This window comes from Podarcis vaucheri (assembly GCF_965113315.1).
Source record: "Podarcis vaucheri genome assembly, chromosome: 2".
Taxonomy (NCBI): domain Eukaryota; kingdom Metazoa; phylum Chordata; class Lepidosauria; order Squamata; family Lacertidae; genus Podarcis; species Podarcis vaucheri.
In genome coordinates, this window is record NC_138760.1 from 110,275,954 (window position 1) to 110,381,828 (window position 105,875).

Consider the following 105,875-nt stretch of genomic DNA (forward strand, 5'->3'; position numbering starts at 1 on the left):
CCCATACAAAGAGCCTGCCGGATCAGACCAAAGGCCCTTCTTATTCCAACACCCTGTTCTTACACTGACTAACCAGTTGTCTATGGGGAAACCCACAGCAGGACACAAGCACCTTCTCCCACAGCAAATGGTGTTCAGAAGATGTATGTTGCCTCTGACTCTGGAGTCTACAGCTACTGATGACCATATCCTCATTTATCTAATCCAGTGTTTCCCAACCTTTTTTGGGCAAAGGCACACTTGTTTCATGAAAAAAATCTCGAGGCACACCACCATTACAGCCCCGTGACGTCAGCGCGCAGCGTCACGCCGGGAGGGACATGAATTGCTAGCAAATTACATAATCACCTCCTTGAGGGCTGGCTCATCTTCTCCAAAGGCAGAACCCCATTAATTAACAGCACAGACTCACACCATAGCCAAGACGAGGGGGGAAAACCTCAGTCATGCACATGTGGGGGCTAAATGAGGACGAAGACCGGGCAGAGAGCAGGGTTCAAATCACCCCACCTGGCCAGGACAATCCCTGGGTGCTCCCTTGGGCCACTCGCCTGACCCACCTCGCAGGGCTGTTGTTGCGAGGATAACACGGGGAGAACCATGCGCGCCCCCGGGAGCTCCTTGGAGGAGAAAGCGGGCGATGAATGCAATGCACGAAATATATGAGAGGCGACCAGGTTTTGCAGGTGAGGGGCCCCCGCCAGCCTCCGCTTCCAACACCCGGCGCAACGACGCCGAAGTTTCCCCCCGGGCTCGGCTCGGGGAGCAGCGCTGCTCCCCCCAGCTCCCCTTCGCCCTCCCGGCTCTCTCTGCCGCCCACTGGGGACCCCCCTCACCTGCCAAGTCCAGAGCGCCGGTGGAAGTTGCATGCATGCATGCAGGGCGCCGCGTTGCCATTGCATTGCACTGCACTCCATGCAACGCCTGCACGCATGCATTGCCTTGCACGCCCGCCAAGGGGTCTCCCCGCGGTCCGATGCGTCCCCTCCGGCGCAGATGCAGCATTGCAAAAATAAAACCCCCCGACGCAGCCCTACCTCGGGGGCAGCCTCCGCCTCCGCCGCTCCGCCTCCGCGGGGATCCCCGGGCTCCATCCTGCTGCCCGATCTCCGCGGGGGCGCAGGCAGGCTGCGCGGGGTCTGCGCGGAAGAGCCCCTGCCCGCCCGGCCGCCGCCGCTGCGCTCATTCCATGGCCGGGAGAAGAGCGCTTCAAACAAAACGCCCGGCCCGCCAGGCCACGCTGGGAAACGTAGTTTGAGCACCCCGCGCGGGCGCAGAGCCCAAGGGCGAGGGGACTACGGATCCCGGCAGCCCCCGCGCTGGGGACGGAGGGGGAGAGGCCGGGTGCAGGGATGGAGGGACAGGTCGGCGAGCGAGTGAGTGAGTGGCAGCCGCCAAGCCTTGGCCGAGAGCCAGGAAGGGCGCCCCAATTGAAAATTTGACTTTTTAAAAAAAAAATCTTTCGATTTTTTTAATTTTTCCCGCGGCACACCAGGCAACATCTCGCGGCACACTAGTGTGCCGCGGAACAGTGGTTGGGAAACACTGATCTAATCCCTTTAAGCCACTCAAGTTTGTGGCCATCACTGCATCTTGTGGTAACCAACGGTGAAGAAATATGTGGCCTTTAGTCTGTTCTGAATCTCTCATAAATCACCCATTCACACACATATATATATAACCTACTTAAATACATGGAAACCCCCCCACCACCACCACTGCAAGGGTCCTTTAATAGCAGACACAGGCAAACTTCATCAGTGGAAGAAATTTCAGATACAGTGGTACCTCAGGTTAAGTACTTAATTCGTTCCGGAGGTCCATACTTAACCTGAAACTGTTCTTAACCTGAAGCACCACTTTAGCTAATGGGGCCTCCTGCTGCCGCCGCGCCACCGGAACACGATTTCTGTTCTTATCCTGAAGCGAAGTTCTTAACCTGAAGTACTATTTCTGGGTTAGCGGAGTCTGTAACTTGAAGCGTATGTAACCTGAGGTACCACTGTACTTCAAAGGCTTTCAGGCAGCCACTGTGGTGTAGTGGTTACTAGACCAGGGCTTGGAAGACCAGGATTCAAATCCCTTTTCTCAGCGATGACCTGAACTTAAACTACCTCAAGGGTTGCTGTGATGATAATAATAATAATAATAATAATAATAATAATAATAATAATAATAATAATTTATTTATATTATTATTTATATTAATTATTTATTTAAAATGGGGAGGGGAAAGAATCATGTACTCTAGCTTGTGCTCCTTGGGAGTAAAGGAGGGATATAAATGTGATAAATAAACAAGGCTTAACAGTTAACTAGTTCCTAGCCAGGTGGGTGGAATGAAACGCACCCCCTTCCCTCCCTAAGACATTTGACAGCCAATCCCTGACCTTAATGAAGCTGCTACCCACGTCACCCATGAAGCGCACGGATTGACGCAACGAGCCGTCCATCAATCGCCAGGGCCCGCCTCGGCCTTATAGGTCGAGTCTAGCCAATGGGCGCGAGCGTTCTCAACTCATGGCGGAAGTGAGGCACGAAGCAGCGTCGCGGAAGGCCCCCCCCCGCCCGGTGCTGCTTTCTCGTTGCTAGGCGACGACGACGGCGAACGAGGCTGGCATAGGGCGCGCCGCGTAAGGTTACGCTGAGACTCGCGCAGGGTTGAGGGCACATCCAAGATGGCGGCGGCAGCGGGGCCACTGCGGGGTCTGGTGCGCTGCTCGCAGCTGGTGGCGGCCGGGCGCTTCGCCGGACTTCCGCGGCGGCGGTTCCACGGTTCTGCGGTTGCCGCTGCTCAGGTACGGCCGCTCGTGAGGGAGCGGGGACTGAGGCGACCTTCGGGGCAAGGTTATAGCGGAGCAGTTGCTGCTGCAGCAAAGCAGAGGTCGCATCCCTTTCTGTACCCGGACAGAATTATTATGATATATTTGTTTATACGTCGCCTTCCCGCCGCCCCACTCTCTGCTTTAGCGCTTGAAAGGGAAGGTCCTCTTTCTCCCGGGGGCGCCTTTGGCATCCCAGCCGTGAAAGGCAGAAAAAGGACACTCTGCACCTGCTCAGAGACACTGTTGCCCCTTTGCACGCTCTCTGATGTCCTTTTCTTCCCGCCCCGGTAAATACTATTGAAGTTACTGGCGAAAGCCAGACCTCTGGCGTATCCTCACATCCCTCCTCTTTATTGCAATCATAATATAATTATAATAATTTATTATTTATATACACGCTCAGAGTGGCTGGGTTTCCCCAGCCACTCTGAGCGGCTCCCAACTGAATATTAAAAACATGATAAAGCATCAAATATTAAAAACCTCCCTAAACAGGGCTGTCTTCAGATGTCAAAAGTCAGATACAGTGGTGCCCCTCAAGACGAATGCCTCGCAAGACGGAAAACCCGCTAGACGAAAGGGTTTTCTGTTTTTCAATGCGCTTCGCAGGACGAATTTCCCTATGGGCTTGCTTCGCAAGACGAAAATGTCTTGCAAGTGTTCCGATTTTTTCACTCCCCCCCTTTTCTAAGCCGCTAATAGCCTTTTAGCCGCTAAGCCTTTAATATCCGCTAAACCGCTAATAGCGCTAAGCCGCTAATAGGGTTGCTTCGCAAGATGAAAAAACCGCTAGACGAAGAGACTCGGGGAACGGATTATTTTCGTCTTGCGAGGCACCACTGTAGTTGTTTATTTCCTTGACAGCTGGTGGGAGGGCGTTCCACAGGACAGGCGCCACTACTGAGAAGGCCCTCTGCCTGCTTTATTATTGTTATTATGTTTATTTATAATGGCGGCTTAGCATAAAATTAGAAACAGTTTACATTTAAATATAAGGGAGTGGGAGGAATAATTAAAAGAAACAGTTAAAGGCCAGTACAATAGATACATTGATATGTGCACTCGTGTACAAATTCAGTCTTCTCCGATCTCGTAACCATGTTGGTTTAGCGTGCAAAAATGTTAACATGTCTCAAAGGGCAAAACAACCCATCAGTTAGCCTTCAGCTTGAATTTCCTGAAGCTAGTCATGCAGCTGTCACAAAGCGAGCACCCAGATCCATGCTCAGATTAATCGATTGCTAAGAGTTCATTGACGGGTGAGGGCTCTTGAGAGCAGTCACTGCCAGTGAAAGTAGACAATACTGAGCAAGCACCAGCAGGCAGAATAGGCCTGCTGGCATCACTCCGGAGGCAAAGACCAGGAGATCCCTCGGGCGCTGGACATTTCTGCACCATCAAACCAACATCCTATGTGGTGCAGCAGAGGTTTTCTTTACAAAATTCAGTTAAGGATTGCTACTGCTGACATGGGCATGGGCTGAAATTTGTAAAGAAACAAAGTTTTACAACAGTCTTCCTTGATCTATAAGGGATGACTTTGATTTGATATTTAAATCGCTTACTGATCTCTTTTTGCTGACAGCTTAGCCAAAGGAAATCTACCTGACTGTTTAGAATTGTCCTTTAGAGTTGACTTAATGTCAACAGGTATCTCATCTCCAGGAACTGCTGTCAGGATCTAGCCTGGAGCTCACAAATATGCTGTGTCTCTTGGGAACATCCTAGTCAGACAAAAGGGAGTTCCACAGAAAATATGAATGTGACCCTAACCCTAACCTTTCCCACTCCTTTCGTGAGATCGTAGGTTAGCCCAATACATTCATTTGCTTTCAGCCATGGAAGTTTCCAACCAACTTTCCTCCTTGATTAAAAAAATTAATTCATATCCTACCTTTCTTCCAAAAAGCTCAAGGTTCCTAATAACAAAAAGAAATGGTTTGTGGATTGTGACCTAAATATGTCTTCTCATTAATAGGTGACTGTCCGTGACGCTTTAAACCAGGCCCTGGATGAGGAGTTAGAGAGGGATGAGAAGGTTTTCCTGCTGGGGGAGGAAGTTGCCCAGTATGATGGGGCATACAAGGTAAGAAGATGATGCAGTAATTAGGGCAGCATAATCAGTGCATTTCTTTAAAAGTTATAAATAGCAATACCACAACCCTCTTTTTTAAACCTACAGATTAGCAGAGGACTTTGGAAGAAATATGGTGATAAGAGGATAATAGATACTCCTATATCAGAGGTATGAATTCATAATACATTTTAAATTTTTTCTATTTTAGTATTTAATCCAAAAAAGTGCAATACGTCGTCTAGTTTTCCCGAAGTATATTTTCAGATAGTTATGATTTAAATATTAGTTTTCGTCACACTTTGTTCTTCCTTCCCCCCCCCCTCCCAGATGGGCTTTACTGGAATTGCTGTAGGAGCTGCCATGGTATGTACCTTCCATATGTGTATTTAAAAAAAGCATCTTAAATACAAAATAGTGTCATTAATTCACCGTTTAAAAAGCAACTTGGGAATGGCTATTAACATAGCTACTTTGTCTTCACAGGCTGGCTTGAGACCTGTTTGTGAATTCATGACCTTCAACTTCTCCATGCAAGCTATTGATCAGATTATAAACTCAGCTGCCAAAACCTACTACATGTCTTCAGGTTTGGTACCTGTCCCTATTGTCTTCAGGGGCCCAAACGGAGCCTCGGCAGGTGTTGCAGCCCAGCATTCCCAGTGTTTTGCGTCCTGGTATGGGCACTGCCCTGGACTGAAAGTAGTCAGCCCCTGGAATTCGGAGGATGCAAAAGGTCTCCTCAAAGCCGCAATCCGGGATAATAATCCAGGTAAATGAAGCCAAGATATCTTTGTGGGTGTAATGCTAAAGTGTTAGCTTATTGGGTTATTACCCGCATTAAACATTTTATGCAGGGCATTGGGTGCCAGAAGCAAATCTAACTTGTGGCATCTGCATCATGTTGAGCGCCCGAGATTTAGCTGGGGTAGTGCGCAATCCTTCATGGGTATCCTTTCAGATACTAGATTAAGGAAACATTTTTGCTTTTTGGATGATTTCCTTTTAAGACGCAGGTTGTTCTTAGCTATAAAGCCGTGTGTTTTGCCTTGGAAACCATTATGGCTACAATGTTGTGTACAAAGGTAGCAAATGAACAAAATATTTCCTCCCTTTTAGAGGAATTGTTCTTCTATTAGTGTTCCTTCAAGTCAAGCTAGTGTTCAGCTTGAGCTGAAGTGTAAGCTGCAGATGTTGCATTTGGAAATAAATCTTCAGCTCTCTCCTCCCCCTTCCAAAAAAAAAATAATATTGTCATGACCAAGATCTAAAGAGTTGTGCAGCAAGTTCCATGGTAACTCTAGAAGTACCTTTCATAAACAGAAGTCTCCCATGGAGCATATCAAACTACTTTAGAAACTGTGGGGAGTTAAACTTAGATTGGGCTCATGTGTGCTGCTGACGTAAGCCTCATCAGTTCTTTGGATCTCAGCCAGTTTATCACTGTGCAGGCTAGAACATACCAAAATAGCGTACATTCATTTAAATGCTATGTTTTCAGTTTGGTCAGAATTATGATTTCATAGCAGTAGTGGAGGGAAGATTTAGATAAATTTATTGTCATTGTCCGTATATACACAGTATACACAACAACGAAAATCAAACACCCACCCAAAGACCGGGTACACATATACATATGAAGGGACTTCAAAGGACTTTGCATGTGTACAACACCCTCAGAGGTGATTGTAGAGCAATCCTAGCCCTGCCAGGAGAGCATCAGGACAGAACACAGTGGTCATAACTGAAGCTCTGACACTTAACACTAGCCAAGGCAGGGGTGGTTCTGGTGTTGTGTTTACATATTTGGGTTTTGATTTTTACTGTGCCAGCTCTGGAGTTGGACCAGCATAGGATCCAGTGGGTCCGTGTTTGGCCCAGCTCTGCCTCTGAAATTGAGGGCTTCCTGTTGGCTACTACCTAAAGGCACAGCACTAGTGATAGCGCTTCCCTTCACTAGGCTTTCCATGACTGTAGTGGGGGCCTCCGCAGCAGCAGGGCCCGCAAATTGCAGGCCATCGGACTGGGGTGTCCATTGGATCCCAGTCCCCTCCAGCAGTGCGGCTCATGGATTAGGACTTCAGGTACAGGAGGTTAGATTCCAATATAGAAAGGTGAAGAAAGCTGTCTGGTGACATAGGCATTCCCATCTACTAATCTAGTGCTGCTCTGGCTTTAAACTTTGAGCAGCTGCTCCCTCAACATTTTTGAAGCATTCTACTTTATCCCACGGATAAAGCACAGGTGACGCTGTGGGTTAAACCCACAGAACCTAGGACTTGCCAATCAGAAGGTCGGCGGTTCGAATCCCCACGAAGGGGTGAGCTCCCGTTGCTCGGTCCCTGCTCCTGCCAACCTAGTAGTTCGAAAGCACGTCAAAGTGCAAGTAGATAAATAGGTACCACTCCGGCAGGAAGGTAAACGGCATTTCTGTGTGCTGCTCTGGTTCGCCAGAAGCAGCTTAGTCATGCTGGCCACATGACCCAGAAGCTGTACGCCGGCTCCCTCGGCCAGTAAAGCGAGATGAGCACCACAACCCCAGAGTCGGTCACGACTGGACCTAATGGTCAGGGGTCCCTTTACCTTTTTACTTTACCCCAAAGGGTTAAAAACAAATAAAAATGGATGAGCTCAAAGTACTAAGAACTACAGAATTTTATATCCTTTGCTCATTTGGCCAGCTTCAATTTGGAAGAATGCTTTGCTTGGCTGGTTGTTTTTTTGAAAGCCCTATTTGAACTAGATGAGCTACTACTTCCTCTGAAAGAAAAGCCAGATCCCAGTTCTTTTTTTTCTCACCTAAATTTGTGGCTGTTCATGCTATCAATTCATGCTTATATCAGCTGATATGGGCCAGATGTCTGCATAAAGTTGGTACAGTACTGGAGAGTGAGCTGGATCATTTTCCCATGCACACATCCTTAACTTCCACTTGAATATTTCAGATTGGTGTCTGCTGCATAATGGATGATGTCAAAATACTTGCATAGCTTAGGCATCCTCAGGACTTTGGATCCTGTGTGCCTCGCCACCACAGGCCACATTTCTGCCATCAGCACAGGCTGCTTAAGCCAGGACAAGTTCTCCCTTGTCATGTTGTACCTGCTGGATCAAGACACAATCCCTTCTCCATAGTACCAAACTTGGAATGTGGGGGTGTTCTCTTCTGACATGTCCTAGGAGTCTTTGACCACAAAAGTAATGATTGTGGCTCACCAGAGATTTGGAGGAATGCATCGTATAGTTCACATGTACCTATTTTTAAAATTGCTTTTCTAGTTGTAATGTTGGAAAACGAGTTGATGTACGGTGTGCCCTTTGAATTGTCGGAGGAAGTCCTATCAAAGGACTTTGTTGTTCCTATCGGAAAGGCGAAGGTAGAAAAGCAAGGTATGTAAAACTAGCTGTTTTTACTGAACAAGGCAAGCCCCTGCTGTGTTCTTTTACTGTATCTATCAGAGAAACACTGTGCTTTCTTCTTAAAATGCGTTTTTTGCTTGCAGCACAACCCTTTTATGTGCAAAGCTACCCAGCGTTCTTCCGACCCCAGATGCATAAGCATTAATTCCATATATATATATATATATATATATATATATATATATATATGCTTTCGTAGATTTTCACGGGTACAGGAATGCAGGTTTTGGTGTCTTCGGGTGTCTTCCCGTGTAAGAGTCGGGGTGTCTGTGCGACGTTTCGACGAGGTCTCACTCGTCATCTTCAGGCTGGTGCTTTCGGCTTCTTGTTACTGGAACAGAGCTCTGTTCCAGTAACAAGAAGCCGAAAGCACCAGCCTGAAGATGACGAGTGAGACCTCGTCGAAACGTCGCACAGACACCCCGACTCTTACACGGGAAGACACCCGAAGACACCAAAACCTGCATATATATATATATATATATATGAGAATGAAATTACCAGTTCTTCTCTGTGAAAGTGTTTGTTTCTCTATGCATTGGGATTCAGTGAGAATGCCTTTTTTGTTTTCTCATTACCCAAAAGACCATCCAGAAGTTGAGTTGGCTTTAGAAGAGATTATGCCTTTTTTTGAGGGGACGGTGGTGAAGCTCTTCCTTGACTATAGCACTGTAGGATGATCAGTCACATCACATTGTAAGCTCAACCCTCTTTGCCCAGCAGCTTTCTCTGGATTTATGAGGCACATGCAAATTCCATGGTTTGGAGATTTGTTTGCCACAGGTGGCCTGTCAGTGTCTGAATTCCTTCTGTCTTTCATTGCCGTTCTCCCCGCTCCTTTTATTTTAGAAGGTTCAATAATCACAGAAGGGCAAATGTTTCTTTTGCCTAGTAAACTAGCTTTTTTGAATTCTGCTTTTCCTTGCTCTCAATAAGTACACAAGTGCTTGGATAACTCAAGTTTAACAGTAATAAAAAGCACTGTGTTCTGACCTTACTTGGCACTAATATGAATGAGGGTGTTTTCAGTGGAGACTCCACTATTGTGGAACACAATTCTACAGGGCATCAGACGGGGTATCTGCCCTTGTAGGTTTTAAAAAGGCCCAAAAAGACACAACTCTTTACTGCAGTCTTTACTAATTCATGGGATGAGTTGCATAATTACTGTTTTGACCTGGTTTGGATGATTTTTTATATCTTGCTTGAATAAGGTTTTTAATGTGCATTATTGCATGCTGAAAAATGGCTGTAATCATTTACCATTCTATAAAGGATCATAAGCTGTTTGGTTTAAGAGGTTAAAAGAAGTTGACCGGGTGGCGACTGCTAGATAATCTTCTGTTCTTAAGAATATGTCTGCATGCTAAAGTTAATGACGTTGTAATTCTCAATCCTCACCAGCCTGTATGTTTCAGGAACCCACATTACCATAGTGTCTCATTCACGACCCGTCGGCCACTGTCTGGAAGCAGCTGCTGTCCTTGCTAAAGACGGGGTGGACTGTGAGGTATGTGTGTGTGTTGTCGTTCCATGAGATTACAATCCACATTGAAGAAACCCTCTTAAGCTTCTACTCCACAGCTAACGAAGTTGTGGCATCGCAGTGTTCTGTAAGCTACTTAAACAGATCGGTTCCACTGTTTTCTTGGCAGTTCTCTTCAGTGAACTTTGCAGAGCTGGGGCAAGTTAGCTACAGGCAGCAGAAGAGAGCAATTGCTTGAATTTCAATTCATCTTGCATAAGTTGGAGAAGGGTTGTGTCAAATCCAAACTTTGCACTGAGAAGCTGAACTATCTGATATGTATAAATTACAGTGGTGCCTCGCAAGACGAAAATAATCCGTTCCGCGAGTCTCTTCGTCTAGCGGTTTTTTCATCTTGCGAAGCAACCCTATTAGTGGCTTAGCGGATTAGCGGTTATTAAAGGCTTAGCGGATTAGTGGCTAAAAGGCTATTAGCGGCTTAGAAAAAGGGGGGGAAATCGGAACGCTCGCAAGACGTTTTCGTCTTGCGAAGCAAGCCCATAGGGAAATTCGTCTTGCGAAGCAGCTCAAAAACGGAAAACCCTTTCGTCTAGTGGGCTTTCCGTCTTGCGAGGCATTCGTCTTGCGGGGCACCACTGTATACTAATTCTCTATATGAAGCTGCCTTATCCCAAGTCAGTTGTTGTCTGCTATGACCTCCACCAGCTATCTAAAAACTCAGGTCTATTCTTGGTCCTACAGACCTACCCTACTTGATAAAACTTTAAAACTGGGGCTCCGTTTTAATCAGGTAATACATCTTTTTAAAAGTTATTTTTCCACATACCGTATTTTTCCACATACCGTATTTTTCCACATACCTATAGGGCGCACCGACCCATAGGGCGCACCTAGTTATTTTTTTGGGGGGGAATAAAGGGGAAAAAATTATTTCCCGCCCCAGGCGCGGGGCTGGGACGGGGGAAGCCCCCAGAACAGGCTGCTATCCGCAAGCCTTCCTCCACCAGCCCCGACAAGCTCTGGGAGTATTCCCCACCTCCCGCAGAAGCCACATGCTCTTTAAAGGGGCTGTGCGGCTTCTACTGTCTTTTCTAGGAGATGGGGGAATTCCCCCACCGCCCACAGAAGCCACACGCTCTTTAAAGGGGCTGCGCGGCTTCTATTGGCTTTTCTAGGAGATGGGGGAATTCCCCCACCTCCCGCAGAAGCCCGCAGAAGCCACACGCTCTTTAAAGGGGCTGCGCGGCTTCTATTGGCTTTTCTAGGAGTGGGGAAATTCCCCTAGCTCCCTGAAAAGCCTGCAGGCTGCCATCCGCAAGCCTTGGGAGAGCTTCCTGAAGCCTGGAGAGTGAGAGGTGTCGGTGCACACCGACCCCTCACGCTCTCCAGGCTTCAGCGAAAGCCTGCATTCGCCCCATAGTTCGCACACACATTTCCCCTTCATTTTTGAAGGGGGAAAAGTGCGTCCTATAGGGCGAAAAATACGGTAGGTCCTTATTAAAAACTGCAGATCACAGGTGCTGTTTTAAGGGGGATGAGGGTCCCCTATGTGCAAATATGTACGGATTTAATCAACCAGTTGACTTACGTGGTGTCCAAGATTTGAGAATACCAGTTGATAGGAATGGCAAATACAAATGTCCCGATTGGCCACTGTGAGAACAGGATGCTGGACTAGACAGGACTTTGGCTTGATCCATCAGGGCTTTTGTTACTAGACAGGAGATGGCTCAGTTTTTATGCTTGTTTATTTTTCATAACTTGTTTTCTGCTCCGACTAGGCTGAAGTTAATCAGAAATGATCTAAAGCCTGCTCTAACCTCTCTCCAGGTGATAAACCTCCGCACCATTAGGCCAATGGATATCGAAGCTGTTGAATCCAGTGTCATGAAGACAAATAATCTTGTAACAGTGGAAGGTGGCTGGCCCCAGTTTGGGGTAGGAGCTGAAATTTGTGCCAGGATTATGGAAGGTATTTGGGATTATCTTGTGTCTGACCTTCTTAAAATACGTTGCTATTTTCTTGAGAAGCTAGAAATTAGATCAGCAGTGGGGAACCTCTAGTCTTCCAGGTGGGGCTGGACTACATCACCCATTATCCGTGACCACTCTTCATGCTGACGGAGGCTAGTGGCAAGTTCGAGGGCCACAGGCTCCCTGTCCCAAGTTTAGGTCCTTGAATTGAATTTGCTCCATCCCATTTGTAGTAGCAGCCTTCTCTCCCACTTAAAAAGGAAAATGTATTTTTAGAGTAGCGGGTCATCAATGAGCCCACGGCTTTATAAAACCCTACTGTACAAACCCAATGCAGTTTATTGCATTATAGATTGCAGGTAGGCTATTCCACAAACCGCCTGGAATAAGCATATTCTGTTCTTCTCCCTACAACTTTCAATGTGCCACCTTGCACTGCGTGGAGGAAAAATGAAACAAACCTACATGATCTTTGAGCTTGCTGCGCCCTTTACCTGCTGCTGAAATGCAAGAATAGGTAGTTTTTCTTAGGCAGGGACTTGGGTAGGTACTTTGGAGTTCACTGTCTCCTCATAGCCCTTTTTCTAAGCTAGAGGCAGTTATCAGTGTGGGCTGTAACCTGTATCACTCCAGCCACTGACTATGCTGCCCGCCCACCACATCTTAGTTTGTACTGACTGAGATTTCTCCAGCTTTTGAGAGATGAACCTTTCTGCTTTCAGGTCCTGCTTTCAACCACCTTGACGCACCCGTCGTGCGTGTCACCGGGGCCGACGTTCCCATGCCTTATGCAAAGATCTTGGAGGAGAACTGCATACCTCAAGTAAAAGACATAATTCTTGCAGTGAAGAAAACGCTAAATATCTAGTTCTGTGTATGCTGTATGTGGATGTTGTTCTTCTGGAGTTAAAAAAGTTTGTGGAATGTATATTGCAAGCGATTGTATACATAGCTGGCCTTGTATAGGATATAGGCCTCTGGCAGGGGAAGAGCAATAGCTACGTTGTCTGTTGCAAGGCATGTACTCCCTTTCCCAAGGGAGATGCAGATGGCCTAAAATTGTAATAATTGTAATTCTCTAAAGAACTCTCGTTGCAAGATGAAGTGTTCTGTTTATCATTGTACATGGTGATCAGGCTTGCTCTGATTAGCAGCTCTAGTGTCCGAGGAACAGTCTCTTGCTGCTCCTGCTCGTTTTGTAACTTACAAGGCTTGGAAATAAAAGAACATTAACAAAAATGGGAGAGGAAAGTATTTTTCTGGTGTGAAATACTCCAAAATGGAAGCAGCCTGTGACGAAACATTTGATGCAGGCTGAATTGTCTCCTTTCAGAAATTAGTGCATATTAATGTAAGGCTGAAGGTGCTGGATAGTATCTTTGCCAAAACCACATAGATAAATGGAATTTTAAAGCTTCTAGACATTCACATTTTTCACCACAGAGGTGGTAATTAACATTAAAGTGTGTTCCCCTCCCAGCATTATTGAAATTCCATTAACATTTATTTTAATAAAAATATGACTGAATAATATAATAGGTTACATGAAATCTTATACACAATGACACTCTGCATAGTAACAAACACTGGTGTATACTTGACTTTAAAAATCTAGCGATAATCCTTTAAAGTGCAATTTAAGAGTTTGAGCAAATCAAGAAGGGCATCTTTTCACTAACATTAAATTATGGAGCTCTTTTGTTAACACCCACTTCAACAACACATCTCACATTGCTGTAAATTTTGGTTTGATGGAAACGCCCTGCAACTCCCAATTTAAGTGTAATGCAAGCTCATTACAAAACTTACTTGCTTGAATTACTCCTCTTTTAAAGCAGAGCTATCTTAGGTTAACAGGTCTTTCAATAGTATTAAGAGTAGTGCTCAGGACTTTACAGAGCAGAGAAGAAAGGGAGACCAAGCCTTAAATCTCTCACCAGTGTTAACTTTCAGACTGAGTGAATGTTTAGCATAATTAAAGCTAATTCAATGCATCAAATCTTGATGTACCGGGTTTTAAACTTTCAGAAGCAGGTCTCAGAAAATGAACTGCCGTTGTCGAGCTATTTTTATTCTATTAGAAGGAATACAACATAGCCAAAAACAAGATCCCACCCCCACCCCCCACCCCTCTAAAAGGAGGGTTCCTTTAAACCAGAATCGACACTTCACCCCCCGAAATGGCAAAGCAATTTGACACGGTACTGCTACTCAGTTAAGAGATTGTGCTAAGGGGGGGGGGAGTGGAGAGGAGCTTGAAATGGCTCTAAACAAGCAGCTGTAAAACAAGACGCCACCAGGCAGTGGCTATATCAAATAGTTATTTAAGATTTGTTCCTAGAACACAAGGAAAACCCCAAGCTGGGTCGGTATGAACAGTTTCAGCTGATTCTAGGAGCACTGTAGTCACAGGTTTCTGTTTTCTTCAGACCTCCTTTCTGGAAATTCTGAATTGAGCTGAGTAAGGCGCCCCGGCTTGTGCTGTTTACAGGCCGCAGGTCAGGCTGCGTTGCCACATCCAAATTAGGAGGAGGAGGGGGAGCTGCTGGTGGCGGTGGCGGCGGCGAAGGAATTGTCGAGGCGCCTGCTGCTGGGAAGATATTAGACGTAACACAGTCAGAAACCGAAACCCGTGAAAGCAAGATACTGCTGGATAAAATGACACATCTGCGAAAACTGCCCAATGTACAAAAGAAAAGAGTACGGTAGGAAAGCATGCAAAAAAAACCAAAAAAGCCAAGATGATTTCAGGTTAAATAATAATAATTTAAAAATGGACAAGAAGACAGGCATACAGGATGAGAACAGATCAAAAGAGCAGGCAGGACAAATAAGTCACACTTAAGATGTTTTATGGTCCTTGCAATCCATTGTCATGTGGACAAGCAAACTGGAGGAGGAAATAATTATCATTCCAGGTCCAGTTCGTAAGCATAAAAACTGGGCTGTAGACCAGTGATATATTGCCTACGTCCCGTAGCTTGTGGGACGCAGCCAAACAGCATTGGCTTAGCTTGTGCAAAGCAAGACATTGGCCTTCCAAACGTTATTTCTAGATGCTAAGTAGAGAAGCATTGCAAGGAACATCTGCCTCAAAGTGACCACCACCTAACTCAGTAACTCTTTGAATTTACATGAATGCTGAGTGAAAGCTGGTGCCCGCTTCTCATGCGCAGCTAATGCAAGGACCACTGTTGTAAGTCTTGCTTGGATAGGCACAGGGTCCTTATGTGCATTGCACACAATGGCATTCACGGCGCAAAACAGGAACAGGCATTTCTCCCTACGTTATACATTATCCCTGACAAGCACAGCAGTAACAATTTAGGATTAGCTCTTCCAGCATAAGAACAGAGTGCCGTAACAGAGCTAAGAAGCTGCCATAGCTATAATTCTCTCTTTGGAAAATGGGGTAGAATTAACTGCAGCTGATAGCCAGAAGGCTAATTTCTTCTTCAGTTTTAATCTACACCGATGATACACCCACCCCCGAAAATACACTTTGGGTATAGACACCAGGCAAGCATATCTAGAAATGCAGAATGGCGTCCTGGGAAGAGCACAATTAAAAGCAACAAAATTTTATTTTTTTATAGGTGCCTGCACTAGTACCTACCCAGGACTTCACTGTTATCACTGGCTTGAAAGACAAAAGTCATTGTATCCTCTTAGTAGTTTGGTACTATGGAGAAAACCCACACAGCAGGGGTGAGGAGCCTGTGGCCTTCCAGATGTGGTTGGACCACAGTTATCCCTGAGCATTGGCTGGGCAGATAGGGAGTTGGGAGCCTAACTTCTGGAAGGCCACAGGCTTCCCACCACTGCTATATAAGGGTTGAATGGCAAAAGACGTGGGGCTTCTCTCCAGATTTGTGCCCCAACCCACTGCTGAAGTCAAGAACGCACGTGGAAGACACTTGAGTTTGCTTGATACTGAACGTTTTCAGGAATTCCTACAAGAGGTAGAGCAGGTCCTCCTCCTAGCAATCACACATTTGTTGGAATGCCCTTATCTTCTCCATGTATGTAATAAAATGATTTATCAAATACAGTCATACCTCAAGTTACAGATGCTTCAGGTTGCGTTTGTTTGGGTTACGGACCGCCGAAACCCGGAAGTACTGGGACGGGTTACTCCTGGGTTTTGGTGGTTGCGCATGCGCAGAAGCGCCAAATTGCAACCCGTGTGTGCGCAGACGTGGGTTGCGAACGTGCATCCCACACAGATCACGTTCGCAACCCGAGCATCCACTGTATTATGACTGTCAGAATAAAAGATGTTTGAAAAGCCAGATTTGTTATGGATATGGGAAACTAAAGGTAACCAAACTAGACTACAGGTAAACAGAACATCCTGGCAGCTCAAGTCCTTTCCACAGAGCAGGTAACCCCTAGACAAGTGCAGAGGGTGACAGAGGTAGCCTGCAAGCCAAGATCAACTTTCCACACCCAACGCAGCTGCTGGCAACGTTGTACAACACCCTGTGTACATTTGCACCACAACAGCACCCAAACCCAAATCCTGCCTAAAATGTTGGCAGAGCTGCCGCTTATGACAGCAGACATGGAGAAGCAGCACTGTATTAAGGCCCTTCTCCCAGGTGCAATCGCTTTTTCATCCTCCCGCTCCTTTCAGGAGACAAAAGCCAGCCTGACAGTCCCTATCTCACGGCACATCAGCTTAAAACCAGAGAAGCCACATGTAGGCACCATCTTTGACATGCTAATGGCAGCAAGGGATGTGGTTTCAAATTCTTTGTAGAGAAATCCTTTTGAAACACTTTCTCCAGCAACAATATTTCTAAATGCTTTGATTCAGTTGATAATCAGTTTAATGCTTTGGCGGAGGGGGGGGGGAGGGAGCAAGCTCAGAGAGAACCGAAGAAGGCTGCAGGAAAGAAAATGTACAGCACGGCAAAAAATGCATGATGGGGTGACAAAGGAAGAACATGGGGAGAAACAGCAGCATGCTACCAGCTGAGCAGGATCAAGCGGCAAATACATATTGAGTTTATTTAACAAAAACAAAAAAACCAGCATCCTAAACAGGCACATACAGGTTTGTCTTTCAACCCTCCCTGAGACATCTAAACACAGCAGGTTGCGAAGACGAGTAACATTCAACCAACCAAGTGAAAGAAGGAGGTATAAAAAGCTAGAAACATATAGGTGAAAATGCACCGACCGTAAAAACCAACTGAGAGTGCAAAATTAGTTGCAGGATGCTAGGAACAAAAGATCAAAAGCAAAAGGATGCTGAGCGCAAGTGCCAAGGCGCATTGCTTGTCATTACAGTGACAGATGAAAATGCCCACAGTCCAATGAAAGGCAGCTTTCTACACTTAGGAATTCAAAGTCACCACCCTCAGTTACTAGAAATAGGACTTGGACGTTTACACTGGGTACTTATGTTGCTTCACTGAAAGTAATTTTGAAAAAAAAATCCAGTTAGAGACTCTCTGGCCTTGATTTGTCTTTTCAGATAGCAAATAGGGGATGGATCGGGGTGATCCAAACATTCTTCTTCCAGCTTGCGTGTCTGTTAGAATTAAATACTCCTAATTCTCTTTGCCGACTTTACTCTTGACTTCTGTTTCACTAGGGAATTCTGAGTGGGGTCTTGCTGCACCAGTGTCAAAAGCGCCCATAATATCCATTTAAGAAGGTGCAAAGACCATTCCCCTCCCCATTCTCTCTCAAAAGCATATACACCCAACTTCTACAGCAGAAATGCTTTCCTCCACGTGGAGTAATTACATTACTCAGGCAATACGAACCAGCACTCATAAAAATCTCCACTTGGAATTCCTAGAATTTCCTCCTTTGTTCTTTTACACACTACTCATATGAGCAGACTACCGCATTTTTCGCTCTATAAGACGCACCAGACGACAAGACGCACCTAGTTTTTGAAGGAGGAAAACAAGAAAAAAAATATTCTGAATCTCAGAAACCAGAACAGCAAGAGGGATCATTGCGCAGTGAAAGCAGCAATCCCTCTTGCTGTTCTGGCTTCTGGGATAGCTGCGCAGCCTGCATTCGCTCCATAAGACGCACACACATTTCCCCTTACTTTTTAGGAGGGAAAAAGTGAGTCTTATAGAGCAAAAAATACGGTAATTGCTCAATCTGTTAAATCTGCCGATATTGCCATTTGCTATTCCTCATTTTTTCATTAAGCAGTATTTCACTTGGAAGAATATGTTGATTGGCAAAAGCAAAGGAATCGTAATACTGGCTAGGAGGTCTGGTACGTTCAGCAGAATTTCTGTTCCACTAAACTCCCTAAAATCAAGCATTTGCCCAAACACACTGTTATGATTTAACAAACAACTATTCGATGAAACGGCAATCTTCAGCCAATTCAATCCACATCTATTAACTAAAGCAGGCACCCCCAAACTTGGCCCTCCAGACGTTTTGGGACTACAACTCCTATCATCCCTAGCTAACAGGATCAGTGGTCAGAGATGATGGGAATTGTAATCCCAAAAAATCTGGAGTTTGGGGATGCCTGAACTAAAGCATTAACTGCTTATTAGAATTTGCCCCCTTATAAATTATAGGACTAAAATGGAAGGGCAAACTAGCCATACTCCCTAGCATCAAAGAGGATGATAAAAGAACCTGTTCTTTATCTTTCTAGTTTGCATCCAATAATTTGCAGATCCCCCCCCCCCGCCATATCAGCATGAAAGATTACCGCATATACGCAAATCTAACGCGCCATCAAATCTAACACACACCTCAGTTTTCAAAACCTTGAAACCAATAAAGTATTTGCTGGTGAATGTAAATGCACCATCAAATCTAATGTGCACCCTAATTTTTGCAATGTAATTTGGCCATAAAAGGTGTGTATGACATTCAAGTAAATACGGTAATTACAGCCAACTGAAGCCAACAGCACCTAGCTAAAAAACCAAGGCTGCTGTGTCTTTTTCCATCTGTAAAGCCAGCTTGGTTCAAACTTGTTCACGCTTAAGCTATTTTAGCTCTAGAGAAATCTCTGTGTGTAACATCTCCCACCACCACATTCTGGGCAGGGTGGGGGTTGGGAAGTACAAGACAGGTGGGTAGGAAATGATCTCTACTAGTGGAGTATCACCACTCTTGCCCTTGTCAACAAATCATGTGCTGTTATGGAAGACAGCAAGAACATCTGTGGTCTCCAGATGTTGCTAGCCTCAACCAGCTTGGCCAATGGAAAGGGATGGTGGGAACTGTTGCTCAACAACTTCTATAGGACCAGATGCCCCATCCTTGTGCCATAGCATATCCCCACAGCACTAAGGGGCTGCTCAGGGTCAGCTCGCTGGCTGCAAAAACACGAGCAGCCCACTCTCACCTGACATAATTCATGCTACCATTGAAAGGCAACTGATTACTGCCTACAATCTCTCCTGGCACTGTAGATAGTGATCCAAGGTCAACTAGCGAGTCTCATGGCTGAGCGGTGATTTGAACTTGGCCAAGGCACTGCACCTGCCTACTTGACTTATATCGGCTCACAAATTTATTTCAATCTAGGTAACACTTTTACCATCATGGGGATAAATTGGGGGGGGGGGGTTTCCTGCTAGCACCAAAATATACTGCACTGCCTCTTGCAATTCACCCACTCTTGTGCTTGTCATTTTGTGGTGTGTGTGTGTGTGTGTGTGTCCTTCAGGGGCCAGTTCTTATTTTCCTTCATGCCTCCTTCCCTTACAATTCCTTGAGTGTCCCCCTGTATTACATATTTTGAAAGGCTGCAAAGGAAAATATTCTTTTCTTAACTGCTGACAGCGAAGAGTACCTCTTTGCCCTTTCATCAATGTCTTCGTAGAGACATCGATACTGTGGTTTGGACTTAAAAAGAAAAAAATGTTTAAAAAGCAATCATCCAGCTAAAAGCTGAAGAGAGATGGCTAAAAGCTGAAGAGAGATGGCAAAGCGTGTTTCGGTTTGTTTTTAACGCACAGTTCACCACAATAACTTGTGAATAATGCTTTCCATTTGGGGTAAACATCTTTAAACATCAACATCAGATTACTTTACCAAGAATTCACGTTCAAAATGGCGCATGCTCTATTGAAGACAGCGGAAAGGAAAGAGAGAGAGAGAGAGAGAAAGAAAAGAGATAGGAAAAAGAGCACAAACAGTCAGTATTCTGATGTTAAGAGGGCTATTCAACAACAATAAGGAGATACAGACATCCATTATTAAATACAGTTATGAACACAATGGTTAGACAAACTGGCCTGCTGGCATGTTTTTCTATGGCTTTAAACTGGGGTTCCCAAACTGTGGTCCATGGACCACCGGTGCTGTCTGCAAGCTTCATTTAGGTGGTTTGCGGCCTGTCTGTGAAGAGTGACAGCAGCAGAAGCAGCGGTGAACCTCTGTCACTCTTAGAACCCAGTGATCAACACAGAGGGTGAGTTAGGTGGACCAGAAGTGATTTTGGGAGGAAGCTCTTAAAAGGAGCAGAGAGGATTAGCAGCTAAATTAATACAAGGCTATAATTAAGAAGTTTAATATTGGTTCAATAAAAAAAAATATCATATAGCATCTAACAGAGTGCCTTACAATTGCTTAACATGCAGAAAAATCATTAAGCGGTCTACCAAGACCTTCAGCAATTTTCACGTGGTCCATGGGCAGGGAGGGAAGGTTTGGGAACCACCAACCTAGAATGAATTGCCCAGAGATAACAAAACGTCCAGATCGTAGTACACACACCACATACAAAAACATTCAACATTTTTCACTTTCGAAGGACTTCAGAGACTGGAGCCGTTTTATAGCATCAGACGATTCACTCCTCTAACCTGTATTGCCTACGCTTTCCAAGCTCTTAGAAAAAGGCATCTTGCAGTCCTGTTACCTAGGAATATTTAACTGCAGGAGCTAAGGATCGAACCTGTAGCCTCCTGCAAGGTGTGTATGTGGTCTATTGAACTATGGACTCCCATATGCCAAGCACTGTGGATAGTAGGTCCCTTTAGAAAAGGTATCTTATTCACAATCCTTTCCCCAGAATCTAAGCAGCAGCAATCTCAAAATACATTTTCAAAACTCATTTGTCTTGTATGGAAGACATCACTAGAAAACGGACCTGAAATGATCCACTGCCTTCCAAGGTTAATTCAGCCACTATATATGGATTTAGTAAGCTCATGACAAAATATCAAAACAAGCAAGCAACTGTGCCCAAATTAAATCTACCAAAGGCCTAGAACCACAGAGGTTTGTGTGACGATCAACACCTGCCACTACCTAAATCAATTAAGGAATAATGTATCCGACCAGGAGGAAGGAAATCCTTTAAGTCATTTCGCTTCTGAGCTGCCACCCACCACACAAACACACAATATGCATTTATTCTGTCCTCTAGTGGAAGTTGTTCTAATGGAAAACACACAGTTTAAACCACTCACGTGGCTGTTTCATCCATCACAAGTACACTGTTGAGTTATCAGCTGCTCAATCAGGGCTTTTTTAAATGCCAATTTGTATTATTCTAGTAAGAAAAAGCACCACTCAGGATGCCTAGAAATGTGTGTGTCATCTGAAAGTGGAGCAAGCACTTTTTCAAACTGTTAAAAGGTCCAAGGGGGTGACACATAGACATGTAGTGAGACGGTTGGTCGTGCAGCACTGGCAAACACCCAAAGGGCCCAAACGTATGGTGGACCGAAGAAGTTTAGAGACAGCACAAAATAGTTCTCTGATTTCCCTTCCTGCCCCTTCCATGCGAAAGAAACCCACTTAGGGGGCTTTGACTGAAGCCTGCAAAAATCCTAAGACTGGATAGAGGAAAACTTGAACTAACAAACAGGAAGGAAAAGCACAGTGAAGAAGGCAGACAGAAGAACCCACCACACTGGAAAAAAACACGGAGGTATTAACCTGAACATATGAATATATCTTATACAGACTATTCTGCTTCGGTGCTTAAATGAAGTCATCTCAATGGGCTAGGAATAGCTTAGATTTAGCATCAGCAAAGGGGCCAGGCAGGCAGGCAGGCTTAAAGGAAGTACAAACTATGAAGCACAGCGTCATCAAGTAATTCAGGTTTATGTTGATAAAACAAGAAGGCTGAAAACAGTTTGCCAAATTCAAAGAAGAAACACAAAATCTGAACTCTCTTCTATGGTGACAAGGCAGAATCAAAAAGCTATCAAGATGCATTTTAAGGCAAGTGGTATTATTTCCTGTCTCATAAAGAGCAAAATTAGTCATTCTTCTGCTTGGCGACAAAACCCAAGAGAGAGATGGGCTGGCAGCGTGTCGACTCTTTAACTCACCTGCAGTACAAGGTGGAACAGGGGAAGAAGGTGATGTCAGAGGTGAACTCGCCCCAGAGCCTGCTGAATAAGAAACATCCAGAGTTGCTAAAAAGGTGCAGTTTCAAAATCCTTTTCACTGCTTAAAATGAGGCTTGCTGAAATAAGCAGCAAACCTACACACACAGGGAGGGGACTGGGCCAACTGCACATTATACGTTAAATGTGGAGATGCATTTAATGTGACTGATTTTTAAAAAACCAAAACAGCAGATTTAGTGGGAGACAATCAAGATCTGAACCACAGCAGGAGGGGAAGGGTAATCTAACTATTTCATTCTCTGCCACAGTCCATGTGAAAATCCCACCTCCCCTCAAACTACTATTAGTGTCAGGAGGAAAGCTTCTATTAGCGCCAATGAGAGTTTTCCTTCCAAAACAAAATAGCAGGCAAGGGTGGGGAGTGGGGCAGTCTTTTCTTGTCGGGAAGCAAAAGAATTAAACTTCTCCTCACTTGTCACAGTCCTGACTTTTAAACAAAGACCCACACTGGCAGCTATTTTGTTTTGTGTTTGTTTTAAATAAGCCACACTGAATGCAAAGATGCATTCAACGTGATACAGTTTGGCCCTGTAGCTAAGCTGAGGAACCAGGCAGAATATGAGTGGGTGGGATGCAAACAAGGCCAGGGTGTTCTGTGGTGGGTCACGCTATGCAGTTTGCAGCAGAGAAGGGCAAACCCTGCACAAATTTCACTACTCTGTCTGCTTCAGAGAGACTAATTCTATCCTTCGGAGCACTGATCTCACTAGTGCAAACTTGCCTGGAGGGGAATTAAAATTCCAGCGAGAAACTTTACCAACTGTACTCTTAGCTAAACACAAGGGGATTTGCAGGTGGGTTTTGCCAGGTCAGCGGATGTTCTCGGCACCTGGTCATGAACAAAGCTGAACACCATGAAAAAGTTCTGGGAAGTAATGAATTACTAAATCCTTGAGGGTCAAACTAGGGGATTTGTGGGAGTTGGACAAAATGTCTCCCAGTGCTGGGTTTGTTTTTTAGAGAGAGAACTGCAGCAGGCAGCAGTGGCCATGGATCAGATCAGATCAGATCAAATCAGAGTGTGTCTGTGTGTATTTAACTCTTGTTCCACAGGCCTATTGTCTGATCAAACCCCTGCTTCTTTTCCACGCACTGGGAAGACAACACAAGGCCAATTTCATTTAACAGCCCACTGGGGAGCACAGTCTACCTCCCAGACACTGCTCGGATCAAATCCACATCTTCCCATTGCTCAATTTCAGGCTTGCCTGTTTTAAAGCAACAAACCCCAATGGGTTTCTTCATGTATCCTCTGTGCACAATCTAATTTGGGTGACTAAGTGCTGCGCAGCAACACACGTCTCACTATGTGGCGAGGATACCTTATTGATAAGCGACGCTTCCAAAATCTCCATTGGTGGAATATATTTTATTACGAGGTCTGCAGAAGTATGCAGAACCTTCTATTAATTTTATTCTAAGGGGAATACCATGCTCTATATAGTCGTTCTATAGTCTCGTTTGGATGTGCTGTGTTTGAAAACTTAATAAACACACCTCTCTCTTTTAAAAAAATAAAAATGCTCTGCTTGGAATGTGTATCAAGGGCCTATCGCCCTTCTCATGGAGGCAGCTTCCCTTCCCTTCCTGGTGAATCAATTGCTAGAAGCAGAAGGGAAATATTGTTGAATTCACGCTGAGATAATGTGCATTTTCCAGCTTCTGGTCTCAGACAGGCTCACCATAAGCAAATGGCTGCTGCCACAAAGAGCTGCCACAGCCAGGGCAAGGGTGTGCCAACACAAGTGTGTGCCAATCCTTGTGCACATATGGAAAATGGCTTAGCAAGGAGATCCTGAGAATTGCAAGTCACTATCCCAGAAAAAGTTACCCTAGCTCACAGCTCAAGGTCTGACAACCTTGCAGCAATGGCATTGTTAGCATTGTACACACACTTAATTAGACTCTGCAGGAAAAAATCTTTCCCCGGTGCCTCATATGTCACAACAAGGCTCCCATCTTGGTGTAATTCATGGGTAGGCAAACTAAGGCCCGGGGGCAGGATCCGGCCCAATCGCCTTCTAAATCCGGCCCACAGACGGTCAGGAATCAGCGTGTTTTTACATGAGTAGAACGTGTCCTTTTATTTAAAATGCATCTCTGGGTTATTTGTGGGGCCTGCCTGATGTTTTTACATGAGTAATAATAATAATAATAATAATAATAATTTATTATTTATACCCCGCCCATCTAGCTGGGTTTCCCCAGCCACTCTGGGCGGCTTCCAACAAAAAATTAAAATACAATAGTCTGTTAAACATTAAAAGCTTCCCTAAACAGGGCTGCCTTCAGATGTCTTCTAAAATGCATCTCTGGGTTATTTGTGGGGCATAGGAATTCGTTCATTTTTTATTTTTTATTTTTCAAAATGTAGTCTGGCCCCCCCCCCACATGGTCTGAGGGACAGTGGACCGGCCCCCTGCTGAAAATGTTTGCTGACCCCTGGTGTAGTTAGTTACCTGAATTGTTAGAGTTGCTGTATTTCATCGTTTGTTCCTCTCCACTCTCAAAGGATGAGCGTTTAGACTTCTGCAGGCACAAAAAGGAAGAGATTCAACAGTTCACAAGTGGTTAGCCGATTGCCGTTCCGCAACTCTTTTTCCTAGTTCCAAACAGGCCTGCAGCATTTCACACGCATTATATACAGTTTGAAATGGGATGATCGCATATACACTATTTTCCCATTCTGAGAAAACTATTATTATTAATCTTAGATTCCAGTGCTGCTTACTTTTCGTGCTAAGATCTTCCTCTTTTTTTTCTCTTCCTCTGAACCATAATGAGATTGGGCTCTCGTCAGTCTTCTGTGCTGATGAATCTTTTAACAAAAGAAGAAAAGGACTTAGGGGGCAAAGCAGATTACAAATGTTGACCAATTCAAAAACCATTTCCCCATTAGATGTTGTTGTAATAGTTCTCTCCGCTTTATATACATTACAAAATGAAATAATTATAAAATTATTTACCAATAATAATTAATAATAATAATAATAATTAGCAGTATTTGTCTGAGAAACCATCAGCACTAATGGAAAGAGGTTCAAAACCTACCTGTTTCTGTTCTTCTACTAGTCTTTTCTCTATGCATTCTTTGGCAATCTTCAATGCTTCTTTTAACTTAGTGGGGATCTGATAAGCGAAAAGAAAAAGGTCCACAGCTTGGTGACAGAGACTAATATTTATAACATGGCATTCATGCAGATATTCTCTAAAAGTCTGTTGGGCTTAGGGGGAGTGGGGGCCAGGGGGAGGTAGCAATGTGTCAAGGACTGAAAAGTTGGGAAGGGACGGCTAGATAAAATATACTATTAAAAGCAAATTGCCATCAATGTAATTCAACTGTACCTTAAACTGTGTTTTTTCTGAATTTGTTAAAAGGACATCACTGAATAACCTGAAATAAAAAACAAACAGATAATGCACATTCAAAAGCCAGCCACCTTACCTAACTGCTGGGTTGTTGTTGTTTTAATTTTGCACTTGGACTAATAGGAACTGCAGCTAATTGGATTAAGCTCCATATGGCAAGGCAGAATGGGCGAAGCAGCTCCTTTCAACTCAGGTCTCCAGCAGCTTAGCGGAAACTAGTACAACTAGGTAAGGACCTGCTTTGCAAAAATAGCTTGCCGTGCAATGACTAAACCACGAGACTGCAATTCCAAGAAGCCAGCCTTAGCTGCGATAAAGGCGACAGCAGCCTCCTAACCAGTGTTGCTCAGAAATTCTAAGAAATGGGGAAAATATAGTGCAGTTTTTAAAATAGTGGTGCAAACCAGTGCCATTTCAAAAGGTTCAATCCACCACCTCCTTGACTCAAAAAGGCGCCCAACTGTATCCAGATAGACAAAAACCTGCTCCGTGATCCCAGGAACCACCACACAAAATGTGGTGGCGGCATCCGAATGCACAGCGGAAAAAAGCAACTTTCAAAACTATACAGCGGATGTTCAAACATGTGGTTCCATAACCAAGTGAGTCACTTGAAGCCAGTTAGGAGTGACTAGCCTGTACAGAGTGAACAGATAGGGACTTACGGCATTTGTAGGAGCCGGGAGACTGTAGGCATGCCGTTCTTCATGGCTTCGGGAGAAATAATGGATTCCAGTACAGTTACTGAAGGGGTGAGAAATACAGAAGCTAAGTTGAAGGTGAGAATTGTAGAAGCTCATGAAAGAAATGCAAACAATCCGAGTTTCCGCTTGAACTAGGCTGAAATGTTGCTTCGAGCATTTCACTCACCTACAGATGTGGATGGTGCAGGGGGGAAGCTGTCCACTGGAACAGAGTCTGGAGGTCTCCCGTAGGTCATTTCGTACAGTAAGTGACCAAAGCAATGCACATCAACACTTTCTAAAGTCTGCGAAAAGAAATGGGAGGGAGAGACAGCTTGCTTAAAATATCGATGTGATTATCACGTGAACCCTACTCTCCATTGGCATCAGCGATCCTGCACATGTAACAAATGTTTACTTCCTGCGTGTACTTGCTGCAAAATGAATAACAGCCAACAGCAAGCATGAATTACATGAATTAAGGCTATATTCCTATACACACTTACCTGGGAATCTGTCCCATTGTACTCAACAGGACTTGCTTCTGAGCAGGCATGGGTTAAGATCGAGCCACAGGAGGATTAGCAAGTTTAGGGAACTGTGATTTGGGACAGACACAAAACAGCCTCTCTGCTGACTGCTTATATTGCAAGCTCATGTCTCGAGCAAACTCAAAACAACTAGGTAACAATATTTGAAAGCAGCAAGATCCAACTTGTTCTACAAGGTATTTTCAGGACTACCAATATGGCAGAGATCCCATCAGATAAGTGATGCTAAGTATGACATTATAATAGAGAGAGGAGCTTTTCCAAGTGATAAAACAAGACCCCACCCCCTCCAGGATAATCCATCGGTACTCTGCTCACAAGTTTACAGCACCAGTACTACAATACAGTCATACCTTGGTTTTCAAATGCCTTGGGAGTCGAACGTTTTGGCTCCCAAACAATCAAAAACTGGAAGTGATTGTTCCAGTTTCTGAATGTTCTCTGGAACCTGAACATACGACGTGACTTCCGCGACTTCTGATTGGCTGCAGGAGCTTCCTGCAGCCAATCAGAAGCAGCGCCTTGGTTTCCGAACGATTTGGATGTCAAACGGATTTCCAGAACGGATTCCATTCGACTTCCAAGGTACCACTGTATGTGGTATTCACAAATGCCCTTCTTTGGCGAAAAGACACTGTAGCAAAGGAGTAGCAACTGTACATTTATTGTGCAATATAATATTTATCTGAAAAAGCCAACTATGTACTGCAAGGTTTCAGCATTTCAGAGTTGGCTTATTGTTCTCCCTCTCCCTCTAGCAAAACAAAACCAGAACAAGTCAGGGGTTTCTCCCTTCTGATTTTTGGTGCCACCCTCCATTTCTCCTCCTCTTTCTTCCCAGAAAAAGAAGTGCTAACTAGCTCTTGTAACAAAACAAAACAAAAAACAACACATATTGCTGTGTTTCCAAACATCCTTTAAACATCTTTCTATTAAGCTTCTCTCATAGCATAGCTTTTCTTTTTAAATAAGGTGACTATTTCAACGTATGACATCTATAATAGATTCCCATGCACACAGATGCTTGCCTCGACGTACATTAATTTTGCGGAACTGTGTGAAGTAGGACCGGTAGAAGGAGGGGAGCCCCAGCAGCGAATTCTCCAAATCCAGTAACCTGCATGTGTCCCCGTCCATCATGACATTGGAAGCATGGAGGTGGCCGTACGGAAATCCTTTTTCGTGCAAGAACTTTAAGACCTGGGAGACCAAGCACACAGATGTTTTAGTTTGAGGAAATTAATTCCCTTGGCAAGATCTATTAAATGCCTGTCCAAGGATGTATCCCACACATTCCAAAGGGCATTAATTGGGGGCTTTCGTTCTGTGATGGGTACAAGCCCTATTCACACTTCCCCTGCCCAACCGCCTTTGATGCTTCTGTTATTACTATCCAATAGCCCTTCCTCTCCCCTTTCAGATGCCACACCTCAGTTTCTTCCCATTCTGTCAATAATTTGCTTAAATACCTTCCCTCCCTTCTCAAGCCACCTCGAACTCATAAGGTGCACACCTGCATTTTGTGGGATGTGATCCACGGGTAGCAGTCAAGTACAACATTCCTTGTTTTCCTAGAGTGGACATCCAAGGGAATGTTTGGTCCAGCCAGTTGAAACTTCCTGTTCCTCCTGGCCTGGAGCATCCTTCCTCTTGGATGTGACCAGAGGTGGGCATGACCTTACCTGTCCAGGTAACAAAAGGACGAGTCACGCAGCTCCCACCCACCCCTTTTTTCTCTTTCTCCTTTTGTCTGCTTCCAGCTAGGACTGCTCTGTTGGCTTGCAGCCAACAGCAGCGCAGGGACTGTCCCCCATATGGGGTAAATCCACATGTTGCTATTTGTAACTTTAAGTCTGCCTTCAGGATTCATACTGTGTACTGCCTGAATGTGAGTAAACTTACTTTTTGTTGACTAAGAATAGGATTGTGGCGTCTTTATTCTTTTAAGAGGGATTCAAGGCAACGTACCAGGAACGTACAATTCAATCTGCGGCAGATTGAATGGCATAATAGTAAGAGGTTCTAACGAGCCTGCAACCAGCTTTCTGCTGTGTGCAAGAAGGGGAATGTAACTCTGCTACTGTTTAGAACTTCAAGTGGATTGTCTGCCTTAACAGCAAATCTACTTTAGACAATTAAAAAAAAATCCTGTACCTCTAGAATTTGTCTGCCAAACGTTTTAATTTGCTGAAGTTCAAGACCCTGAATTTTCTTCGGGTTGCAGTACTTCTTCAGAAATGGATCTTTTGGCTTCGCCTGTAATAATCGTAACAGCAATGTTGTTTTTAATATCAAACATCACAGAAGTTATCACATCAGAGCAAGGCATTTCAATTCTTAAAAAGTTTTTTTTCCCTTGCATGCACTAAGAAAATATTAGGGCAGGTCCCTGATTAAAGAAATATTTAGGCAATTAATCACATGAGCTGTAGTCTAAGGGTTGTGTCCAATGATAGTCCTGCTAAGAGTAGACCTAATGAAATTAATGGACAACTTGGGTGCATCATTTCAATTGATCCACTCTCGAGTAGAACGTGAGTTGGAGACAATCCTAAGTAATTACATTTGCATGTGAGTAAAATAATAGTTCTGAAGAAAGGCATCGTTTTCCTTGATTTTAGATGCAGGTCTTATAGCAGGCAACATCTTAGAAGAGGAACACCCCACTCACCTTGTGTGTGAGAAAGAAAAGTTGAAAATGCCAAAAATGCCTCTTAGTTTGGTGCCTGGTGCTTATAAGAACGTTGTTAAAAAGAATGTATACACCATACTATGTTGTAAAAATTTGCTGTCCAGTTATTAGGTATATTATATATCATGCAAGCAAAATGGTTCTTTAGATTTATTCAATGTTGCAGACCTAAAACATATATTATATATCATGCAAGCAAAATGGTTCTTTAGATTTATTCAATGTTGCAGACCTAAAACATATATTATATATCATGCAAGCAAAATGGTTCTTTAGATTTATTCAATGTTGCAGACCTAAAACATACGCTCTGCAAATACATCAAGTCCACATTACTTATGTACCTTGAAAACATTACGCCTCGAGAGCATACTTAACCCTACCTTATATATCAGGTCTTTGAGTGTTCCTTTTTCGCTGAAGGGTCTTATTACTAGTGCAGAAGATTCATTGGCCATTGCAAAAGTGACTTTGTAAATATAGGGATGCTGTTTTTTAAAAAAGGAGAGAACACATTTAAGTTTTCTAACATTCTGATCCTAAGTCCCACCAAGTTTGACGTGCAAGTACGGCCTTCACAGTGATCTAAACCAATGATGGGGAATATAGAGTCCTTTCAACCTCATGGTCAAGAACATCTGGAAGGCACCAAGCTAGGGGAAGGGATGATTAAGATGACAGTCCGAACGGGGCTTTACTCGGCCAGTCTGTTGCTCTATAAAACACCCCTGATTTTGTTGAACATTCATTGGACCAAACACGACTCACTCTTTCACATGACCAAGTTCCAGGCACATTCTGCACACGGTAAGTCAAGAAGATTGTTGCATGATCAGTCCCCCCCCCCCCCAGTATGCAGCAAACACCAAAGCCTGCTCAAAAGAGTGAGAGATGTCCTGGCAAAAACACTGCCGTGTGTTCTAGAGAAATCTGTGCACGGCCAATTGCTCACATTTAAAGGATTAGCGTTTCCCAGCAGAGACCTTTACTTTTGTTTAAATTTTGAACATGACAATCAGGTTTTTTTGTGGCAACTCTGAAATGTGTTTGTTTACAGGGATAAACAACACCATCAGGAGCTTCTATTGCGTTGTAAATAAGTACCTAACGCCTAAAGTGATAAAAGAGAAGGGCATACAAGGTTACTACGGCACATGGTGTTTGGGATGAAACCATGACGGTAGTTCATTTGTTTGCACAAATTAGCTCACAAATAAACTCGTTTTGTTCCTGCAGAGCTTATGGTTGCACACCTCATTTTACCAGATCCACACAGTTAAAATCCCCATTAACACAGTGGGGCTTGCTTTTGAATAAGCATGCACAAGTCTTCAATGCAGCTTTTTTTAATGGCTACTAGCCAAGATGGCTATGTTTCACTTTCACTGCTGAAAGGCAGAATTGCCAGTTGCTGGAGATCCCAAATGGGGAGAGAAATGAACTTTTACTGCCTCCCCCTTCCTCCCCTCTCTCTTCCGACTTCTCTTTTCCCTCAACCCCTTATTGCCTATAACAGAAACGTCTCACTCTCTGAATATGATGGAGTTTACAACTTGAAAACAGGGACTCTGTATGTTCTACTGCAGGCTTCCTCAACCTCGGCCCTCCAGGTGTTTTTGGCCTACAACTCCCATGACCCCTAGCTAGCAGGACCAGTGGTCAGGGATGATGGGAATTGTAGTCTCAAAACATCTGGAGGGCTGAGGTTGAGGAAGCCTGTTCTACTGTTACCCAAGAAAATATTGCAATAAAAACATATTTTAAATAAAACATGCAAGAAACAAAACCTGCAATAAAATGTATTTCTTTTATTTACTTAACAAAAAGAGAGTGCTCAAAATAAACTCCTAGCCGGCTGTGACAGGTTCACAGCTAATGAAAAGCACTTTAAACGTCCATCCAGTTTAAGAACGATGCATGGGTGATAGGGAGCCCAAGGGCCAAGCTTTGAACTCAAGATGGGATACGGTCACCTCTGTGCACTACTGACTTTTGTGAAGTTTTGTGTTGGACCAAGGAAAGTATGTGGATTAAAAGTAACAATTAAAGAAACTACTCACAGAACAAGAAGAAAGAAGTTTCACAGCGCACTGAAGATCTTTGTCGGACAGGTACTTGTCAGGGCCCAGGTCAGCCTGGAAATACAACGACTACGTTACTCAAAATGACAAAAAAACAAACAAAACACCACACGCTGATTAAAAGAACAGGCACACACTGTCACTGAAGCACCACAATGGCAGCCAGTACAGTAACCTCCAGATGCCATTGGACTTCCAACTCCTATGAACTCTAACCAGCAGAGGGATATTGCAAGTTGTTGTCAGCAACATCTGGAAGGCCCACAGCGACTACATCTGAAGCACTGCTCTTCCTGCATTTTCTGAAGAGCTTCACCCGTCCCCCCCCCAGCCCTCTTTTACAGCATGGAGCAGCACAACACTGACCACAACCTACTGCTTTTCCATTGAATCACCACACTGGCCATGCCACTGCTGCCACCTCCTGGGTACCACTGCCCAAGAATCATAAAGATGGTGTTAGTGGTCCTAAGAATCCTTCCCCCCCCCCGCGCCCCCCAACCAGGTATAATGGTTGGGGGAGAATTTCACTTAAACATGCAAGTATGGACATATAAGCATCCTTAAAGGTAAAGGACCCCTGACAGCTAAGTCTAGTCACAGATGACTCTGGGGTTGCGGCGTTCATCTCACTTTACTGGCCAAGGGAGCCGCCGTTTGTCCACAGACAGTTTTTCCGGGTCATGTGGCCAGCATGACTAAGCTGCTTTTGACGAAACCAGAGCAGCACACGGAAACACTGATTACCCTCCCGCCAGAGCGGTACCTATTTATCTACTTGCACTTGGATGTGCTTTCGAACAGCTAGGTTGGCAGGAGCAGGGACCGAGCAAGGGGAGCTCACCCCGCCGCGGGGATTCGAACTGCCGACCTTCTGATTGCCAAGTCCTAGGCTCTGTGGTTTAACCCACAGCTCCACCTGCGTCCGGCCCTGGGCCCAGCCTGCTCTGCATAGAATTCCAGAGTTGGAAGGGAGCCAGGCTCATCTAGCCCAACCCACACAGCAATGCAGGAATATGCTGCCGTCCCATATGGGGATCAAACCTGCAACCTTAGCATTATCAGCACCACGCTCTAGCCAACTGAGCTTATAAGACGATTGTTGCGAATACAGTATGCCCAGTTGCCACTAAATGATGTCTCACAATAGGCCTCATCTTCCTTCCCTTCTCATCTCTCGTGTTTACTTTTAGGACCCATCTGCGCTATTAGGAGGGGTGGGTGTCATAGAAGCGCACTTCTTTTGTCATCTTGGCTCCTGTGCTGAGTAACTGCTTCCATGATTCAAAGTCTTGGTTACAAGGCTGCTTGAGCCATTGATGGACATTGAAGGCAAAAGGCCAGAGCTGAAAGATATCTCTGTATTAACCCTATAAGATTTGTTTTGCTGTCCCCCAGAGGCTGGTGGGCTGTATGAGTCGCAGATTGCATGAGCCTTGGCAGAGATCTCTGCTGGGGTCTCATGCTGGTTGTCTGCTCTAGCCCAGTTTATGTCATGATACTCCTACAGATTCACAGTATCTTCACTACAGACAAAGTGGGCGGTTACTAAAAACTGCATTATGTATAAGTGCGGTGAAAAAGGAAGAAATTCGGGAAATGCTGCCAACCCCCTTGGAAGAGATGACAGAACTTCCCAAAAGTGAAACTTGCCCAGCTCAATGCTAGCCGCTCCTTTGGTTGATTTTTAATCTTCATTAAGAAATATTTCTTACGCATCCTCCACCCTAAAAAAAAGAAAACGGCCACGTGATTACCAATAGTTTGAAGTTGCCAAATCAGGGTTTTCATTTTCTACACAAGCCACCTTCAGATAAGCAGATTGGCCAGGCGTGCACCCAACATGACCCCAATTCTCCTGCAGCATTCTGCGTTTTCTATAAACACCAATTAGTTCGGAAAGTCTCTTCCAATACGACCTCATTGTTTCACTGTCTCAAATGAAAAGGAAAGGGAGTTTTCACTATCAACTGTACAAATGCACTATTGCATTAAATTGTGTGGATGTGGGTGGTCCTTAAAAATTAATATTTTGATTACTTGTGTTACGGGCTGATTCATGACTGTTCTCCCCAGTGCTTTTTTTCGGGGGGGGGGGGCACAGGGGTATGCATACCCCTAAGCATTTTGTGAATCTTTGTGCTTTTGTCCATTTACTGTGTTTATTTTTCCCAATTTGAAAAAATTGTGATTTTCTTGAGTCAAAATGAGAGCACCCCTAAACATTTTTTTAAAGAAAAAAACTGGTTCTCTCTAAATAGTCTGAAGTGGGACACGCCTACATATAAACTCACTTCCACCTTTCAAAAGCCACTTTTGGAAACTATCTTTCAAGCCTTACTTTCCTCGTCTACAACAGAAAACGCAAAGAACCGGAAGTTTACATGAAACAAACTTTCTAATTCATTTTCAAGTTTTAAATGTAAATATAGAGGTGTGTGCATGGAATGTTCATTTGAATAAAATTTAAGTATAACAGAGGGAGGGAGGAAGTCTGTCTCTTGAAAAGGCCCTCAAACTGTAGCAGTGTTCTGATAAAAAGGTAAAGGGACCCCTGACCATTAGGTCCAGTTGTGGCCGACTCTGGGGTTGCGGCGCTCATCTCGCTTTACTGGCTGAGGGAGCCGGTGTACAGTTTCCGGGTCATGTGGCCAGCATGACTAAGCCGCTTCTGGCGAACAGAGCAGTGCACGGAAATGCCGTTTATCTTCCCGCCAGAGTAGTACCTATTTATCTATTTGCACTTTGAGGTGATTTCGAACTTCTAGGTTGGCAGAACTACCGCAGTGTTCTGATACACAGCGGTGAATGTCTAGTAAACAGGGGGAACCAATCCAGAAACACATCAGGGTCCACAGTTTGATCCATAGCTGTCAACTTTTCCCTTTTCTTCCAAGGAATCCTATTAGGAATAAGGGAATTTCCCTTAAAAAAAGGGAAACGTTGACAGCTATGGTTTGATTATCATCACCAACTTAATATATGACACAAGTATTAAATGGTCAAGGCTTAATGGTCAAGGGGACATGGCACATGAAAAGGACCTAGATTCAGTCTCTGCCATTACCACTTAGAAGGCTGGGAAAAGCTTTTACGGAAGGCTAAACTAGAAGAGGACTAAATTAGCAACTGCATGATTATTATTTTTTAAGTAAACAGAAGGCATAGAGGGGGGCCATCTGGATCAAGACTAGGAGGGAAGGGTAGAGGAATTTAACCCTGCCATCTGATCCTTGTTTACATTGCAAAGAATGCTTCCACTAGTGCAATCGGACCACGGCAGAGAACAAAATCCCTCTTCATGCCTGATATTTTGCATGAAGGTATCATGTCTAGGTGTCATGTCTGCTGCTGCTGCTATTCAGAGGACACTCAATTGGGTTGGATAAGCCAACAGCACATTTCTGTGGTTTGTGGCGCAATCGCTTTACCTAGCGAGCAAAAAAACTCTTACCGATATCCTTTAGCGGTTCCACCACTTCCCACTTTGGCTCTGACCGAAAGAACATCGAAACGTGCTGTAAGGCAATCTCTGCAAAGAGAATTTTGGGTGGCCGTTAGGTACACATATTAACAAGGGTCAGTGGTGAAGCTGTTACCTTATAACGTTTTGCACAAGAGAGGGCGTCTCCTCAGAGGGTTCTTTCCCACTCTAGTTCAACTGAAGTACACACACTTCCCGGGATTTTATTTAAAACCATAGGACTAGGCACCACAAAGTAATTATTTTATATGGGTATTTATAGAGGCTATTGGTAGGCTTCCATGAGGGCAAAACTCAGCAAAGACTAAAACACTCGATTTAAGAAGAGGAGTCCCTAGATCAGGAGTGAGGAACCTGTGGTCCTCTAGCTATTGTTGGACTACAACTCCCATCAGTCCCAGAGAGAATGGATGATTGACAGGGATGGTGGGAGCTGGAGTTCAATAATATCTGGAGAGTCACAGGTTCCCCATCCCTGCCCCAGATAAAATAATTTTTCTCTCAAGGTAGCCTGGCGTTGAAATCAGGAACAGCAATCCTAATTGTCAACATCTAACAACCCTGGTAGGTTTGTTTGTGAGGCCCTCTCAGAGGTCCAGAGAGGCCTAGGTCATTTCAGGCTTTTGAGGTCCTTAGCAACAACAACAACAACAACAACAACAACAACAACAACAACAACATGACATATGGAAATAAAATAAGACACCAAAATATTATGCCACTAGAACAGATAGATTTTAAATATTCATAAATGTTAACAAAACCTTTTTCAAGTAACAACAACAAAAAAGTTTTTTATCATGTCACATCTTTTTTTGCTTAAATTTGCAGGTCTAAACGACATGTGTGTGTCTGATGCTCACAAAAACAAGTTGTGAAACTTATCAAATGCCCCAAAGTCAACAAGTTTCTAAATCTGAGGCTCTGGCCAAATAACCCTGCCCTTCTTGACTGGCCCTTGTCTGAGTTGGGGGGTGAGGGGCCCACTGAAAAAAGGACACAAGCATCTGTATAATGTGTGAAATCAGATGTGCTGAATAAAAACATATATTTGACTTCTGAAGTAAGAGTCAACCAAGGATGCTGTAATCTCTTTAGAAGTCTCTCTTATGTACAAGGACATTGTTAAGCCTACAAAAAGGATATTCTCTGTCATTTGTCTGGAATATTTGGTATTCGATACATTTCCTTTCATGCGTGCACACGCACACAAAATGGCCATGTATCTAGTTTACAGTTTTCTATGAAGACAAATATTCTGTGAATCAGCACGGAAGGTTGCATCACAGTAGGCAGCAAGAAGCCGAGGAAATCAAAAGTTAAAAACAACATTCCATTCTCACGTTGCCCCACTGTGCTCAGGTGTTTCATCTCTAAGGATGAAAGAAGTGCGCAGTGGGAGATGAGGCCTTGAGCTGTGAAATGTTTAAGCAGAAGAGCCTAACAAGGACACGGCAGCTACTGCAGCAGGCATTTCCATGAGCTGGTGGGCTGAAGAAAGAACAGGACGCTTTTCAGTTCCTTAGTTTAGATTTCAAATGTATGGGGGGTCTCTTGCTGTAGTCCTAATATTCCCTCAGATAAATAAGGGGGGGGGGAGAGCTGTGAAAGTCTGGCTAAGTAATCATGAAATGCAAAATACTACCCATACCCAAAGCCTGCTTGCACCCACAGAAGATGAGCAAATCTTGGGCAGAAGAGTTGCAGAGGCAGGACTCCCAATAACACTTAGAACACAAATTGCCGGTGAAGTTTCTCAGTGTTGCAGAAGGCCCTTTTCTGCTGAAGAAAACAATGGCCTGGTTCACATATCATTACGATAAGCCATGGTTCATGTTGTCCAAACCAGGGTTCATAGTTTATTCCTCTCCTAACAAACCACAGGCAGTAGCCAAACCGATGACACAAGAAGCCAAAGGCTGTGCTTTTGAATCTGCTTTAGATGGACAGCCACTTGCTGTGTCATCCATACATGGAACAACTTGGTGGAAATAAGCCAACTTCAAACCATAGTATATATGCAGCAGTATTATTATTATTATCCTCCTCATCATCACCATCTCTTTTTTGATGCAAATGGTTGATCTGCTTCAATGGCCTATTGAACGCTCTGGTCCTAGGTGTGCAACACTCTTATACGATGGCTTCATGAAGGACCTAGATGTTATAACCATTGGTTCAGCTGCTCCAGAGTCAAAATACAGACTTGTAAAACGATCAGCTAAAGCGCTATGGTCCAATAGGGGCTGAAATCCAGGGCAAACATGTTGCTGAATTGTACTAACATTATGGGGTTGTTGTTGTTGTTTACAGAGCTTCTCATTTTAAAGCCACTTTTCTTTTTTAAAACAGAGAGCTGCATGTATAAATGCTTTTGCTTTGAACTGCTCATCACTTCCTTCAGGAAATACATCAAAACTATATTGCCCGGCTGTGACATGCACCACTTTCAAGTTCCCAGTCTCCTGAATTCAAAAGATGTCTCAAGTATTCTGAGGCTGCAATCCTGAACTCAGTTTTAAACACTTTTACAAGGCAATCCTATGCATGTCTACTAAGTAAGTACCGGCCTTAAGAAGAGAATTTCAGTGTCCCAAGCTTGGGACCCCTAGACTGCAGTCCATGACAGTAAGTTCAGCCTTCCTCCACCCGTATTATCCCCTCCTCTCTTTGACAAGGATGCACAGATTTCAGCTGTTTCAAGCCCTTTCAACTGTTTCAAGCCCTTGCACCATTATGGAAGAAGGGTAACTCCTTAGGAGCTATAGTGGGCAATGTGGATTGCTCCTCCAACCCCAAAAAAGGAGAAGGGTGAAGTCCTCCTGCCTTAACTGTTGGGCTGAAGGACTTTCCAATGAAAACAAGCAATGAAATTTCCAAAATAGCCTACTTACCAGTGTAGTTTACAGAGTAATTGTTTGGATCCAAAAATTTCTTTACCAATTCACAGTTGGACAGAATGTGATTGGAAGTAATTGCATTGAGATAGTTCTGGAGTCCTTTCTGTCTTTCAGCTATGAATTCACGATCCATATTTCCAATCAACTTTTTGGGAGGAAGAGGTAGACTGAGAGCAGATATCTTCAAAAACAAAAGTTGCAGAACAGGTACAATGTAAGAGAAGTGCAGAAGTTACTATAAAAATTCCATTAAGTGGTCGGTTTCCATTCAATTAAACAGCCTCATGTACTTCCCTTCCCCCAGAGGAGCGACAGAGACTTTCACTTCTATATTTGATTTACCACTGCTTAGGGTTAGTTATGAACCCTAATCTTGGCTATACTTGGTTGAAACAAGTCCACTTCATAACCCATTGTTTGAAGTTGGCTTGTTTAATGCAAACCATAATTCGGATTAACCAGGGTTTATTGAGCTCAGATGAAATGCTGGTCAAAAACAGAAGCAAAAGCCCTTTTTGCTCCAAGCATCGCCAGAGGAGAAGAAGAGAAAGAGGAGCTCCCTGCAGCTCATTCCCATCACGGTATACTATAGCAAGCGATGCTTTTATCATGACATTCAAACACAACCGCTGACATGTAACTGAAATTTGGTCATTAACAAAACCAGACCAGAGGGAATTAAGCAACCCTGAGTATTTACCCAGAAATACCTGGGTATGTACCCAGATTAGTTAATAATAACACCAGTAAAATTACAGTAAAAACATAATGGGGGGGACCCCAATTTAAAATACAGGTTAAAATGCAGTTTGAAATGCAGCCTCATTTTAAAAGTAGCCCATAGATCAAAACCACAAGGGGAGGGAAACATAAGGGTCAGACCGTGTCCAAACCAAAGGCCAGGCAGAACAGCTCTGTCTTGCAGGCCCTGCGGAAAGATGTAAAGTCCCGCAGGGCCTTAGTCTCTTGTGATAGAGCGTTCCACCAAGTTGGGGCCAGTACTGAAAAGGCCCTGGCCCTAGTTGAGACCAATCTAACCACCTTGCGACTTGGGACCTCCAAAATGTTATTCCTAAATACACTAAAAGGCCTGGTTTGGATGTCAAAGCACAGTTAAAAACAAACCATAGTTTGATGCAAATGAGCAGCCCGCTTATGCAAGCTGTTGAAACGTTCTTGCTCTGCTCATCCCACGCTCGTACTGCTGTAGGACTGCAGAGAAACAAGGCAGAGTTTGGCTTGCCATGATGTCTGAACCCAGGTTTATGGCTTCTTGCCCCCCTGCAAACACACCACAAGCAGTAAGCCGAGCACAGACCTTGGCTACCTGCTCCAACCACCTGGCACAACCACCACCAGGATTCAAAAGATAGTTGTTGTTTTGTGTGTGTGTGTGTACATATAGAACGTTTTTCAGCCTCAATAACTCTGAAGAAGTGTAGAACAGTCTACAACAGCCTTTCTCAACCCGTGGGTCCCCAGATGTTGTTGAACTACAACTCCCATCATCCCTAACTAGCAAGGCCAGAGCTCAGGGTTGAAGGGTGTTGTAGTCCAACAACATCTGGGGACCCACAGCTTGAGAACCACTGGTCTACAACATCCATAAATAAGCACAACAAGATAAAATATCAGCATCTCAAACATAATGGCAAACAGACAACAGCAGCGGCTGGAACAATTCAATTCTCCTAGAAAGGCTGAAAAAAAGAGGGCAGGTTTCACCACCTGCTGTTTTGTAGTCCTTTGCTTCTAGGAGTTTGAACCATGTCCAGCAAAAGAAATGCCCCACCACAAGATGACCCAACACACAGAAGTCAGTGATTCTGATTAAAGCTTTATAATAATCCACTAGCCAAAGAAAGTACAGTTTTAAGACTGACAGCATGGTATCTCAATGGCAAAACCTTTCTCGGGAAACAGAAAGAGGATGGACTGCGAGAGTCGTCATTTCATTTTGCAACGGAAATTACAAAACGCCTTCCCGGCCTGAACGGAATTTGATTCTTGCTCTTCGTGCAAAAAGCAAAGGGTCAAAGATCCTACAGTTCCCAGGGCAAACAAGAAGTGCTAAGGTCAGAATGCACTGCTACCTATTTATGCCATCCCAGTGTTGCACAATATGTCTGCCTGCCTAAATGACGTTGGCAATATTTACAATGCCAGGGCAATGAAGTGGAAGTATCTCAGATGCTTAAAAAAAAAAAAAGTTGTCTCCAAGATGAACATAATTCAAAATTTTGTATAAGACACCTAAGGAGAATCAGCAGAGTGTTGTGGGGGGCCCTAGACAGTTGCCCGAGTGGTTCCCCCTTATTTTTTGTTTGTTTAAACTTGTTTTTTTATGTGCTGTTTTTCGAAGAATTATCAGTCCATACCGAGGAAACAGGAAGGAAGGTTCACAATATTAGTAAGTACCACAGAATTGCTTCTTCCTTCCCCAGAAAAACTTTTGCTGAGCTCATTCACTTCTCAGGCAGTGATTTACTATCACCATCCTGCTGAACTGACACATATATTACAGTCTGCTTTGCAATGAAGACTTTGGCTTGTCAAACAGATCCCCCCCCCTTTTTTTAATCTACTGCCATTACTGTTTTAACCAGTGGTTAACTTGCTGGTTTTATCTTCTTTTGTGTTTTATAGGACTGAGCTACGCTGTATTTTATCTTGTTTCGTTGTTATAACTGCCTCGAGCCACAGTGTGTCAAAAGACAGGATATGAATGTAAATAAAGTGATCCTTGAATGTGAAAATGCAAAGTGCTGATCTTTAAAACCACCCTGGAGACAGCAGTATTTTGAAATACAAGCCATCTCTTCACATCAGTATAGAAAAAGAATCAATATTATATATGAAATCCATTTTAAGGGCTTAATATGAATGGACTTCTCTCCAATAGTCTATTGTACTGAAAATTTGGTACACCACACACAGAGAACAGGCACAAGGTAGTCATTGTAGTTCTACTGGCTTGTTTTGTTGGAATCATCAGGGTAGGGCTTTGCCGAATGAGGAGGGGCCCCCAACATAGCCCAGCTGGTTTACTACGTTTTGAAGCAATGTGAAATAATACTTAATTTCCCCCTAAAGGAGGAGGGCCCGATAAGATCATTATGCCTTGCTGCCAAAATTACTTAACTGCGCCATTTGTTTTGCATATTACTGTCCACGAGAATGCCTTAACAGAATTCTTGCTCCATTTGTATCTCACAGAGAATGCGAAGAGAGCTAAAGGGTCTGCTGAAACCCACTTGACAAAATTCTGCAATCACTAACGTCCCTCTTCTGCCTAGAAGTCACTGAACAGTTCTTTAACATACATCCTCTTCCCCTGTACTTTCCCACGCACGCTTAAAAAGAATTCAATGCTCTGGGAAAGGCACAAGCACACAGTAGCTGCAGTGTTTGAAAAATGAAGGAATGCTACTCAGCAGCAAGGAAATGCATCCCGCGATAAAACAGGACCAGAAAGTACTTCGGAAAGGAACAAAACGACTGAATACACTGCATAGTTCTTTTTAAAAGCACATTATGACTTCTGCTTTTGTAAGAAATAGACGTTTTGACCACAGAAGATGAATCAAGTTAAACTGAATGTCTGCCACTCTTCCCGTCTTCAATGGGCTGCACAAAACATTACTAGGAACAGTTTTTTCCATAGAGTACTTTAATACAGTGGCACCTCGGGTTAAGAACTTAATTCGTTCTGGAGGTCCATTCTTAACCTGAAACTGTTCTTAACTTGAGGTACCATTTTAGCTAATGGGGCCTCCCACTGCTGCCGCGCAATTTCTGTTCTCATCCTGAAGCAAAGTTCTTAACCCGAGGCACTATTTCTGGGTTAGCGGAGTCTGTAACCTGAAGCATCTGTAACCCGAGGTACCACTGTAGTTTGAATTAGCAGGTCTGTTTCTTCAGTCTGTACACCTTTGCCTGTTCAAACGTTTGTCTTTTCATTAGCCTGGTTCATTTGTCTTGTTTAAGTTCAGAATGTTTAACTATGGTTTAATGGATCAATGTCCCCTTCATGGATCGCTGCCTTGTCGTGGCGAAGGGGCTTGAATAACTCAGAGAAGCTATGAACTATGCCAAGCAGGGCACCCAAGATGAACAGGTCATAGTGGAGAGTTTTGACCAAACGTGATCCACCTGGAGGAGGAACCGGCAAGCCACTCCAGTATCCCTGCCAAGAAACAGGCATATAAAAGTTATGACGCTGGAAGATGAGCCCCTCAGGTCGGAAGGTGTCCAACATGCTACTGGGGAAGAGCGGAGGACAAGTACAAGTAGATCCAGAGCTGATGAAGCGGCTGGGCCAAAGCCGAAAGGACGCTCAGTTGCGGATATGCCTGGAAGCGAAAGGAAAGTCCAATGCTGCTGTAAAGAAAAATATTGCATAGGAACCTGGAATGTAAGAACCATGAACCTGGGTAAGTTGGATGTGGTCAAAAATGAGATGGCAAGAATAAATATTGACATCCTGGGCATCAGTGAACTAAAATGGACGGGAATGGGCGAATTCAGTTCGGATGACTATCATATCTACTACTGTGGGCAAGAAACCCATAAAAGAAATGGAGTGGCCCTCATAGTCAACAAAAGAGTGGCGAAAACTGTACTGGGATGCAATCTCAAAAATGATAGAATGATCTCGATACGAATCCAAGGCAGACGTTTTAACATCACAGTAATCCAAGTTTATGCACCAACTACTGGTGCTGAAGAAACTGAAATTGACCAATTCTATGAAGACTTACAAGACCTTATAGAAGTGACACCAACGAAGGATGTTCTTCTCATTATAGGGGATTGGAATGCTAAAGTAGGGAATCAAGAGATAAAAGGAACAACTGGCAAGTTTGCCCTTGGAGTTCAAAACGAAGCAGGGCAAAGACTAATAGAGTTCTGTCAAGAAAACAAGCTGGTCATCACAAACACGCTTTTCCAACAACACAAGAGACGACTCTACACATGGACATCACCAGATGGACAGCATCGAAATCAGATTGATTATATTCTCTGCAGCCAAAGATGGAGAAGCTCTATACAGTCAGCAAAAACAAGACCTGGAGCTGACTGTGGCTCAGATCATCACCTTCTTATAGCAAAATTCAAGCTTAAACTGAAGAAAGTAGGAAAAACCACTGGACCGGTAAGATACAATCTAAACCAAATCCCTTATGAATACACAGTGGAAGTGAGGAACAGGTTTAAGGATTTAGATTTGCTGGACAGAGAGAACTATGGGTGGAGGCTCGCAACATTATACAGGAGGCAGCAACTAAAACCATCCCAATGAAAAAGAAATGCAAGAAAGCAAAGGGGCTGTCCAACGAGACCTTACAAATAGCGGGAGAGAGAAGGCAAGCAAAATGCGAGGGAGATAGTGAAAGATACAGGAAATTGAATGCAGATTTCCAAAAAATAGCAAGGAGAGACAAGAAGGCCTTCTTAAACAAGCAATGCAAAGAAATAGAGGAAAACAACAGAATGGGAAGAACCAGAGATCTGTTCAAGAAAATTGGAGATATGAAAGGAACATTTCGTACAAAGATTACCATAATAAAGGACAAAAGTGGTAAGGACCTAACAGAAGCAGAAGACATCAAGAAGAGGTGGCAAGAATACACAGAGGAATTATACCAGAAGGGTATGGATGGCTCGTACACCCCAGGTAGTGTGGTTGCTGACCTTGAGCCAGACATCCTGGAGAGTGAAGTCAAATGGGCCTTAGAAAGCACTGCAAATAACAAGGCCAGTGGAAGTGATGGTATTCCAGCCGAACTATTTAAAATTTTAAAAGAAGATGCTGTTAAGGTGCTACACTCAATATGCCAGCAAGTTTGGAAAACTCAGCAGTGGCCAGAGGATTGGAGAAGATCAGTCTACATCCCAATCCCAAAGAAGGGCAGTGCCAAAGAATGCTCCAACTACCGCACAATTGCACTCATTTCACATGCTAGCAAGGTTATGCTTAAAATTCTACAAGGAAGGCTCAAGCAGTATATGGACCGAGAACTCCCAAAAGTGCAAGCTGGATTTAGAAGAGGCAGAGGAACCAGAGACCAAATTGCAAACATGCGCTGGATTATGGAGAAAGCTAGAGAGTTCCAGAAAGACATCTACTTCTGCTTCATTGACTATGCAAAAGCCTTTGACTGTGTCGACCACAGCAAACTATGGCTAGTTCTTAAAGAAATGGGAATGCCTGATCACCTCATCTGTCTCCTGAGAAATCTCTATGTGGGACAAGAAGCTACAGTTAGAACTGGATACGGAACAACTGATTGGTTCAAAATTGGGAAAGGAGTACGACAAGGCTGTATATTGTCTCCCTGCTTATTTAACTTATATGCAGAATTCATCATGCGAAAGGTTGGGCTGGATGAATCCCAAGCCGGAATTAAGATCGCCGGAAGAAATATCAACAACCTCAGATATGCAGATGACACAACCTTGATGGCAGAAAGTCAGGAGGAATTAAAGAACCTTTTAATGAGGGTGAAAGAGGAGAGCGCAAAATATGGTCTGAAGCTCAACATCAAAAAAACAAAGATCATAGCAACTGGTCCCATCACCTCCTGGCAAATAGAAGGGGAAGAAATGGAGGCAGTGAGAGATTTTATTTTCTTGGGCTCCATGATCACTGCAGATGGTGACAGCAGCCACGAAATTAAAAGACGCCTGCTCCTTGGGAGAAAAGCAATGACAAACTTAGACAGCATCTTAAAAAGTAGAGACATCACCTTGCTAACAAAGGTCCGTATAGTAAAAACTATGGTTTTCCCAGTAGTGATGTATGGAAGTGAAAGCTGGACCATAAAGAAGGCTGATCGCCGTAGAATTGATGCTTTTGAATTATGGTGCTGGAGGAGACTCTTGAGAGTCCCATGGACTGCAAGAAGATCAAACCTCTCCATTCTTAAGGAAATCAGCCCTGAGTGCTCACTGGAAGGACTGGTCATGAAGCTGAGGCTCCAATACTTTGGCCACCTCATGAGAAGAGAAGACTCCCTAGAAAAGACCCTGATGTTGGGAAAGACGGAGGGCACAAGGAGAAGGGAACGACAGAGGACGAGATGGTTGGATGGTGTTATCGAGGCTACCAGCATGAGTTTGAGCAGACTGCGGGAGGCAGTGGAAGACAGAAGTGCCTGGCGTGCTCTGGTCCATGGGGTCACGAAGAGTCGGACACGACTAAACAACTAATCAATAACAAAATGGATCAATGTACTGGCACTCGCTGCTCCAAAATCCTCACTTCCCCTGCTCTTGGCTATGGCATGCAAGACAGCAACACTTTGGCCTATCAGATCGTCTGAACCAGGGGCACAAGCTTCACTTCTCTCCAAACAAACCACACACCTGGGTATTGCCAACAGGACAAGCCAGGGTTTCGTTGTGCCCGGCGTGCTGCAGCCAGGAGAAAAGCAGGAACTCTGAGCAGCAGGCCTCAGCATACCGCTCACTCCCGTTAAACCACCGTTAAACATTAACTCTTGTTTAACAAAACGTGCAAACACACAGCATCCATTCACATATGCAAAAGTGACTTCACGAAACACACAGTAAAGATACGGTCAGGAGCTCGTCCTACACTCAAGTAGGACCCTGGCAGAGACACATGCCCGACTGGCATGCTCCCTCCCTCCTGGTCAATCGTTTGGGAGCTTCAAAAGCTTTCTTCAGCCCGAACATCACAGCGACCGATGCCAACAGACATCGGCACACTTAGGGATCCGCAGAGTCTTCGCAGCTTGCGTAAACAGACCTCAGCAACTCAGCATTTTGGCTAATCTACTTTATTTACATATAAACACACACGGAGCACTGCAACATGGCTCCCTCTCTCTCTAGTATCAGACGGCAAAGAGAAAGAACAAAGGACAATAGTCCCACTTCACGGAACACAGTAATACAAACATCCTGTCTCCGTCACTTCCCACTTTGTGGAGTCAAAACATATACCGTCATGTGATAGACAACAATCCCATGACTGCAATCATGGAGCAGGAATTCTAACAGATACTTGAGGAATTTGATCTTTGGGAATTCTCATATGAACTGTCCTGATCCACACTTCCAGGACTAATGCAAAGAACAAAAAACTTAGCTGTCCATTGGATAACACCAGCCCACTTTGCTGCTTCAGGCAAAACAGAAAGTGCTGCCCAGTGGTTGCTGCGGTCACCAGCACTGCCATACCTGCACCTATCACTTACCCTGCCGCCACTACCACCACCACCACCACTTGCCCACTCTGCTGCCTCCGCTGCTGGGGAAAAAACAGTGCTGCCATCGGCACCAATTTCGGGTGAGATCTTGGTGATTGGGGACCACGGAGATCCTGCCCAAAATCAGCACTTCTTCCCCCCTGCTGGCAGAGATGGCAAGGTGCCCACAGGGGCAGTGGCCCCACCCCACCTAATGGCTGTGCTGGCCCTGGATTTCACACTTCCCAAATTTCCAACATGCTTCTCGGCTCAAAAAAGTATCAAACGCTCTTTGAGATCCATATATTGAATATGACTTTGAAATGCAGATCTTGGTGCAGAGCTGCTTCTTCTTCTTTTGATGCAGATTAATGCAGAAAACATGTCAAAACAGATTTGTGGCTGAGACGAGCAGAAGTGACAGGGAACAGACACAGACTGAATTCTCTAGCCCTAAATTCCAAGTATAGTGGTACCTCAGGTTAAGTACTTAATTTGTTCCAGAGGTCAGTTCTTAACCTGAAACTGTACTTAACCTGAAGCACCACTTTAGCTAATGGGGTCTCCCGCTGCTGCTGCGCCGCTAGAGCACAATTTCTGTTCTCATCCTGAAGCAAAGTTCTTAACCTGAAGCATTATTTCTGGGTTAGCGGGGTCTGTAACCTGGAGCATATGTAACCCAAGGTACCACTGTAAAATAAAAATCAATCACACTGTGTGTCCAGGTCAGTTCTAAATGGTCTAGTCACTGAACTTCTGAAGGAGCACTTAGTCCAGGGGTCAGCAACCTTTTTCAGCCATGGGCCGGTCCACTGTCCCATCCGGAAGCAAAGTTCTTAACCCGAGGTACTATTTCTGGGTTAGCGGAGTCTGTAACCTGAAGTGTCTGTAACCTGAAGCGTCTGTAACCTGAAGCGTATGTAACCCAAGGTACCAGTGTAGTTTTCATACAGCAACAAAAAACAAACAAACCTCTTACCTGCAAACTAGTATTCAGCAAATCGAAGTCACTGTATCTTCTTATAATCTACAAAAGCAACACAGAATTAGTGCCGGTACCACACCTTCTAATACAACTGGGTATCGACAATCCCATTCTATAAAGCAGGTACAATTGTGGCAGGAGCCAGGATCACAAAGATGCAAAACCTCCAAGGAGAACTTGGGAAATCACTCTCTGGGCATGCTGCAATCACTCTATAGGAGCAAAGCATTGCTTCCATTCCATGTACACAAGTTTACTGGGGCTTGGGATGCCCCAGCGGCATGGATTTGTAGTGATCTTTCTTATATCTGGGCTTACATGAAAATAAATTGTCAGCAGAGGAACATAAATAAGAGCCTAAGTTTATTAAGGTTTCAATGTACAGGTGTTTCCCTTTTGAGTATTGCTGGCTTCTGTTTTAGGAAAAACAGATTGCCCTTTCCAGAAATATTCACATCATGGAATTTGGAATTTCAGGAGGGGCTCCATGCATTAAATGGTAAATCCGATTCTGGGTACAACAGCATTTCACAAAACCAACATTCATAGTGTGACCAACAGGCTTGTGTCTTCAAGCCCCTTGGAATGCACACATTAAGGAGTCACACCCAACCAGACTTCTCCAGCTTGCATACTTGGATGTTTAAGGATGCTCACCCAACGGCACATGCTAACAGTATGCAAGCAGACTGAAAGGAAGAAAAGAGTCATATAAGCTTTTTCAGCTTGCAAGTGGGAAATCTGGCACTTGCCCATGTCCTTCTAGGCCACACTTTTAGGGTCTCTCCCCTACATTTCTCTCTTCCTTCAGAAGAGATTTGAGTCGTCTCTGGTGCCTTCTATTCTAATAATAAATAATTATTATTATTTATTTATACCCCGCCCATCTGGCTGGGTTTCTCCAGCCACTCTGGGTGGTTCCCAACAGAATATTAAAAATAGAATCAAACACTAAAAGCTTCCCTAAACAGGGCTGCCTTCACATGTCTTCTAAAAGTCAGATACTTGTTTTTTTCCTTGACATCTGATGGGAGGGCATTCCACAGGGTGGGCGCCACCACCGAGAAGGCCCTCTGCCTGGTTCCCTGTAACCTCACTTCTCGGAGGGAGGGAACCGCTAGAAGGCCCTCAGTGCTGGACCTCAGCTGGCTGAGCGATGGGGGGGGTGGAGACGCTCCTTCAGGTACTTGCTCTCTGTGCTCGCAGCATACTTTAGTATTGACTGAAATGGGGTAGGTGTGGGAAATCAGTATGAGTTTGGCTCCTTTTTACAGTCTCATGAAGATGAAGAAAAAGAAGAAAGCATCACAGCGGTGCACTTTCAGGATCTAAACACTGATGCGTCTAATTTGAACCAACTGGGTGAGAGCAAAGAAGAATCTGCAGGCAGAAAAGAACATACAGGAACAATTCACCAAGCCCACATGCCGCTGGCATAGCTTCTTTCATTCAAAAAAAAAAAACTTGTGCGCAGAAGCATCTTGTCAGTGCTCAAATGACGAGGGAGAGTTTCGCTGTGTTCCCTGTAAAATCCAATTAACAAAATACATTTCCTTATGTCAGAGGTTAACAAGTTACCTGCCAACTGTTTTCCATGGAAATCCCTCTTTGCACACGAATGATGTATTCCTAGGAAGGAGAAGAAAACCCAATTAGAAAGCAGAGATTTGTCCATTTGAAACCTATGCATGCTTTTACGGTAATCTACATCTGCCCATTTGTTGTAAGACCACACTGCCCCCCCCCCCACGAACGATATCTTGTGACCTTTATGGTTTTTTCAAGGCTATGCAGAGCTCTGCATTTTGCTCTCTCTTCTCTGTGCTGCCCTTTCACCCCATCTGATTTATTTTGTTTCCCTCCATCGCATACACTTTTATGTTTTGCATTATGCCCCACTCGATGACGGCTGCACTCCTCTCTTGTCAAACAAACACTGAAAACAGCAAAACAAGAAACCAAGTCATCCAAACTATCTCAGCTACCGTCCTGCAGGAAGGGACCATGTTATTTCCGCCTTCTGTACCAGAATACCCCCACTAACTGGAGCTACGCAAGTATCTCTATGCTAATAGAGCACGATTTCTGTTCTCATCCTGAAGCAAAGTTCTTAACCCGAGGTACTATTTCTGGGTTAGTGGAGTCTGTAACCTGAAGCATATGTAACCTGAAGTGTATGTAACCTGAGGTACCACAGTACTCCGCTAACCCAGAAATAGTACCTCGGGTTAAGAACTTTGCTTTAGGATGAGAACAGAAATCACGAGGAGGAGGCGCAGCAGCAGCGGGAGGCCCCATTAGCTAAAGTGGTGCTTCAGGTTAAGAGCAGTTTCAGGTTAAGAATGGACCTCCGGAACGAAGTAAGTACTTAACCTGAGGTACCACTGTATAGTAATTTTTTGGGGAGTGGGTTTACTAGAAACGTCCACTTCCTGATTACCCTACTTCATTTCAGCAGTCTAATTCAGGAGGGAAAAGTAATTTTTCTCGCTGAGTAAATAGGCAGTCAGAAACCGTTCCTAATCTGCTGAAAATCAGCCAGGGATCTAGCAGTAGATTCCAATCTGCTTTCGGCCCACCCCTGCTGTACAACAGGCACACTTATCAGTAAACCAGCATATTTATGAAGCATACTCTTTCACAAGTGGAGGCAAGCTCCCACAAAGGTAGCCTCACGAACCGCATATCCCAGCTCATCCTATTCTTCCCTGCCCCTTCAGTCTTCCAAAGCATTCTAGTCTTCGTGACAGTCACCATGTTCAACCTCCCTGCTGCAAAGCAGCTGATCTGTTGTCTTGCACTCAGAGCTGGAGGAGGAGTCCAAGGCAGGAGCAAGACTGCCATACTGGCTAGTGTGGCATAACGGTTAGAGTGCTGGACTAGGGCCTGGGAGGTCGGGGTTCGAATCCCCACTCAGCCATGAAGCTGACTGGTGACCCTGGGCCAGCCATCATCTCTTAGCCTCACCTGCCTCACAGGACTGTTGTGAAGATGAATGGGGAGGAGGAGATCCTTGGGAGAAAAAGTAGAATAAATGCAATTAATCAATCAATTACTGTTGTGGCTTGAATTGGGGAGGGTGTTTTCCATGTTGTTTTTGTGTGTGAGAGTGAGTGAGAGAGAAAAATATGAAATATGAATTTTCACCAGTGGCGTAGCGTGGGTTGTCAGCACCCGGGGCAAGGCAAGTAATTTGCACCCCCTAACCCATGGATTTTAGCAGGGGGCAGAGAGCTGCAAGTACGAGTGCGCACCCCCTGTTTGCGCCCGGTGCGGCCGGCCCCCCCTGCACCCCCCACGCTACGCCACTGATTTTCACCTCTATAGTATAATCATTTTTTTTATATAAAAAGGTAAATTGCTTGGATACCTTTTAGGTAACAAGCAACTAATAAATTGAAGATTATTATTATTAATAATAATAATCCACACATGAGGAACTGCCAGTTTACATAGACTGGAGGCCTATTATGTAGTCTACTTAGGTAATGGTTTAATCCAGCTCTAGACTGCCTGGGTTAAAATTGCCTTATGCTTTGTTTTCTAATAAATACTGTACGTATTGTGCAAGAGATAATCCACATTCAGTTTCTGATTTCCACACGCTGAGGAAACACACTTTTATTCAGCTAGCTATCAATAGCTCTCTCGGGGCCACAATCTGCAAAGGTTAAAAACCAGGTTTTTACTGTATCCTACTGGAAGTGAAGCAGTAGCCCGCTGCATTGAAAGTAACAACAATGCCTTCAAGCCCTTGCTCACGCTGGCTGTAGGAACCGCTTATGGGAGCTGAAAGCCAACGGCCCCCCAACAAATAGAGTCAGAGCCACCAGAAAGAAAACCAGTTTTGCTTTCTGAAGCACACCATGCACACCAAGCATTGCCATTTACGTTGCTCAACTCTGGAGAAACTGGGAGTGGAGGGAGGGGGAGGAAAAAATATAAATTACCGGTAGAACGTACAAGAAGATGAAAATGAAAGAGTGTAAAATCCTGAACAGAAATAAACAGACAAGGTAGCCAATCCCGAAGCAGTACAGTGGTACCTCAGGTTAAGTACCTAATTCGTTCCAGAGGTCCGTACTTAACCTGAAACTGCTCTTAACCTGAAGCACCACTTTAGCTAATGGGGCCTCCTGCTGCATCGCTGGAGCATGATTTCTGTTCTTAACCTGAAGCAAAGTTCTTAATCTGAAGCACTATTTCTGGCTTAGTGGAGTGTGTAATGTGAAGTGTATGTAACCCGAGGTACCACTGTACAGTCATACCTCGGGTTAAATGTGCTTCAGGTTGAGCGCTTTCGGGTTGCGCTCAGCAGTGACCCAGAAGTAATGGAACGTGTTACTTCCGGGTTTCGCCGTTTGCGCATGCGCAGACGGTCAAAATGACGTCACGCACATGCGCAGAAGTGGCGAATCGCGACCCGCGCAGACGTGGGTTGCGTTTGCTTCTGGATGCGAACAGGGCTCCGGAACAGATCCCATTCGTATCCAGAGGTACTACTGTATGTCATAAAGAGGTATTCATTTATTTATTTCATTATATATGAATATATAGAGAGAGTGCTTGATTGTAAAAAATAATAAAATAAAATAAACCTCTGTGGTATGACAGTCTCTAAGTAGGTTTAAAAAAAAATGGTAAAGGACCCTTGGACAGTTAATTCCAGCCAAAGGCTCATCTTGCTTCAGGTTGAGAGAGCCGGCATTTGTCCACAGACAGCTTTCAAGGTCATGTGGCCAGCATGACTAAGCGGTTACTGGCACACGGAGCACCATGAAGGAAGCCAGAACGCACGAAAACGCTGTTTACCTTCCCGCCACAGCAGTACCTATTTATTTACTTGCACTGGTATGTTTTTGGACTGCTAGGTTGGCAGGAGTAGGGACAGAGCAACGGGAGCTCACCCCGTCGTGGGGATTCGAACCGCCAACCTTCCGATTGGCAAGCCCAAGAGGCTCAGTGGTTTAGACCACAGGGCCACCCGCTCCCTTAAAGTCTCGTAGACACACAGGAGATTCTAGCAGCAGAGCAGCAACCACATATACAGTGGTACCTCTGGTTATGTACTTAATTCGTTCTGGAGGTCCATTCTTAACCTGAAACTGTTCTTAACCTGAAGCACCACTTTAGCTCATGGGGCCTCCCGCTGCCGCCGCACCGCCAGAGCACAATTTCTGTTCTCATCCTGAAGCAAAGTTCTTAACCCGAGGTACTATTTCTGGGTTAGCGGAATCTGTAACCTGAAGTGTCTGTAACCTGAAGCGTCTGTAAGCCGAGGTACCACTGTATGCTCTTCTGCTCAAGGGTACAATTGGAAATTAATCACTGCACTCTCTTGACACAAATTTGCAGTTTACGCATATACCTCCAGTGCTTCACGCTTCAGGGTTGACGGTGGTGCACAGCTTCAGGACTCTAGGCTAGTAAAAAACCTCTCTTTCCCCTCTCCCCTTATTGACACTCATCTCCAAATGAACCCTGACACCAAAGCAGCTTTACTCCTGTGGGGCTTTGACACTGATACTGCTGATGTAATGACTGTAGAGAAGCAAAACAAACAAACACGCTCCCTCCACAGGGAAAAGTATTCACCCACAAAAGCAATGCTTCCCTCAGAACGCCAGCGGAACTTTAATATATGTAACCTGCAAAATCAGGAAATATTAAAGCATCTATTTACCATAATGTGCAGCAGTATAAACAATCATCATCGTTTGTGAGATAGTATCTGGAGCTCTGTCTTTGCTGCCTTGTTTGATCCCAAGCCAAATGCTCTCACAAAACCCAGGATGTTTTGGAACAGCAGAAATATTGCTTAAGCAACACACACACACACCCGCTTCAATATTTACAAAACTACAAGTACAGTTTCAACACTGCTGCAAGCCCAGAACATGAAACTGCCAAGATAGAAAGCGTTACATTGCCCAATAACGTCTGTGCTTGAAGGCACTACATTTTTAAGTATATAAAGTATGGTGGGAGGAATTCCCTTCCATTCCTCATGCACCCTCCACCATCACCTAGTGAACTCAAAACTCCCCAGTTGTGCACTTTTTATTCTGCCTGACCCCGGTTTCCATTTGGGGAAAACAAAATGCAGGTTTAGATGCTGTTCATTCCTGCCACACTGAAAATTCCTTTTTTTAAAAGCCCTATTTGGACTCATCAGTTTTTCAACTAAACCACAACTGGGTTGTATCCTAATCTAAAGTGGGTCACACCCACAGATTTTAATTTTTTTAGCTTGTTAAGGTATTTCATTTTGGTTTTTTTCAAAGAAGGAGAGTGACAGATGGAAAACAAGAGACTGTGTGTGCAGGAAAAAGGGAGGTGAAGAAAGAAGAGGAAAGGAAGAAACAGAAAGGTTGAAGAATACTGATATGTACTATTACTATAGCAAAATTAGTTTAGCCATAACTTTTTTGAGTAAGATATGCCACCGGCACACAAGCCTGAGGCCTTTTCTGGCTACAGTACCAATTTGTCAACCTGCCAGTAAAGTTGTGGGATAAATATATTACCAAGAATTCTTATAATTCCAAAAGGCCTCTGGATTCCAAATTCATATCTAGAATTTGCCTCTACTGGAACAACAGGCTTTTCTAATCCCTGCCACCACCCAAGTAATGAACAGCCCCCAGCTCCCCGCCCCCCAAAAAACCACACAGAAAAATACAAATCATTTGTTATACCACACCACCGGGTTCCACACATGCATATGGAAGCTGGGGGGGGGGACCTTTGGAAAGGAAAAAACAGATGGCAGGGAAAGAGTTAAGCATGCTTACTCCCCTCCCCTTCCCTGCTTTTGCACTCAGAAGAGGCCACTCCCAGAGATACTTTTCATTAAAGCTACATTTCACACCCTGCTTCCAGGCCAGGAAAGACACACACACACACACACACACACACACACACACACACACACACACACACCCCAAGGCAGCCTAGCTGACAATTAGGAAAAATAAAATACACACAGCAAAATGAAGCAACAATTTCCGAAACAGTGCAAGTCATGAAGCAGGTAAGTCAAAATGCTTTCCTACCAAAGGTCTTGATCAGCATTTTAAATTCCAGAAGGGAAACAGGCAAACAGACCCCCTCTTGGACAAAGTCATCCCAAAGAGCAAGAAGGGACACAACAGAGGAAAGGCCTTGTGATCAGCTGCCACACCTGACAAAGACAAGGGCACTCATAACAGGCACTTTCCTAATAAATAAGGCATGAGAGTGTGTATATGAGACAAAGTCAGGGGTCCTTCTTAATCTGACCTGCAGACAGTCAGGGAATCAGTGTCTTTTTACATGAGTAGAATGTGTCCTTTTATTTAAAATGCATCTCTGGATTATTTGTGGGGCATGCCTGGTGTTTTTACATGAGTAGAATGTGTGTTTTTATTTAAAATGCATCTTTGGGTTATTTGTGGGGCATAGGAATTCGTTCATTTCCCCCAAAAAATATAGTCCAGCCCACCACATGGTCTGATGGACAGTGGACCAGCCCATGGCTGAAAAAGGTTGCTGACCCCTGGACTAAGTGCTCCTTCAGAAGTTCAGTGACTAGACCATTTAGAACTGACCTGGACACACAGTGTGATTGATTTTTATTTTACAGTGGTACCTCGGGTTACATACGCTTCAGGTTACAGACTCCGCTAACCCAGAAATAATGCTTCAGGTTAAGCACTTTGCTTCAGAATGAGAACAGAAATTGTGCTCTGGCGGCGCGGCAGCAGCAGGAGGCCCCATTAGCTAAAGTGGTGCTTCAGGTTAAGAACAGTTTCAGGTTAAGTACAGACCTCCAGAACAAATTAAGTACTTAACCTGAGGTACCACTGTATTTTCTTTGTGTACTGCCCTTCATCCAGAGATCACAGGGCCGTTTCGCAACATAAAAATACAAAATGAGGACACAAAATACAACATAAAAACAAAAACAAACCAGTATTTCCCTTCTCGCAAACACATTTAAAAGGCCACAGAATGTGAATCAACCCAATTAAGAATAAGAAAATGTATAATCTGCAACCCTCCATCATCCCCAACAAATGGCAATGCTGGCTGTGACCGATGGGAGTTGGAGTCCAACAACATCTGGAAGGCCTCTGGTTCCAACAGGTTACTGGCGCATGTACTGCAATAGTTAGATCTGCACTTCCCCCACTCAAAAAAAAAGGGCAGTGCTATTTACCATCCAAGTTGGGAAAGAGCAGTCCTGTTCTTTTTGACAACTTGAGAGTTAAGAAGCAGAGCTGGAATCCAAGGGCACTCCAAAATCTGCAAATTTCTGGGACTGTTTTGAGAGACGGATAACCCGCCCCAAGGGTAACAGGGCCAATCACCATCAACTATTCAGCCTTATCTGCGCTGAGCCTCTTCCAGCCCACTCAGGTAGTGTGTTGGAAAAGTAGGATATTTGGGAACAATTGATTTGGAGTGACTTCCGAACACCCTGAAGCATTGTGACATTTTCTCAGTGTTCTGTCTAGTCAAGAGGGCTAGAGCGGTGGTAAAGGGAAAATGTGATTTGCCTAATAATAATAATAATAATAATAATAATAATAATTTATTTGTACCCCGCCCATCTAGCTGGGTTTCCCCAGCCACTCTGGGCGGCTTCCACAGAGACCAAAAATACACTAAAATGTCACACATTAAAAACTTCCCTGAACAGCTTCAAGTTTCCTTGCTCCAGCTCAAGAGGATGTTACTTTAAAATGTTAATTTATAAAGGAAAATGCTTACATCAATGGACAGGACCCTACTTCTCACTCCAGATAACAGGAAACCCAATGAAACATTGTGGCAAACTACTAAGTACAGCTATGTATCATATTCTTTCTTAAAAAATACGTCAACACACTTTTTGCCTCCTTGTGCAACTGTTTCGTCTCTGCCTCCTAACGCATGAAACAGAAGTTTAAGAATGGCCAAATACAGCTCTGAAATCACTGAGAAAGCCCAGCAGGACGTTTGCTTCACAGTACACATGTGATTAAAAGAACAAACCTCTATTTGAACTTTCCTCAGTGTGCATTAACAAAACGGAAATGCAAAGATAAGGTTCACAAAATTGGTTTTTTCAACTCCCACATATGAAAGACACACTATTTGGCTGGGAAAACTGCTTTTAAATGTTTGTCAATGGGAAGCTAGACCTGACTCTCCCTTTGCCAATTTGAGCCAACCTCCACAAAGACCCATAGAAACCAAGGCAGAACGTCAAGACCACAAAAACCTTTGGGTTGCTTTTATGCCCTTTAGAATAAAAATAAATGTATCAGATATACAGTGGTACCTCGGGTTAAGTACTTAATTCATTCCGGAGGTCTGTTCTTAACCTGAAACTGTTCTTAATCTGAAGCACCACTTTAGCTAATAGGGCCTGCTGCTGCTGCCGCGCCGCCGGAGCACAATTTCTGTTCTCATCCTGAAGCAAAGTTCTTAACCCGAGGTACTATTTCTGGGTTAACGGAGTCCGTAACCTGAAGCGTATATAACCTAAAGCGTATGTAACCCGAGGTACCACTATACTTAATGGCAAGAACTACATAGCATGTGTATGTTTTAATAAAGTAGTCTACATAGCATGTGTATGTTTTAATAAAGTAGTCTTTTTAGAAGACAACCCAATCCACAACCCAGCAAAAGTCAAAACCTATTCTACAACTGAACCGTGACTCATCACCTAAAGTGTGGCCGATGTGAACTATATCCAGTTCATTTCAATGGAACTACATTAGCTTAAATCCACATTTTCTGGTTTATAATCTGTGGAGAGGTGGGAAGGAAGGAAGGAAGGAAGGAAGGAAGGAAGGAAGGAAGGAAGGAAGGAAGGACGGGCAGAGACGAAAAATATCCGCATGTCAACCAATGTCCCCACTGAAGTGAAATTACTAAATTCAGGTAGTCCAGTTTAGCCTACTAAATGAAGTAACACTAAATATGACTCCAACTATTTTGTTCGTGTTAACAAATGAAGATAATGTAACTTGGAAACCTCAAGGAAATACAGAAAATTGTTCAGTTTTCTTTAAACCTACTCCTGAACAGTAAGATAAGAGGAATTTCTTCTATCGTCATCATGCTAGTTGGGGAGTCAAGGCAACCAAGGGATACAAATTTGATGTGGTTTAATATAAAATCTGGTTTGTCAAGAAAATGCTGTGCAGGATTGTTAAAATATGTGAGCCATGTGACTTAAGACCACAAAAGGACCAGGCCTCACACATTTTCATTCATATACTTGCCCACACATGATATTTGTGCTTGTCATTTAAGGAGAACTCGCGGCCTGAAAAGAAAAACATAGTAGATTCTTTTCCAGTATAAAAATACCTTCCTAGTTTTGAGGCAATTGTTACTTCCCCGGTAATTTATGGGACCCTACTACTACAGGCTTGTAAATAGTTAGCAAAGTCTTCTTAAAATTGTGTTTGGAGGAGGGGTGGGATGATAGTTAGTGCAGGTAAGTTTCTGATTTCCTTACATTGTTCATGTCTTATTTGTAAACCTTGCTTTGTGTTACATGACCATGAAGGATAGGCAGGTCATAGCAATGAACGATACCAGAAGCTGCTGCACAGCAGTTTTGGAAGATAAACATTAAACAAGTCCAGGGCTAAAGCAAGTTTATTCCAATATGAGTCCTGCTTAGTCCCAAATCTCTATTCAAGGCCATGGCTACCCTTCTAGTCAACAGTTCTCAGTTCATTTGTTATGGGGTATAAACCATATAACAATTTCTCTCGTTACACACTTAGTAAGTGTTCCATATTCCCATAACTAGAGAACCCTGCTGCAAATATGCTTTATTTATAACTACACAGGCAGAGCAATGGGGAAGCAAATAGGCTCCTAAAGCAGGCAGCACAACTGTTGATCCTGAATTAGATTTCCAAAGAGAGCACTGAACCTCAAAGGTGATTTACCAGTAATCCAATCCACAGTTTTATCTTCTCTCAAAACCCAAACTGAAAACTCTTTTCTCACATTGCACCATGTGCACACACACAGAGTGAAGAATAATTGTGTCACCTGCCCTGTAAAAGGGCCCATTCAGAAAAATAATCCATCACCGAACAATCATTCTTGCGTATTATCATGCAATCAGTTTAATGAAGGGCGATCACAAAGCAGCAGCAACCCACAGACATTCAAACAACTTAAAACAAAGTATGTTCCATATAGTAAATAGTTGATAATAAGCTGCCTGCTCTTAGCCCCACTGCAAGTGACCAACAGTTGTTTCCTGGAAATAAAACTGTTCAGAGATCATAGTCAGATGAAGGCAAAAAAACCATGCATTTCTATGATTTCTTAGTATGATAAAAATCCATCTATAAGCTACAATTACCACACTGGCTAATCTAAGCATACCACAGCATGATGCACTTCATCTGACTATGCTCTCTGATCAGTTTTATTTCCAGGAAGAAACTTGTCAGTATCTAGGCTGTAATGGATCACAACATAAAGCAGGGTTGGGCTTTTAATGTTGTTTTTGCCCTTTACACTTGATAAATATAGGCATTATACCTGTGAATGCCAGGGGCAAACAAATGGTGACTGCTACTGCCTTCATATCCTGTTAAGACCTTCCCAGAGGCAGTCTGGATGAATGGTTTCAAGTTGGATGGAAGTGTTTTCTTTCAATGCAAAACCCAAGAAGTACCTCACACCAATCTAAATAACCTCAGTTCCCCATCATGCACTAACACCACCTTCCAATCTATCCCACCATGGCAATACCTGGCATTTTACATATTGTATTGTGCAGTAGGTATACTCTTAGTTGATTATTATTATTATGATGATTATTAATTACTTATAATTGGCAAGAGTGGTTTAGCTTTATTTTTAACTTTGTCATTATTTTGTAACACTACATGCAAAATGGGACTCTTGAATGTTGTCACGTGGTTCTGAACTGCTATAGAATGGCAGTGTGGTTTTTGCTATATGTTCTGTCATGTCTCTCGGTTTACAAACTGCCTTGAGTACAGCAGCGTTCATTAAGGAAGAAATGAAAATTAAAAGACAAACATTCACACTAACTCCGCACCTGAGCACATTATCTCACACCAATACAGTACTCCATTTTCTGGTCACAGCTGAAATCCACTTTAAAACAAAACACCCTCTTTCTTGAAAAACTCTTCCCTCCAATTCACAACAGTGCAATGACACTCTCCATTACTCTGCAGTCAGAAAAAATACACTCTGCACCTACTCAGGGGCACTGCCAACTATTCACACTTCACACTCTCTGGAGTTGTATTTTTCCGTAACATTTCACCCGACTATTCTTCTATCACAAAAACTCAAATCAGCCAGTGTACATGGCGTGTCCTTGCTTCCCATTTTATCTTCACCAAAAACAACAAAAAACCAGAGAGATAAGTTTGGGACAGTCCTCCTTCAGCCTCATCCAATGATGTTCGTGGCAGAGTTGAGACTCGAACCCAAGTCTCCCCAGTTCTCCTCCAGCCACTGTAACTCCTAAGCTCCACACTGTGTCTCCCAAGTCTGATCAGCACCCAAGGCCTTTCCTTGCTTGTTTTAACCCAGGCACCCCCAAACTCGGTCCTCCAGATGATTTGGGACTACAATTCCCATCATCCCTGACCACTGGTCCTGTTAGCTAGGGATGATGGGAGTTGTAGTCCCAAAACATCTGGAGGGCCGAGTTTGGGGATGCCTGTTTTAACCCATGCACCGCTGTACTCAAAAACCTTGGACTTTGTTGTTTTAACCCGTGTGCTCATCCTAAGTGCCTGTTCTATAGTTTCCCCATCTTTTCCATTTCCGTCTGCCGTTGCAACTGTTCCCTCGGTTTTAGGCACAATACAAAGTGAAACAAACGAATAAAAATTACCCCTCCCCCCAAAAAAAATCAGCAACCCTAGCAGTGACAACAGACCCCAAGGCTGACCCTTAGCACTAATAACAGCAGCTGCCAGTGGCGTAGCGTGGGGGGTGCAGGGGAGGGCCGGCCGCACCGGGCGCAACATCTGGGGGTTAGGGTTAGGGGGCGCAAATCCACGGGTTAGGGGGCGCAAATTACTTGCCTTGCCCCGGGTCCTGACAACCCACGCTACGCCACTGGCAGCTGCAGAAGAAGTAGTAGTAGAGTGGCTGGGGGCAACCCAGTCGGGTGGGCGGGGTGAAAATAATAATAATAATAATAACGATTTTAATTAAGACTTACTTTCCACCTATCCTCCACTTTCTCCCCCATCTCCCTCCCAAGCCCACGACGTGCAAAATCCTTCCTGGGGAGGAAGGGAGGCGGAGAGAGGCTCTTGCCACCTCGAAGGACCACTTAGCCCCAGGGCATGTTGCAGCCAGCAAACCCCCGCGACCCGCCGTCGAGCCCCCTTTCCCTTAGCCCCAGGCCCCCCCCCATCACAGCCGGGCTCTGCAGACGCCCCCCACCCACCCAGAGAACCCGGCCTGTGCGCCGACCCCCTTCTTCCTGCCCCAGCCGCATACCGTGTGCGAATGGAGGCTCTGGCTGGCCTCGATCACGGCTGTCAGCGGCGCCGTGTCGTCCAGCAGCACTTTGCCCGCCGCCGGCTTCTCCATGAAGGCCATGCCGAGCTGAAGGGGGGAGGACGGGGAAGAGAGAGCGGCGCCTCGCCCGCCAAGCCCCGAGGAGGATTTGCTGCCGCCGCCGCCGCTGCTGCTGGTGGTGGTGGTTCCGCCGTCAACACCGGAGCGAGCGCAGCCGGCCAGCGAGGCCTCCTCTGGGTCTTAAAGCCCGAAGGGCTCCCGGCCTCAGCAACTCCGGCCTGGAAAAAAAAAAAAAGAGGCTGGAGCGTTACGAAAAGAGGAGGAGGAAGAGGGAGAAGCGTGGCCAGGAGCCAGCCCCACCCCTTTCCCAGAAACCGCATCGGATCCGGTGCTACGACGCCGGTTGTAGGATTTGCTGCGCTTTAAACAACCCCCAACCATAGTGGAAACGGCCTCCCTCGTTGGAAGGCGCTCCTTCCTCCGAGGCTTTCCCAGTTGGATGGCCGTCTGCCAGGCAGTGGCGGGTTTATGTATAATAATAATAACAAAAACAAAACAAAACAAAAAAAGAACTTTTATTTGTATCCCGGCCGAGACCGGGCTCAGGGCGTCTAACATCAAATATAAACATGGATATAAAATCAAACAATAATTAAATCGCCTCTTAAAAACAAGTCAGGATAAAATTAAAATCAGAATTAGATGGCTTTCCGCAGGGTTTGGGTTGGGAAAGTAAATGCTCAAGTTAAAGAAGCTATAGCTTAGGGCCCTACTCTCTTGGGGACCCTAAAAAAAATTAAATGGTAAAAAATGTGTTTCTAAAGGAACTTTTGTTACTGCCAAATGCCAATGTGTTTGCATTATTAAGTTTGTTACGAATAAAAAAATCATTTTAAGTTAGAGCTTAATAATTATTTCACTATTAATATACTTCTTAATTGTATTTCACTATTAATATACTTCTTAGTTGTATTTCAGTTCAACAATTACTTTGATAAAATATATATTTTGTTAGGTGCAAATGGCTGTAGATACCTATTAGGTCCATAAATTACCATATAGTATATATTCAACACAAAAAACAATGACAATTTGTTGTTGACAAATGACAACTGGACATATAAAGCTGGACATTACCTTCAATAGCTTTAGGGCCTCATCAAACCTAAATCCAGCCCTGCTGCCAGGGATGCTTTCATTGCATAGGGAGGTAGACTAGATGTCCCCTTGGGGTTCCCTTGCAAATCTACAATTCTATGATTCTATTACAAAGACAATATCTGCGGCAGATTAGGGATCAGCCTGTTTATTATGGCCTAAGCTTTGGTGGGTTTCATCAGCTGAAGTACCAGCCTCATTTGGGGGCAACTGGGAAACACTGGCAACACCGAAACTGGGAAACAGTGGCCTGCGAGCACTGCAATTGGAGAACAACCTTTACCAAAGGTGTCATGGGCTTTGAAGACACTCAAACTCAGGACGCAAGGGAGAAACGCGCTAAGAGGAAGGCACGCTTGGCAAACCCTCACCATGATCAACTCCCACCCGGAAGCCTATGTCCCCACTGTGGAAGGACATGTGGATCCAGAATTGGCCTCCACAGTCACTTACGGACTCACTGTTAAGACCTTGTTCATGGAAGACAATCTTACTCAGCTACAAGTGATCGCCAAAGAAGAAGAAGATGCCCATAGTTGCAGAGAGGGAAGAACTTGTAAACTGTGGAGTTGAGTCAAATGATGATGAAATGTGCATATATATATCTGGGACAACTCAGTTAAAGCTTAAGTGGATGCAGGATGAAGCATGATGACCACTCACCACAGCAGTAATGAACGGTAGATGAAATCATCCCAGCACTGCTGGGTAGAGACCAGGGTTCAAATCGCCACTCACTGCCTTTCAGCCTAATCTAGGGGTCAGCAAGCTTTTTCAGCAGGGGGCTGGTCCACTGTCCCTCAGACCTTGTGGGGGGCTGGACGATATTTTTTGGGGGGAGTGATGAACAAATTACTATGCCCCACAAATAACCCAGAGATGCATTTTAAATAAAAGGATACATTCTACTCATGTAAAAACACACTGTTTCCCGGACCGTCCGTGGGCCGGATTTCGAAGGCGATTGGGCTGGATCCGGCCCCTGGGCCTTGGTTTGCCTACCCACGGCCTAATCTATCTCCAAGGGGATCAAATGAGGAGGTGGAGGGGGGGTAGAAGGAACCATGTACACCACCTTGAGCTGCTTGGAAGAAAAGGTCAGATATAAACACAAAATATAATAATAGTAATTAATTCACAAACTATTGTGGGTCAGGAAACCATAGTCTCTGTTCATGCCCAGATGGGTTGAATCAAACTTCTGAATGCTTTTGTTTACGTTAAGTTCTCTCTACTTCTAGTGTAGCCAATATGGTGCTCTCTAGGTAGAACCGCAACTCCTCTCTTCCCTGAACACTGGCCATGCTGGTTGAGACAGGAGCTGGAATCCAGTGACATGTTGACAACCCCTGCTTACCAGTGCAATTCACTACTATTATGCAGGAGACTTAACAACAAGTGAATTCTATTGATTGCATCAACTGTAAGCTAGTATATAACAACCTTAGTTTTAAATATTGCTGATTTTAATTTTTTGCACTGCCTGTCCTGGGACTCTTGAGTGAAAAGTCAGCCAATAGTCTCAGAAATAATTAAGTAAGGGGCTTATCACTATCCTAGGAACCATATTAATACACAATGGGAGGAATGATGTACTGAAACCCGAACCATTTCCCCTCCCCCTGCTTGCCCCCCTTCCTTTCACTGCTGTTGCCAAACCTGTTTTGTGGTATGGAAGGCCCTGGGAGCAGTTAATACGTTGGGCAGTACTCCCAGCCAAAGCTGAAGAGGCTGTGCACTTGGCAGCAGTGAGCTGAAGGAACTCTAGGAAACAGAAACCGTGAGCTAAAACTTGAGAGACGGTGGAAGCGAAAGCAAAACTACAATGCGTTCCACAGCTAAAGTGGCGCTAGCGGTCTGCCAGAATTGAGGCTACAAGCACCATGATTGTTGTTGATGTTGTTGTTTAGTCGTTTAGTCGTGTCTGACACTTTGTGACCCCATGGACCAGAGCACGCCAGGCACTCCTGTCTTCCACTGCCTCCCGCAGTTCGGTCAAACTCATGCTGGTAGCTTCGAGAACAAACGCTTATTTGACGGCCAGTGCACCGTAGCGGTTAGAGCATGGGTAGGCAAACTAAGGCCTGGGGGCTGGATCCGGCCCAATCGCCTTCCAAATCCGGCCTGTGGACGGTCCAGGGATCAGAGTGTTTTTACATGAGTAGAATGTGTCCTTTTATTTAAAATGCCTCTCTGGGTTATTTGTGGGGCATAGGAATTCCCCCCCCCCAAAAAAAATATAGTCTGGCCCCCCACAAGGTCTGAGGGACAGTGGACTGGCCCCCTGCTGAAAAAGTTTGATGACCCCTGGGTTAGAGGGTTGGGCTAGGACCTGCAAGACAAGGGTTCAAATCACCACTCAGCCACGAAGCTCATTGGGTGACCTTGAACCGCTCACCGTCTTTCCACCTAACCTACCTCAGAGGGTTGTTGTGAGGGTAGCACAGTGGGCAGCCATGTATAATAATAATAATAATAATAATAATAATAATAATAATAATTTAGTATTTGTACCCCGCCCATCCCCAGCCACTCTGGGCGGCTTCCAACAAAGATGAAAGATACACTAAAATGTCACATATTAAAAACTTCCCTGAACAGGGCTGCCTTCAGATGTCTTCTGAATGTCAGGTAGATGTTTATCGCTTTGACATCTGCTGGAAGGGCGTTCCACAGGGCGGGAGCCACTATTGAGAAGGCCCTCTGCCTGGTTCCCTGTAACCTTACTTCTCGCAATGAGGGAACCGCCAGAAGGCCCTCGGAGCTGGACCTCAGTGTCCGGGCTGAACGATGGGGGTGGAGACGCTCCTTCAGGTATACTGGACCAAGGCCGTTTAGGGCTTTAAAGGTCAGCACCAACACTTTGAATTGTGCTCAGAAATGTACTGGGAGCCAATGTAGGTCTTTCAAGACCGGTGTTATATGGTCTCGGCAGCCGCTCCCAGTCACCAGTCTAGCTGCCGCATTCTGGATTAGTTGTAGTTTCCGGGTCACCTTCAAAGATAGCCCCACGTAGAGCGCATTGCAGTAGTCCAAGCAGGAGATAACCAGAGCATGTACCACTCTGGTGAGACAGTCTGCAGGCAGATAGGGTCTCAGCCTACGTACCAGATGGAGCTGGTAAACAGCTGCCCTGGATACAGATTTGACCTGTGCCTCCATGGACAGCTGTGACTCCCAGGCTGCGCACCTGGTCCTGGTATACCACCTGAAGCTCCTTGGTATACCACCTGAAGCTCCTTGGAGGAAAAGTACAGTAGTGGGATTTAATCACTACCACCCCCAGTGAAATGTTATCCTCCTGTTTCTTGCCCTCATCTGAGCCTTGACAGAACACCTCTAACCCTCACCCCAGTGATGTAGCTTCCGCCTGGCAAAGGGGCCTGCTGCTTCCTCAAGCCACAAACACAAGTTGCCTTTGCATGAAATGGGCTGCCTCTCCCAAGTACAGTGGTACCTCGGGTTAAATACTTAATTCGTTCCGGAGGTCCGTACTTAACCTGAAACTGTTCTTAACCTGAAGCACCACTTTAGCTAATGGGGCCTCCTGCTGCTGCCGTGCCACCGGAGCACGATTTCTATTCTCATCCTGAAGCAAAGTTCTTAACCTGAAGCACTATTTCTGGGTTAGCATAGTCTGTAACCTGAAGCGTATGTAACCACTGTACTCTCCACAGATCAGGCTGTAGCCCTGGATTGGGGGTAGCTTACATGGTGCCCTCCAGACGATTGTGGACTACAACTCCCATCACGCTGGCTAGGGCTGATGGGCATTGTAATCTAGCAGTATCTGGAAGGCACCACACCTTAGCTTCCCATGGCTTAGGCCAGGCTTCCTCAAACTCGGCCCTCCTGATGTTTTAAGACTACAGTGCCCATCATCCCTGACCACTGCTCCTCCTAGCTAGAGATCATGGGAGTTGTAGGCCAAAACCATCAGGAGGGCCCGAGTTTGAGGAAGCCTGGCTTAGGCAGTCAATCCTCCAACTCTGCCATGTGACAAGCACTCAGGAGCATTAAGCATGTGCCTAAGAGGAGTTTCAGACTGTGGAGGTGGCAGGCTGGCATTTTAACAATTTGCATTTTTCTTTTATTAGGTCATGCGGAGTGACGCTTTGCATCTCTTACTGCAGTCAGGCAACGAGGGCAGTTGACACCTCTCAAAAATAGGGCGAGATGCAAAAGTTCTACTCCATACATTATTTATTTAAACAAAGTTTATGCAGGAAGGTGTGGGAAGCACCTTTTATTTTATTACTATTTTTGTTTCTCTCTCAATCTCCAGCTAACCAAAGCTGCTCTGAGAGGGTAGCTCCCTACTGAGATGAATCAACAACTTTACAAAGGGCCACCCTCTTTTCAGCTGGGAAAAGTGAAACCTGCTTGTGTCAGGCCAGACCACATGGTCTTGTCCTTCTCGCTCTTTCATTCACTATTCTTTTTACACACAAAAATGAGAGGGGCTATTCAGAAGTGAACAGGACACAAGGAGCCCTGTGCCACAATAACTTTGAAGTGTGTGCATAGTAGACATCCACACAGCTTTGATCAAAATCTTTAAAAGATGCTCTGGGGAGTGATCCGTAATGCCATGAAGCATAATTTTAATGTATCCTTGTACTTCACCAACACACCATTGCACAGATCCGATGAAATCTGGCAAACAGAATTCCTCCCTCCGTTACTCCCTAGATAACTGGTCTAAAAAGCAATACCTCTTACTGGTTGAACCACAGTATGTGAAACAAATTTCTCCTCAAGGAGTTGTTGTGTTTTGCAGCCATTTAAAACCTAAGTTGACATACTGACCAAATTAACTAGGAATGCAGATTTTTCAGTCGTGCTGGGCAGCTTATGTTTTAAGCCCCAGTCTTTTGCCCCAGGCCACAATCCTACAAACATCACTGAGGAAACGCAAACCATTTAAGGCCGCCATTTTAATGAATGCTAGCTCTACAACTTTTAAGAATATAGTGTTTCAAAAAGAGAACAATTGTGCTGAATGGAATTGTTTCAGGGGAAGATTATGTTTTCCACTCAAAACATCTTTTTGTGAAAGTTGCCATCTCAGGACGTAATGTTTTCCACATGCCCTAGCTTTATGACTAAAGCCCAAAGCAACCCACACATCTTAGGAAGAGTACACATTACTTTACGCTTTGGAAATAATGGTAAAGCATTTAATGAACCTGAGTTAATAATGGCCAGCTTAACATTGCCGCTTGTCAGTTTTAAAATATCCAAATTCCATTTTGGCATCAGCAAAACTAGTTTGCCGTATTTGATATGGTCAGTCGTCCAGGAAACTAGCACTTCTCTATATTCATCCTGTTTAGTTAACAACCTGAATTACCCATAAATATTATGGAAGGAATTGATTTCTACAGGAAGGTGTTAACTTATAAATTCTACCCCCCCCCCCTAGAATTAACAAGCATTTAAATTATGAACAGGCAGCTCTGCCTTGACCCCAACTCTTATGGGTCCAGGGATGGGAAGAGATGGTTGTCATTACCAACACAGGGGGAGAAGATCCCGCAAATGAAAAGAAGAGGCGAGACAATAACTCAAGTTGTCTCTCTCACTCACACACAAGTGCTGGTTTTGACCAGAGGGCCATGCAGGAGAAAGATAAGACAGCTCCAGGATATGGAGAACCTAGGAGCATGTAACCAGTCATCTTGAACTTAGCAAAGTGGCTTGAAACATGCGATTTTTTAAAAATAAAAAAATGTAGGCACTGAGCCTGCTCTGTATTGCTAGCCAAACCCTAAAAAAAGGAAACCACTCACTATTGTTTTACACATCAGCTGAAACTTGTTTTGGCAAGCCCACCCTGTCATATGATTTAGGGGTTGTTGTTTTTACAAAAAGGCAGTTTCTTTTAAAAGAAAAAAATGCTTCATAGGTTTTACTGATTTTATCTGTTTAATTGGGGGTTTAAGCACTTTTTAATATTTTAATAGATTTGCATATTTTTTACCAGGGTAACTAAAAGCAACTTATGATACATAAAACAAAACAAAAAAATATCACAAACTGAGATTGGATGTCCTTCGAGCCAGCCAGGCACGACAACGCAACAGGCAAAGTTAGAGCACTCTAGCAAAGGCCCTCAAAACAAGCAAAAGTCTATTATGACAAACTGGAGTGAAGCAAAAAATCAAATGAAACAAAGAAAAAGAAGCCGATTCTAACAATGAGCACAATCTTTGGTTTGCTCTCTGCTGGAGCTTTGATATGATTGAAGATCTTTCGACACTCCAAACCTTTCTTAGGTTTGTGCCCTGTATGAACCTTTGATGCGAAGTAAGGTTGTTGCCACTCTGACTGAAGCTTTCCCCACACTCGAAGCAACTATAAGGTTCGTCCCCTGTGAATTCGTTGATGCAAGAGCTTTGAGTGGGGGGGGGCAAGATTTATTGGGGGGGGGACTGAGCTATTTGCGACACGATTTATTTATGTACTTGGTTGGGGGGGCAGCTTGCCACTTGCCCCCCCCCCCGGCTATGCCCCTTTCCCATCATTTACTATGAACGTCTCCCTCATTCTCTTATCATAGCAATGGCACCCACCAGAGAGGTGCTGGAACTGAGCTCTGGCAAATTCTTGCTGAGAAAAAGCCCTGGAGAGAACCACAGGGAAACCAACAACAGCCATTTTTCTGTAGGCCAGAGCAATTCCAGTAGTACTTGTTGCCCACGAAGGCACGTGTACTTCTGAAAAACAGATCTTTAAAAAAATAATCATTTAATCAGCTATAGTTAAAAAGAAAGCACATGTAACTTGTGCATGTGTGGACAGGCTTGTCTAAAAACAGGCAACAGGCAGCACAAAGAGCTCAGTGAAGGCCCCTGTCAAATGTCAACAGGCGGGGAGTTCCAATGAGTAGGTGCCACCTGTACTAAAATACCCATTTCTTACAAGCGCAGGACAAGTATTAGGTAGCACCTGTCGGAGTGCCAATTCGGTGAATCAAAGTGGTCGAGTGAATATATATGGGGTAAAGGGATCCTGCATTTTGCTTTGAGCATGAAGGAAATAGGTAGCAACAGACCACTTATAAGTACAGTGGTGCCCCGCAAGACGAATGCCTCGCAAGACAGAAAACTCGCTAGATGAAAGAGTTTTCCGTTTTGGAGGTGCTCCGCAAAACGAATTTCCTATGGGCTTGCTTCGCAAGACGAAAACGTCTTGCGAGTTCCTGCTGGTTTTTTCCCCTCCCCCCTTTTCCTAAGCCGCTAAGCCGCTTATCAGCTGATCCGATCAGCAGATAAGCCGCTAAAAGCCGCTAATAGCGCTAATCTGCCAATCCATCAATCGGCTTGCTTCGCAAGACGAAAAAACCGCTAGACGAAGAGAATCACAGAACGGATTCTTTTCGTCTTGCAAGGCACCACTGTAATTATTTTTATTGTGGGTGGCAGGAGGAGGAACCCACCAAACTATGCATTGGAATACAAGAGAATGATTTTTTTTCTAATGGGATCTGTGCTTTATTAAAGTTTATGAACCCATTACCAGGAAAAGCCCGTTCTGAACAACAAACGGTCCAAAAGAATCCAAACCAGCCACGTTCACAAACCACGGAAATGTAGGTGGGAATGATGCACTGGTGCAGGAAATCTGCATCCAGCTCTCTGTTCTGAGCCATAAAACAAAACACCAACAATTACAGATATAGATAAGTATAAGATGTACTCTGTGTATCATTAAGCAGTTGCATTAATGTACCCAGTTGGCATTGTCTTGAAAATTATTTAAATGTATGTCCACGCAAACTATTCATGGCCTCAGCTACAATAATATACTGCAACTTGGGGTCAGATCTGAGATTTCTGATTGTCTGGCACCATGACTTTAACGGTGCCTTCCATCACTGTTTTGCCACTTTCTACAACAGTACAGGAGACGGAAATATAAGCAAGACATCTCTTCAGTTTCTTCACTTCCGCTGCAGCTAAGACCTCTTCTCCGACATATAACGGGGATGGGAAATGAATTTCCTGAGAAAGAAAAACGCAGCCATGCCCAGGCATCTTAGTGCCCAGAACAGCAGAGATGAGCCCGTTGATCAGAACACCGTGGACAACTCTCCTGCCAAATCTTGAGCTCTCTGCATAGTCTTCGTCCAGATGCAATGGGTTTGTGTCTCCTGTTAACTTCGAAAAGGTAACAACATCGTCCTGCGTAAATGTCTTGGTTAATTCTGCCTTGTCTCCTACTTGTACGTGCAAATGATGCACAGAGAGTTGAGCAAGTGGAATGGCAACATCTGGCCGTGCTGGGAAAGTTCGTTGGAGTCTCGCACATAGAAATCTGCATTTCAGCCATGCCACCTGCATCTTAAGACCGCTCTGGCTTTTCACAAGCTCGAGTCAAGTTGCCTTTTCGGTTTATTTAATCCAGCACCAGTTCTCTGCTGTTCCCAGCTAACGCAAGAAGAAATGGAGAAGTCTAGGAAGGGGAACAAACAGGAACATGAATTTCAAAACAAGAACAGGAAAATTATTCCTGCAGAAAACAAAATGTGAGTAACTTGTGCCAACAGAATGGAAGTTGATTAATCTTCTTGGAAACCAGATTTAATAAAATATAAGCCTAGAAGGTGAGGGGAAAGTGGGCATTTCAATGACCATGGGAGGGCAGGAACACTCAGTTCTGCAGCCACCAAGAATCACTGATGACAGCCTATATAATTATTTGGTATTCAGAAGAGGGCCAAGGACAACGGGGAGTGTTCTTGCAAAAATAAAACTACAACATGATATATCAGCAAATCAGTAGCCACAGAAGTGAACATTCAGAGTGAGCAGCTTCTAAGCAAGTTTGACAAGGTTTTTTTTAACGCATTTGTTATTTAAATTTCTATTCCACCTTTCAGCACTAGGCACCTGCAAGGACTAAAAATATATGATGGGAAAAGTCACTTTCTCAGAACACACAGAATAGCTTACTTTTCTAAACAATCCCATATTGAAAAGAATTGGTCTTTTACCAACATGAATACTGTACCACATTATGGTACATAGATTTCCACAATCTGGAAGCTCCAGGGCAACAACCAAGAATACTTGATAAACAATGGAATTAAGGCATAAACTTTGATCAGCCAGTTATAATGAGGAGACTGAAGTGTGGGCTAGCCAAGTAGTGTGAAAGAGAATTCTGATCGATTAGTATTAACCAATGATCCAAATACCTCATTGATTACTCCATCCATCTAGAAAGCCGTGTTTTAGTTAGCTGGGACTATTAACCACAGAGGAAAATCAAAGCAGGTGTGGGACTTAAAATGAATTTTTATCTCTTCGCTATGAAAAAGCAACCCATATGGGTTTCAAATTCCTTACTTGAGGTATTTATTGTAAGCTACTTTTGGTTTTTCAAGAGAAATTCAGAAAATAAGACCAATTAACTACAATTTGCTATGTGTGTACTACAAACCATTATTGAAATAAGACTTCTGTGACTGGTTATCACATAACATCTTATGGCAGCAATTTTTTATCCAGCTGGGAGTAACCACCATTGCATACTCCCATGTAAGTCCTGAAAGAAATGACCTTTCTGTTAGGCAGGTTTATAACCTGGGATCCGATTGCTTGCACCTTAACTCTTACCTGTATCACCCTAAAAGCACACTTTCTGTTCTGATATGAACCAAACAGCGTCAGAGCACTCCACAGCTTTGCGAGGCCACTGTTCAAACGACAGAATTAGAGACATTCTTGCTCACATAAAACAAGTGCCAACACAACATGACAGAAAAGGCTAAGGACAAATATTAAGATTTCAGTCTCATTCATTGAGAGGCAATATCCACAGTTCTGTGTTGTTGGACTTTTTAAGCACATCTTTACACACACAAATTTAACGAAAATTTCCTCTTTTTTAGGAGAATGCAGAGAACACCTTGCACAGGATTGGTATGTGGTTGTCAGAAACCCATTTGACTATTGCCAAGTAACTCAAATCAAGTTTTTTGGTTAACATTGTGTAGGCCGGGTGCTGCTATTTCATACAGTGGTACCCTGGTTCACAAACTTAATCCATTCTGGAAGTCCATTCCAAAACCAAAACATTAATGTTTGATGTATTATGGTATTTTAATATTTTGTTGGAAGCCGCCCAGAGTGGCTGGGGAAGCCCAGAAAGATGGGTGAGGTATAAATAATAAATTATTATTATTATTATTCCAAAACCAAGGCGAGCTTTCCCATAGAAAGTAATGCAAAATGGATTAATCCGTTCCAAACTTTTAAAAACAACTCCTAAAACAGCAATTTAACATGAATTTTACTATCTAACGAGACCATTGATCCATAAAATGAAAGCAATAAACAATGTACTGCAGACACACAATCAATCAATCAATCAGTAGCTGAACTGGGTTCCACACAGTCACAAAAACAAATAAAAAAGAGCTGCAAAAACAGACAGACCTCAGCGTGACACTCAAAATGGAAGTGTGGCACCCAAATCGGAAGCGTAACACTGAAAACGGAGCACGTTCGGCTTCCGAAAAAGGTTTGCAAACCGGAACACTTACTTCCGGCTTGAAGTGTTTGGGTTCCAAGTTGTTTCCGTACCAAAGCGTTTGAGAACCAAGGTACCACTGTACTGGCATTTTGAAATTGGAAGTATTTTTCCAACCCTGACCTTGCAGGAACAACGAGGAAATTACACCTTCACCACCATTAAGTAACACTCCTACACCCAAGCAACAACAATGCTACATACAGGCAACTCCCCATTTGTGCATGATTGGCACAAGCACAACCATGGAAGCAAGCACCGTTTTCGGCACCAGAAGAGGGTGAGGGGGACAGGCCTTGCACAGTTCCTCAGAACCCAACCCTGTGTAAATGAGGAGTTGCCTGTACAGTACCAACCAAGCTTGTGACATCTTCTTTAAACACAAAGAGCATCCCCTTCATTTTAGAGAGCCTTGTTTTCACCCAATAGCGCTTGCTAAAGATGTATATTCAGAGTTCCTTACGCATTAGGTACTCTGAGTACTGCAGACAATGTTTCTTCCTCATAGGTCAGCACATCGACAAGCAAAGCGGCACCAACCTAAAAAGAAAAGATATTACGTTGTAACTAAGAAGCAGAGACTTTGCAAAATGAAGTTGCTGAATACTCATATTTTATATCACTTCCTCTCTTCATAGTCTTCTCTTGTTATGACTGCAATGTTTCACCCTTTAAAGTTGGGAGAAACAGCTGGCTGTTCTCCCCTAGTTTTAAAAGCATAAAGACAAACAGTGCATAGCTGTACTCCTTCAGAAGCCATCTTTCCTCTATGCAGTGGATCCAAATAAATAAGGGGATATTTGTTGTTGTTGTTTAGTCGTGTCCGACTCTTCGTGACCCCATGGACCAGAGCACGCCAGGCACTCCAGTCTTCCACTGCCTCCCGCAGTTTGGTCAAACTCATGCTGGTAGCTTCGAGAACACTGTCCAGCCATCTCATCCTCTGTCGTCCCCTTCTCCTTGTGCCCTCCATCTTTCCCAACATCAGGGTCTTTTCCAGGGAGTCTTCTCATGGCCCCAGTATTGGAGCCTCAGCTTCAGGATTTGTCCTTCCAGTGAGCAGTCAGGGCTGATTTCCTTAAGAATGGATAGGTTTGATCTTCTTGCAGTCCATGGGACTCTCAAGAGTCTCATAATTTGGAAACTGGAGAAATGCCGTCTCCAAATAATGACAGTCAACATAAACAACAAACATACCTCACCATGCAGCCGTTTCAGAGCAGAGATGATAAGTTGTTTGAATTCAACAGCATTTAGGCTAAAGTCAGCTTCCTGAAACTCCCTGAAATGTAAGTTAGCAATAAGTCTTATTAGTAAATCCTATTGATCAACAAAAGAATACGCCGCACAAAATCCTTCCAAGGTGAAGGGGCAAAAGGAAAAAAAGGCATGAACTTACAAATGGATCTTTAGATAGTAGTATTCAGAAGCATTCTTGAGAACTATTCTTTTATAGGAAGATGGCTTGTTGCCCTCTCCAAATTCAGTCATTTTGGTAAGCCGATTTCTAAAAGAAGAAATAGCCACTTAAAGCACATCAAGTCCTACACTGGCATTCCACAAATTGTCAACTGTCATTCGTACTTTCAAACATGTACACAGGAGAGTGCAACTAGGAGGTTGTCAGTTTCCCTTCTGCACTAGACAGCAGGACCATAAGCCAAGGACTCTTCAGCAAAGATCTTCAGGCTTGGGGTGTCAGGGGCTGATGGGAGCGATAGGCCAAAGAACTGGGGGGCTCCCAAGTTGCGAAACCCAGTGCTGTACAAATCACAAGTATGAAAAATGCCATTCAAAGCTCTGCAGAGCTTTGAAGCATTCTATATTTTTATATGTGCCGGAAGCCGCCCAGAGTGGCTAGAGCAACCCCGTCAGATGGATGGAGTGCAAATAAATAATAATAATAATAAACAAGAAGAATGCTCAGGACACATAATTAAACCACTCTTCCTAATCAGTAGGATACATAGGACTTTATCATTAGGATTATAATTATGTATTTATTTTTACACTGCCTTCTTCCCTGACAAGGACGGCTTACAGATAAAATAGGAACTAGAAATTTGGTGTGGGGTGTGTGTGTCAATCATTAAAAAACAAAACACAAAAACATAATAATAATAATAATAATTTTTATTTATATCCCGCCTTCCCCAGCCAAAGCCGGGCTCAGGGCGGCTAACAACAATAAAAAAAGTACAAAAGTACAGCATAAACAACACTCTAAAATCATTCATTATAAAATGAAACAAAACAAAAAACTTGGGCCTAAGGCTTTACGTCCCACTCTTCTTTTGAACCCCACTGCACTATCTGTTAGCAAGCTAACCTTCCCCGAAAAGCTTAAACTGGGGCGGGAACCCACAATTTCAAGGGGAGGTGGGAGAGACGTTTTGGAAGGTCGACTGCATGCATCCCTGTTCGGAAACAAGCCCTATGAGATTCCATGGGGCTTTTCTGTAAACTGCCCGGAGACCTCTAGGTATAGGGGCCAGATTTACGTATAAGCTAAACAAGCTATAGCAGGGGTAGGCAACCTAAGACCCGTGGGCCAGATGCGGCCCAATCGCCTTCTCAATCTGGCCCACGGACGGTCCAGGAATCAGTGTGTTTTTACATGAGTAGAATGTGTCCTTTTATTTAAAATGCCTCTCTGGGTTATTTGGGGGGCCTGCCTGGTGTTTTTACATGAGTAGAATGTATACTTTTATTTAAAATGCATCTCTGGGTTATTTGTGGGGCATAGGAATTCGTTCATTCCCCCCCCCCAATAGTCCGGGCCTCCACATGGTCTGAGGGACAGTGGACTGACCCACAGCTGAAAAGGGTTGCTGACCCCTGAGCTATAGCTTAGGGCCCCACTCTCTTGGGCCCACCCACCCCAAATTTCACAATTAATATACTTCTTCTTAATTGTATTTCAGTTCAACAATTACTTTGATAAAGTACATAAAATGGCTTTAGATACCTATTAGGTCCATAAATTACCATAAAGCATATATTCAACACAAAAAACAGTGACAATTTGTTGTTGACAAAGCACAGCTGGACATATAACGGGCCCCATTACCTTCAGTAGCTTAGGGCCTCACCAAACCTAAATCCGGCCCGGTATATAAATTCAATAAAAATGAATGAATGAATGAATTTTCCCGCAAGTTAAGTGGAGCCAGCGTTGAAGTCAACCTACGAAATATGCATCGGACGCTCACAGGAGCCGGCCAAGGCTGCCACGAGAGTTTCTTCGACGGAGCCCTGCGACGGGGAAACCTACCGACAACAGTCCTGCAGCGAACCAGGCGCCACATGCCTCCCGCACGTGCCTTTCTTCTCGGGACAACACACAGAACGATGCACGGGGGGGGGAGGGGAGAGAACCGGACAGAACTTCCGCCGGCCAATGACAGAGCCCTGTATCTTCCGTTCTGACCAATGACGGATGCGCGAAGTCGTCAGGAGCTCCGCCCCGCGCGTAGGCTGGCGGCCCAATGGGCTGATCGGTCACGGAAGAGACGTAAAGGAGCACTCGGGAGAAGAGAGGGCGGGGGAAGAATCAGAGTTGGCGCTTGGAGCGCTTGGTAGCCAATAGGATCAAAAACTCCATGCTTCGGAGGCGGGGGTCTCTCGCTTAAGTTACTGGACCTAGCGCGCCTGCGTCAAAGGGCGTTCGAATGGGGCTGCTTTGTAGAGCGCTGCTGCGCTGTCGCGGAGGCTGAGAGCTGGGGAAGAGGGACGGGCAGCGAGCAGCGCTTGCCTTGCTGTGGGGACGGAGAGCAAAATGGGTCGCGCAGTCTTTTTTCCACCCCGTGCCGCTTTTGCTGGGTTGTGAATTTTAATCCAGGGAAAGCTTGCAGTCAAAGCCAATGGGCACAGGATGCCTCGCTTTGCTGCCATTCTTAGTCACAAGCAGGCACCATTGTGCTCAGCGAGGCTTACTCCCGGGTAAGCGTGCACCATTTTTCGGGAGCCCTCCCCTGAATTACAGGAATGCCTTTTGTTGTGTCCCCCCCCCCCCGCTGAGTCTGTTACTTCCCCATGTCTACATGAGTGGAGGGGGAAAACCATCATTTTAAAAAATCATTCCATTTGCAAAATTCTCTACTTGGGCATGAAGTCTTGCGCCAGTCACTGCCTCTCAGCCCAGTCTACCTCTCACAGGGTTGTTGTGGGTACTATTACTCAGTCCTTTTTTTCCTGGGGAGACGCAGGGGTACGCATACCCCTAAACATTTTGTGAACCTTAAGTTTGGCCTCATTGAGGCGCAGTATTTCAATATGAGTAGGAAAATGAGAGTACCCCTAAAGATTTTTTTGAGAAAAAAGCACTGCTATTACTACTATTATTTATCAAATTTCTATGCTGCCCTTCATTAGAGGATGACAGTGATTTGCAGTATAAAACACAAAAATATATTCCATAAAATAAAATTTAAAAAATTACCCCTCGCCCCAGTTTAAAAGTTCGTAGATTGTTTAATTAACCAAAGACCTGGGAGAAAAGGGATGTTTGCCTTCCTAAGGATGCCTAAAGATTTAATGAAGGCACCAGATGAGTTCCTGGGGAGAGCAGGGAGCCACCTCAGAAAAGGCCTGTTCTCATGTTGCCGCCCTCTGGGTACACAAAGGAATGCTTCTGATGATGGCTACAGGGTCTGGGTCGGTTCATATGGGGGGAGGCATTCTTGAGGCATTGTGGTCCAATTTATAGGCAAGGAGGAGGGGAACCATGTACGCCAGCTTGAGCTCCTTGGAGGAAAAAAGGTAGGATATAAATGCAATTTAAATAAATGAATAAACCTTCCTGCAAGCAAATCAGGATGAATGCTCAATAAATAGCCAACAGCGTCTAATCATCATCATCATCATCATTTTATTTGAAATAAATAAAAAAATTGTCCAGTAGCACCTTAGAGACCAACTAAGGTGCTACTGGACATTTTTTAAATTTTTTTATTTATTTCGACTGCATCAGACCAATACGACTACCTACCTGAATCTAGAATCATTTTATTTGTATGCATCCCCAGATCCCAGCTATGGCCCAAATTAAATCTGATATTGCAGGACAAACGACTCCTCTTTCTTATAAAAGCCCTGTACAATGGAACCAAACTGCAGGTCCGATGTAGTCGACAGGGACAGTTATCGAACAGTATCAAGATGACTGGGGGGTGAGACAGGGATGCGTTATGGCCCCCCCCCCACTGTTTTGCCTATTCTTAAGCGACCTAGAAGCGAGCCTAATGGACCCAGATGGACACCTTCCAAAAATAGGAATGAGAAGGACCCCCTTGTTGTTATATGTGGATGATGCGGCCATCATTTCATGTTCCAGACCGGGTTTGAAATATCTGCTGAGGAAGTTTTCTGATTACTGTTTTGAAAATGGCTTATCCATTGATTATGAAAAATAAAAATTTTTAGTATTCGAAAGAAGCTTCTCCTGGTTTAAATGGGTGCTGAATGGCCATAACCTTGAACAGATTAAATACTTCAGTTTTCAGTTTGCCTTCTTTGCCTCAGTCTTCTCCGATAAAGAAAACAATGCCCGACCTGAAGAATTTGGAGCAAATGATTCAGCAAAGGAAGCACAGCCCAGAATAACTAAGGAGATAGTACAAGAATATTTGGCTAGTTTAGATGTATTCAAGTCTCCAGGGCCAGATGAACTGCATCCAAGAGTATTAAAAGAACTGGCAGATGTGATCTCAGAACCACTGGCAGTCATCTTTGAGAATTCCTGGAGAACAGGCGAAGTCCCGGCAGACTGGAGGAGGGCAAATGTTGTCCCTATTTTCAAAAAGGGGAAAGGAGAGGACCCAAATAATTACCGCCCAGTCAGTCTGACATCAATAGCAGGGAAGATTCTGGAGCAGATCATTAAGCAAACAGTCTGTGAGCACCTAGAAAGGAATGCTGTGATCACCAATAGTCAGCATGGATTTCTGAAAATTAAGTCATGTCAGACTAACCTGATCTCGTTTTTTGACAGAATTACAAGCCTGGTAGATGAAGGGAACGCAGTGGATGTAGCCTACCTTGATTTCAGCAAGGCATTTGACAAGGTGCCCCATGATATTCTTGTAAAGAAGCTGGTAAAATGCGGTCTTGACTATGCTACCACTCAGTGGATTTGTAACTGGCTGACTGACCGAACCCAAAGGGTGCTCATCAATGGTTCCTCTTCATCCTGGAGAAGAGTGACTAGTGGGGTGCCACAGGGTTCTGTCTTGGGCCCGGTCTTATTCAACATCTTTATCAATGACTTGGATGATGGACTCAAGGGCATCCTGATCAAATTTGCAGATGACACCAAACTGGGAGGGGTGGCTAACACCCCAGAGGACAGGATCACACTTCAAAACGACCTTGACAGATTAGAGAACTGGGCCAAAACAAACAAGATGAATTTTAACAGGGAGAAATGTAAAGTATTGCACTTGGGCAAAAAAAATGAGAGGCACAAATACAAGATGGGTGACACCTGGCTTGAGAGCAGTACATGTGAAAAGGATCTAGGAGTCTTGGTTGACCACAAACTTGACATGAGCCAACAGTGTGACGCGGCAGCTAAAAAAGCCAATGCAATTCTGGGCTGCATCAATAGGAGTATAGCATCTAGATCAAGGGAAGTAATAGTGCCACTGTATTCTGCTCTGGTCAGACCACACCTGGAGTACTGTGTCCAGTTCTGGGCACCACAATTCAAGAAGGACACTGACAAACTGGAACGTGTCCAGAGGAGGGCAACCAAAATGGTCAAAGGCCTGGAAACGATGCCTTATGAGGAACGGCTAAGGGAGCTGGGCATGTTTAGCCTGGAGAAGAGGAGGTTAAGGGGTGATATGATAGCCATGTTCAAATATATAAAAGGATGTCACATAGAGGAGGGAGAAAGGTTGTTTTCTGCTGCTCCAGAGAAGCGGACACGGAGCAATGGATCCAAACTACAAGAAAGAAGATTCCACCTAAACATTAGGAAGAACTTCCTGACAGTAAGAGCTGTTTGACAGTGGAATTTGCTGCCAAGGAGTGTGGTGGAGTCTCCCACTTTGGAGGTCTTTAAGCAGAGGCTTGACAACCATATGTCAGGAGTGCTCTGATGGTGTTTCCTGCTTGGCAGGGGGTTGGACTCGATGGCCCTTGTGGTCTCTTCCAACTCTATGATTCTATGATTCTAGGGCTCACATGCCATCATACAAGATCTTGGAAGCACCACTGGCAAACCTCCCTTCAAAAGGCAGAGATCACAAAGCTAGCCATACTCAGATTCTTTTTCACAAAGGGCGGCAAGTATATTCCAGCAGCCTGAAGGGTTTTCAACGCAAAATCCGTTTCCAAATTCCTGTACACTGCAAATGTCTGGCATAATGGGGACCTGCCTAAGCTAGATGGCTTTCAGGCAAAATTTCTACGACCTCTTCTGCAGGCACCCAACTGTGTCCCCAACTCCATATTTCTCTTAGAAGCTGGTGAATGCCCAATTTCAACTAAAGCATGGTGGGCTGCCATAAAACATTGGCTCAGGATTGCAGTGTTTGATATAGGGAAGGGTTTGTATCAACACCTGACCAATGATGAGTTTGTCAGCAATTGGCAGAAAACCATGGCTAGAAAAGCCATCTCTATTGGTCTGTCACACACACACACACCCCAACTCTATTATCTGGGTTATGAAGGCACCCTAAAGACATTAAAGCAAAGATTATGAGATAATACACACAGTGACTTGCGATCCCGATCACACGCAGTCTGTAGTCCGTTGGCAGTAGGAGTACAATATGGGCATGTCTTGAAGTTAACACCTTACATTAAAAACCTGAAAGTACCAAATTACCGAAGGTTATTCACCAAAGCCAGACTAAACATTTTTCCTTCTGCAGTGTTGGATGGCAGGTTGAGAGGAGTTCCCTACCAGGACAGACTTTGCTCGTGTGCCCAAGACACCGATTCTATAAAACATATTTTGCTGCACTGTGCGAAATACGAGCAAGCCAGGGCTGAACTGATATTACCCTTGCTGGTACCTTTCCCGGGAAAATCAGAGGCTCACTATGTCAGGTTCCTATTGGAAGGCCGGACTAACACTAGAACATTAGCAGTGGCAAAGTTTTTATCGGTGGTTGGAAGAACCAATGATCCCCATCTTTAAGTCTGAACAAACTGCTTGTTTAAACTGGAGGTAGGCTGTCTGAATTGTGTATTGCTTTGTAATGATTTGTTGAGTCTCTGGACCATAATAAAGATTGATTGATTGATTGATTGATTGATTGATTGATTGATTGATTATTTGTATGTTGCTTTTCCACAGTTAAAACAATACTCAAGGCAGCTTACAATATGAAAAGATTTACATAATTACAAACATTGCAAAGTTGTCATAAAAATATATATAAAACACATCAAAAACTACATAACCAAACTGAATAATTTCCACATAAAAATAAAGATACAAAAAAATAATGTCAGTAACAGCAGCCTCAACACAATTTGGGATGAAGGCTCAGTATTCTGGCAGATTGGAAGCACCCAAAGTGAAGAAAAGTAGAGGGGGAGAACATCTGAAAGAGATGCCACAAGAGGCCGCCAGTAGACCGAGGAAAGGAATTGTGGTTTGCTACATAAGAATGGAACCAGGAAATCAGCAGCAACACAGTCTTGTGGCACCTAAAAAGACAAGCATGTTCATGATGGCATAAGCTGTTGTTTCTATGGCTCCATCACTGCAAGCCTCCCAATCTTTTTTTTTAAAAAAAAAATTTATTGGTTTTACAACATTTTTTAAACAATACAAACAAATAAAAAGACAAACAAACATGTATAATTTCATAACCTTTTTTTCATAACCCTCATTTGCAAGCCTTCCAATCTTATCCAAATAAACTAGGTCAAAAATCTTGCCTCCTGGTGCACTAATTGTTAGAAGTAGGCCTACAAGGCAGCCTTTCTGATATATTATTGCTTGCACAGCTACACAAAATGTGTGATATCCAGCTAAATCATTGGATATCATCCAACATCCCAGGGCCAGTGTGGTGTTAATGGTTAGCATGTTGGACTATGACCTGGGAGATCAGGATTCGAATCCCCACTCAGCCATTGGAGCTCACTGGGCGACTCTTCTTACCTCTGATGCACCCACCCTGATATGGGATGCGGGTGGCGCTATGGGTTAAACCACAGAGCTTAGGGCTTGCCGATCGGAAGGTCGCGGTTCAAATCCACATGACGGGGTGAGCTCCCGTTGCTCGGTCCCTGCTCCTGCCAACCTAGCAGTTCGAAAGCATGTAAAAGTGCAAGTAGATAAATAGGTACCACTCCGGCGGGAAGGTAAAGGCGATTCCGTGTGCTGCTCTGGTTTCGCCAGAAGCGGCTTAGTCATGCTGGCCACATGACCCGGAAGCTGTACGCTGGCTCCCTCAGCCAATAAAGCGAGATGAGCGCTGCAACCCCAGAGTCGGCCACGACTGGACCTAATGGTCAGGGGTCCCTTTACCTTTACCCACCCTGATAACCGTCTTTTCACTCAGAGGCCTCTCCTAGACACACCCTGCCTTGTTAGAATTGGCTTTCTTCTTGCTAAATCATTATCATACTAGTTTCCAGGCCTTGAATGTTCCATCCTTTCTTACTACATTGCAAGTTCATCCTTTATCACCCGAGTGGGAATCCTGCAGACCTCCAAATGTTGGACTACAACTCCCATCATCCCGGAGCATGGAATGGGGCTGATGGGAGCTGGAGTCTGGCAACAGGAGGGTCACGGCTTTCCCAGGCTTACTTTATAGCTTAGGTCCAGATTTCCCATGAGTGTATAATTCCTCCCTCCCTTAATCCAACAGTAGCCTCTGCTGGATCTCAGTCCCTTCTGTGAAGGGAAGGAGCCCTTCCATACTCGAAATCCAAACTCTGGATCCAATTCTGTATCATCACCATGTACTTGTATGACACAGTATGAAATAAGGATGGTGATAAACATTAAGAAGCAGAAGGTTAGTGCACATCATCTGGAGCATCAGGTTTCCCCAGGGGTTCATACAGATCTTTTTCTGAATATGTCCTGCGAGGCAGCAGGTACGGATCTTCTTTGGGGTTTATTCCCGAAGCCTTTCTATAGCTGCAAGACAGCAGAGGTTTAGAACTACCTAGATGGGCTACCTTCCCAGGTTAACAAGCCCTACTTTGGCCTTCGGTTACCTCTACAGCACATGCAGAAACCACCTCCTTGCCTGTTGGACCCACTACTGGTCTTGTATGCTCAATCTTCGCATGTAGAGGAAGTCCCTAACTCACGAAGGGTTTGAGGCCCATCGGCTACACTCGCCTGTTTTAGTTGGCTAGCCGAAGCCTCTTCCCAGCACTGCTGGGGGGGGGGATATCCTTCCTGCCCCCTAATACAGCAACCAATGATATCAAGGACTCTACAGTGGTACCTCGGGTTAAGTACTTAATTCGTTCCGGAGGTCCGTTCTTAACCTGAAACTGTTCTTAACCTGAAGCACCACTTTAGCTAATGGGGCCTCCCGCTGCCGCCGCGCCGCCGGAGCACGATTTCCGTTCTCATCCTGAAGCAAAGTTCTTAACCTGAGGTACTATTTCTGGGTTAGCGGAGTCTGTAACCTGAAGCGTATGTAACCTGAAGCATATGTAACCTGAGGTACCACTGTACACAATTGATAATACAACAGGGAGAGTGGGCGGGAGGTCCAATGCAGCGCAAGAGGCAGATTGGCCCATTTGCAGGCAGGCTTGTATTCAAAGTCCCAGCCAGTGGGAAGGACTTTTGGCCCCTCGACAGCTGGGCATCTCCACCAATAGCCATTCGACAGCGGATCATGCCAGGCAAGGAGCTGCCAGCCTGCAACGCAGCCGCACCCGTGAATGGCAAGCCGACTTTTGAGGGATAGCTGTGTTTTAGTTCACATATTGATTCAGGAAGTGTTATTGAGGTTGCTTCATATTCAAATGTGTACAGAATCAGGTCCCCCTCCACCCTGCTGCCTGCCACATGTTCACGCCCTTTAGAGGCCAAAAATGCAGGGAATTCTGATCACAAATCTCTGGAATCAAGGGCATCGTGATTTTTAATCACTAGTTACCCTGTTCCATCAAACCCAGCCCTGATTCTTTTGCATCATTACACAGCACACTGTAATCCAGTTCTTAACAGAGATCTAATCACCTTCCTTGGTGAGTAACAAATTTGCCTTTCCTGAAAAACAGAACTGGAAATCAGGTCTTTCTCTTTTTTTTCAAGGCGAAGAAATGGTGATTACTAAGCATAATTATGGCTGAACAAAAGATAATGTGAATGGCCAGAAGAGGGCGAGAGAGAGAAACAGAACTCATCTTGTCTGCAGGTGTGTCGAGTTTTATACGTCCACCTGTGCTGCTCATCTGAATATCTGCAAACTGAAAAGCGAATATTGCCAAACACCACAAGTCATTCCGCATCTTACAACGGGAGGGTGGAAACCCAACATAAATAAGTCTAGCGTTTAAATGAATCTCTCTACCAGAAACATCACCACCACTGGGGCATTATGGACTTTAGTAATAATTATATACTGGGCCAGATTAGATTAATCTATTGGAATTGGCGTGGTGTTAGCAATCAATGGCTTACTCACAGAAAAATTTGCCAATAAAGATTGCCTCGCCGGTTAAGAACCAGTCTTCGACTCAGAGCTATTAGGGTTTATTGACTTGGATTTATTGCGAAAACCTGATCTCACCCACTGAACAGAGGTTTGGGTAAGCAAAATCTTCCTTCAGATTTTGGATGTGACTGATAGGATCCAGTGAGCAAGATCAGATTTTCGCAAGGCACATCCGCAGAACAATGAGAAAAATTATTGGACTTCAGGAAGTTAATCAGTACAAAATACAGTCAAAATACAGGTCAAGCAAAAGTGTGGATGAGCTTTTAGGGTCTATCAGTTTGGAAATTAAACAAGGCTACCCCCCAGAAAAGTTTAAACGGGGGGCCGCTAGGGGCACATTGGAAGATGGTCGACAATACCATCTCTCCGACTCACACAAGGTAATTAAGAGGCTGATATGGGAGTATGCAGCCTCCCTCGTTACCCCAAGGGAATGGGGAAAACTGCCTTGCCTGCAGTTGCCATAAATCACCCCCAGATTTGAAAGAAGGGGGTGAGGGCACTAGGCACACAGCCCTCGTGGGAGACGGCTCTCCCTGAAGCTGTCTCTGATCGCGCGTCCTGGTTGCAGGAGTTCAAAATAAACAATTAGAGAGAAGCAAATGCACATATTTCGAGTGAAGATCGGGAGATAAGACTGCTAATTAAAGTGATCTATGTGAAGTGGAGCAACGGGCTGGATTTAACAATAAATCAAGAAGAAGATTCATCAAAGGATCTGTATGTCGGAACGGGACTGAAAAGGGGAGGGGGACTTTTCTTTTTTTATCTTATGTTAGTACCTAACAATCCTCCCCCCCAAAAAAGAATCGTTGCAATTACTGATTACAAGCAGGATGATTAAGAACTGTGTGGAAATAAATTACTAATCAAAGATATGGCTTGTGGGAACATCGGGAAAGGAATGAAAGTTCTTTGTGACGCAGTTATGAAAAGAGAGATTTGCTACGGCAGGCCTGGCCACAGGATATCGAGGGGGAGGAGGACCATGGCTTGTTATTATATCGGACTGTGAGTTTGACCTGGCAGGGCCCCCTGAGAAAATTGAGGAGAGACTGGCAGGCCTGTGGAAATTAACGGACAGACTTTGGGAATGTTTTGTACGGAGGTGCGGAAATGGCACCTGTCTATTTTGATATGGCTCTTGAAGGAGTGTAAAATCCACACAGGATATAACAACGTTTGTTTTCAACCCGCTTGTGGAGACTACCAGAGATCACAAAGAAAGGAATAAATGATAACAACAAGAAGATGAGGAAAATAACAAAGAGAAGATTGAACAGAACCGTGAATACTATTTTGACAGAACTGTGTACATTAAAGCAGCAGCAAGAGAGATGATTGGATCCCTTTCTGAGCTCGAAACATGGGTACCCCCAACAAAAATTTTAAAATTTGGCTGTGTAATTTGGAATTAATGTAATTTGGAATTAATGTGATTTGGAATTAATGTGATTTGATTGGCCTGTTAATAAAAATTATTTGGGAAAAAAAGAAAAGTTTAAGCAGTTATGAAAGTGCTTCTAGGCCTTATCCACTGCTGAGTAATCCATTGAGAAAAAGGAAACTGAAATGTTTAAATTAACATTCTTAAAGAAACCAGAAGCTTTTCTGTTGGGAATTTTAGGCAGAGATATCCCGAAAAATATAAGAGAAATCTTTTTATATGCAACAGCGGCCACCCGTCTATTAATAGCATCTAATTCGAAGGGGGGAAAGATACCACCACTAACGGAATGGCAAAATAAATTATTAGACTATGTGGAAATGGCTCAATTAACAGATAGGTTAAAAGGTAACACAAAACAATCATTTTCTCAAAAATGGGAAATGTTTAAGAGATACAAAAACAACAGCGACATATTATCTATGGTAGTGTTTGAATGACCCTTGTGTACGTAAAATATTAAGAAATAAATAAAAATCGGTACAAGATGTTGTACGAAAGTATTAGAAAGTATATTAAATGCAAGGTAATAATTATAAGTACATTCAAAATCGTAAAGGTCAACTATATTGGGAAAGGATGGGAAGTCTACATTTATTTTATTTTACTTTATTTTGTTATCGGTTACTTTATTTTATGTCACATTATTTGATCTTAACTTAGTTGAAATCTAAGCGGAACTAGAAGTTTAAATTAACCCCTTATGGTAAATTAATTTAAGAATATATGTTTTCTTTGTATGTATGTGTATGTGTGAAGTTAAATCTGTAATGACATTAATGAATTTCAATAAAGATTTTTTTTCCACAAAAAGAAAAGAAAAGGAGCTTTTTAGTCCTATGAAGAGAAAGGGAAAGATGTTTGAACTTTAAAGCAAGGGGAAAGGAGCATTTTTTTCAGCCCAAGGACCTCACCTGCTCACTTCAGGCGCAATGAGTGAGTGGAGCAACAGATGTGACTTTTCCCTTTGTACAATAGTTTATGTCCTGGGCAAGCGAAAGCAGGTTTTTCTGTATTCCCGGATCAAGGGCATAGAATCCAATGAGGGCATGCAGCAGGGCTGTGACCTAGTGATGGGGATTGACTTGGAGAGAGTACGGAGGGCTGGACTGGGAAACTTGGAGGGCTGCATTCATCTCCTGTCATGGACTGGCTGGATGTAGAGGAGTGGAGGGAGACACCAGCTGGGAAACCCCCAGGGGGAAGAAGTCTCAGAACCAGGGGACTGGTGGTGGGGCGATGGTGAGGGGTCAGAGGGAGCAGACTGAGAGAAGTGTCAGAAGCAGATGAGGTCACAGGGTTTGGTGAGCAGGAAGAGTCTGTGGTAGAGGGCAGTTCAAACTCTGAGGCAGAAGCGGAGGCTGGAGGGGTGCGGGGCCAGGAGACAGAGAGGTAGGCTGCTGAAGAAGCCAGGGAGTCTCCCCCTCCTGCTGCAACCAGCTCCCCTCCACCTGGTCTCCTAGGACATACAGAGAAATGAAGAGGGCAGAACAGGGGGGGTTTGCAACTGCTTAAGAAAGACCCTGGAGAGGAGGTGCCTTAGCAAGCGGTGGGAAGATGGGGACCTTCAGTTCTCGCAGCTGCCTCATTGGGACAAGACCTGCTGGGAAGAGTTGTTGGGATCACTAAGGCTGCACTGTTTTGGTTTCTTTGAAGAAAGTGTTAACTTCACTGACACCGTATATTCTTTGATTGACGACCTACGCTTGACACCAGTTCCTGACAACTCCCCAGGCTTGTGGTTTACTCCCCTACTTTAAAGTTTCCTGGAAGGATTAGTGGAATTAGAGCCTCAGGAGTAGGAGTAGGAGTAGTACAGTGGTACCTCAGGTTACAGACGCTTCAGGGTTACAGACTCTGCTAACCCAGAAATAGTACCTCGGGTTAAGAACTTTGCTTCAGGATGAGAACAGAAATCGTGTGGCAGCAGCGGGAGGCCCCATTAGCTAAAGTGGTGTCTCAGGTTAAGAACAGTTTCAGGTTAGGAACAGAACTCCAGAACGAATTAAGTTCTTAACCCGAAGTACCACTGTAGTGTTTTTTGAGGGGTGACGTTATATCCTTCCCCCTCCCTCCAAATCCACCACTTGGGATCCTGAATTGGCCAACTAGTGGATTTACACAAATCCAGAGGAATGGGAACAAACAACATTCATCTTTGAAAAAAGCATTTTTCTGTTTAAAGGGGAAAGGAAAAAAATATGCTCCAACCATATGAGAAAAGGGTGGTGAGAAATTACCAGTGACATACAAGTAATCCATTGTTTTTCTTTGTCAGTGGTTACAAAAGCAGCAGATCTTGGCTGTGAGTCCCGGAAGACAGGTTCCCTGCCTTGCAGGCCTTTTCCACCTGGCTTGGGAGGGTGAGGCCTTGACTGGCTCCAGCTATGAAAGCTGAGGCTGCTGAACAGACTCTGTGGCTGGAGGGGGTTGTTGGCAGGGGGCTGTTGCTGGTGGGTTTTTGTATCTTTATTTTAGATTTTGATGTAAGTGGAAATGGTTCAGTATGGTTTTGTATGGTTTTATTTATTGTTTTTGACTACTTTTGTTATGCTGTAGTTCTGTATTTTTCTTCATGCTGTAAGCTGCCTCGACCATGATTTGAACTGTGGAAAGGCGGACATATAAATAAAATTATGTATGGAAGACAGGAGTGCCTGGCGTGCTCTGGTCCATGGGGTCATGAAGAGTCGGACATGACTAAACAACTAAACAGCAACATCCCACAGGAAATTGATGCTGATGGCATTCTAGGGCACTTGAGACACCCTGAAAAATTGGACAGTACTTCCTCTAACACAGGATGGGGGAATGTGTGGCCTCCAACCCCTATCAGCCGCAGCCAGCATGACCAGTTGTCCAAGTTGTTGGGAGGTATAGTCCAGCAAGATCTGGTTCCTCATATCTGCTGTAACTGAACCATTTTGGCCAAGGGAAAGATGGACTAATACCTTTTCCCATAGTACCCTTGATTGTGTGGGACAGGAGGGTGGGCAGTTATCATTCACATGAGTGGTAGTTGGTTCCAGAAAACAGTCGCCTTGGTTTTCTCTGAAGTGAGATGAGGTCTTTCTTTTTTCATGTATATCCTTCCTTTCTTCTTCCTTCGTGATACCCAAAGCAGTGTACATGTGGCTTCCATAGGGTTGCCCATCCAAACCCTGACCAGACTTGAACCTGTTTAGCTTCAGCAAGGTGGCTACCTCATGTTCCTTCAGACCAGACCCTGGGACCAGCCATCTGGAGTCAACCAAGACAGGAACAAAGCTGGTTTCAGGAATGTATCAGTCAGGGACACTAACCATTTGGTGACAAAACTCCTGGTGGTTTCAGTCTCACAGTGAGATGGACATCAATATGAACCAGGCTCTGGAATATTCAGTAGCATCAAAGGGCGTTGGCAGGGTGTCGGCGGAAGAAATTATTATCTTAACACCTCCACCGACCTAGGGAAGAAATTGTTTACAACTTTGCAAGCTCCTCCTGCCTGCTACAAGACGCAGATGCCCACAGCCGTGACAGCAGTGAAAAAGTGAGGTTGGAGAACAGCTCACAACTTCCCATCCCAGGTAAGTTTCAGCATATGTCAGAAATAGGAGTGAGATTGCCATTTATGTATTTGTCAGCCTCTCTAAGCATGTTGGCTGTGTCAGTGGGAAGAGTCAGGTGGATCAACCTGCTGGGATGATGTAAATCCTGTATTATAACACAACATTGATTGTAGTACATTGTGTAGAACAACTCACCCTTGGACACTTTGTTGAGCTCAGTACGGCGTACAAGAGGAAGGTTTATTGTCCATTGTATTTATGTTGCTGGAATTCTGCTAGTGCTGGGAAATATCCCTGAGATTTATGCAAGTTGCTTGGGCTAAAAACCATTAAGTTTGGGGTGAAATAGATCTTTACTGGGTAGCATAAACTGTTGGCGTAGTGGCAGTGACTGGAATGCATATACCGTTCCTTCAGAAGCTTCTGGCTTCCTATTTCTCAATGTGGCTTAACCCTGATTGCACAGAACCATTCATCCCACACAATCAGAGTGGAAGCACGCAGAGAGTTGAATGGAAAGATTTCAGAGAAGTGGTGCCAGGTGGTGAGTTTGGTTGTGAACTTTATGCACAGAATTCCGAATGCGGTTTAAGTTTAAAGTTTCGAACAGGCCCTTTGTTTGTGCCAACAGCCAAATAGGACCTTCCAGTTCATAGCGAGTTTGCTTTCATTAAAACACTCAGACTTGGGGTTGCGTCCAGTTGTGCTGCTCCGATGAAGGGAGGTTTTTGACCCAGCAGACGCTTGCATCAGTGGATCAGGAACGGAGGGTAACTTCTGCATATTCACCCACAAACACACACCCTGCAGACTCCATTGCCCACTCTTGATTAGAGGCTTGGTGGACACTTTGGAACAACATGGGAGGTGGCTCCAGAGGCTGCAGAGGGGAGGGCAAATCATCAAAAATAGCCACCCATCCCATTTAGCTAGCAGGTACTTCTGCTGAATTAAACTGGCTTCCATCAACAGAATGATGATAAAACCCTTTGATAGTACAAGTGGGGCTTGCCACAGAATGTTGGACTGTGGTGAGTTGCTCCTGTGCAGCTTTTGGCCAGATAGCTGTGTCCTTTTCCGTTCCCCCAGCTTCCTGTTATTTTACTCCAACAGATACTTAGTGGTTTCTGGCCATGGCACATACTCAGCCCTCATCGGGGTCCTCACCCCTTGGGCTTATTTTCTTTCTGTCCTTCTTTCTCTCTCTCTCTCTCTCCACACCCACCCACACCCTGCAAGCCTTGGTGTTTTCCAAAGCCTGGGGTTACATGGATGATGTGCATGGATGATGTTATTCTTATGTTTTGGCTGCGTAAATTTTGATATTCAGTGAATTCACTATTAGTAGATAGGACTTTGTGGGTAAGGAAACAACTGAGTTGTTTACCTGCTGTCCCTTAATATGTGTTTCAACCTCAGTTTGAAGGCACCTGAAGGCAGCCCTGTTTCAGGAAATTTTTAATGTCTAATGTTTTACCATTTTTTATGTGCTGTAAGCCGCCCAGAGTGGGAAACCCAGCCAGATTAGTAGGGTATAAGTACAACAACAACAACAACAACAACATTTTGAGCTGTAATTTTTAATACCTGTACCCCTTTAATCTTTCCTGTTGTTGTCTAAATGTTTACTATGCAGGCAAATAAAGAGAACCTTAACTAGTTGCCATGAATTTCGCTCTGGGCAAGATGCTGATGCTGATTGCATTCTTCTTTGTGGGTATCTTTTCAACCATCTTTAACAGGCGGTATTCCCACTGGAGTTTACTATTGTTCAGGATCATGATCAGGTAAGTGTTTACCTAGGGAGATATATGGGGTGACTTGTAATGCCTTGGTCAAAGCGAGGCGAGCATCAGCATGCATGGTCTTACATAAAACCTGGATGAGAGATCACACAGGAGTCCCTCATCCTTGGCTCTGAATCCTGCCCCTACCCCTTGCCTTGGGGAATGTATTTTGGAGAAGAAAAGGCTAAGGAGTAAAGCCTACACAAGTGTGGAGTCCCTAAGATGGTTGGATGGTACTTTGCATGTCTCCTTCCAGCAACTCTTGCAGCCAAACATATTGCTCTGCTTTCCTTTGGACCACATCAGCAAGGACGAGAGGAGGGTCTTGTTGTCTGGGCAGCCCAGGACCTCTGTACACTCTGCCCAGGTCTGTTGCCCCAGGCGTGTCACTTTGGTGCTGCTAACGTAGTGGTTGGACTCACCCCCAGAGGCACACTCCATTGTCTCTTGACACAGACAGATGCCAACAACTATGGCTTATTAGAAATTTGCCATCATCTTTGGCCAGAACAGTAAACATATGAACTAAGAAGGGATTCTTTAACTGTGATTCCGCCATCTGGTTTGGACCAGATGACCTTCCAAAACTCAATTCCATATTGGTACAGGATGTACAAGTTAGGCCAGTTGGCATTTTAATGCAAACCAAAACTAATTTCTCCTTACAGTAGAGTTAGGCAGCTCCTTCCACTCCTCGCTTTAACTGGAAGTGCTTCCTCTGAAGAACCACCAGTCTCTTCATCTTGCTTCTCTCTTTGCTTTTAGGTGCAAGCGTCTGAAGAGGGGCATGAAGGTGAAATTCGTTGAACATGAGGGCTACAGGTTCTGTTACTTCTGCCGAGGGAAACCGGGTTCCCAGCCATCGGTGCTGATGCTTCATGGCTTTTCATTCAACAAAGATATGTGGCTAGACACCATCAAAGTAGGTTTCCATTTTTCCAATCGGGCAACATTCATGTCTCTTTTGTGCCTTCCCTGAGACTGTTGGAAATGACCAAATGTACCCAACTTTTACACCTTCAGCATTTGACTTGGGGCATTCCCCCCCCCCAAGCCATTGTCGAAAAGGCAAGAGTTTCCCCGGTGAGACGTAAAGTGTGAGCAGCTGCCCTAAGGACACACAGCATCCTCATCTTTCTGTAGTGCAGGGGTTGGGGGCATCATGTGGCCTTCCAGATGCTGTTGACTCCAACTCCCATCAGCACCAGCCGCAATGGCCAATGGAATGGGTGAGAGGAACGTTACTCCAGCAACATCTGGAGGAGCCATAGTTTCCCTACCTCTGATGCAATGTGTTAAGATGCCATAGGTAAAGGTAAACGGACCCCTGACCATTAGGTCCAGTTGTGGCCGACTCTGGGGTTGTGGCGCTCATCTCGTTTTACTGGCTGAGGGAGCCGGCGTACAGCTTCCGGGTCATGTGGCCAGCATGATTAAGCCGCTTCTGGCAAACCAGAGCAGTGCACGGAAACACTGTTTACCTTCCTGCCGGAGCGGTACCTATTTATCTACTTGCACTTTGACGTGCTTTCAAACTGCTAGGTTGGCAGGAGTAGGGACCGAGCAACCTGGATCAAAATTGTGGAAGTACAGCTGTGAGGCCAGGCTTGTTGGTCTAGAAAAGGGAGCCAAGCTGGTATCCCCCAGGTGCTATTGGGCTACAACTCCTGCAGGCCCCATGGCCAATAGTCAAGGGTGGTCCCATAAGCCATGTGGTTGGCCACTGTGAGAACAGCATGCTGGACTAGATGTTCCCTTCTAATGTTCCTGTGATGGGAGTTGTAATCCAGTAACAACCTGGCTGCTCCTGGGATGGGAGAGGAGTGATTGTTGCATTAGATTTAAAGTCTGGCATTCAGCTGCCCAACTACCCTACGCTCCAGGGGGGAAAAGGGACTATATCATAAAGAGGGAGTGGATGACCAAGTGGTAAATCTTATTGTTTGCATGATCTTGCATCTCAGGCATTGCAGCTCTGCCTTTTTAACTTAATCCTATCTACCCACTCCATAATACACTCAAACATTTTCTCACTGTATATGTTTCTTTATACCATAGGCTAAAGAAGGGCGTAATGGTATTTATTTGGGCACACCAACCACTCCACCCCTTCGATAATGACCAGCCCAATTATGGTTGCTTTGAATTCTCGGCCTCATTTCCGATGCCGTCTTTCCCCAGCTCTTTCCTAAGGACCTCCACGGGGTCTGCCTTGACATGCCAGGCCACGGAGAAACCACTCGCCTGCTGGCAGAAAGTTACACGGCAGTTAACCAAGTGAAAATGATACACCGGGTAAGGCTGGCAAGCAAGTGGTTCTGGACTGGTAAGGGCGTCACCGTCGCTGAAGTATGGAGATTGCCTTGGCTCCAGTTGCTTAAGCTGGAGCCAAGGAACTGGTTTTGCAATCGCTCACCAGCAGGGTGCATTGCAACTTTCCCATTCTTGCGGAAGCTGATGTCTCCTGGGCTCAGCTTTCCTTGAAAACCTTCCTGCTCCACAGCCTCTGCTGACTATTATTTTAAAGAGAATCCAAAGTAGGAATGATTGGCAGCAGCTAGGGACTTGCTTGGGAAATTCCCTTTGCATGGCGAGTTCCCACCCCCACCAGGTGGAAATAATGATGCACGACACAATTATTAAGGTTAATGGGCTAAAAAAGACCACAGCTTTATTGGTTACAGGTGATGAGCGGTATTGGCTTAGGCATTGGTCCTAACCGACTATATCCAATTTCAGCCCGTCTGCTTGAAGTCCAGGAAGGGTTAACCACCAGTAGGGGGAGTCCTGCTGATGCACATCAACTAGGAACTTCCCCGGGTCACCGATAGGGGGCGTGCCTTAGGCCCTCACCTCCTTAGGCTTCGGATAGGGCCACGCCCCCCGGAATCCTTTATCGGACTACCCTTCCATGTGGGGGGCAGGTGATGGCATTACCTCCCCTCTTCCATCTACAGAACTATACCAATGCCTAATCACCAATACCCAGAAAGTTGTGACGATTTGCTACAAGGTAGGCAAAAACCAAGTGGCTGGTGCCAATTTGCCAAGTGGAAAAATTCCTACCAGGCCCCTCAACAGCGACCAACCAAGGTCCATAGCAAGGTCAAAGACAAAACCTTAAAGGGCGGGAGGGTGGGAAAGCCAAAGAGCTGTGGAGCGGCAAAGAGGGAGATCCCCGGCCACGTCCTGCCTTAAATAGGGCAGGCCATGCCCCCAGAGCCAGCCGATTGGCTGGCCAGGTGGTGACATGGCCGGGAATCCCCCCAATCGCGTGGGAGCTGGGCTCCAGCCACTGCATGTGTGGTAGGGCCGTGAAGCCCACAACCCCACCTCCGCTGAAGGGCAGAAGTGACTAAACCGCTAAGGACACCTTTAACATCCAGCTTAACCTCATGCTTCTTCTTTCAGTTTGTTGAGTGCATTGGCCTGAACCAAAAGCCTTTCCACCTGGTTGGCATGTCCATGGGCGGAACAATTGCTGGTATTTATGCGGCTCAGTACCCATCTGATGTCTCTTGCTTGTCTCTCCTTTGCCCACCTGGTGAGTGTCTGAGGCAGGGGTGTGGAATGTCAGACCTGGGGACCAGATGCAACCCCACCTCCCACAACCCCTCGGCCTCTCTATTTCATCCTCCAAACTCTCCTCAGGTCACAACCCTCTCACCAGCCTTGCTTTGCATCCCAGATTCCTGGCTGCAATTTGTCCTTGAACACTGATGATTGCCTCTTGCTTGTCTGACGGAAGGATAGAGAGGGTTGTGTGAGTGTATATGGAAACTAGCCCTATACAGTGGTACCTCAGGTTACATACGCTTCAGGTTACAGATTCCGCTAACTCAGAAATAGTGCTTCAGGTTAAGAACTTTGCTTCAGGATGAGAACAGAAATCGTGCTCCGGCGGCGCGGCGGCAGCAGGAGGCCCCATTAGCTAAAGTGGTGCTTCAGGTTAAGAACAGTTTCAGGTTAAGAACGGACCTCCAGAATGAATTAAGTACTTAACCTGAGGTACCACTGTACTATTAAAGCACATTCTTCCCCTCAAAGAATCCTGGGCACTGCAGTTTATCCCTCACAGAGTTCCAGCTCCCAGCAACACATAACAAACTACCAAGCCCAGAATTATCTGAGGTGGAAAAATGTGCTTTGAATGTGTTCAAAAGGTACAGTGGTACCTCGGGTTACAGACGCATCAGGTTATGCGTTTTCAGGTTATGGACCCGCCAAAACCCGGAAGTACCAGAACGGATTACTTCTGGGTTTCGGCCATCACGCTTTGCACATGCGCAGAAGCGCCAAATCACGTCATGCACATGCGCAGACACAGCACTGCAGGTTGAGAACGTACCTCCCGCATAGATCACATTTGCGACCTGAGGTTCCACTGTACAGTGTTTCGTTCTCAGTGCTGCTCAGAGAGTAGTTTCTCTTCACAGACAGACACAGTGGTACCTCGGTTTTCGAACGTAATCCACTCTGGAAGACTGTTCGACTTCTGAAACATTCAAAAACCGAAGCACAAAGGGAGGTCTGCAGATTTAATTGAGAAAATTGAGAAACACTCAACGGAAGCCGTTTGACTTCTGAGGTGCTTTCGAAAACTGAGGTACCACTGTATACAAATATATACAATATACGGGGAGGAACCTAACCCATACATTCTTACATAAATTTGAAATTATTATCCTAACACATACGTTAATATCAATAGCTTACCATGTTTGGCAACTGTGCTAGGACTATTGAGGTAGCCACCAGCAATATTCCTTGCTCCATTAGCTCACTCCAGTCCCAACTTCTATTCCAGCTGTTACCAACTTGGCCTTGCAGATATTTGCTGCACTACAACTCCCATCAGCCCTTGCCAGCATGCTCTTACTGCCAGGGGCTGATGGGAGTTGTGGTCCAACAACATCTAGATGGGGTCAGGTTGGCAAAAGCTATTGCGGACTTTCAGCACTGTTCTGTGGTTCCAGATCTCCCATTTATAGCAACCGGTTGACCAGTAACTACATTTCTAAGCCACACATTTCCTCCCAACTCTTTAGGCCTACGGTTTGCAGCAGATAATGAGTTCATCAAACGTTTGAAGGAGCTGCGGAAATCTACCAACTCACACAGCAACCCTCTGGTTCCTTTGACCGTAAAACAGGGAGAAAGTTTGCTCAGACTTGGCTTATACCATCCCAGCAGAACAAACATGCAGGTGAAGAGGTAGCGCCCTGAAAAATTGTAGTGCTCTGGCCTAATAGTTTGTAGGAGGAGGAGTTTGGAGTTTGGATTTGATATCCCGCTTTATCACAACCTGAAGGAGTCTCAAAGCGGCTAACATTCTCCTTTCCCTTCCTCCCCCACAACAAACACTCTGTGAGGTGAGTGGGGCTGAGAGACTTCAGAGAAGTGTGACTAGCCCAAGGTCACCCAGCAGCTGCATGTGGAGGAGCGGGGAAGCGAACCCAGTTCACCAGATTACGAGTCTACCACTCTTAACCACTTGTCCACCTCCCTGCCTGCCTGTCTTCTGCAGCATTTGGTGGTACAGGCAGGAGAGGCATGAGACGAAATCTGAAACAGAAGGCTGGGTAAATAGACTGTGTTTGGTGAACTTGCAACTTTTCACTTGTCAGGGATTCTTAAGCTCAGTTGGTTAGAGCGTGGTGTTGTTAACGCCAAGGTTGCAGGTTCGATCCCCATATGGGACAGCTGCATATTACTGAATTGCAGGGGTTTGGGCTAGTGTCAGGGTTCGGGGAATCGGCTCCCTCCACCCCTGTGGCCATAAATGAGCAGATCAAATGAAAGGAATTCTTACCAGTTAGTTTCTTTAATAAACACAGCGAAGGGCAAAAGAAAGCATCTAACCAGAATGGCAGTGCTCCCAGTAAAGGTCACTTCCCCTCTCCGTCCATATTAGTCCACGTCACTCCCACATCTTGTAATCTGAGTCTGTAGTTTCTGCCCTTTCTGTTCTGACACTTTCTGAGCTCTCCGAGACTTTGGGGAAGGGGGGTGGATACTATCCAGAGACTGTGAATCTGTTAACTCTCTCTCTTCTAGTGTTTCTTCTGCTAGCTGTTCCCCATCCAGTATTTCCCAGCTTCTGCCTTCTGAACTATGCCCTTCTGCAAACCACGGTTCCAAATCTATACTGTCCTCCTGCTCCTGGGAAGATTCAGGATCAGGATCAGGGGAGGGGGGAGGGGGAGGCTCCCACCATTCTTCCTCAATGCAGCCCTCCTCAGCATGGTCTCTGACTGCTAGATGATCCTCAGGGTCTCTTCCAAGTCCACAATTCTATGAATCTATGATTTTTAGCTGTGATTGCTGTATTGCCGAGAGTTGGACTTCTTCTTCTTCTTCTTCTTCTTCTTCTTCTTCTTCTTCTTCTTCTTCTTCTTCTTCTTCTTCTTCTTCTTCCTACCTCACCCATCTAGCTGGGCTGCCCCAGCCACTCTAGGCCACCCTTGGGATCCCTCACAAGACTACATTTCTATGCTTCTAATTAGGAGAGAGCTCCCACAAGGAACTGCACTGGAAACTTCACCCATCCATTCATTATGTAGTGCCATCAATCTGCATGATGCTTTACAGAGGATAGGTCTCTGCCTGAAGAGCATAAGATAATATAAACAGTGAAATGGCAGGAAAAGGGGGCAAGTGCAGTCGGACTTAAAAGTTGCATGTGTTGAGGTTTGGCTTGGAACACACGGAAGCTGCCTTATTTTGGTCAGACCATTTGAAGAGGCACGTAGTGAGACCATTGATCCCCTGCTGGTGAGGCTCGCTGACCTCCCGGAAAAGCAAAAATTTGACCTTTTCCTGTTAGGCAAAGATCATAAGACGACCCGGATGATCACCAGATTCTGTGTACAGATCTGTAGACACAGACCATCCCTCAACCCAAACTAGTTCGTTAAGAAAACCCCCAAACTCAGTTCCATGGGTGACTCTGGGTCATCTCTCTGTGGTAGCTTAGTTTTAAGTGTTTATACGCTTATCGCATTTATAATTTTAAAATTTATTGTTGTACATTGTTTTAAATGTCTTCTTTCCTTCTGGGATTGTACCCCCAAGCGTGTTTTATAAGCTGGTCTCCGACCATAATAAATTATCTATCTATCTATCTGGTCAGACCATTGGTGTGTGTAGCTCAGTTTTGTCCACAGGGGTTGCCAACCTTTCCAGGCCGTCTTACTTTTCTTTCTTTTCTTTGTCCCTTTAGCTCCTAAAGGGCTATCTGGAAGACAGGAGGCCACACAAGTCTTTCTTCTTAAAATGTAAGTTCAATAGCATTGCCTATGCTCTGCCCATAGGCGCCGACTCCATGGGGCCTGAGGGGGCCCGAGCCCCCTCAAAAATTCGTTTGGGGGGCTCTGCCCCCCCCAATAATCTCGGGCGCCCCTCCAGCAGAGCGCCATCGCCGCCCCTCCCCCAGCCCAAAATGCACAGGGTTGGGCTGCATGCCTCCTGCCCTCCCTCCCGAGCAAAAGCTCCACCCAATTTCCTTCGGAGCTGATTAATAGGCGCAGCACGCTCTCCCCTATTCGCTCACGAGGAGGCGGCACCACTTTATTTGCATATTCATGAGCTTATTTATTATTCATGAGCTTTCATTTATTATTCATTATTTATTATTCATGGGCTCCCCCAATATTTTTTATAAGTCGGCGCCCCTGGCTCTGCCTGGGGAATTTCACAGAGGCTGATCCTGGTCTCCTATCAATATGCTAGATGGAACAAAGATATGCAGCCCAGCCCAGCTGTTGTCTTGTGTTTTGTCTTGTTTTTAAATATATTTAAATGTTATTAACTTATAAAACACATACAAATACATTTACGCAATACACATACACAACACACTACCTTATTTTCATAACATAAAATATACCTACATTACTCTATATAATACCTACCTATGCTATACATATCAACATACCTACACACCTACCCCACACGGACACCCACCAAGGGACTTGACTTCCAGCCGTTCTTGTTACGCTACTTTATTTTTCCAACTAGCTTAAACACATTTCATTATTTCTTTGATCTCTTCTTCTATCTTGACTTTACTCTCCTTTCACTCTAATCATTTTCTGGATTCACTCTGTCAGAAGTTCTACTTTTTCTACATAAATTTTGATGTACAGTGTTACCTCGGGTTACATACGCTTCAGGTTACATACACTTCAGGTTACAGACTCCACTAACCCAGAAATATTACCTCGGGTTAAGAACTTTGCTTCAGGATGAGAACAGAAATTGTGTTCCGGTGGTGCGGCGGCAGCAGGAGGCCCCATTAGCTAAAGTGGTACCTCAGGTTAAGAACAGTTTCAAGTTAAGTACGGACCTCCGGAACGAATTAAGTACTTAATCTGAGGTACCACTGTATTCCTTAAAGATAGCCCCCTCCTTATTGACTTTTTGTACCATATCTCCTCTTATCCTCCCTGTTAGTTTGGCAAAATGGAAGCTGTTGTCTTGAGGCAACAGATTTGCTGCTTGAAGCAGTCTGGCTGCACCTAGGCTCAGCTTAGCTTGCATCCGCTCCATACAGTTAAAGCACTCTTATACCACGTTTAACAGTCAGGGGAAACTCCTGGGAACTGCAGTTTGTTAAGGATGCTGCGAGTTGTAGGCGTGTGAAGTCAGACCTCACCTGGAGTACTGTGTCCAGTTCTGGGCACCACAATTCAAGAAGGACACTGACAAACTGGAACGTGTCCAGAGGAGGGCAACCAAAATGGTCAAAGGCCTGGAAACGATGCCTTATGAGGAACGGCTAAGGGAGCTGGGCATGTTTAGCCTGGAGAAGAGAAGGTTAAGGGGTGATATGATAGCCATGTTCAAATATATAAAAGGATGTCACATAGAGGAGGGAGAAAGGTTGTTTTCTGCTGCTCCAGAGAAGCGGACACGGAGCAATGGAGCCAAACTACAAGAAAGAAGATTCCACCTAAACATTAGGAAGAACTTCCTGACAGTAAGAGCTGTTCGACAGTGGAATTTGCTGCCAAGGAGTGTGGTGGAGTCTCCTACTTTGGAGGTCTTTAAGCAGAGGCTTGACAACCATATGTCAGGAGTGCTCTGATGGGGTTTCTTGCTTGGCAGGGGGTTGGACTCGATGGCCCTTGTGGTCTCTTCCAACTCTATGATTCTATGATTCTAAGTCAGTAGAGGGTGGTGTCCATTGGGATAAGTAGAGCGTTAGGCAGGAGGCCAACAGTAGGTGGAGCCAGAGCCAACCGATCAACTAATTCTAGTTTTGCCCCTTCCCTCCTCCCTGCTTGAGTTCTACAAGGAGAGTGCTAAGACTTAAGGTGAAGGAAGCTGATAGTGGGTGCCACCCTCTGGACGGTTGTAAGGAAGAAGGCAAATTTGTCATGAAAAACAGAGTTAGGTTCCTTTTTCCCTTATCAGAGCGTTTTCAAGAAACAGTGCCCCACTTGCTGTAATCGGCCAGCTTCCACTGCACCCTTAAAAAACTACATTTCCCAGGATTCCATAAGGGGAAGCCATGACTGTGAAAGCGGCCTAAGAGTTTGTTCAATGTATAGTGTGAATGTGGCCTTGCGCAGAGGCAGATTTAGGGCAGTGCAACTGGTTCTGCTGCGCCGGGTGCCAAGCCTAGGGGGCGCTGCAGGGCATCACAACTATGACGTAATTAATTGAGCAGAAGAGAAGGTGAGAGGTGTGGGGCGGGGATTTTGACCTTGTAGAGGGCTCTGCTGAAATTTGAAAGAGCAAAATCTGTCCCACCTTGCGCATTTGTAAATAAACCCAAATATTACAAAACAAAAACAGAAAAAGCCATACGTATCCAGATGTCATCAATACTCCAACTTCCATCAGCCTCAGCTAGCACGGCCAATGATAAGGGATAATAAGAACTGTAGTCCAGCAACAGCTGTGGGGAGAAGGGGGCACAGGGTCTTCAGGCCTGCTGACTTTAGGCACTCCTTTGCTTCGCCACAGAAAAGTGTCAGGACATATCACATTTTATGTCTCTAGCAATCTCTAAAGAAGGGTGCTTATCTGCATTTTCCCACCAACAATAAACAGACCAGGGGGGCAGTGCACACAGCATTAAGATAGGACACACTTTTTCATGTGTGGGGCTGGTCCTGTGTTTCTAAGAAGACATGCAAAGTGACCCTCTGATGATTCAAAATGGTTTGAACGTGGTTGTTGGGCTTCTGGGTTTCTCTTCTGCTGCAAAACAGACGCACACCTAACTTCAGGGCAACAAGCCTGGAAATGCTCAAGGGTAAAACGACCACAGAAACAGTCCTCACTCTGCTTTTTTCTTGGAAAAGGCTTTTTAGACATGTCCAGCAAGGAGTCCAGGTACCACTTGCATGACAGCATGAGCAAGATCAGGGCTCCAGCGCAAATCATCTGGGGAAGGGAGGACAAGGTAAGCTAACTGGTTAAATCAGCAAGGGTACACTGGGCTAAAGATTTAGGTAGTCATATTGACATGGCCTCATGGGGAAAAACTGTGCAGAGCGGATATGAAATTTACAGCCCGTTTTACTTTAAAGGAAAAAAATTTTGAAAATGCTATACAGGTGGTATTTAATGCCAAATAAATTAGCAAAGATGTATGGACAGTGTCCAATAAACTCTGGAAATGTAAACATAAGGAATGGACAAAGCAAGATGTATTTGTACGTAGAGTTAGACGGATGTAACAAATTGAGAGAACTGTTCATGAAATGGTCCTGAACTGGTCTCCTGTAGTGTGCTTTGGTAATAATAATAACAATTTATTATTGATTATTCATTAGAATATTTGTGTGAGATTGTATGGGAAAAATATGGAATAACATATACAATCTTGCTTAAAATGTATATAGGAAGTGCAGTGTAAGCGATGGAAGTCAATCAATGAAATTTTATTATTATTTTCATATTGAGATATTTGTAGAATAAATTTGGAAGAAACTCTTCCAACTTTTCTTCTTCCTTTCTCTTTATTTTTTCTTCTTCTTTTACTTTTCCTTCTTCTTTTCTCTTTTGTTCCTTTTTTCATATATATGTGCTTATTTGAAAAATATATTTATGTATGTATGTATTTGCAATATTTTGCTTATATTTTGTAACAATTATGTTAAATAAATAAAAAATTATTAAGAAAAAATTTGAAACAATGCACACATTGTTTTGTTGTTTAGGTGATGGATCCTTCCGGGGCAGAAATGTTAGCCAAAGCCATCCCTGCCTCCCAAGTGCATATACTGAAGAAATGTGGACATTTCATCACTCTCGATAGGCCCAGGAAACTGTCAAAACTTCTTCTGGAATTCCACTATTCAGTCTGTGGCACAGCAGAGAATAAGAAGATGGTGTAAACCTCGCCAAGGATGGAGCAGCAGCTCATGAAGATTCAAAGCAACTTGGTACCTCAGAAAGGACAATGTGGAAACGACATTTTGAATATTCACCTCCCCCCGGCATTTTCCACAACAAAATGTTTATGGAATATGATATGTGGGCTCTCCACAGGGCCTAAACAGAACTGAGGAATTTGCATGCTTCATTTTCCATGTCGCAACTTGTAATTAGGTCACATCGGTGGGGAGAAACCAACCAACTTGTGGGTATTAGATTTCAGATTGCGATCCTATCCAGGGGCGAGCCCCATTGAATGCACTAGAAGATATTTATAAGTAAACACGTGAAGGGTTGCACCAGATGGCTGCAATGTTATGCTTACTTAACTGGGAATAAGTTCTCTTGAACTCGATGGGTGTAACACTGCAGAAAAAGCATTGAAACTGTGGAAGATAAAATAGGCCTTCTCAATCTAAGGAAGAATGTTTTGAAATACAGTGGTACCTCGGGTTACGTACGCTTCAGGTTACAGACTCCGCTAACCCAGAAATAGTGCTTCAGGTTAAGAACTTTGCTTTAGGATGAGAACAGAAATCGTGCTCCGGCGGAGCAGCAGCAGCAGGAGGCCCCATTAGCTAAAGTGGTGCTTCAGGTTAAGAACAGTTTCAGGTTAAGAACGGACCTCCGGAACGAATTAAGTACTTAACCTGAGGTAACACTATATGGTGAAATCATCTAAGGTACATGGCATTTTTGAACACTTCCCCCCATTTTAAAACTGAACTGTATCCACATATGAAATCTTTGCTTAATTTTGACCTGTTGCCAGCAAGTCACCCAGCCACCTCCTATGAATATTTGACTTATGCATCAGAGCAGGAGAACGCATTAGATAAAGGTGAGTCCCAGGGTGAAGTGGGATACTGCAGAAAAAACTGGGGTTGGTCAGAGGCAAAGCTGGGTCTCTGCAAGATGGCATGATTTGAAGCAAGGACCCTTGAAGTGCTTTGTGGTGCTTTGATGATGCAGATATTTTTAAAATGCTGCAGACAAGCATCTCCTAAAAGTGAATGTACCTGTCATTCACCCAAAGGTCCCAGAGTGGGATACAGCAATTAAAGCACAAACAAGTTACAGAAATGAGGTGAGTCCTAAAAATATGTATCTTAGGTGTTAAAAGCCAGGGAAAAGAGGTGTGTCTTCAGCCAAAACCTATACAGTGGTACCTTGGTTCTCAAACTTAATCTGTTCTGGAAGTCCGTTCCAAAACCAAAGGATTCCAAAACCAAGGCGCTCTTTCCCATAGAAAGTCATGCAAAATGGATTAATCCGTTCCAGCAATTTAACATGAATTTTGCTATCTAACGAGACCATTGATCCATAAAATGAAAGCAATAAACAAGGTACACAAAGTCACAGAAGCAATCAATCAATCAGTAGCTGAACTGGGTTCCACACAGTCACAAAAACAAAAAAAAGAGCTGCAGAATAAACACGCAAAATAAATAGCAAAAATAGACGGACCTCAGTGTAACACTCAAAACGGAAGTGTGACACTCAAATCGTCAGCGTAACACTCAAAAAGGAGCATGTTCAGCTTCAGAAAATCGTTCGCAAAGCGGAACACTTACTTCAAGGTTTGCAGTGTATAATGAAGATGCCAGACACAACGCTGTTCTACAACATAGGGGCTTCCACAGAGAATGCCTTCTCCTGGACTACACTGTCTGAGGAGAGTGGAACAGCCATTAGGGTCCCCTTTGCTGAACATAACACCTGAGGGGATCTGTAGAGAAGGAGGCAGGCTTTCAGGTGTTTAGGACCATGTCAGGGTCAGATGATGGGGAAGGAGGACCAAACACCAGAACAGAGGGAGAGCTCCACTGTGACGGACAGGCCCAGCCAATCAGAGAGAATGCTTGTACCTGGAAATCAAATCCTCCTTAGCTCCCACCAGCAAATCAATGTTAAAAATTTCTAGCACAAAAGCTCCTGGATCTATTTGTCTGCAGGTTGGTAAGTTTCTTATCCAGAGGGACCTCTCTCACATCCAGTTTTCAGGGCAGTTGCCCACTAAAACTTTAATAATCCCTTCAATAATCATGGGGAAACCACTGCAGCTATCTTTCTGAGATTTGGTAGGATTCTTATCACCAATTATTGCCTGGAATTGTCATCCAATTCTGCTGGAAAAAAAAGGGGAACATGTGGCTGCTTTTTGGGGGGTGGGGGACACATTTTAGAGGTGTCCAGTGTAAAAGCCCTTGGACCTATTTGCCTATTATTAAGTCAGGATTTATCCAATGGAGAGGGGTAGGGAGTACTTTTCCTGCAAATTTCATCCACTTCTGTCAAAATGGGGGAAGTGTTAGCCATTCTTTATTTGTTTCCCTATAGTGAAAGTGGGAGAACTGGAGTAGATTCCAAAACTGTAACACCTGCTCCTGTTGGGAAAACCACTGCAAATTTCTAAAATTTGACAGGATTCGTGTAATACAGTGGTACCTCAGGTTACATACGCTTCAGGTTACAGACTCCACTAACCCAGAAATAGTGCTTCAGGTTAAGAACTTTGCTTCAGGATGAGAACAGAAATCATGCTCCGGCGGTGCGGCAGCAGCAGGAGGCCCCATTAGCTAAAGTGGTGCTTCAGGTTAAGAACAGTTTCAGGTTAAGTACGGACCTCCGGAATGAATTAAATACTTAACCTGAGGTACCACTGTAGAAGGAATGACATAGCCTGCAAATTTCATTGAATTCTATTTTTAAAAAGTGCGGGGGGTGGGTGGACTGATACTGAATTTTTTTTTTAGTTCCCAATAGTGAATGAGAGGGAAAAAGAAGTAGATATGATTGCCAAAGGGATGGATGATATTGATAAGCAAAGAAAAGCCAGGAGAGGGCACCAAGCGCCAAGAAAAGGCAGATGTGAGAGAGAGTAAAAAAAGATTCAAAAGATTTACGGGCTGTTCCCATACGTACCCTGCTGTGATACTGTTATACGGAAAGGATTTTTGTCCACCCTCCTCAAGAAATGTCTATTTTTAAGTTATTTTTTACTGACCACGCCTGCAGATTCCCTGCTTTGTTACGATCTCAGCTCTTAGGGTTGGGGCTGGCATGTGGGTAGCAGAGCCAGCCGGCCCATGAGGCGATGTGAGGCAGTCTCCTCGGTCAGCAAACCTGGCCTCCTCCACATGTGCTCATCTGCCGCTGCAGCCACCTCCTCCATGTCCAGCCACTGTCTCCATGTGCACCCAACCTCCTCCCCTGCGCATCGCCTCCTCTTCTGTGCATGCGTGCACATTGTGGCACCAGCACTTTCAATTGCTGCTGCCTTTCCATGGAGCCCTGTTTGTGGGCATCACAGAGGCCTCTGTTTGAAAGGTTGCCTGGTCCACGTCTGGTTTCAAGAACCATAAGAACAGACAGCAGGGGGCCTTGCACCATTAGCACCTAGACATCAGATCAAGCAGGCACAAAGGGCAGCCACAGGCCCCATCCACACTACACATTTAAAGCAGTATCATACCACTTTGTTTGTTTATTGGTTTTCACATATTACATTACAAGTGTACCATAGCCAACACCATTTCCTCCCCATCCCCCCATACATTTACATTTATACTTCCTCAATCCATCATATTATTCTTTTCTCCTTCCTCCCACTTCCCTCCACCCCCACTCGATTTCCTCCACATTACACAATTTGCAATAATCTTTGCATTCTACAGTCTTCTCAAATCATCTATATAT

The 105,875-nt window shown here is 44.5% G+C and overlaps 4 protein-coding genes across 11 annotated transcripts; 2 read left to right on the forward strand and 2 right to left on the reverse strand.

Annotated features, from left to right (window-relative positions):
* Nucleotides 1–2,640: 2,640 nt before the first annotated feature.
* Nucleotides 2,641–13,018, forward strand: PDHB (pyruvate dehydrogenase E1 subunit beta). Its single transcript, XM_082210425.1, has 9 exons — nucleotides 2,641–2,798; nucleotides 4,804–4,911; nucleotides 5,008–5,070; nucleotides 5,230–5,265; nucleotides 5,386–5,671; nucleotides 8,179–8,289; nucleotides 9,738–9,829; nucleotides 11,636–11,777; nucleotides 12,502–13,018. Exons 1-9 carry the CDS (start codon nucleotides 2,679–2,681, stop codon nucleotides 12,645–12,647), a joined length of 1,104 nt encoding a protein of 367 aa, XP_082066551.1. The 5' UTR covers nucleotides 2,641–2,678; the 3' UTR covers nucleotides 12,648–13,018.
* Nucleotides 13,019–13,172: 154 nt separating this feature from the next.
* PXK (PX domain containing serine/threonine kinase like) lies at nucleotides 13,173–60,939 on the reverse strand. Of its 3 annotated transcripts, none has more exons than XM_082210919.1 (18): nucleotides 60,620–60,939; nucleotides 48,695–48,745; nucleotides 47,111–47,158; nucleotides 37,910–38,096; nucleotides 34,986–35,063; nucleotides 33,185–33,258; nucleotides 31,511–31,585; nucleotides 29,834–29,938; nucleotides 28,913–29,014; nucleotides 27,797–27,958; nucleotides 26,395–26,512; nucleotides 26,190–26,268; nucleotides 25,501–25,549; nucleotides 25,207–25,284; nucleotides 24,887–24,973; nucleotides 24,615–24,684; nucleotides 22,075–22,134; nucleotides 13,173–14,369 (listed from the first exon to the last, which is right to left on the reverse strand). In XM_082210919.1, the coding sequence occupies exons 1-18, from the start codon at nucleotides 60,719–60,721 to the stop codon at nucleotides 14,161–14,163; spliced, it is 1,734 nt and encodes a 577-aa protein (XP_082067045.1). In that variant the 5' UTR covers nucleotides 60,722–60,939; the 3' UTR covers nucleotides 13,173–14,160. The 3 variants fall into 3 exon arrangements, with proteins under 3 accessions (XP_082067045.1, XP_082067043.1, XP_082067044.1); XM_082210917.1 differs by having other exon boundaries at nucleotides 22,075–22,137; nucleotides 60,620–60,931; XM_082210918.1 differs by having other exon boundaries at nucleotides 13,262–14,366; nucleotides 22,075–22,137; nucleotides 60,620–60,927.
* An 8,330-nt stretch (nucleotides 60,940–69,269) lies between these two features.
* LOC309525273 (ribonuclease P protein subunit p14-like) lies at nucleotides 69,270–75,736 on the reverse strand. 4 transcript variants are annotated; one of them, XM_082210817.1, is made up of 6 exons: nucleotides 75,612–75,736; nucleotides 73,737–73,844; nucleotides 73,535–73,619; nucleotides 72,801–72,877; nucleotides 71,422–71,500; nucleotides 70,052–70,255 (listed from the first exon to the last, which is right to left on the reverse strand). In XM_082210817.1, the coding sequence occupies exons 2-6, from the start codon at nucleotides 73,826–73,828 to the stop codon at nucleotides 70,199–70,201; spliced, it is 390 nt and encodes a 129-aa protein (XP_082066943.1). In that variant the 5' UTR covers nucleotides 73,829–73,844; nucleotides 75,612–75,736; the 3' UTR covers nucleotides 70,052–70,198. The 4 variants fall into 4 exon arrangements, with proteins under 4 accessions (XP_082066941.1, XP_082066943.1, XP_082066942.1 ...); XM_082210816.1 differs by having other exon boundaries at nucleotides 75,528–75,681; XM_082210818.1 differs by having other exon boundaries at nucleotides 75,550–75,665.
* A 13,139-nt stretch (nucleotides 75,737–88,875) lies between these two features.
* On the forward strand, nucleotides 88,876–102,480 carry LOC309525100 (monoacylglycerol lipase ABHD6-like). Of its 3 annotated transcripts, none has more exons than XM_082210490.1 (9): nucleotides 88,876–89,016; nucleotides 90,635–90,785; nucleotides 91,551–91,707; nucleotides 92,967–93,080; nucleotides 94,197–94,329; nucleotides 95,834–95,991; nucleotides 98,008–98,062; nucleotides 101,099–101,199; nucleotides 101,960–102,480. In XM_082210490.1, the coding sequence occupies exons 2-9, from the start codon at nucleotides 90,664–90,666 to the stop codon at nucleotides 102,134–102,136; spliced, it is 1,017 nt and encodes a 338-aa protein (XP_082066616.1). In that variant the 5' UTR covers nucleotides 88,876–89,016; nucleotides 90,635–90,663; the 3' UTR covers nucleotides 102,137–102,480. The 3 variants fall into 3 exon arrangements, with proteins under 3 accessions (XP_082066616.1, XP_082066617.1, XP_082066618.1); XM_082210491.1 differs by having other exon boundaries at nucleotides 88,889–89,020; nucleotides 90,645–90,785; XM_082210492.1 differs by having other exon boundaries at nucleotides 88,909–89,016; nucleotides 90,741–90,785.
* The last annotated feature ends 3,395 nt before the right edge of the window (nucleotides 102,481–105,875 follow it).

What these genes read in the sequence shown, in the direction of transcription:
- PDHB (XM_082210425.1), top strand. Translation starts at nt 2,679, where the DNA reads ATGGCGGCGGCAGCGGGGCCACTGCGGGGTCTGGTGCGCTGCTCGCAG. An exon ending in AGTATGATGGGGCATACAAG is followed by an intron (nt 4,912 to 5,007) that starts GTAAGAAGATGA and finishes TTAAACCTACAG; the next exon opens with ATTAGCAGAGGACTTTGGAA. An exon ending in GGCGAAGGTAGAAAAGCAAG is followed by an intron (nt 8,290 to 9,737) that starts GTATGTAAAACT and finishes TGTATGTTTCAG; the next exon opens with GAACCCACATTACCATAGTG.
- PXK (XM_082210917.1), bottom strand. Translation starts at nt 60,721, where the DNA reads ATGGCCTTCATGGAGAAGCCGGCGGCGGGCAAAGTGCTGCTGGACGAC. An exon ending in TGCTGAATACTAGTTTGCAG is followed by an intron (nt 38,097 to 47,110) that starts GTAAGAGGTTTG and finishes TTGTTTTTGAAG; the next exon opens with ATATCTGCTCTCAGTCTACC. An exon ending in TGCACCATCCACATCTGTAG is followed by an intron (nt 26,269 to 26,394) that starts GTGAGTGAAATG and finishes TCACCCCTTCAG; the next exon opens with TAACTGTACTGGAATCCATT.
- LOC309525273 (XM_082210815.1), bottom strand. Translation starts at nt 70,143, where the DNA reads ATGCAGGTGGCATGGCTGAAATGCAGATTTCTATGTGCGAGACTCCAA.
- LOC309525100 (XM_082210490.1), top strand. Translation starts at nt 90,664, where the DNA reads ATGAATTTCGCTCTGGGCAAGATGCTGATGCTGATTGCATTCTTCTTT. An exon ending in AAGTGAAAATGATACACCGG is followed by an intron (nt 93,081 to 94,196) that starts GTAAGGCTGGCA and finishes TTCTTCTTTCAG; the next exon opens with TTTGTTGAGTGCATTGGCCT. An exon ending in TCTGGGGAAGGGAGGACAAG is followed by an intron (nt 101,200 to 101,959) that starts GTAAGCTAACTG and finishes TTTGTTGTTTAG; the next exon opens with GTGATGGATCCTTCCGGGGC.